This window comes from Rhamphochromis sp. 'chilingali' (genome assembly GCF_963969265.1).
Source record: "Rhamphochromis sp. 'chilingali' genome assembly, chromosome: 3".
NCBI classification, from domain to species: domain Eukaryota; kingdom Metazoa; phylum Chordata; class Actinopteri; order Cichliformes; family Cichlidae; genus Rhamphochromis; species Rhamphochromis sp. 'chilingali'.
In genome coordinates this window covers 20,952,984-21,096,453 of record NC_137931.1, presented here as the reverse complement: position 1 = coordinate 21,096,453, position 143,470 = coordinate 20,952,984, and the positions used below count along the sequence as shown (strand labels likewise).

The 143,470-nt window shown below is 40.8% G+C and overlaps 6 protein-coding genes and 1 long non-coding RNA gene across 13 annotated transcripts; 4 read left to right on the top strand and 3 right to left on the bottom strand.

Annotated features, from left to right (window-relative positions):
- Window positions 1-5,889: 5,889 nt before the first annotated feature.
- LOC308393245 (ADP-ribosylation factor-like protein 4C) lies at window positions 5,890-10,421 on the top strand. Its single transcript, XM_080876874.1, has one exon. It carries the CDS (start codon window positions 6,323-6,325, stop codon window positions 6,905-6,907), a length of 585 nt encoding a protein of 194 aa, XP_080733000.1. The 5' UTR covers window positions 5,890-6,322; the 3' UTR covers window positions 6,908-10,421.
- A 17,468-nt stretch (window positions 10,422-27,889) lies between these two features.
- Window positions 27,890-59,494, top strand: aox6 (aldehyde oxidase 6). 2 transcript variants are annotated; one of them, XM_080877552.1, is made up of 35 exons: window positions 27,903-28,019; window positions 29,054-29,250; window positions 33,194-33,251; window positions 33,658-33,754; window positions 38,183-38,291; window positions 38,514-38,640; window positions 43,880-43,941; window positions 44,038-44,115; window positions 44,933-45,013; window positions 45,139-45,283; window positions 45,465-45,557; window positions 45,692-45,843; window positions 47,591-47,684; window positions 47,762-47,871; window positions 48,022-48,206; window positions 48,293-48,455; window positions 48,532-48,609; window positions 48,694-48,863; window positions 50,626-50,752; window positions 50,834-50,956; window positions 51,132-51,228; window positions 51,292-51,416; window positions 51,542-51,675; window positions 52,001-52,088; window positions 52,682-52,768; window positions 52,853-53,044; window positions 53,127-53,354; window positions 53,817-53,912; window positions 54,918-55,121; window positions 55,192-55,244; window positions 55,322-55,436; window positions 55,550-55,615; window positions 57,791-57,979; window positions 58,073-58,240; window positions 58,512-59,494. In XM_080877552.1, exons 2-35 carry the CDS (start codon window positions 29,179-29,181, stop codon window positions 58,560-58,562), a joined length of 4,017 nt encoding a protein of 1,338 aa, XP_080733678.1. In that variant the 5' UTR covers window positions 27,903-28,019; window positions 29,054-29,178; the 3' UTR covers window positions 58,563-59,494. The 2 variants fall into 2 exon arrangements, with proteins under 2 accessions (XP_080733679.1, XP_080733678.1); XM_080877553.1 differs by lacking the exon at window positions 29,054-29,250 and having other exon boundaries at window positions 27,890-28,019.
- A 2,759-nt stretch (window positions 59,495-62,253) lies between these two features.
- On the top strand, window positions 62,254-71,614 carry bzw1a (basic leucine zipper and W2 domains 1a). Its single transcript, XM_080877279.1, has 12 exons — window positions 62,254-62,388; window positions 64,759-64,832; window positions 64,932-65,108; window positions 65,195-65,289; window positions 65,385-65,450; window positions 66,869-67,004; window positions 67,252-67,361; window positions 67,451-67,621; window positions 67,814-67,960; window positions 68,907-69,045; window positions 69,411-69,533; window positions 70,973-71,614. Exons 2-12 carry the CDS (start codon window positions 64,769-64,771, stop codon window positions 71,002-71,004), a joined length of 1,260 nt encoding a protein of 419 aa, XP_080733405.1. The 5' UTR covers window positions 62,254-62,388; window positions 64,759-64,768; the 3' UTR covers window positions 71,005-71,614.
- LOC308393485 lies at window positions 71,260-76,363 on the bottom strand. Its single transcript, XR_013970990.1, has 3 exons — window positions 75,970-76,363; window positions 75,747-75,880; window positions 71,260-75,038 (listed from the first exon to the last, which is right to left on the bottom strand). It is a non-coding gene; the product is annotated as an uncharacterized lncRNA (long non-coding RNA).
- Window positions 76,364-78,959: 2,596 nt separating this feature from the next.
- Window positions 78,960-82,506, top strand: LOC308393483 (uncharacterized protein). The gene is made up of 4 exons (XM_080877278.1): window positions 78,960-79,130; window positions 79,506-79,898; window positions 80,450-80,566; window positions 81,076-82,506. The coding sequence occupies exons 2-4, from the start codon at window positions 79,521-79,523 to the stop codon at window positions 82,150-82,152; spliced, it is 1,572 nt and encodes a 523-aa protein (XP_080733404.1). The 5' UTR covers window positions 78,960-79,130; window positions 79,506-79,520; the 3' UTR covers window positions 82,153-82,506.
- A 945-nt stretch (window positions 82,507-83,451) lies between these two features.
- LOC308394057 (transcription factor 15) lies at window positions 83,452-97,251 on the bottom strand. Of its 4 annotated transcripts, none has more exons than XM_080878201.1 (2): window positions 95,293-97,251; window positions 83,452-84,740 (listed from the first exon to the last, which is right to left on the bottom strand). In XM_080878201.1, exons 1-2 carry the CDS (start codon window positions 95,800-95,802, stop codon window positions 84,513-84,515), a joined length of 738 nt encoding a protein of 245 aa, XP_080734327.1. In that variant the 5' UTR covers window positions 95,803-97,251; the 3' UTR covers window positions 83,452-84,512. The 4 variants fall into 4 exon arrangements, 3 of the variants coding, with proteins under 3 accessions (XP_080734327.1, XP_080734328.1, XP_080734329.1); XR_013971088.1 differs by lacking the exon at window positions 95,293-97,251 and adding an exon at window positions 86,861-91,290 and having other exon boundaries at window positions 84,603-84,740; XM_080878202.1 differs by lacking the exon at window positions 83,452-84,740 and adding an exon at window positions 91,592-93,557 and having other exon boundaries at window positions 95,293-97,241.
- A 2,773-nt stretch (window positions 97,252-100,024) lies between these two features.
- LOC308393200 (von Willebrand factor D and EGF domain-containing protein) lies at window positions 100,025-139,801 on the bottom strand. 3 transcript variants are annotated; one of them, XM_080876766.1, is made up of 34 exons: window positions 139,290-139,800; window positions 134,900-135,084; window positions 134,454-134,682; window positions 134,124-134,189; window positions 133,764-133,996; window positions 130,516-130,605; window positions 130,287-130,428; window positions 129,634-129,851; window positions 128,552-128,625; window positions 128,171-128,447; window positions 127,801-128,003; window positions 126,775-127,679; window positions 126,488-126,624; window positions 126,245-126,406; window positions 126,033-126,137; window positions 123,974-124,088; window positions 122,091-122,362; window positions 121,747-121,966; window positions 121,421-121,558; window positions 115,983-116,453; window positions 114,625-114,795; window positions 111,305-111,630; window positions 110,722-111,214; window positions 108,381-108,476; window positions 108,210-108,305; window positions 107,243-107,338; window positions 106,818-106,913; window positions 106,639-106,734; window positions 106,130-106,225; window positions 105,828-105,923; window positions 104,854-104,949; window positions 103,686-103,783; window positions 102,079-102,568; window positions 100,025-100,664 (listed from the first exon to the last, which is right to left on the bottom strand). In XM_080876766.1, exons 1-33 carry the CDS (start codon window positions 139,390-139,392, stop codon window positions 102,548-102,550), a joined length of 6,222 nt encoding a protein of 2,073 aa, XP_080732892.1. In that variant the 5' UTR covers window positions 139,393-139,800; the 3' UTR covers window positions 100,025-100,664; window positions 102,079-102,547. The 3 variants fall into 3 exon arrangements, with proteins under 3 accessions (XP_080732892.1, XP_080732891.1, XP_080732893.1); XM_080876765.1 differs by having other exon boundaries at window positions 110,722-111,217; window positions 139,290-139,799; XM_080876767.1 differs by lacking the exons at window positions 100,025-100,664; window positions 102,079-102,568; window positions 103,686-103,783; ... (2 more) ...; window positions 106,130-106,225; window positions 106,639-106,734 and having other exon boundaries at window positions 106,845-106,983; window positions 110,722-111,217; window positions 139,290-139,801.
- Between the last annotated feature and the right edge of the window lie 3,669 nt (window positions 139,802-143,470).

The window sequence follows — 143,470 nt, the reverse complement described above, 5'->3', positions numbered from 1 at the left end:
GTAAAGCTTGGCCTGGGCATGAAACAGAACAATGACCCAGTCAAAGTCCAGACCTGAACCTGACTATTACTGTGGTAGGACCTTAAGAGAGCTGTGAATAAATGAATGCCCGCTAACCTCGATGAACTCAAGTAACCCATTCTTTCACATATGTTCCTAGAAGTGATCTGCATGCCTTAAGTGCTTCATTTCATACACCTGTGGCCATGGAAGTGATTGCAACACCTGAATTCAATCCTTCAGGTGTGTGACTGAATACTTTGGGCAGTATAGTGTAGAGATGGCACGATACCACTTTTTTATGTCCGATACCGATACCGATATCATAAATTTGGATATCTGCCGATACCGATATGAATCCGATATAGTGTTTTTTAATCAACAAAACTGTTTTTTTTTAAATATCTTGCTGCATTTTGTATAAGTTCATACTCAAGTTTAAAACAACAACTACACTAAAGCTATTCTGTTATACCTGTATGCAAAAAAAAATATTTCATAGTTCAGCAATACTGATCAATCTAATAAACTTAAACCTACACCATCCTCACTATTCTGGTATTTTAAAGAGTACTTAGCATAAATATTAAGCAACCTAACTAATAGGGTTCCAACTCCCAGCAACAACAAAAATAAATAAATAAAAAATAGGGAACCACCCCTCACGCTCCACCTCATGATGCTTAATCGACGTAACCAACCTTAATTTGATGCAGTGTGAAAAAAAAAATGCACAGAAATCAATTATTTTTCAAGAAATATTAAATAGATTCAACATCTTTCTTCAACAAAATTGCAGACTGCACAGATGGTACCTTCCCAAAGGAAAAAGTACTATAGCTTACTAGGGTATATATATTAGACTTAATAGTTACTATATACAGTAATGGACTTCTATTTATTTTGCATCAAATTAAAACTTTGGGTGTCAGATAATTATTTATTAAAAGCTCGACATTTTAAACGAGAATAAGAAAGAAAAGTATGTCTTTGTGCCCCCTTTTCCCTGTTAATGCCCTATCGGCCCTCCTGGCTAAACTTTGCTAGATCCGCCCCTGCACAGTTACCAGCGTCAGCTGTAGAAAAAGATCCTCGAGTAGAAAGTAATAATAAATAAATTCTAACAACAGCTGATCAAGCTTAAACGTGCTGCTGTTGTTCAGCCACTGGTTTCCTCTTTCTGGTGCAAAGTGGGCCAAAAGCAAACTAGAGACACGGACTCATGACAGAAAAGCTGATCAGCTGATCGTTAAGCAGTTTCATGATTGAAGTAGCAGCAAGAAGAGGCAGTCGCTCCATATATCGTTTGTTAAGCTTAATGCAGGAATGCTTTACAAACATTCAGAGATGGACTTACACACTTGCTTTACTTCTCTCGGGATAACTTTGTCGGAGATGAAATGCCGGGTTGCTAGCGAAGCTCCAAATGCTATCCAGACCACCGACAGGTCCCGCATGCCACAGCCGCTCTATCACGTGATGCATACTGCTCCGACGTTCTGAGGTGAGTTACAGCGTGTTGCAAGTTTTGTGAGGTGCTTTCGTGATATTTAATGGATCGGATTACATTTTTTATTTTTCTCCGATATCCGATCCAGTAATTTAGGTCAGTATCGGACCGATACCGATACGTAATATCGGATCGGTCCATCTCTAGTATAGTGTAAGTGGTTTACATCATTTGAGTTGGCAGTCCTACAGTGTGGTCAGGGCCACGTTCACACTGCTGGGTCATGGGTAACCTAAAAGCCTCCCAGTGCAGCCTAAAGAGATCAGGTTTGATGTGCCCACAATGCATCCTAGTTTTATCATGTTTACATATTTTACCTTGGTAGTACTTTAATTTGGTGGTACTTTTTTAAGGAAATCTTTTTTGCAAGGACTCAAAATCCTCTGAGATGTAGATCACTTCAGCCTATGTATCTAATTAATTTTACATCATCTGAGTTATAGATGTGTTTTTTCTCTTTTTCTTCTGAAAGTTGGCAGTTGATAGTTAAACAGCTTGTTTGAGGCTCTCTCAGCATCTGTCTGCAGCTCGTCATCTGTTACCTGTGGAACATGGAGGAGACGGTGGAATAAATGAGAAGTAAATCAGAGAGGGAGACTTTTGTTTTATGGATGAGAAGGCGGCGTGGGCGGTGGGCGAGAGACATCCAGCCTAGTTAGAGAGAGGAAGAGAGAGAGGAGCGCAATTAGAGTGAGTTGTGGTCTTATAAAGTTAAGCTGTGTGCATGTGTGTGTGTGCGCACGCGGGCGTGTCCACACCCTGTTTATAATTCGTTTTATTGATCTTGAATGCAGTAATAAAAGGGAAATCAATAAAGGAGGAGGACAGCGAGGACAATTAGTCGGGTCTTGATGACTCAGGTTGTGTTGTCGTTTAGGGACTGGCTTTCTTTCCCCTCTGCTAACACTGCTGCTGCACACACACACTTGCTTTCACTTCTTCTGGCTAATTAGATGAATTATTTGTGCCCGGGGTGGAATTTAATGAAGGCTCACAATGAGAGCTGTTATCAGATCATATCCGATCAGCAGCAGGTATGACAGGTGCTGTAAAGATGCAATGTGAGCGATTGTTGTTGCAGTCAAACTGAAGAATGAGTGTCAGTCATGACAAAGCAAACGTATAGTCATTTATATCTGGAGGGATGCTGTGCTATGCTGTGCTCTCGTATAGATAGATAGATAGATAGATAGATGTAGTTCTCCCTCATCCTGGATGTAGGTTTGGACTCATCATAATCCATGTTTGTACTGTTCTGACGGCCACTCCTTGTGCTTCTTGGACTCCCTCTGTAGTTGTTCCTTGGCTGCAGTTGGCTACCATGAAGGCCTGATTCACACCGTCTCCTCCTAACAGCAGCAGAAAATGGGCACATGGACCGATGGATGGATCTTGAGAGCTATCTGCTGCTTGAACTCTGGGCTTCGATGTGGACTCTAATCTTAGATGCTGTTAGTCGGGGATTGATGATGGTGATTTTCTGAAGCTGGTAACTCTGATGAACTCCAGTTCTTGATGCTCTTTTCCGGAGGCGGCCCTCTGAGGGAGCCACTTTCATCAGAGCGTTCGATGGCTTTTCCAGCTGCACTCGAGGAAGCTTTTAATTTACCCAAACAAATTAACCTTTACATCTTAAAGTAACAATGGACTGTTAATGCTTCTTATTTAGTCGAGTTGAGTCCATCACATATAGGGCTGTCACAATACTGACCATGATACGTAAAAACTTTAGACTATGAAAATTAAGATCAACAAGTTTGGGGACTCTTTTTGAGCTTTGAAAAGATGCGTCACTAGCACGATGTCAGTCTGAGTGAGTGTTTGTTAGAAGCTTTGAATGGAGGATAAGATTTTTTTATGTGAATTAACTTTGCTAAGTTTACATCTTTTTCCTGAAAAAAAGCAGCTTAGATTTGGACTGATCGTGAAGAAAAAGAACAGCAGTTTGATTTTTTTGTGTGTGTGTGTGTGTGTTTGCAAACTTTTCCTCTGACTACAGAAAACTGCTGGTACTCCAAGGAGAAACTCTGCCGCCATCTAGTGGTACACATGTTAAATGATCACATGCCTTATACTTTTAACACCAGCAACACATGTATGTAACAAAGTTTATGGGAACAATGGGTTTATTCTATAGCATAAAAAAGCCAAAATGTAATGATCTCCATATGAAATGAAGACAGGAGAATATTAAAGGAGCATTAATTCTGGATTATTGTTGCTTAAAAGGCACATTATTATTTTCTGTTATCCTGAGATGACTTTTAATGTTCATTTAGTTTTACAGATGAATTAAAGACAGCATAGATCAGTTAGATCATTAGTGTAAACCAATCAGGTGTCAGTTCTGTTACAGATCCCAGACCTGCTCCAAACCAGAATCTGAGTCAGAGTCTGCATTCCCTCCAACATGAACAATGTAAAAATAATTTTACCTGCAAACCACAAAAATTTCAGAATCGTGTTAAGCAATCTGACAAGGCATGTTTATGTTGTTTGATGAGGTGCGTCTTGTATTTTCTTATGGAATACCAAAGCTGCCAAAATTGAAAAATGTAAACAATTAAATAAACAAGGAACTAAACAAATAAATCACTCAGAATTAATAAATGAAACAATCAATACAGACGCAGATAAAAGAAAGAAAGAAAACAGAGACATATAGAATAACTCTTGTTTACAGTTATTTTATTTTTATTTTTTTATTTTAATGCATTTAATAGCATTGATTCTTTGTTTTTTATTATTATTAATATTATTTTGGCAGTTTTCAACCTCTATATTTTTAAGACGCCAGAACATGCAGTGCAGTGTTCACGTTTGGATTTCCAATATTTAAATCTGAGAAAAAACCTTATCAACGTCCCAATATTCTTTGCAATGATTGATGATTTTATTTTGCGTAGTAACGTGTATAAAGAAAATTACATCTAAATGATGAAATTACATTAATTTTGCTTTTAGTTGTTTTTTTTTTTTTTATTAAACCATAGTTTATGATTTAGTTAACAGCTGATATACATAAACAAAAAGAGAGAGGAAACTGTTTTGGAACATTTTTGGTGAATTTTTCCTTCCATAACTATAACTCTATATTGAACACTACACATCTGTATGTCACTCAGCATTTCAACAAAAAATAATCAATGAAACTTTGGATTTATTTATTGGAAAATTTGTGCATAGAGTAAAAAAAATTATAATAATAATTCTGCAGAACAATCTTCATCATCACTGTTAAATTATTTATTTATTTAAATGTTTTACTGTAACTGCTGCATAAGTTAAAGGTGGATCTCGTTTTAAGTACTCTATATTCCGTTACTTACATTTGTAGTGGCTGTCCTGTGAGGACCACGTATCTCTGAATTTTTAAAGAAAACAGGCCTGCTTTTTGATTTTTTTTAAAAAAAGCAAAACAGCTGGCTGAACATATTACATTCAGTCATTGTCACAGATGCTAATCTGAAATTGCTGCTGAGCCGGCATCTGGTCAGCGTCACTGTTTTATTAGATGGTTAGCACTGACATCACCTCTCCATCATCGACGCAGCTTTCCTTGCTAATGTACTAAAGAAGTTGGTCATCTACATCTGGCAGGAGACTAAAGGTGATCATACCAAATATTGACTTTCAAACATGTTAGAATTGCCTAGTATGCTGTGTTTCCATGTATATTTGCACATTTTTCAATAAGTTGCTCCACCTATTTTCCGTTTTCCTAGAAACATATAAAGAAATGAGTTGAACACCTGTTTGGAACCACTGCTGAAATGCACAGTGAAGATGAATCCTGCTCCATGTGAGTGTTGCTTTTGGTTGAAACTAATTACTGACTGCTTGGAATAACTTTTAGCTGCTTCTCTGTGAGTCCGTCTGTTGGGGCCAGCTGGTGCTTCATTCTACATGTTTCCAAATTTAAGGGCCATGTTTCATGACTTCAAGCTGTGCTGGGTAATATTTGGTCGATATTGACTCACTCTCCATCCTTTCCATCTAATCCCAGGCTTTATTTGCCTTCTTCTTTCTTTTGTTTTATGGCGCCAGAGGCAGTCACTTAAATTACTGACTGCAGGCTGGGGGAAACCATTTTTGATATGTATTTATATTTATATATACTATCTTACAATTAGTGTATCTTTATATCTGCACTCATAAAGTCACAGCTGCTTGTAGTTGCGCATTTTTACCAGCAGGTGTCAGAGTCTCACAGCTGAGGACGCCTCCCTGCGCAGAGGAAAGGCGACTGAACACCTTTCATATTAAGATCCTTTATCCACCCCGCTGGCAGGTTTGCTCTCACGAATGTGAAAGGCTTTTATTTTTTAAAGCCCTTTCGCGTAACCGGAAGCCAGATTTTATTGTGTTTTTCCCGTCTGACTTGACGCGTCTCTCCATGGCAGCGTTCAGTGGCTGATCCACGCGTCACGCTTCATCGCTTCGTGCTTGTGTTGTGTGCCACTACATGAAGGCAGCTGCTCGGAGACAAGCGGCCAGATGCGGAGACGAGTGTGGTGCGCGAGAGTGCATGCAGCCGCTGTACGTGCTGTGATTTGACAATTTGTGGAGGGCAGATGCAGTTGGAGTGAGTCCAGGGATGCTGCGGCGTTTCTTGCTGCCGGAGTGCCGCCGCGCAACGAGGGGCTGTGCCCCCAACTTCTGCTGAGAGAGGAGAAGCCGTTTTAATTTTTACGCGTTTTAATAACCCACGATGGATCACTCCCGGGACCTTTAAGCGTCCCCTGCGGTGATCTCGCTCGCTGCTGTGGGGCTGTGGGAGTGCACGCTGTCTCTCCTCCCCAGCCTGCAGACATGGGGAATAGTTTCTCCAATCTGGCTGCCTTCCAGTCCCTGCACATAGTCATGCTCGGCTTGGACTCTGCGGGCAAAACCACCGTTCTCTACCGGCTCAAATTCAACGAGTTCGTCAACACGGTGCCCACCATCGGCTTCAACACGGAGAGGATTCGGCTGGGAGGCGCGGGGGCCTCAAGGGGCATCAGCTGTCACTTTTGGGACGTCGGGGGCCAGGAGAAGCTGCGGCCCCTGTGGAAGCCTTACAGCCGCTGCACGGACGGCATCGTGTACGTGGTAGACTCTGTGGACACCGAGAGGCTGGAGGAGGCTCGCACCGAGCTGCACAAGATCACCCGGTTCGCCGAGAACCAGGGGACCCCGCTGCTGGTCATCGCCAACAAGCAGGACCTGCCCCGGGCTCTGGACGTCGGGGAGATCGAGAGGCAGCTCGCTCTGGCGGAGCTGAGCCCCTCAACACCGTACCACGTCCAGCCGGCCTGCGCCATCATCGGAGAGGGACTGGACGAGGGCATGGACAAGCTGTACGAGATGATCGTGAAGAGGAGGAAGTCACTGAAGCAGAAGAAAAAGAAGCAGTGATGCCAGGCTTTGGCTGGATGATGGCTAATAAACTATGACGTATCCCATCTATAGAAACAGAATGGATTAAACAAAAAAAAGAAAGAAGAAAAAACACCACAGAAATACTGCAAGTCTCCATATAGGAGGAAAATATACTCATAGAGATGCAAAATGAGCTGAAAATGCATATCATATAAACTCATTAGCATCCATACTTTCCTGTAGGAATGCGTATTTGCAGATGAAATCTATATAGTATATTCATGAATAGCATAAATTCTAAAAAAAAAAAAAAAAAGTCATATTAAAGTCAGATTCATGGGAAGAATATTGATTGTTTACCTTGGTAGATGACTGTTTTAATGTTCTTCACAGGCAGTTGTGTCTGTGCACACTGTGGCTCTCGCTGCACTCTCCCTGATGGAGGAGTATTAATAGGACTGTTTCATTGGGGATGTGTGTATTGTAGCGGAGATGTTTTATAAAGTGTATTGATCCACTGGCAGAGCTCCCTGTTGCTGTGCTGTGCACAGATGTGAGAAGGCAGCTGTAAATGTGATTAGGGATGCACTCATGCACAGATCAGTGTTTAGAGCTGCGAGGTGGTGTTACACCAAAGATGATTCCCAAGAGATGACACAGAAACTCTGCTTTGGTGGGGTTTTTTGTTGTTGTTGTTTTTTACAGCCTTCCCTGCCAAACTGAGATATATATATACCTGGTATGACTGGCTTAGGAGTAAAAAAATTAAATAAACTATGTTATATAGAATGCATTTGAGCTAGGGCTGCTCAATTATGGCAAAAATGATAATCACGATTATTTTCACTGAAATTGAGATCTCGATTATTTGACGATATTTATTTAACAATAACAATGTATTGAATAATGACTTTAAAGATTGTCAAAAAATAATATAAAATAGTGTGCAAATACTGATAACAGTGCAAATGTTTGCAATATAAAAAATAAATGAAAAATGTAAACATCTATGTTCAGTGAACTTTGCAGTGTTGCTCTGTGGTGCAGCTATGACACTGTAGCAAAGTTTACACAATATGTCTAATTGATCCACGTAATGTTTCCACACCACTGAAGTTTTTTTTACCTCTCTTTTCAACCAACGGCAGTCACTCTCCTCTCCAAATAACTTCTGCTTAGCTTTCCGAGCTTCCCTCGGGTCCTCTTAATCAACGGTCCCCAACCCCCGGGCCTCGGACCGGTACCGGTCCGTGAGTCGTTTGGTACCGGGCCGCGAGAGTTGAGGCTCAGGTGTGAAATGTATAGTTTTCAGGGTTTTTATCGGTTTTCAGCGTTATTTTGTTATCGTTTTGAATAAATTTCTTTTTTTTCGGTACCGGTACTAGTTTTATTTTGTTGTATTTATCCACGACACCTTAAAGGCCGGTCCATGAAAATATTGTCGGGCATAAACTGGTCCGTGGCGCAAAAAAGGTTGGGGACCGCTGCTCTTAATTGTTGTGACACGTGTTCGAAATGCAGAGAGGTGCGCTCGATTTGCCACACGGAGCAGCGTGAGAGTAAAGCACGAGGGAGGGGCTAATAATCAGCTCAGTCATTTTTAATGATCGTTGAAAGCCCAGATCGTGATTCGATTAATTGAGCAGCCCTAATTTGAGCTATCTGAAATCAGTTCTTCCTCATCCCTCATCTTGCTCATTTTCTGTGTCTTCCTCAGTGGAACCACCTTTGATTATCCCTCCTCTGGAAGTCAAATTGAAGGCCTTCTGCTCTGTGACAAGCTGATTTGATCTGTTTTGGAGAATTTTACAAATGCTGCATCTTTTTTTTCCCCCTATTTTTAACAGTTCAACTTTTTTCAGCTATATATGCAACTGTTTTATGTATTTAATGCAATATTGCCGCAAGAATAATACGGCTTGATGGTACAAGAGTTGCACATGGACACTGTGGGTCCATTTAAGCCATTACATGTAATGTTGGCTATAGTTCAAGATTAATTTTACCTAATAAAAACTGGACATTGCAGATTAATATAACTCTTGTTAGTGTTGGCTGATAAATACAGCAAACACTGATTATATTATTTGTGCATCCATCTACTCTTACTTTTCACACAAAATTCTCTCTTAAATTCTCAAACTTAAATTTAGTTATAGCTAATAATGCTGAATGGAAGGGAAATCACACAACCAATTAATCAAACTACCATCAGAAATCTTACACCAAAACATGACATAGTCATCAGCATATAGAGTCATTTTTAGCTCCTTTAGTTGCTCTAAAGCAAACCAGCTGCCCCTCAGAGTGCTTGAGAAGTGTTATGAGTGCATCCCAGACTGATTCAACCTCCTGGCAGTGAAAGGACACGTGTTCAGAACCTGTTTTCATCTCCAAGGTGCCAAAAATCTACATCTTGTCAAAGCTGCTGGTATTTTGGAGATGCCACAATTTGGCATTGATATCACAGGAATGGATATTTTTAGTCAGCTGTTTGGAAAAAACAGCAAATACAATTTTTGTTCCTCAAGCGCAGAATGTTTTAAAAGTCCCAATGTTGTTGTTTTAAATAACAGCGATACTAATAACAGCCATACAAAGTCAAAATTTTAACTCAAATATAATAACTCAAAACTAAAACTTAAATAACTCAAAACTGTGGAAATAACTTGACATTTTGAGGTAACTCAGCTCTGCTGATCTGGAATTGTTTTCCCCCGTAGTCAAACAGTCCTAATTGAGATGTGATATTTCATCCCAAATCAATATTATTTTTAGTCACCAAATGCCATGTAAAATAAAAAAAACAAAAAAAAAACAGGAAATGATAAAAAGCCAAACTAACCAAAAAACCACAAAGTTTGATAAACCTCTGTTGAACAGCACTGTTGGCTTTTGCAGAGGACAACCTGTGTGATGCTAGCAGCTTTGTCAAAATTCCCTGGGGTGACAATGGGTGGACAGTCGAGAAGCCGAGTGTCTTCCTGTCACAGTGAAGAAGTGAAACAAACCAACAGGCTGGAACCTGTTCAGCTGCTCATAAAATATTTTACAGAGTGAGAAATAACCATAAAGCTTAACATCAACATAATGTTTCACATACCTGAAAGCCAACTTGCTGAGGAGCCCATAAAAAGTCACTGACATTAGCATTTGGTCTTAAATGACAAGACTGTTGAATGTCTTGTACAGACTGTTCTCTGATGCCACATTCACGATGAAAGACAAGAAGAGATGAAGCAGCATTATTGTGCTGCAGCTTGATGTCTACAAAGTAAACAAACTGTCGAACCTTAGTCACACTGTAGAGGTGACTGTGTTGTCATACCTGTAGCTCAAGTGGGAAGACATGAATGTTAACTTTTTTTCTTTCTTTCTTTCTTTCTTTTTCTTTACAGTCAGGATTTCTGATGTGAACGTGGCATCTTTCTGCTAAGTCGAGCTGTGTCCAACATTGCATGACAGCCACTACTTCAGACAATGTAAATGATACAGTACTATAGCGTTACAGCCACGATACAGCAAGACCAAACTATGTATTACAAGCCAAAACAGGAAAAAAGGAAAAAGTATTTTTGGGATTAAACTCTTTGTAATTCAACTTGTGTGTTGTTTGACTTGTGTTTGGTTTCCAAAGTTTTAATCAGGGTGGGAAAATCCCAGCAGCTCCCAGCTAAAAAATATAATTTAAAGGCTGTATATCTGCAGTAAAACTTCATGGCCTTTGCACGTTTCACTGCTGTTGTGCTTCCTGATTTAAACTCAGATTTAGGTAGTTGCTCTCTTTTTGAGCAGCCTGATATTGTTTCGAGGTTTTTACCTTTTTACTACTAACAATGCTAATGGTGTGTAAATTTAAAAATATAAATAAACTATAAAGTCAACAAAAACAACACTCATTGGCCACTTCAGTAGGTAAACTTGCATGTATTTAGCAACTGCTGATCTACTGTGATTTCCCCACACAATCGCCTAAAGAATTTACACAGAATGGTCCAAAACAGAGAGAAAAAGTCCAGTGAACAGTAGTTCTCTGGGTGTAAATGTGCTGTTGATTTCAGAGGTCAGAGGAGAATGGCCAGGGTGCTTTGAGCTGTTAGGAGGGCAACAGTAACTAAAATAAACACTTGTTACAATCAAGGTTTGCAGGAGAGCATCTCAACAGCAGTAAAAGTGCACACTGCCACTGCTGTCAGCTAAGAACAGAAAACTGATGCTACAATTCACCAAAACTGGACAAGATTGTAAAAACATTGTTTGGTCTGATGAGTCTCGATTTCTGCTGCAGCATTCAGATGGCAGGCTCAGAATTTGGTGTAAACAACATGAAAACATGATGGTGTAATGGACTGAGAGATATTTTCTTTGACATAATTTGGCCTCCTCAGTATCAGTATATTTAAAAATTCTTTCCTGTCATTAGACAGTCATAAGAATGCAGTGACGTGGACAGTTCCAGGTGTCCCAGGAGCTTCAGTGCTAGTTTATCCAGGATCAAAGGCAGAACTGAAGTCAACACCAACAATTCAACAGCTTTAAACACCACAGCCTGAGTATTGTTGCTGACCACAACCATCCCTTTATGACCACAGTGTGCCATCTTCTGTGGCTGCGTCCAGCAGGATAACACACCGTGTCACAAAGCTCAGATCATCTCACTCTGGTTTCTTGAGCTTGACAGTGAGTTCTTTGCACTCAAATGGCATCCACAGTCACCAGATCAGCAAGTGTGATGCTGTCATGCCAATATGGACCAAACTCTTAAAGGAATCTATGCCATGAAGAATTAAACAGTTCTGGGGACAAAAGCAGGTCCAACTCAGTATTGGCAAGGTGTACCTAATGAAATAGTTGGTGAATATATGCTGTTCTGCTACACAGTAGCAACAGTATATATAATCTGTTTTATTGTAGTACATGCTGCTATGGCATGCAACTCAACAAAAATGAATTGGTCTATCGATTAAAGTGCCATATTGTTAATTGAAAAGACTGAGGCCATGTGCTTAGAGGTTGTTGCACCAATTAATTTACACTATATGAATATTGTTAATAGCTGAAGGTTTGCCAAGTCAGCTGGATTACCCCACTCTATAATTAAGGCCAATAAACTCTCTCATACACTGAGAAATAAATTGTTACCTTAAGCTGCCATGTTTAAAAAACAAAATATTGTGTACTGTATGGGTTTTGCTTCCTCCATTTAACTTGTGGCATTTTATGTTTAGGGATTATGAATAGGAAGCTCTGAAAGCAGGCTGAAATGCCATGTCCAAGGATAGAGCACAATCAAAGTGCTTGTTTTCCTTCTTTTTGTTGATTCGCTTTCTGTCTAGTGCCAAATATACCTTCCTCCAGTCATCGTGTTTACAGCCAAATGGCTTCCCGTCTTATTATTATGGTTTGTGTCACTCATGTAACTCAGTGTAATTGCAACACACACACTGTGCTCCTGAAATGAGACGGTTGTTATCTCTCGACTTTGGTTAAACTGTCTGGAGGAAGAAGAATGTATTCAGTGGTTTATCTGAGTATCAGACATGCTGTATCTGAGCTAAGAGGAGAACTGGGAGGCAAAAGGTCACTGTTTCAAGTCGCAGACAGGCATGGGAATCCAGTGCCCGTATACGCAAACAGATATTTTAAGCTTTGATTGGATCTCTGAGGATTTAAAAACAAGCCTATAACAACACATGTGAGTAATGGATGATGATGCATTTTATTCTCATGGAGCTCGTGGAGCTTCTCTTAATGAAGAAGTTAACAGAAGTTCTCTTACTGCTAAAAGAACTACACAAATAGGACAACTAGTTTGCACATTTAGTCCTCCTTGCTAAAAACAGTTAAAAAAAAAACTGTAGTTCTTAATATTTCTGTTTAAATGATTGTCCTCAAGTGTCCATAGTAATTATAACAGGAGAAAAGGTGAAAAGGACAGTTAAGAGCTCCAAAATCAGCACAGGGAGGAGGTTGGGGTTGATGTGTGGGTCAGCATCGGACATTGCTTTTTACTGTGCAGTGTCCCTCTGTTTCTCAGTCGGATCAACTAACAACTAACTTTCAAACTTTATGATAAAATACAGCGCTGCGCGAAAGGCTTAATCCAGTCCTCATTTATTCATGTTTTACTAGTGCAAACACAGCATGCAGTATATAAGGAAAAAAAGAGTTTGTAAAATTCTAATGAGCCTTAAAGTCAGTGTTTGGAATGGCCATATTTATTCCCCTCTACTCATTCATTGCTTTTTCTACTTCACAAATCTCCCTCTTCTATGCTCAGTCAAATAGGATTCTGTCATGTCTCCGTTCAAACTGTTGACAGAGCAAAGAGGTTCCAGCCCGGTTTGTATTTATCTGTCTTGTTTTCCTGCTTCCTTTTCTGCATGTTTCTGTTGGTGGGCCATCAAGGGGATTTCATGTTTTAACTGTGCATGCTGATAATCCTCCACACTTCCACCCTCGCCGTCCAAAATTGATGGCCGTGACATTTTTGCTTTGCATGCGAAAGCTTTGAACGCCAACGTTAACATGCTTAAAAATGGTGCTGAATGTGCACGGGTGGGATTATTTTATGTATTTAAAGTATTGCCAATGTTGTGTTGTCAGATTTTTGTTGACAGTTCAAACCGTTTGTCTAAACATGCGCTTGAATTACAGCATGTAGTTGAGTTACTGCAAATCACCAAGGATTAGAGTTCTTAAAACAACAACAACAACAACAAACAATTATATGGGAAAAAGCTATACAAATACAGGGCTGTAAAGGCCATATCAAGCACTCCCAATTAAATTATAAATTTTTTAAATTTTCAGTTTAAAATTGAAGCAGCTTTGCAGAAACAATTTATATAGCTGCCTGTTTATATCAATATTAAATGTTTACATAGAAAGCATTGGTTTGTAAACTCTATTAAATCCTTGACTTGAGCATTATAGCCATGGTTGGCCACTGGTTGTTGGGGAAAAATGTGTATTCACCAATCGGTTGGCGAGTGGTTGCTGGAGTTTTCTGACTGTTCCCAAAAAAGTGCATTACAAAAACCTACTTGCAATTGCTTTGATATCTAAGGGATTACCTCAGTTGAACACATTTTGCATGAAAGACACTTACGTGTCTGTAAAGACTTGCCAACTAACTGCTGAGCGGCAATGAAACTCAAGAGAGTGCAACACAAACCAGAAACGGAAAACTTTGACTTTTAAAGTTAAACTTACGCCTTACTAACAAACATATTTATACAAGTACAACCTTTACTTTGAAGGTGAACGGTGTTCCTTTTAAGCTTGTATCGAATATTTTAGTTTCACTGCAGCTTGGTGACCAGTCGGTGAGCATTTGCAAATAGACTGATACAAACAATGGGCCACTGCAGAAACATGCTAGCAACCAAACAATCACAAGAAAGTTATCACTTTTTGCAACCAATTGCACCCAGCAAATTTCACCAACCTCCAACTACCACTTACAAGTGGTCGGAGAATATGTAACAGCTGGACTCTGTGGATATGAATATGGATGCAGTAATGAATGAGACTGCAAGGTGGTGCAAGTGTGTACTTCTCTGGCTCTATTTTGTAAAAAGTTGGTGCAGGCTGTTATCTACACCTTACTGTCATGTGTGAAAAGTTAATATAGTGCAATGAAGAACTGGTACCATAAAGTCTTTGTTAAGTTCTGCCAAATAAATGTGCTATGTGTCTCTCTAAGCTAATCTGGTAATCACTAGTGCTAATAGCTAACATTGCTAGCTTCTCCACCCTCACCAGCTCATGTTACAAATGCATATTTCTACCTCATGTATGGTGTTTACCAGGGGTTCACTGATTGGTCTGTATGTTTGTGTGACTAAGGCCACAGCAAGTTAATAAGTAAATAATATACAAATAAAATACTAGGATTTTTTTCAGCAAATATGCAGCACAAACCTCTTGGACGGTATCACACAGCAAACCAGTTACAGTCAACCGTTCAGTGATTCAGATTCTGAAGCCTAGCAGAGACAGCTCTGTCAATCAAAGCACCTTAATAATGCATAACTTTATAAGAAGTTCACCTCCTCTTCGTGTATTATGAGAAATATGAAGTAGTTAACTGTAGAGACTTGAAGCAGGCTGTAAACATGTTTATTTCTGTTGTACAGCTGGACATGTTAACATGGAAGTCTATGGGGACTGATTCGATTTAGGAGCCAGACTCTAGTGGGCACATGAGTGACTGCAGCTTTTTGGCTTCATTTTTCAACTGTGTTGGTTTCACACTGAATCAGCCACAGCTGGTATTTTCAATTACAACCTTTGACTGCTACTGAAATGTCTCCTGCTGTAAAATGAAACACCCATAGTTTGTCTCCAAGGGCTTAGAGCCAATTTGTGTTTTCTGCATAAACACTGCAGGTCATCAAACAATTTCAAAACTTCAAAAATAGGATTAAAAGAATTCTTTAATTAATCAGTGTGGGGAAGTTTTCTCAATATGTCTTTAAATCTTCCTTCACTGGTGTCCAATCTGCCACAGACAGAATCAGTTGTTGTGTGATTTATTGTTGAATGTTGTTAGGGTTAGCTGCTGTTGAGACAACACAGGCTTAGAGGTTTTACTTGTTCTGATGATCAAGTAGAAAGCTGTTGAAACACTAAAGCTGACTTTAGTCTGGCCTTTTAGTCCTCTTTCTCCTCTGAGCTGCAGGTCTGCGACTTCAGGCCTTGATCTTTTTCGGTCTTTTGAGTCCATTGGTTGTAAAATCTTCTTGCTCAGCCAAAGATGTCAAATCTGTCTTCATCAGTTTTTCTGATCAAATCTCAGGCATAAACCAGATCTATCCTTTTAACATAAATATCCATAGATGGTATAGAATACATGAACTGCACATATATGTATCAGCGGACAGAAGGAAACATTATCTGCTTTGTGGCAAAGTATCAGAGGACATATGGAGCATTCTTTGATAAAGTTTCCACTTTACCTTAGGTGACTGAAATTGTAGCACTATATTCATTTGTTACTCAGCATTAATGGTGCGTGCCATTTGAAGTGGAAAATACGAAGTCCTGATTTCCAAAACTATGACCAGATTCTATCGATGAACATACTGCAGCTGTCTTTTTTTTAACCAAAAAAATAAATAAATTTACATTCAGCAATATTTACAGCAACTACCACTGGAATGCACTTAACTAACTCCCAGTTCAGTAGTAACTGCCAAGGCAAAAGGAAAGCTAGTAATGATATCCGATATCTAGTATCTGTGTTAGTGCATTGCAGTGTTACGATTCAGGGATGCAGCTTGCATTGGGTCATCAATTAGTGCTCTTCCCACCGTTTTAAATATAGTCATTTCTGGCTCCAAAAATCTACTTAACGGCATCCAAATTGCTAAAGCTGAGGCTTCTAAATGTGGCTTTGCCCAATTTTATATACAATACATTTGTGCTGTTCCTAATTTGGTCTCTTAGCCTTTAGTTTTATCTCCCATCTGAATACACCTGCAGCCATAGGACTGAAGACACCTAAATTCAAGGATTAGAAAGTGTGGGCCAATACTTTTGTCCATTAAGTGTGCGCTGTATCTCAGTCTGATATGAAAATCATACAGCACACACTGTGCATAAGGCTTCTTGAAGGACATTTAAAGCTCTTCTTGGATGTTTCTGCCTTTTGTTCTGTTCTCTGTCCACATGATCCCACACTGCTTCAATAATGTTGAGGTCCGGGCTCTGGGGAGGCCGATCCATGACTGATAGTGCTCCACTGTGTGTTTTTCTATCCGGGTATGATTTTATTACATATTGTTCAAGACCACTTTAAAAACATACGAAAATCTGTTGCTCCTTGGAAACAAAATATAAAGAGATGAGAGGTACCTTAGGACTTTTGTGCAAAAATCTTAAGCTTAGTTTATTAAAGCCCATGTTCTGCTTGCTTCACTTTGCTCGCTTAAATGTGGTCTTAAAAATATTTTCGGGCATGTTTTCTTTCTTTCAATGTAGTTTGCCATCACCAGTGTGTGAATGTGTGTGTGAATGGGTGGATGACTGGATGTGTAAAGTGCTTTGGGGTCCTTAGGGACTAGAAAAGCACTATATAAATACAGGCCATTTACCATTTACCATTCTTTTAACTTTTGCACAGATGCTAGCTGAGCTAAGCTATGAAGAACAACTACTTTTTTTCTGTAATTTACAATCTCATCATCCTGAAACATCCTTTTGAATGGTCTTTTTTTTTCATGTTGAATCAAAAACCATTTCACAGTTTCTACATCTGAAGTGGAGAAAAATGCATCATTTATTAGCAAACATTAGTTGAAAAAAAATATGTGAATTGTATATAAATACAAATAAAATCTTGACCCTGACTACAAAAAAAAAAACATTATTATTATTATTATGATGATGATGATGATGATGATGATGATGATGATCATCATCATCATCATCATCATCATCATCATCATCATCAAAGTGCCACAAATCTAGGCTCTAACTTAGGGCTCTATAAAAACCTTAAAGAAACCCAGTCATCATGTTCTGCACCTCAACATTGTCCCAAATTACGGAAGAATGCAGGAGGAATTTCCACCATTCATCACATCTGGTTCTCTCTCGGCACATCATAATTTCTATCCTTCTGTTCAAAATGGATCAATAGCACACTGGAGATGAGCTCTTGCTATTAAAATGCAAATTCCGCCTATGCGCTGCTGTTGCAGCCGGTTCTCAATCATCCCTCATTCACCGTGTTTGGGTTTTTGTGAAGCCATGAGCCGGTTCAAGAGGAGGCTAATCCGGCAGCGTTTCCACCTGCACAGCACCAAGCCGGGTGAAACAAGAGTCACTGCTTACGTCACGACTGAGCCTTTATTTGCAACAACGCTCATTATCATTTTAATTACAGGCTTGGAGTCTGAGAAAGAGAGAGAGTAAGAGAGCCATCAGCAAGTCATTTAATATCAAATTAAGCAGTGAAATGCAGACGACATATGAAATCTGCTTTCGGATTGGGCAAGAGCAAATCAGAAATTAAATATTTTAATATACCATAGAGTAAGACAGTTAAAATATGGAAGTAGTCTCATTGTGTTTGTATCTGTTTTACTCTAAATGGGATCATAACTTATAAAATAAACCTAAGTGAGAAGTAGGGTAATTCGATATTAATACCATCAAAAACAGTCGCCCCTTGCTGGCCAATAGAAAGAATGCAGATTTGATGCAATTCTGAGGCTGCGTCCATTTTTTTATACGCACAGAGTCTACAATCATTTTATTAGCTATATGTGTTCAGCAGCTCATTAATGCAAATATCTAATCAGCAAATCACGTGACAGCAGCCCAGTGCCTCTAAACTGAGCATCAGAATGGGATACTAATCTATTGAGCTTTTCCCCTCATAACCCTCTCTAGTGTTGACAGAGAATGTACCAAATAAAGAAAATATCCAGTGAGACGTAGCTCAGAAGAGAATGGCCAACCTGAGGAGAGAAACAGTAACTCAAATAACCACTCGTTACAACTGCAGAAGAGCATCTCAGCAGCAGCAGAAGACCACACCAGGTGCCACTCTTGTCAGTTTAGAATAAGAAATTGAGGCTACAGTTAAGCAAAACTAGACAATAGAAGACTGGAAAAATAAAGTTGCCTGGTCTGAGTCTTGATTTTCAGTATCTGAGGACTTGATTTCAGAATTTGGTGTAAACAACATGAAAGTTTTGTAATGAGTATTGTCTTGGCTCACTTTGGGCTCTTTAGTACCAACTGAACAATGTCATTCTGTTCGTTGTTTATTTAATATGTTCTCTGAGATTGTACAGATATGGAAAGCGCACAAAGAACTATAAAAAAAAATAGATTTTGCAAAATAGCTTTTCTACTGGTAAATGTTCCCTTTAGAATAGTCACAGACCACTTTGATTACCTTGGGATATGTGTCACAAAGCAATTTAATTGTTTGTTTAAGAAGAATCTCCTCTCCCTGCTGGAACAGTGCAAGCATATGCTGTCCAGATGGTCCCCATTATCCTTATCTTTAATAGGTAGGATTAACTCAGTGAAAATGATGCTACTTCCAAAATTCCTATATGTTTTTCAATCCCTCCCTATCCTGATTCCAAAATCCTTTTTTAAATCTCTAGATTCTCTAATCACTTCATTTATTTGGAATGGTAAACATCCAAAATTGAAGAAATCTATTCTTCAAAGGCCCAAGCCGGTTGGAGGTTTAGTCCTCCCTAATTTCCAGTACTATTATTGGGCCGCCAATATCAGGTGTTTGCTGTACTGGAGACACTACCATCCAAAAACGTCAACACCAGTTTGGGTTGCCATGGAGTCATATTCAAGTGGGAAAATTTCTCCACCTGCGACTTTAGGTTCATCACTCCCTTTGGCATTGCCTCTACCCAGTAACAATAGAGTTGTCCAGCAGTCTCTTAGAATCTGGTCTCAGTTTAGGACGACTCTGGGTCTCCGGGCTTTCTCACTTCAAAGCCCAGTTGCAGCAAACCACATATTTGTTCCCTCAATGACAGATAATGCTTTTCATATCTGGCATAGAAAGGGCCTAAAAACTTTTGCAGACTTATATGTAGATGGACAATTTGCAAGTTTCTCTCAAATATCCACCAAATTTGGCATTGCTGCAGCTCAGTTTTTTCGTTTCTTACAGGCCAGACACTACGTGCAGACTATGACAGCACAATTCTCCCAAATACCTCCACACAATCCAGTAGACGATTTCTTAATGGTCAACCCAACCTCAAGGGCATAATATCAGCCTTGTATAATTTAATTTACAATTTACAATGCTCTTCAGTAGCTGCTATCAAATCTAAATGGGAACAGGACCTTACCCTTCATATTACAGATGAACTGTGGGACTCTATCCTTGGCCAGGTTCACAATATATCAATGTGTGCTCGAAATACACTTATCCAATTTAAGCTAGTTCATCAGGGGCATTGGTCTGGGGATAGGCTGGCACACATATACCCAGGGGTGGGCGCAGCCTGTAGAAGGTGTGGGTGTGCTCCTGGTACATTGTTTCATATGTACTGGTCCTGTCCTTTGTTGATCACCTTTTGGAAATCTGTTTTCCATACATTGTCTGATGTCCTGCAGCATCAAACTGAACCAGAGCCACTCTATGCTATGTTTCGTGTGGTCCAGAATCTGAATCTGTCCAACTCCAGACTTAGAGCATTAAACTTTTCATTACTGCTGGCCAGGCGAGCTATTTTGCTGAAGTGTGAAGTGGAAAGACTCTTCTCCCCCCTCACATGCACAATGGCTAAAAGCTACAATGTCCTTTCTGTGTGGAGTTTGCATGTTCTCCCTGAGTTTGCATGGGTTCTCCCCAGGTATTCCAGCTTCCTCACACCGTCCAAAGACATGCACTTTATGGGGATAGGTTAATTGAAAAATCTAAATTGCCCATAGTTGTGAATGTGAGTGCAAATGGTTGTCTGTCCCTGTGTTAGCCTGTCCAGAGAGTACCCCGCCTCTCGCCCTATGACAGCTGGGACAGGCTCCAGCACCCCCTGCGACCCTGAAAAGGATAAGTGGATGGATGGATGGTTTAGTTGGGCAGCAGGCTGCCAATTATTTGTTGTTTAATGGTCAGGATGGGAACAAGAATTTGAAAATTTTGAAAAAATTTGAAGCACTTTGTATTATTGTATACATTGCATTGAAACCTTTGTCTAATAAAAAGACTTTTGAAAGAAAACATAGCTTTTTTACCATAATACACACTGCTTGTGTGCAACTCCTTGTCTACAAGGAGAGTGAAGGGAACAAAGTGAGACCCACAGAGGCAGAGGAGCATAATATACGTCTTGAGTAATTGCTTACAGCAGAAAGGGAAAGTTGCATATTAAAAATAATTTAAGATTGATGATCCCGCCAACAATAATTTCTTGTACATGGACTTCTAACTGTCATCATGCAAACACGTGCAAAGCGATCGTGTGAAGCCTGATTTCTGGTGCGAAAAAAAAGCAGCAGCTCCTTCAGAAACCTCAGAAATCTGCTCAGATATGTGTAGGTGGCATCCAAGCTCTGATTCTCTCTTTGCTGCTGTCAAAGCAAATTATTTCACATGTAGCACACCAACACACACATGCTGGAGGATTCACAATAAGGCTATTTAAATGCAAATCTGACAGCTTGCATTGTCCTTTCAGGTCATGTTTCAAGAAGAAATCATAAGTTTTCATTCAGTGAATAAAAATTTGCAGGTCAGTGTAAAAGCAGCAGGTTGTTTTCTGTGTCAGACCCTACACCCGATCTCAATCTTTTATTCATGCTCATGCTGCTATTAATATAACTATATATCAAAAAATTAGGGCATACGAGGCTACGACAGAAAGACAAAAAGCAACCCTGAAACAGAATTTAAATGCTGACTGTATCTAAGGTTAAGACCGAAAATGGAGGGGTGAAGGTCTGGGGGAAAAATGTGAAATGGCGTCAGATTTATAACTTTACTGGCAGCTGTTTGGTGGAGCGTGTCATTGACGTGTTAAATTACACATCTTACCTCACCTCTGTAATCCAAAGGGTGGGACACTCTAAAATGGGAATCTCCCAGAGGTTACTGGGAGAATATGTGAAGGTAAGACACTGAAAGCATGCACGGGATGCCAGGCAGCATTGGTCTTGGAATTGGTTTTGTAGTTATTTTGAGTAAAAGCAGTCTGTATGTATGTATTCCAAGAGGGGAAAGATTTTCAGTTCGTAGACCCTGTGAGCAGTGGCGGTCCTAGCCTGTTTGGCGCCCTGGGCGAACACTCCCTGCTGAGGCTGAGGCCCATCATGTCCTCTAATGACGAACCATCTGGACGGCCTTAACATTTAAATGTGCGGCTAACTGGTGTAACTGAAATGCTAACATTAGCTTTGGCTGAATACCATCAGTTAACTTGACAACTGAGTATTTTGTGTTCATTATAAATTGTAGTTTTTACAATTCTTCTAGTATACGTATAAACCCAAAGAAAACCCATTGCAAGATGGCGCCGATGTGTATGGCTTGCCGTCTGTTCCTCCTGTTTCCTCTCTGTTTTATATTTGTAGCATTTTGGTCAACATTGTTGGATGTAAAGTGAGTTATAAATAAAGATGCTATGCTATGCTATTATGCAGCTAGCTTAATGCTAACTTACCATTTATGGTGCATGCAGTTAATTAGCTGAGCAGTGCTATAAGCTAAAACATAGCTGAAGATTATGCTTTAGTAATCACTTGTTTCACATTATAAACTAGTTCTTAAAAGCTTAATAAGGACTTTCTGTACAAAGAATACTCAAATTTTAGATTTGAGTATGTTTTTGCATGTTTGGCAGCATACTTTTAGGTCATGAAGCTAAACGGTGCATCATCTTTTGTTATCATGATATTTTGACTCCAGATGGAGCTGAAAGGATTTTGGAAACTTTGAATGTTCTTATGTAACTTTCATTTTAATCCAAGTCAGTGAGTCTGAACTTCAGTTGTAGTAAATGGGTCATACATTGAAGTGATTTTGGTCGTAAATAATGACAAAATGGACCCTGTAACCAAAAGTTATTTGTGTTTTTTCTAATGTTTCATGGTACAAAAAGGAGCATATGTACCTCAGGCATAAAAGTAGACTCCTAAAGTGCGCTAACAGAGCAGAGCTGCAGAGTCCCCTTCTCTCTGTTTATTCAACCTCACAGACTGACAGAAATATGACTTTACAACACTGCTAACATGCCATTAGAATACCTGGAACATTACATAAATATCACAGAATACTTTATTTCAGTATTCCAGGTTTTATATCATTTCCTGTGAGTGTTAGCACTAGGTCAGATCATCAACTTTTTCCAATTACTCCAAGCATTTTTCTTCCTCACATGCCCTCAAGCTCTGACTTCTTAATTGCCAAGTAAGTAAATAAAAGTGGTAGTTTCCTCAGTTGGAACATGTAAGCTGTACTTATGTAGGGCAATGATCTCACAGCAGGCATCAAGTGTGGCTAAAACACTGGCAGCACTCTTTAACTGTACTCCCCACTTTCCTGTTTGATAGCGTTTCCACTGAAATATCATAGAGTCTATAATGACACCTCAGAGCCGATGAGCACAGCCAAATTTGAGTTTACCAGCTAAACTGTAACTGCAAGTTTATACTTTAGGTTTTGACCCAGCAGCAGTAGCTTCCTGAGACATGTGATATGAGGTCAGCGAGGCTAAAAGCCAGATTTCCTCAGCTGGAGATGAACCGAGTGATAGAGAGCTGAGGAAGTGGAATCAGATCTGCAATAGGAAGTAAAGGAGGATGGGAGAAAACGTTTCTACTGGGGATTTGTTTATTTTCAGCTGATGAGAGAAGATAGTCAACTGACAGTAACCCTAAATAGCTTTATGTGATGGGAATGGGAAACAAAATCCCCAAAAGTTCTGAATGGCAGGTCTAGGTTTGTTTTTTACATCAGAGAGTACTCACAGATAAACACTTTATTTAAAATGATGTAGGGTTTGTTTGAGAATTGAAGGTACACATTAGGCAGGAGGTCCTCACCCACATAAGTTTGAACTTCACACAATTCATTTTCTAAATTATGGTGATCTTTATGTACCGGTGTGGACCTTTGATGGATCAGTTTATGACAGAAAAGTCTTTATTTTAAAGGAACCACAAAAGATTCAGTTGTGGTGTGAACCTAATAATTGCATTTTGGGTGTAAAATGGAGATTTCATTAGAGAGAAAAGTCAGCGCAGGTTGTCTCAGTAATGTTTTAATGTTTTTTGCTATTTTCCTAGTGCCACTAACAGAGACAAATGCCTTCTAAACTCTGAAAATAAATCACTAACCAGCTTCACGGTGGTTTGGTTGTGCTGCTCCTGGAGCCAAATGTTAATTTCCTTCCCTTTAATTATTTGGATCATAAACGCCTGACCAATTAGCCTGTCTCTTTTTGTTTCAGCACAACTTCTTGCACCAGAAGCACTTTCTTGCAATGCTGCCTTTGTACGAGCAGTATACAATTGGAAGAACAAAAAAAAAAACCCTGCCCACTTGTATGAGCTGTTTCCATTAACTTTCAAAACTTATCTTCTTAAAAACTTTTCATACCTGAATGAAAGAGCCTTTTTAATAAAAGTGGCATGAGCCTTAAAATGTGAGAACTGTAGGGGTTATCTTTGAGCCATTTAATGTTTTTTGGCTCAAATTCCCGTAAAAGCTAAAAAAAAAAAAAAAAAGAGCTTTGGTCTAGACGAGTACATTCACTGGACAGCCAACAAAACAAAATGAAGAAGATAATGCTGCTCCAAATCCTGACTTTCACATGCAGGCCTGTCCAGTTAGTTTGAGAAATCAATTATTTAGAGTTTGTATCTATGTTATATGTCGTCTACTTCATTAGTTGCACCTTGCTTAGTACTGGGTTGGACTCCCTTTTGCCTTCAGAGCCGTCTTAATTCCTAATGGCACAGATTCAACAAGGTCCTGGAAACATTCTTCAGAGATTTTGGTCCATGTTGACATGACAGTTTTACAGTCGCTGCAAATTTGTCAGCAGCACATCCATGATGTGAATCTCTGGTTCCTCCACGTCCCAAAAGTGCTTTGTTGGATTGAGATCTGGTGACTGTGGAGGCCGTTTGAGTACAGTGAACTCATTGTCATGTTCAAGAAACTAGTTTGAGATGATTTTGAGTTTTGTGACACGGTGTGTTATACTGCTGGAAGCAAGATGCTACACTTTGGTCATAAAGGGATTAACATGGTCAACAACAATACTCAGGCAGGCTGTGGTGCTTAAACAATGCTCAGTTTGGCTCAAAGTGCGCCATGCATTCATGTTGTCTACACCAAATTGTTACCCTTCCATCTGAATGATGTAGTAAAAATGAGACCAGACAATACTTTTCCAACATTCTGGTTACTCTGTGTTAATCGCAGCCTCAGTTTGTTGTTTAAATGGAGTGGTACTTATGCTTTTCTACTCTAGTTGAGCACTGAAAGTATTTTCTTACTACAAGTCTCATTCACACATTAATACAAGCATCTTTGTCTGTGTTTAAGCACTTTTAACTTTAATTTAACCGATTAACGCAGCTCTGGATTCAGTATCTGAGAACTAGAGTCTGTGTTAGCAGATGAACTGCTCCATCTCCTGAGCCACCCGGTGTGGTCTTCTGCTGCTATAGCCCACCTATAGCCCTTCAGAGATGCCCTTCTGCATTCCTTGGTTGGTGTATCAAGTGAAAACTAAAGGATTTTATTGAACAGAGATTCATTTTTTGTCATTCTTTAATGACAACAGGACTGTAACCATTTCTCCTTAATAAAAATATTATTTATCTACCAACTGGCTTTAATCTACTACGCCTATTACAATGACTTATTCATCACTTTAAGTTCTTAATTACCATTGTTTTAACTCTGTATTTAGGTTTTTAAAAAATGTATTTTATTGGCTAATTATTTTGTATTAACTATTTAATTCATTTAACACAATTTTTTTTAACTCAACATTTTTAAGCCATTTGTCTTCTTTCTGTTGGATTTATTTGTCTTTGATCGGTTGAATATCTGTAGAAAACACTTTCCACAGTGAGTACACCACTGCAGTTAAGAGCATGGAAACTGAAGTTCAGCTCTGTGAGGGCGTGCCTGTTTGTGTTGTGGTGCCCCAACGCCTTTGGCTCGGCTGCTCCGTCTGAAGCTGTAAATCTTACAACTACACATGCTGTGATTTGTGTAAATAAACCAAATCCCACCGACAGACTCAGGAGGAATGTGTTCAAGTCCAACTGTGGAAACAGTTTGCAAGACTGAGGAAAATATGCACATTAACCCACCAGGTCTGGAGGTCACAAAGCAGAAATTGGCCTCGGCTCACACCGATCAGGGGCTCAGTGGAAAAGCCGGGCTGTAAAGTAACACATGTTTGGTTTGTCTTCTGAAGGCCTACCTGTTGTCATGAGTCAGGAAACTTGAGTCAGTGAGAAAAAGGTAGAGCTGTGTATGCTAAACCTGGAGTGAAAGCTGAGTAAATAAGCTAAGAGCGATCAAACAGGGGCAGGGATAGCTTTCTCACGCTCAGACTGAGGTGAGGCGCTCCTTTATGAGCACAGAAATTTATTTTTGCACTGTACCTTAGAGTTAGCTTAACACCATTAATGGAGACGTTTGGAGTGGAAATGTGGGACAATATCACATCTACAAAAAAATATTCTTAGGAAATAAAAGGAAATAATTAAATTTTCAGATAGTGAAATTTTCAAATATGTGATTACAGGCATGATAGTTGTATCACTGGCTTTGTTTCTGTCTCACTATGGGTACTTATACAGGAACTGTTTTATAGCTTTCTAGTAAGGGTCGTCCTTTGTAGCTTTCTTAGAGTGTACTTTGCCTGACAGCAAGCAAGCAGGGTGGTAAAAACACAATATAAAGACTTGTGACATCCTACAGCAGACTGATGCTGGTAGTGTTAGTATAACATCTCATCACGTTGTTAGGCCTCTTGCCCCTCCTGGAGCGGAGGCTATCGGCAGCTGCCCCTCAGCACTCTCAGTCCTGAGTTGCCTTTATCGCCCATCCTATCCCTGTTATGCTGATGTGTGTCCCAAGGGCTCGAGGTCAGGGACTGTTTTGTGTTGCTGGATGTCGGCTTTCTCAGGGTGTCCTGAGCCATCCCCACCTCCTACTTGAGATCTTTTCTTCCTGGACTGTTGCTCTGTCTGCTGCCAAAGTTGATTTTAATTCAACTTTTCTAGCCAGTTATCTGGGAAGTGTTAGAGCTGAAACTGTTGTACGAAAGTCTGGACTTTACCCAAGGAAGCATTTGTATACAGACTGACGTTTGGGTTGAACAAATACAGCTTGGTGCACCAGACTTGGGGTCTTGCTGTTTCTGGTTCATGAAAAGAAATGAGAGGGGAATAAAACAAAAACTAAGTTTTGAAAGAAGCCCATAAGCCCACCTGAAACCCAAATCATCATTTCAGAGGCACTTTTAAGACATAAATGAAGCAGTGTGGCACAGAAAAGAAACATGTCTGTACAATCATTACTCACCTTCTTCTTTCCGCTTGTCCACGTTTGATTTTCCTCTGCAGCTTTTCTTTAAATGTTTTCCTTACCTCTAGCGCCCTCTTGTGGCTCTTTACCTAACACTAGGTTTTTCCCTCTCTTATCTGCTCCTCCTGAGAAACGATGACAATGTATTAACAGCAATGAATGACTGTGCAAAAAGACCAATCTATAAATGATTAACAAAAACAGAAATAAATGTAAGGGCCAAGGATAGGTCACGAATCACCTGATGTTTATTTGCCACTGTCAGTCATTGCTGTATGGCTATAAAGATTTTTTTTGTAAATCTGCTATATGTGTATCAGATTGTTTTATTAGTTTGGTGTTGGACTCATGCTCAATTCTGATACAGTTTTTTGCTTTCTCATTTTATGACCAGAGTCCAAGGCAACCCTAAGAAAATATTTGATTTACAGCCTTGTTTACTTTCCATCAGATTTCATTCATGTGTTTCATCTCTGGATGTGCAAGAGAAAGTGTTTAAAAGGTGCTCATAGTAAAAAATAAATAAATAAATAAATAAGAAACTTAACAATTAAGGAATACTTCGGGAGTTACAAGTCAGTCCTGCAAGTTGAAACTCGATGGGTCAGAAAAACACCACTTTTTGGGAATAGAAGTCAAGTCTTATTTCATTTTAAAGCTTTGAGTTATTCTTTTTAAATGTTTTTTTGTTTTCCAGAAAGGAAAAAAAACTAAATAAAATTTCACAACTGCTTATGCAATTCACCAAAACACCCAGAAAGCTCAAAACGATGAAATTTTATTTCTAAAAAATTATTATGTCCTATTGTAAACATAAGTAATTACATGCAAATTAATTTGAGTTTAGTTCATTTGTATTAAGTTTAATTAATTGGGTTTCACGTCACTTTGAAGTGTACCAAGAGAGAGTTGCTACACAAAGAAACCAGAATAAAGCATCTTATTTTGAAAGTGTCGGCAGACGGAAGCGCTAAGGGGTACTGAGCTACCTCCTGGAGATAAAGTCGTCGTCACGGTCTTTAGTCACGCACTTGAAAGATGTCTGCAGGAAAACAAGGAGACGCTCTGTGCTTCTTTATCAACGGGAAAAAGGTAGGTTTAGAGTTTTTTTAATGTTATCATAGCGACCGTTTTGTTTTCTGACAGATAAAATCTGCACAGTTAGCAATTTCCGAGGTGACTTTTTACCTCGCGCTGCTGTTAGCAAAACTCTTAATATCATTTTTAGACAAGCACAGGTGAGTTAAAGTAAAACGTTTGCAAGTTGGAGGTGTAATGACCTTCACACATGTTGCGAAGTGAACAAAAATGCAGGAAGAAGAAGACCTTAGAAAGCTGTCATCTATATTGGTTCTGAAAAGGTAAGGTGCAGAATAAGTGCAAGCACACACAGGACTGCGCATATTCTTACGAGTTTGTAAAAGAGAAACAAAATGGGCATTAAAAAAACTGAAAGCAGGCCAAGTTCTGCAAATCAAAGAGAAAACACCTGGCTGACTCACGCTGAGCGACAGTTTCTTTGTGTACCACACCGTTCAAACTTCTCCATCTTGGCCTCAAAACAAGATCCTGAGATTTCGGTGCAGGACTTTATGGCTCAGGGTGCTTTCACACGTGCGGTGTCAAGTCGTTTTTCCACCTCTTGCAGTGTATTTATGCAGGTGTGAACACAGTAATCGTTAGGTGTACATTACACATGTGAGCTAAAAACGTCCCATATGCGTTGTATTCTCAATGCATGGAGGTGCTTTAGATGTGCAAAGGTCTATACGGGCTAGCAACCAGCTGTGAAAGGAACGTAAATCCTCAGTTTTCTCACACAGCGCCTTCATCCTGTTCTCACTTTCGTTGCTCCTGCCCCAAAACCATCCGGCCAATGAGCGGACTCGGTGTTCTCACGTGGTTTGTAGTGACGCAATTTGGTTGGCTTGGAGGTCACTTTTGTTTTCACACAGAGAAAATATTAACCAAAAGCTACAAGTTTACAAACTCATCAGCTGATTAGGACCAGAGTAAACAAGCTACAGGTTTGAAAACGCCCTAACATACCTCAAGCTGGAAGGATGTGCAACCAAAGCACAGGTGCTCTTCAACGTTGTCAAGTCCAGTTCACACTTCTTATTTAGACAGGTGTGCCCAACATCCACCCATCCAACATCAGTTGTAGGTCGACTGGCAAGTAACGAGGTGGCCTGCAGAGAGGAGATCCAACATTAGAAGGCATGGTGCTCTACCAACAACCTTTACTCTGATGGTGGATTACAGGACGTCCAAGAAAAGTGGACAGGACGCCGTCTTCATCAGTGGTGCTGAGGTCGAGCAGGTAACAAGCTTGGAAATCCTTGAGGATCTGACGAGGTCTCTGTAAACCGCCTGTAAGATAAAGAAGTCCCTGAATCTATTCACCTCCTGAACAGGTCGTAACAGGTCAATACCTCTCCGACTTCTATTGTAACTAGGGCTGCCACGATTAGTCGACTAGTCACGATTACGTTGACTATCAAAATCGTCGACGACTAATTTAATAGTCGAGGCGTCGTTTGAAGCTTTGTAAGATCACAAAAGAGGCAGGAATAAGTAGTAGGATTTAAGAGTGTAATAACGGACTGAAACAGAAGATGGCAGCACTGCATATAAAAGGATGCCAGCTGCCGTTAAACCCCGAAGAAGCAGCTGTGTCCCAGAATTCATAGCGTGGCCCAGCTCAGTTTCCAACAATGGCGGCAGCTAGTTAGTTTTAATATTACTCTTATTACTCTTTCTGTGTCACAAAATAAACGTTTAACATATTTTCAGGCGAGAATGTAGCTGTGTAAACCTCAAATATCTGCTCAGTTTATCAAGACACCACATATTTTCAAAAGCGCTCCGACGTTTTCAGAGACGTCTGTTACCCACTAGCTCGATAGCTAGCCGGGGGCAAGGCTCACTACAGCCTGTGAGAACACCGGACTCCCGGCAGATCGTTTTCAAACACACCGCTGTCTTTCGCTGCTCAGGTTAAAAAAAAAAAAAAAAAAAAAATATGTGTGTGTGTGTGTGTGTGTGTGTATGTATGTATGTGTATATATATGTGTATATATATATATATATATATATATATATATATATGTATGTATGTATGTATGTATGTATGTATGTATGTATATATATATATGTATGTATATATATATATGTATATGTGTATATATATATATATGTATATATATATATGTATATATACACATATGTGTGTGTGTCACTTAGATAACTTAAAAATGTTATTGTTTGGCTTTTTTTTAGTATTTTATTTGTTCCTGAGTAAATCTGTTTGGCTGAGGTCAAAGTTATAGTTTTTACACAGCTGAATAAACGTCAAGCAGACAGCTGATTATCAGAAGTGTGAGATGCTCGAGAATATACTCCGGTGTCCTGTTATATTTTAGATAGCAAGGAGTTTATTAAACTTCACCGAAACAATCTGCAAATTTCAGTAAAATTTAATAAACTATCATGTCTTTATTTTTAGTTAGCACATACCTTAAACACTTAAAGCTGTAAGCTAATGATAGTTATATAAGAGCAGATGCTGCTGGTGCGTCCAATTCGCAAAAATAATCTGTGACTAGTCGACTATCAAAATAATCGTTTGTGGCAGCCCTAATTGTAACCACCAGTGTGGTATTGCACCTGAACAAAGGGCTCTGCAGCAGGTAGTAAAAGCAGATGACTGCACTGTTGGCACCCAGCTGCCTGCCATCACCTGAAACGTTTCATTCAGTGTTCACGTAGCATGACCTCTGACCCCACTCATCCTCACAGTAGACTTTGGACAAATGAAATGAAATTCTTTTTTTAAACACTCAAAAAGAAACAAAAAAGTAAAGAAAACTAATTAGAAATTGCAAAACTATAACTTCTCTGAGCTGCTGTTGGGTTGCCCATAAATTAGTGGTGCGGATTTCCTTGTGCTTGTATACTAACAATAAAGTGAATAATCTGAATAGTTTTTCACTAATGATGGCAACATTATAATGCTTTTAATGCAAGAAGTCATGTGACAGTAAAATACATCATGCTGACCCCTTATAGCTCAAAAACGAAAGCAAACTGAGTGATAATTGTAGAAATATCTAAGTTAGCTTAAATGTTTAGCCTATAACTAGATTTTAATTCTACTTTTAACAAGTGGAGCTTGGTGATTAATTTTATTTAATCATAAAAATGCACATTAATTTAAATGTCAAATGTAAACTTTCACAGTAAAGTGTCATCGGTGCAGTTGACAGTTACTGTTGCCCCTGATTACATCCATCCATCCATGTTACACCTGTCTTATATATTATTGTTCTTCTTAGAGATAAAACTCTAACATAGAGCTGGGCGACAGAACGATATGTATTGCGAAATAACTTTTTCTCGATAGAAAAATGAAACTATTGCGATAGACCTCATCTCTCTCTCTCTTCCTCTCTTATAAAAAAAAATGAATAGCCAATACAAATTAAGTAGCGCAGAGCCGAACCAATCACAGCCGCAGTGTCACGTCACGTAACTTGTTACGTACAGCTCAAGTGCCAAGCCGCACATGTGTATTTGTTTGGGAAGCAGCCAGCCGCCATGCCGGCCGGGTAATGGAGGAAATGAGTGTGCCGACTAGAGGAAAAATCAACCGAGAGCTTGGGTGACCAGGTTACCAAAGAGAACACCGATGACGGTTCCAATGCCGGAGAGATTGTCGAAAGGAAAGGCCAGAGAAGTTCTGTAGTGTGGAGGTATTTCGGCTATTTGAAGTCTGACAAAAAGAGTAACGCGCACTGTAAATTGTCCCAAAAGCATGTTCCCACAAAGTCTGGAAATACAACAAACCTTTTTTATCACCTGAAGCAGTGCCACCCACTAAAGCACGCTCAATCTCTGACTGAAAGCGCTAATTCGTCATCGAAAACAACCAGGGGAATCCCTGCGAAGCAGCAACAGTCAATTGAGTCGGCTTTCTCCAGCGTCTTACCATATGACATAAAAGCTAAGAGACATAGCAACATAACGAATGCCATAGCTTACTGTCTTGCTAAAGACATGATACCAATAAACACGGTCGAAAAGGAAGGATTCAAGCAGCTAATTAAGGTACTGGATCCTCGTTACCAACTCCCTGGACATAAACATTTCTCTCAGACAGCGCTTCCAAAGCAATATTATATAAGTTAGTCAATTTTGTCTCTTCTGTAAAATAAACGAAGATTTATTTTTAGAATTAATATTTTATTTCTAAGTGGAACTGACACTTTAGTCTGTTTTGTTCTATTTTGAAACTTAAATGCTTTAGCGGCTACCTTTTGTGTAGTTTGTAATATTTGCCTTTATTTTGCCTAAACTGAAGCCTCATTTTAAGTACATCTGCCCTGTTTAACTTATTATGGGAAATAAATATTTAAATCAAAACAAGCTGCTGATTATTTCACATTGTACTTGTGAGCAACAGCACATTTAAATCTTACATGTATAGTTATTTGGCTTATATCGTGATATATATCGTTATCGAAAAAAAAACATATCGCGATATGAAAAAAATCTTATATCGCCCAGCTCTACTCTAACATTAAACTGACCGTCATCTAAGCTGTAGGCAGCAGAAGAAACGTGCTGTACATTCAACACACAATCTGTTTAGTGCTTGACGTACCTCGTCACGTCTTCCACAGGCAGATGTGCCGATTACGTGCCCTCACTTGTTGCTTGTTTCTGATCAGATACACTGTAACAACTGCCCTTTGTCTCCTCTCGTCCGACACAAATGGAGTTTTCTATCTCTTAACTATCACTTAGATAGCAGGCAGTGATCCACATGTGACTTTGAACATGGTTAATAAAATATTCAAATCACACAGATTATGAAGTCTTACCAGTGGAGATTTTAGAAACGATTCGGTGTGTTCTCCTGGTGCCATATTGTCTTGGTTCTGGTGGGGTTTTATTTTATTTATTTATTTTTTTAAATGCTTGAATGACTTGTAGGCTGGTGTTAAGTGGCTTAACAACCAAAAGAACATACTGGGAGTAGGTCGAGTGAAAAAGCGGTCAGTGTCCAAAGAAAAGCTTTGAAAGACCTTTAGAGAGCCAGGAGAAATATTGATCAAGAGTGCTTTAAAGTATTACAGGATAGTCTGGCTGCTTGGTGACAAAGTATAAAGAAATGAGGGCTGGCTCAAGACTTTTGCCCAGCACTGTATAAGCAAAATAAATGCAGATGTTAGAACTAATTTTCTTTGGTCCTGTTAAAACAGGTGACTGAGAACCATGCCGACCCGGAGACGATGCTGTTGCCCTTCCTCAGGCAGAAGAGTATCCTTCAGACCAGTTTTCAGTTCACCTTCGCTGTTTAAATGTTAATACTGGTGCTGTCAGCTGCGTTAAAACAGGCTAATCCGCGTTAATGCAGATTGGGCCCGTGTAAGGGTTACTCGGCATTAACGCGTTAATGCGGTTTAAACGCGTTAATGCTGTCATCACAACTAACGCGATTAACAATTAACCCATCTGGAGCGCAGACTGACTCAAAATCCCTGAAATGTCTGTCAACGCATTTCAGGCAGTTTGTCCGTTCTGTGCTCCAGATGGGTCGAGTGTGTTTTTTTTAAAAAAAAAAAAAAATTAATCGTGATGACCGTGTTAATGCTGACAGCCCTAGTTAATACCTTAGTTGTAAGCATTCGGTGGACTTGTCTTTATCCTTGACTGTTGACTTCAGTGAAATTAACTGGAACCAAGTACGGCTGCGGCGGAGGAGGCTGTGGAGCGTGCACAGTTATGGTGTCGCGCTACCAACCTGCAACGAAATCCATCATGTATCCTTTATGACGTCACACCACCTGATACTGCTGGGGGTTTTTTGTTTTTGTTTTTTTTTCCCCATTTTTGGTCATTTTGTGGCTGTCTGTGCATATTTAATGCAAATATCAAAGTTTAAGATGAACTTTAAGATTCAGACTGCTCTAAATACTCAAGTTTTTTCCTACTTTTTAATCTGCACATTGGCTTTCAGTGTTTTTAGACCTTTTAGGGTCTCATAGAGACAGGGGTTTAAATGGCTTGTTTCAGGGGAAGAACTGAAGGACTCCTTAATGCGCCAGTATCAAATACATGAACTATGAATCATGCCACTGTAGAAGAGTCCATAAATATATAATCGAGGGGGAAAAAGTGTGAGTTCTGTGCTGTCAACCAACTTCACACTGTTTATGATTAATATGTGAGCAGCTAAAAGATGCCAGTGCAGTTGAACATCTGCTGCTGTCAGTGTATGTTTCACTTGGGCACAACGTCAGCCTTAGGACTGGAAAAATCAATTTGTTTGGTCTCTCAGCCTCTTTAAGTGAAATTAGATTTGCAGAAAACAGGAGAGAGTGTAAGTGTTGGCTTGTAATGAGCAAGCCTGGTATGGATGACCACACTGAACTTGTTGGCTAATGGTCACTTCCCTCCCTGACAATGAAACAATACAGTCTGTTTGACTCATTCACCTTCCTGTAGCTGAGGAGGAGATAATGGGACACACACTGAGAGGAATCTGAAACGATGTTGAACAGAGATTTTAAAAATGAAGGACAAAACCACCAAACAGTTTAAAGCTGTCAGGTTTAGGGGATTTTTTTTTTTTTTTTTTTTTTTGCCACAATCAGCCTTATTACACGGTCTAAAGCAGTGGTGGGGAGCTCCAGGCCTCAAGGGTCGGTGTCCTATAGGTTTTAGGTATCGCCCTGAGTCAACACACCTGAATCAAATGATTAGTTCATTACCAGCTTCTGGAAAACTTCGAGACATGTTGAGGAGGTAATTTAGCCATTTGAATCAGCTCTGTTGGATCAAGGACGCGTCTAAAACCTGCAGGACAGCGGCCTTTGAGGCCTGGAGTTGCACCACACCAGGGCCCGTATCCCTAAAGAATCTTTGTGCAAAAAGTGGCTCCTAGCGGCCAAATTCTAAGAAAATTCTCAGAGTCATGACGTTTTCTTAGAATTTCCCCTAAAAGTGACACGACAATCCCAGTTAATATAAAAGCTATTCCTCAAGATTCCTAGCGCTTAAAAGGGCTCCTAAGGCGAGATCTGCTAAGAGCAGGGAAGAGGACTTTTAGTGGCTTAGGAGTTCCCCTAAGCAGCTGCACAAAATGGCCAACAGAAGAGGCAGGAGAGATGTCCTACAAACACTGGATGACAGGGAATTATTGAGATGCTACAGATTGGATCGTGCAGGAATCATGTTTGTGGTGGATCTCCTTAGAGATGCAATTACTTCACCAACTCGACGCCACAACGCTATTACACCGGAGACGAAAGTAATCACAACCCCGAGGTATTTGGCAACCGGGAAAATGCAACAATGCAGCAGTGATGACTTGGGTCTGCAATCACAGACATTGCTAAAAGCTGAGCCGTGTTACCCTCGTTAAGACCACACTGGACTTGTAACGTTGTGATTTCTACTTCATTAAGGACAGCCTCTTGAGATAGGCAATCTTGTTTTCAACGGGGTCCATATGGGAGTGAAAGTACAAAATATGCCAGCTAGGATATTTATATGAGCAAATAAGACACGAATCATTATTTGAACAGGGTGTAATGACTTTAAGTTTTCACATATTTTAGATTCTAATGGCTATAACCCCTACAGCTTACTATTCATTTTCCAGATATTTTCTTGAATGTGAAATATTATTTACAATTACAGTCAGCATAAGATTAGAGTATATAATATGTTTATTGATTTGAGGGTACATCCTTTGCTCATTATCACCAAAAGCTTATTTCCATCAAACTTGTAGGATCAACCAATCACGGCTTTTGAAATGATGACTCATACCTAGCAACGGGGTCAACCACACCTCCTCACTAAGATAGGATTTTCCATCCATTCCTTGCTCAGAGTTCACTGAAAATGTTCTGGAATCACTTCTAAGCTAAAACTCCTGGCAAGGAATTTTTAGGTTAAGTTAGGAGCTCTCTGAGAGGATTCTCAGAATCTTTAGGGATACGGGCCCAGATCTTTAAAAAAAAACAGACATGGTGAGTATCATTTTGGTATTTTACTTGCGCACATTATCTTCACTGTGGCTGAAAAATTCCCTTCGTGGCACGCACGAGGGCTGTTCCTGCATCCAGTAGAATCTCTGGATTAGTTTGGGGTTATATTCTTGAACGTTTCACCCTGCTTGTTTTGTTTCACAACATGTCCTAGCTGTCAAAGAATCCTTCCACCAGCTCTGGCTCCGGTTTTGGATCCAAAAGTTAGTTTAGCTGGAACTTGGCTCAGCTATGTTTATACTTAGTATCACAAACTATAATATATTTTCCTGTGACTAGTGCAGGTGGTGCTGAGACGATAGCAGGCAGTGGAAACACTGGTAATACTGGTCCACATTGCATCACTTTAAAATAAAAGGTGCTGTACTTACTGCTAGTAGGTCTAACAGTAGCTGTGTGCACTGTAACAGATGAAGCCCCTCCCTGTGGATGCACAGTTGGGATGTTGACAGTAACATTTGGCTTGTCCTGAAGATGTGGGTTCGGGTTAGGGCTGCTCAATTAATCGAATTTTAATCACGATTACGATCTGGGCTTTCAACGATCATTAAAAATGACTGAGCCGATTATTAGCACCTCCCTCGTGCTTTACTCTCGCGCTGCTCCGTGTGGCAAATCGAGCGCACCTCTCTGCATTTCGAACACACGTCACAACAATTAAGAGGACCGAGGAAGCAGAATTTATTTGGAGAGGAGTGACTGCCGTTGGTTGAAAAGAGGTTAAAAAAAACAAAAAAAAAAAAAAAACAACTTCAGTGGTGTGGAAACATTATGGGTTGGCGGAGTCAGACGTGGATCAAGTAGACACAGTGTGTAAACTTTGCTACGGTGTCGTAGCTGCACCACAGAGCAACACTGCAAAGTTCACTAAACATAGATGTTTACATTTTTCATTTATTTTTTTATATTGCAAACATTTGCACTGTTATCAGTATTTGCACACTATTTTATATTATTTTTAATGTCATTATTCAATACATTGTTATTGTTAACCCTTTAAAGCCGGTCAGAGCGGCACGCTCCGTTTTGCGTAACTATTTTTAAATCCCTGTAGAACCTGAACTTTGTAAGCTAGCGCAATAATTTGTTTTGCATATGAAACCAGAGGAGTTGTACTTACATCTGATGCCATCAGCTTGTCCTCTGTCACGGTTTCCTTCCACATATAGCTTTGCAAAAATCGCATAAAAAGCGCTTGCAGGAACAAAAACATAATATTCCAGAAACACGCTTTGCCGATCCGATCAGCTGTTCGTAACACTTCCCACATTGAACAAGACGTCAACGCGAACTATCGCATGTACGTCATTTCCTGCCCGAAACGGGAAGTGATGTCATTTTCGCGGAAAATGAAGTTTTTGGTGGTTTTTTTTTTTTTTTTTTTTTTTTTTTTTTTTTTACTTGCAGGCCTTAAAAGCCTATACTGGTGCTTTTATAAGTCATGTTTGACTTTTCTGAATTTGTTTCTGGGATGCTTAGAACTCGAATTGCACTGCTTTAAATAGTTTATTTTGATGCACATGCTGTTTTATTTGCATCATAGGATTGTTTTTTTTGTTTTTCCTGCAGTATATAAAAATTGGTGTATCTCCAAAATAAAACTATGAAGACACTCAAAATAAATTTACTGTTGTAAACTATTTTTTGCAACTTTTTTTTTATTTAAAGTTTTGAGGGATAAGCCTCTTAAATTTCTCCAAGTAGAAATGTATGTAAAAAAACAAAAAACAAATGATTTTCTTTTTTTTTTTTTTCTTTTTTTTTGTAGTTTATTGCACTTTTTTGCAATTAATGTAGTTACTATGGACTTAATGCATATATATATTATTAAAATATGGGCTATAACAGTTGTATTGATGTATAGCAACTTGAAATGCTCCCACAAATGGCACTACAGCATGTAAAAATATAATATAAGCTCTGGCGGACTTGGTTCTATGGTAGGTCTTAAAGGGTTAAATAAATATCGTCAAATAATCGAGATCTCAATTTCAGTGAAAATAATCGTGATTATCATTTTTGCCATAATCGAGCAGCCCTAGTTCGGGTGTTCTGTGCAGGTCTTTTCTTTGTGGAGATAGTTGTAGAGAAGAAGCTTTAGAAAACAGTACAGGTGCATGTAGTGTTGTTTTAGTGGTATTACTGCTTAATCTGCTAATACTTGCCTTAAGTCACCTTTACTTGTACCATCAGCCATTACTCAGCCAACGCCTGCCTGCTGCCGCTCTGTCAGCTCCACGGAGCCGCAGTCACCACAGTGGAGGGCATTGGCAGCACCAAGACCAGGATCCACCCGGTGCAGGTCAGTTCCAGGGACACCCCTGTTATTTATGTCATCTACGTTTATTTGGAAAGTTCGCTTTTATTCCAAAACATTCCTCCTGATGAGTTGTTTGGCTAATTCTGTGATTACATTTTAATGGCCAACTTTATTTACATGCAAACAAACTGTAAACCAAGTGGGGGGGGGGAAACAACTGCAAACACAAGATAAACTGTTAGGTTTGTGGTTATGTCCTTCCAGGAGCGAATAGCCAAGGCTCACGGCTCCCAGTGTGGCTTCTGCACTCCGGGGATGGTGATGTCCACGTACGCTCTGCTGAGGAACAAACCGCAGCCCACCATGGACGACATCACCCAGGCTCTGGCTGGTGTGTTCACTCTCATTTGAGTTGTTTGTTTTTCTGCTGTCATAGTTTGTCACATGTAACGGTGAATAGTTGTGTTGCCCAACTTTTGTCCTTCCTGTCAGTAAATGGTACAGTCACTCTCTCCAGTCAGCTGAACACACAGTACTTTTTTAGGAGAGTAACCACTCTGACTTAAAAGCATTCAGATATTCTACTTTTTTCTTGGGGGCTCTTTTGAATTTTGAAGATTATGGCTTGTAGTTAATGAAAATCAGAAATCCAGTATTAATTATGGGAATATTTATTGAGATGAATAAAAAAAGATTTGTAGTACAGAAATGTCCAGACTGTAGGAGTCAGGTAAGGCGTGTTGGCTGGCAGGTCAAGTTTATTTATAACTAACTCGGTCACACTAGCTGCAGGGCTCGCAAAATTTCAAAATCCCTGGTAGCCCTTCAGGCAGGGACTCTTCAGTTTTTGGTAGCCCAAAATAAATTTAAGTAGCCTGAATTAAAAAAAAAAAAAAGAGCAATTTTTTGATTGATTTGTTTCCTGTTTTGTTTCCTTTACAATATTGTACTTTAATGTATAATATTGTAAAGGAAACAAAACATTAATCAAAAAATTGTTGAAATGCAAATTACAACATTGTATAAAAATTACAATCATCAACTCAAATACTTGGTTCTGATTGAACAGAAATTTCTATGAACTTGTAAGAACTAGGGCTGGGCGATATATCAAAAATTTATCGTTACCGAAATTTATGACTCTCATCGACGTCATTTTGCCCATGTCGGTAAATTCGGTATTTAAAAAAAAAAAAAGAAAAAAAAAAGAAAAGGCATGTGCAGGTTGGCGATGTTCATGTCCCTTTAAGACGCTGTGCTACGTTACAGACTTGACGGGGTGGAGTCACATGACTCTACTACCTGTAACAAGACGAGACACGGGTGAACAAATGGAGGACGATTTAAATGTTGAAGCAGCAGCGACGGAGGTAGAGCTGGTGGAGGAGGAAGAGGAGATGCTTGTTAACAAAAAAAATGCATCATCAATCGTTTGGCAACATTTTGGATTCAACAAGGATGATATTGATCAAAAAAATTGTTAAATGTAAACTCTGCAAAAAGACTGTTGCGTCAAGTCAAGGTAACACAACCAACCTCTTCCGCCATGCAGCACAACCATGTGATTCAATTCGAAGACATAAAAAAAGCTCAAAGCGAGAAGAGAGTAGGAGGACCAGCAAAAACGTCTTCCTCCACCAGGCAGCGGTCAATAACCGAAGCATTTGCTAGTACTCAACTATATGAGCGAACTTCAAAAAGATGGCAAGAAATCACAAATGCTATAGGCTACCACATAGCAAAAGACATGGCTCCTATTGCTACAGTGGAACGCAACGGGTTCAGACACTTCATATCTCTTGTCAATTATTTTCATGAACTCCCATCACGAAAATATTTTTCAAAAACTATCATTCCCAGCATGTACAGCACAGAGAGGGAAAAGGTTGCTGCTGAATTGAGATACGTTAAGCACGTTGCAGCCACATCCGATCTCTGGTCCAGCCGTGCAATGGAGCCGTATATTAGTCTCACAGTTCATTACATCGACAACAAATGAGAGCTGCGTACCAGAGTGCTCGAGACGGCCTATTTTCCATCTGATCACACGGGGGAGATGGTTGGACAGGGGTTGAGAGCGATGCTGTCTGCATGGAACATCAGTGAAGAGGACCTTGTTGCTATAACAACTGACAACGGCCCAAATATTGTGAAAGCTGTCAAGCGGGTTTTCAGTTCTGGAGGAAACATTGTGACATGCCTCAGATCCTGCCTGAAACCTGACATGGTCAATATGCTTGTGTTTCTTAGCAAGAACCTGGAGTAAACACTACTCAGGTAAACATCTACAACAGTAGTTTGACTGAACCGCTCAGGATACCAAGTCTGCTGCTGCCCCTTGTTGAAGTGCCCTGTTCAAGCCCTGCCTAATTTTAACTATCAGTGTTCTATTGAAGTTTTTTGCAAACAGCACTATTTAATGTTTTTGTTTAAGAGTTTATAGTTTTCACTAGTCACATGGCAGTGTTTAGTATTTATTATAGTTTTTTCTGTGTTCAATTGACATTTGTGTTTGACATTATTTGTTTACAAGTTATAGTACCTCAAGGCCTTAGCAGAGAGGCCTTTGTCCATGATGGCATTACATTTGCACAATCATTGTTTACTTTGTGAATAGCCAATGTGAAACATATTTATTATTAAACTATTTTGTTTACAAGGGATACACATTTTTTTTTTTTTTTAGAGAGCATGGTTACATTTTGTATCCTACACTTTTTTTGTTCAGTTAATAAATCTTAACCACTAAAAGTACTTGCTACTATTGTCTTCATTTATTTTCAGTGACATTTTACAGTCCTTTAAAGTGGTAATAATATAATTGCAATGAATAGGTCTAGGGGGAATAATATTATCAAAATAACTGGAGGAACTATGATGCCTGCCACAGCCCCATCAAATGGAAAAAAAATGTTTGTTTTTGGCACTTGGGGTGGTTATCAACCTCGATAACGATAAATGGACAACTGCTCAATTTATCGTGATATTGATTTTAGGCCATATCGCCCAGCCCTAGTAAGAACTGTAGGACATGAATCACTCTGTGTCAGATCCTGAATTCGAAATTTCCACTGAAGTCACAGGTAAGAGGCAAGTGGAACCAAGATCGAGGCCATTTGCTTTTTGAAGTTTGCAAAGACTGCTAAATTGTGCCAGTGGTAGTTCACTCTTTGCAACATAGTACGCTGTTTTAAACTGATTTTCAGGTTTATTTTAAGTATGTAATTTGCAATTACTGCTCAGTATTGCAGACTGAGCAATATGTGCTTCTTTTGTGGTTCGGACTCCTTCTGACATTTCTTTGGAGGTGGAGGAACATCACAGTAATCGCTTAAAGGAGCTTCTTCGACATCTTTAAGAGTTCTAAACAAATGTCTGTCCTCCTCCAGAAAATCTTATGTACGCAAACACGCGTTGCAACTTCTTATCTTGTGCGCGTTTTTTATTTTGACAGCGAATGCGCACCTGCGGACCACTTATGTGCAGCCCTGGTTATTTAGCTCGTCATATTGCAGCCACAGAAATTCTTTTGTCCATGAAACCATAAAGCTGCACTTTCTTTTTGCCTTATAGTCTGATTTGTCATAACTTCTCCGTTTTGTGGTAAGCTTTTCTTTGGCTGTCACTTCTTCACCCTGACCTGTCTTATTTGGCTCAGCAGAACTAAAATATATATCCTGCTGCTTTTACACACGCACTCACATAAGCTCAGCGATTCTCTGCGCGATCAACCTCTCACATGTTTAAGCTGCGGGAGATTTCACTTGTCATGTTTGCGTAGTAAGCTAACGATTGATAAGACGATGTCAGAGGAATTGGTGCACAAATTATCATCACTCACAGATCAGTACTGTCACTCTCTATACACAGTTCGCATGATTGCAAAGTGAAAGCAAAAAAACAAGCGCAAATTCAAACGCGATTTCAATATGTCACATATTGACAGTGGCTCACCGATGCCAATGACATAATTACCCAGCTACATTTCTGAAAGAATGCAAAAGCATTGCCATATATTTTTCCTTCCTACGATAGGCCAAAAGGGCAGGGCAGAGATAGATTTTGGTAGCCCAACTGGAAAAATCGCTAGCCCCGGGACGTCGGGCTAGCGATTTTGCGAGCCCTGAGCTGACAAATGCTGGTTGGAGAATGGGACGCCATTCCACATTAGTGTGTGACCAGCATGAGGAGGAGGTGCCAGGCTGCTATCCCTGCGCAAATACTTTTTGTGTAAAGCTTATTTATTTTTAAAAACATTTGAAGATGATTAATTAAAGGCCGGTCGAAGCGGGCACGCTCCGTTTTGCATAACTATTTTCAATCCCGGTAGAATTGCAACCACATAAGCTAGCGGAATAATTTTTTTTTCTTTTTCTTTTTTTTGCATAAAACCGGAGGACTTGCATCTCATTCATTCAGCTTGCGCTAGGTCATTTCCTTCCACATATAGCTTTGCAAAAAATTGCATAAAAAGCACTTGCAGCAACAAAAACATAATATTCCAGAAACACGCTTTGCCGATCCGATCAGCTGTTCAGAACACTTCCTATGCTGGAGTAAATGTTAGCGCGAACTATCACATGTCCGCCATCGACTGCCAAAACCAGAAGTGACGTCATTTTCATGGGAAACATAGTTTTTCCCTACAGGGAATTTAATAAGATTTATTGTTGTTTATAAAAGTCATGTTTGACTTTATGCCTTTCTGTATGGTTCCTGGGATGCTTAGAACTCAAATTGCACTGCTGGAAATGGTTTATTTTGATGCACATGCGGTTTTGTTTTGTTTTTGGTTTTTTTGCAAATTTGCATTATAATAATTATTTTCCTGGAGTATATAAAAATTGGTGTATCTCAAAAATGAAACTATGAAAACACTCAAAATAAATTCCTGTGGTTGGAAACTATTTTGTGCAACTTTTTGCATTTACAGTTTTGAGGGATAGACCTCTGAAATTTCTCTAACTAGAAATATGTAGAAAAACAAACAAAATAAAACAAAGATGATTCTCAATTTATTTTTTGTAGTTTATTGCACTTTTTTGCAATTTATGTAGTTACTATGGACTTAATACATACATATTTTTGAAATTTGGGATATAACGGTTGTATTGATGTATAGCAACTTGAAATGCTCCCAAAAACACTACAGTGTGTTTATTTAAAAAAAAAAAAAAAAAAAAAAAAAAAAAAAGTGAGCTCTGGCGGACTTGGTTCTATGGTGGGCCTTAAAGGGTTAAGTCTTGAGTTGCATCTGCAGGTGTTCTTGAGGCCCTCTCCTCTCCGTGAACGTGGCATTTCGGCTTCATGCCTGGACAGCAAACTAGTTACTCTTAAAAACTTGTGGTGAAAATCTGTGTCAGACCTCACTTGGACATCACAGTTAGGGAAAATGTTTTATACAGTAATATGAGAGAGGGTGGGAAAATTGCATGAGAGCCTGCCTTGTAGTTGATGTATGTTCCTACCCTCATGTGTGATCTGCAGGTAGTGAACAAAGCCAGGTTGCAAAGAGTAGCTGGAGTCGCACGTGTTTTTATAATTCACGGCTTCTTGTTGGGGAAAACTTTGATATGTTTTGATGACATTTATCATCGAAGTAAAATGAACTCACTGTGGCGTTTCTTCAGGTAATCTGTGTCGGTGTACCGGATATCGACCCATTGTGGAAGGCTGCAGGACCTTCTGTCAGGTACACTCTAATTTAGGCAATTTTTTTCACATTTATATAAAAAGAGAGAAATGTGAGAACACGAGTATAAACAAATTGATACGTTGATGCCAACAGGAAGCCAACTGCTGCCAAGCCAATGGTGCTGCAAACTGCTGCCTCAATGGAGAGAAAAATGGTGATGAACCTGAGCAGGTGAACCTGAGTTTTTTGTTTTGTTTGGTTTGTTTGTTTGTTTGTTTGTTTTTTTTGGGGGGGGGGGGGGGGTTCTCTTGTTTTCCTCTCATTTTACTGCTGCTGCTTTTAATGAAGCACATTCTTCTGACCTTTAACTGCTCAATCAAGCCATTAGCTTTGGTGTTGCTGTTCTTTTTATGCACTGCTCTTGAACACCTGATCAACAGTGTAACAGTCAGTTAAACTTCAAGGACATCAGTGTCCATCTTTATGCTGAGGGGACCCTGATTCATCAGAGTACAGGACAAAGCCCGGCTTTGTGTGGCCAGAGTGTGTAGGCAGCTCCTGGACGAAGCATTGATTGGCCTTCACGTTCCTCAGACCAAAAGCCACGTGAGAACCTCAGAGACTTAATGAGTCAGTGCCTCAAACACTGCCACGTGGAGCCACAGACAATTCAGGAGTTCAGTGATGGCCTTGCCTAGGTTTCAGAGGAGATTCAAGATTCTTTGGCACATGCATAGTTATACATGTGACAAAGCATGCAGTGAAATGTATCACGACACGCTGTGCAAAAAGGGAGAGAACATTATATACATGAAGTAAAAATGCTGTACGTTCTGGTTTAGGACCCGCATGACTTGGGGATAGAAGCTCCTCTTGAGTCTTTGTCCTTGCCTGGATGGTGCGGAACCTTCTGCCTGATTGCAGAAGTTGGAACAGATTGTTCCTGAGCCACCACAGTCTCTTTGGGAGCATGCTGAGGTTGTCAGGGGTGCATGAGGGCACACGGGGGTTAATCCGGGTTTATTTCTTTCTGTTTTCTTGTCTGCAGGAAAAGCCTCAGCTCTTTGACAAACTGGATCTTCTGCCATTGGATCCAACACAGGAGCTGATCTTCCCTCCAGAGCTGATTGTAAGTCATCAAAGGCAACACGAGGAAGGTCTTTAAAATTCACACTTACATCCTGGTTTGGTGCAGGAGTATCTAAAGCTCCAGTTAAACTATTGATGCTACAGTAATGTCCCTTTTCACTACAGCTGATGGCAGATACAACGAGCCCTCAAACACTCACCTTTCATGGGGAGAGGGTCACCTGGGTGTCTCCGGTTTCTCTGGAGGAGCTGATCCAGCTCAAGGCCAAACATCCCAAAGCTCCCCTGGTCATGGGCAACACCAACATAGGTCAGCAGAAAACACCCTCTGAGGTGTTTCTAACATGATTTAAAGAGTGGAAATGGAGAAAAGATTTTTCTTTGTCATTATTTGATCAAATTCAGGTTTCTAAACAAGATCAATTACTGGTTAGACTCCTGCTTTTATAAAGTGTATCATTTTAACCCGCTGTATTTGCTTTGTGCTGAAGGTCCAGACATGAAGTTCAAAGGCATCCTACATCCGCTGATCATCTCTCCAACCAGAGTGAAGGGGCTGTTCGAGGTCTCTCAGACGCCACAGGGTGGGTAACCTACACCTTCAGCTGAGGCTCCAGCCTTCTGTTGGTGTTCATGCACAGGCAATGAGTTTATTTTAGGGTGTGCAAGAGGTATTTAAAGGAAAGATAAAGTTGGTTAATGTGCTTCCTCTCTGCAGGCGTTTGGGTGGGAGCGGGCTGCAGTTTGTCTGAGCTTCACTCTGTCTTGGAGAAGCTGGTTCCTCAGTTCCCGGAGGAGAAGACTGAGGTGTTCAGAGCACTGAACCGGCAGCTGGGGAACCTGGGAAGTGTGCAGATCCGAAACGTCGCTGTAAGGAGAAATCGCACATGTGCAATTGATTGTTATTATTTGTGTTTTACTTCATTTCTAGATTTATTTTCCCCCCTCCTCCACATCCTGTTTCCATCGCTTAAATTAACCCTTGCTGTAGCACTAACCAGCCGCTGTGAAAGAGTCCCATTTAATTTTAATTTTAATTACAAAGAGCAAGAATTAAAAGATTCATAGGATTTTGTTTTAACATCATCCTGATGCAGGATCCTCAGTTGATATTTGCTCATATTTATTTGAACATTTAATACATCTTGTTTGAGATGTATTCATATTATTTGTAACTGGCACTGTGGTTTCTTGCTTATGGAACATAGACTTAAGTTTGAATAACGTGGACTGCTGCTTTGTGGACACTGCATCAGTGCTGGTGCGTTCCTCTCACCACATGTTGCATTTTAGCCGAGGGCGAGCAGAAAAGGCTCATTGTTTTTGTGAAATATGAAACTCCCTGATGAAGGCTTGTGTGCAGAAGCCTGTTGGAGTTCATCCAGTTGAGCTTGACTAAAGCATGAGAATGAAGCCATTTTTAAATGATTTTTAAGCCTGTAATAATAATAATAATAATGGATTGGATTTATATAGCGCTTTTCAAGGCACCCAAAGCGCTTTACAATACCACTATTCATTCACTCTCACATTCACACACTGGTGGAGGCAGCTACAGTTGTAGCCACAGCTGCCCTGGGGCAGACTGACAGAAGCGAGGCTGCCATATCGCGCCATCGGCCCCTCTGGCCAACACCAGTAGGCAAGTAGGGTAAAGTGTCTTGCCCAAGGACACAACGACCAGGACAGAGAGCCCAGGGATCGAACCGGCAACCTTCCGGTTACAGATGCGATTCCCAACCCCCTGAGCCACGGTCGCCCATGTATGTACCCATCTATCTGTTTTCAATGTCACAGGGCCAACATGTAGACGACCGTTCATGCTCACATTGACATCTTTAGAATCACCAGTTAACCGAACACCGTGCATGTTTTTGGGGCTCTGGGAGGGAGTCGGAGTGAAACCACACAGACTTGGTAAGGACAAGCAAACTCCATGCAGAAAGACCCCCACTGTAGATTCTAATGCAGGACCTTCTTGCTGTGAGGCGATGGTGCAAGTATTGCTTTTGTTGCATATAAGCATTTTTTTTTTTTTTTTTTTTTTTTTTTTTTTTTTGGCTGAGCTGTAGTGCTCTGCACTTATTCCAGAAGGTACTCTGAGCCCGTTGCTCATTTTACAGGGCCGATCTGTAATGGCTGCAGCTGCCGCGCACGGCTGTGACTGGGGTGTCAGGAACCGGTTAACAATAACCAGTCAAACAGTTGCTGCACAACATCAAAAAACCAACACCACATTTAAATTTCCCATAGAACTGAAAGTAAAAAGCTCCTAAGATGTTACGTTTCATGCATCGGTCTAACATTGTTTAAATGGTGCCTGAGTGGCCAAAGCTGAGGGCACAGCTGCTCTCATGCTAGCTCAGCCAGTGAAGGTCTACTGCAGATGATGAGAAATACTACTGCAATATAGTGAACGTTTCCTCATGGGTCAGACGTCATGCAAAAAATCAGCTAGACAAAGAAGAAATATCTTCGCTGTGGACATGAGGGGGCACTGTAAGACAAAAAGAGGGCTGGCTTCAAAGAAACTAGAACTCAAAGCCTTGAATTAAAACTTAAACTGATTATAATCTCCTCTCGTTTCTGAGTACAAGTTTAATGTGTCTGCATTTAGTCTCTGGGAGGAAACATCGTGAGTGCGTACCCCAACTCGGACCTGAATCCCATTTTGGCTGCCGGCAACTGCAAAGTCAGCGTGATTTCCAGCGGTGAGTCCAAAAAAAAAAAAAAATCAAGATGAGTGATGAATAAACAAACTGCAACTTGAACTCTATGAATTCACCAGGAGGAAGACGAGAGGTTCCCCTGAATCAGGACTTCTTCGTGGGATTTGGGAAAGTCATCCTGCAGCCGGAGGAGATTGTCGTCTCCGTTTTCATCCCCTTTTCCAGAAAGGTACACCAACTTTATTCTTTATTTGTAAGAACATGCTGCGTCTCCTCCACACTGGTGACACATATTTTACTGTGTGGCTGTGAGCGTCTGTCATAGATTATGTGCTAAAGAGAAAACGATTACTAGTGCTGCACCTCGTCTCACCTGCAGGGGGAGTTTGTTCAGGCTTTACGCCACGCACCGAGGAAGGAGGCCTCCTTCGCCACCGTGACAGCCGGGATGAGGGTGATGTTCTCAGAGAGCTCCAGAGTGGTTCAGGATGTCAGTATTTACTACGGAGGGATGGGCCCGACCACAGTCAGTGCAGCCAAAACCTGCCAGGCCATCATCAGGAGGTCTCTTTGTTTTCCCCTCAATTTCTGCTCTCTACTTTACTTCATTACTTTCTCACCTTGTGCTGATTTGCTTTTCTTCCCTTCAGGCCGTGGGACGACGAGACCCTCGGCCAAGCCTACGACATCCTTCTGGAAGAGCTGGCCCTCCCTCCTTCAGCTCCAGGAGGGAAGGTGGAGTTTCGTAGGTCTCTGACTCTTAGTCTGCTCTTCAAATTCTACCTGGAGGTCCTGCACAAGCTGAAAGCAATGGTAAAAAGAGATCTACTTTAAAGAAATAGTGCAGGGTAATGTGGTAAATCCAACTGACTTAAATGTGTTTTTACAGAATGTGATCACAGACGAGGTCCCTGAGAAGATACAACCTTTACCCAGAGAGATCCAACCTGGCCTGCAGGAGTTCCAGGTTACAAAATGGCTTTCAGAATGGTTTAACTCAAAAACAGATGTGCTTTCTTCATAAACACGACTACTTCCTCTTCCTCATCAGCCTGTCTCAAAGGACCAGAGTAACCACGATGCAGTAGGGCGTCCCATGATGCATCGGTCCGCCATCAGCCAGGCCACAGGCGAGGCTGTGTACTGCGATGACCTCCCAAAGATAGAGGGCGAGCTCTTCCTCATGGTGGTCACCAGCTCCCGACCACACGCTAAGATCACGTAAGCACCAAATGGCAACGCCAACAAGGAAAAGCCAAAAACTACAGTTCCTCTAATGGCCACAGGAGGTGTCTTGTTCATGATCACAAGTAATTATGGTCCCTTCACACAGGCAGCACTAAAAAGCAGATTCTTCTGTTGCTTGCACTGCATAATAGGTTTCCTGCTGTGTCAGCAGGACTTCCACAGGGCTGTGGACTGACATACATTTGCGCGAACAATAGAAATGCAAAATAATGGATGCATACAGGAAACATGAAGACCATGATCAGCTGCAGGAAGTGACAGGAAAGGCAGAGCAATGCAGCCAGATGGACACAGATTTGCTTAACCTTTAAAACGTTAGCCTTAAAACATGGCTTCCACATCAGCAATGCAAAGCTATCTAAAAACCTGTATTCTATCCAAAGACCACCAGATGGCGATAGCTGAGCGATGACCTCTAGGTTTTGTTGTGTGTGTGCTCCTGGTCATGCTTTGTTTCCAAAGACAGATGGTGTCACTAACAAAAAGACAGACAGCAGATCTGGCGATGTTAATACTTTCATTGGGAGTCACTGAGATTACAAGGCAGTGCATCAGGGGGCCAGATGATGGTTTGCACATATGCAGAGGAGGGATGGTGGATATTCTGGACATGGGATGTTAAAGAAAATCATGCCTGCGCAGTTATGAAGGAGTAAAGTTACATTTTGTCTCTGGCTGTAAAGATGTTTAATTCTGCTGTAAAGTCAGGCATTTTAACATGGGACTCTATGGCGACTGACTCATGCTTGGAGTCCGCCTCAAGTGGTCACTAGAGGAACTGCAGTGTTTGGCGCATTATTGTTGGTTTCACTTTTGCAATCAACATTAGGGTTGGGCGATATGTAAAAAAAAAAAAAAAAAAAATTCCAACCGGCAATTGTGAGTCCAGCAATCGTGGGCGATATATTCGCGTATGCGCAGACTTTTTGATGGGCGGAGCAATGTAATCATGCATGGTCATCACGATTAAATTTTTTTTAAACACACTCGACCCATCTGGAGCACAGAACGGACGAACTCCCAAAATGCATTGACGGAGACATTTCAGGGATTTTGAGTCAGTCTGCGCTCCAGCTGGCTTAATTGTTAATCGCGTCAAGTCGTGTTAATTCGTAAAAAAAAACACTAAAGAAAAAAGTTGCCAATGTTTTTTTTTTTTTTTGTTTTGTTTTTTTTGGGGGGGGGGGGTGTTTGGGCCAGATGAAAAAGGATGTAATCAAAGCAGTGTGCTGCTTGTGCAGACGTATAGTGCGAGCAAAGCACTCAAACACGACTAACTTACATGAGTATGTACGTGTCCACCATCCGGCTGAGTATGCTTGGCTATCACCAGCTTCTGCAGCTCCATCAACAAGCATTTGGGCGCACTCTGAAGAGGGTGCAGTGGCTCGCAGTTGAAAGAGGGTGCTTTTAAAAAAAAATACACAAATTTTTATTTTTTTGGGGGGGGGAGGGTTCTGTTGACTGCTTCTATTAGCTCCATCATTCTTAGCAAACTCACTCATGGGCAAATAAATAAATCACCCTGGTAAACTTCTCAAACACGACTAACTTGCATGAGCGATTGGACTAATGTTCATCCAATCGCCCCACCCTAGTCAACATAGACAAACTTCACTTTGGAGCTTTTGAGTTTAATTATCTTTAAATAACGAGCTTTAGTGCATTTACATTAGGAAAAAGAGGCTCTTTCTGGTGTTTTCATGCTGATATTTTGATGTTTGCTGTCTGACAGAGGGCTGGATGTGAGCGAAGCCCTACAGCTTCCCGGCGTTGTCGACGTCATCACAACCAAAGACATTCCCGGGAAGAAAGTCCGCACATCGTGCGGCTATAATGAGGAGCTGCTTGCAGAGAGCGAGGTAGAGCCTTCTGCGCACCCGCTGCTCTTTACTCACATTTAAACACTAATGGGGAAATTACGACACTCACCATATCTGCAGGTGTCGTGCATCGGTCAGATGATATGTGCGGTGGTCGCCGACACAAAGGCGCACGCCAAACGAGGAGCAGCAGCTGTAAAGATCAGCTATGAAGACCTGCCCGATCCCATTTTCACCATCGAGGTTTGACTTTTTACCCTTTGAGCATCTGCATCATGGGGAATACTATAGTTTGAGTAGTAAAACTGTTTCTGTTCCTTTACATCGGGGTGTTTTGCTCTGTTTTTTGATAATTCACTGGAGAAAATGCTAAAAGTGCAGATGGGTAAACTTTTCAACGTCACACTTTTTGTGACAGGAAGCCGTCGAGAAGTCATCTTACTTTGAACCACGACGTTTGCTTCAGAGGGGAGATGTGACTGAAGCCTTTAAAACTGTCGACAAGGTTTATGAAGGTAAAAGTTGTTTGAGAACAACGTCTGCTTTTTCTTTTTAAACTCTGCATGTTTTCTCCTCAGGGGAGATTCGAATTGGAGGCCAGGAGCATTTCTACATGGAGACGCAGAGCATGCTGGTGGTTCCCGTCGGCGAGGAGATGGAGTTCAACGTTTACATCTCCACTCAGTGGCCAACTTTGATTCAGGTAAACGGAGCAGGTGTGTGTCAGTGAACCTGAGAGTTACTCAGTGAGTAATGGCTCACCAGTGCTCACATGTTGAACATAAAAGACAAGTCAGAGCTGCAGGTGGGTTGGATCTCTCTGTGCAGGATGCTGTTGCCGAGACATTGAACATCGCATCCAACAGAGTCACTTGTCATGTCAAAAGAGTGGGCGGAGCCTTTGGAGGGAAGGTCACCAAAACCTCAGTTTTGGCTTCTATCACCTCGGTGGCTGCTTGGAAGTGAGTCCAAAGGATTAGCAAGTCTTTCACACAGGCTGGTCGGTAACCTCCAAGCCACAAATATCTGACAGAGGCCGTTCACTTTCAAAGTAAAAGGTCTACGTTACCAAAGCAATTGCAAGTAGGTTTTTGTTTCAGCACCATCTCTGTAGCCACTGGCCAACTAGTGGGGAATACAGCAATTTCCTTAACAGCTGGCAGTTGCTAAGGGTCGCTTACCTTCACTCTCTGGACCTGTGTTACTGAGGCCTGAAGAGACATTAATAAAGAAAAAGAAGCTGGAAAGTTCTTACATTTTGTTTTCTTTTATTATAACTGTTTAAAGGACCAATCGTGCCGTCCGCTGTGTCCTGGAGCGCGGCGAGGACATGCTCATTACAGGAGGCCGACATCCCACCCTGGGAAAATATAAGGTACAACCAAGCGCACAGGATATACCTTCTAATTTTTTAGGTGTTGCCCACTGTTTTGATTTTATTTTATTTATTTAGTTTTTAAGAAAATTACTTTTGAATTTCAAATATACTTGGTATCGTTATTTATTGGTTAGGATTCTGAGTGTTTTGTGTGAGGGGAGCCTTCCAGCGCTTTAATTATTCAAACAGTGTGATGTAAGACAGAACCAAGGTGCAGCAGAGTCTGCAGAGAGGTTTGTGTTTGTCTCTCAGCTGTAAAGGCTGATGTGGTATTGTCTGCACTCTACCGAGCAGGCGTGAAACGTGGATGCCTAAGTTTGTGACTCCAGTAACTCAAAGAAGCGATGTAGGAGTTTTAAATCAATACCATAGGTGTATCTACTAGGAGGTTGAGCGGTAGCTCCAGTATTTTTTGTAAAGAGTTGTCTTACATTTCTTACTTTCTTGGTGGTTTACAAATGTGGGCTTTAAAGGATTTCATCTTCAGTTTTGAAAGGTTGTGACCAAAAGATCTTTAAACTTTTTAGTTTTAAAGGCGTTGTTGACTTGTGTTCGTCATCATCCTGGGAGTTGACTGCTGTTTGTTTCAGGTGGGTTTCATGAATGATGGGAAGATTGTTGCTGCAGATTTCCAGTTCTTTGCCAACAGTGGCAACACTGTAGATGAGTCTCCCTTGGTAAGTGGAAAAAGGAAATGCTACTGGAGATAAATGTAAGTGAAACGCCAAAGAACGTAAGAGTGGATTTTGTGGTGTTTGCAGGTTGCTGAGAAGATGGTCCTCCACATGGACACCGCGTACAACATCCCCAATCTGCGAGGTCGCGGCACCGCATGCAAGACCAACCTGCCATCAAACACTGCCTTCAGGGGCTTTGGGGTGCCCCAGGGCCTGCTGATCGTGGAGAACATGATCAACGACGTTGCCATGGTGTTGGGATGCCCCGCCGACAAGGTTCCGCCCCAACCTCTCCTGCCACGAGCTCGACCGGGTTTACAAAACAGCATCTAATTAAATGTTTAAAATCCTTCATCAGATTCGGGAGATGAACATGTACAGGGGCCCTTCGACCACCCACTACAAGTTTGAGTTCAATCCCGAGAACTTGCTGCGCTGCTGGGAAGAGTGCAAGCGCCGGTCTGACTACAGTGCCCGCCGTGGCGCCATCGAGCAGTTTAACGAGCAGAACCGCTGGAAGAAGAGGGGGATTTCCATCATCCCCATCAAATATGGCATCGCCTTTTCAGATGGCTTCCTTAATCAGGTCTGATCTTATTCTGTCACCGCAGGCTTGGAGTTTCCAGAGTTTTGTGCTCATGTTCACAAGTTTTTGCTGATGTGAAAGTCAGCAAAAACTTTGCCTTCATTGTTGGCGCCATACAAAAAGAAGCCATATCTAGTAATAGATCATGCAAAAGGGCATGGAGAGAGCTGCACAACACTGCATGACACCCTGTGATGTCACAATGACTCCGTGAAGTCTTGCAGAATGACACACTGCAAGAATATATCTTAGATTTTTACAGCTTACAGAAGCCAAAGAGCCAATTCTGCTCAAGTTCTGTGTGTAAAGACAAGAGCCTGTTTCAGGGTCTTTATGTTTGTGTTTTTTGGGTATTTTTTTTTTTCTTTGTAGTTGTTACTGCTGTGGCTGCGCGACTGCAGGTTGCATGCAGTCAGCTCAGTAGCCGCTTGCTTCTGTTTAGTTCAGTTTTGTTTGTGGCAGGCTGCAGCTTTGGTCCACATCTACAAAGACGGTTCGGTTCTGGTGAGTCACGGTGGGACGGAGATGGGTCAGGGAGTCCACACGAAAATGCAGCAGGTACTGTGTGAAGCACCTCACTGGAAACGACAAAAAAATGTGTATATAACAAAATATCATGTATTTGTGTATTTAAAAAAAAAAAAAAAAAAAAAATGCACTCCAAAAGGTTAACTTAAATTAATTAGTGTTAATGTATGCATGTAAAAATCTTATAAATATAATAAGAAACACATGTTGAGCTATATAAATGTACAATGTAAATATATAAATGGAGTACATGGGGGAAAAAAATAGCACGTCGAGATGTATAAATTAGGAATATGTTAAAAATAGTTAAATAATAAAATCATTTTGTGCATCAAAATCAAGAAATAAGCATAAAAAGACTTAAAGAATCACACGATAAATGCATTTATTTTAATGCTATTTAAAAGATAAGAAGACAATTGTTGGGTGGATTAAAACAACAACAGCTTAACGGTATTGCTGCATATTGCATTAGAGCCTTCCAGTTTAATGTTTAACACCATTATATTTGGATAATCTGCGTGAGATAACTGTAGCACTGAAAACATGTGAAGGCAGCACACTGGTGAAGCGGTAGACACGATTTTTATTTTTACCTGCTTACAAAGGTTTACCTCCCGTTATGCTCGCTTCCACCATCGTTTTGCCACAAATGCAAAAAGGGCACCAATTCTAATTTATCCGCCACTGAAAATAGTTCCCGAGAGTTGCACTGTTTGAGGTGCAAATTTCACCGGCCAGGTCGCACCACGGGACATCTGTGGCTGCAATGAGCAGGTGTTAATTATTAGCTTATGTATCAGAAATGTTCAGTAAACTATTTTTGGCTTTTGGGGGGGTTTGGTTGTAGTTTTGAGACATTTGCAGATATTGACGTTAAGAGGATGAACATTAAAAATACTGTAAAGTTTGTGTCACTGCTGTTTTCGTTTTGTTGGTCTGTCTTTGGCCAGATTTGTGCTTCAGTATTATTACAAAAAAGCAGAAAAACACCAGATTTATGCCTTTTGGGGTCTGGCTTTTTCTGTTTGTTAGATTGCGAGCCGGGAGCTTCACATCCCGCCCTCAAAGATCTACATCAGTGAAACCAGCACCAACACCGTTCCCAACACTTGCCCATCTGCTGCGTCCTTTGGTACCGATGCTAACGGCATGGCGGTCAAAGATGCCTGCCAGATTCTGTACCAGCGACTGGAGCCAATCAGAAAGAAGAACCCCAAAGGAACCTGGGAGAGCTGGGTACGAAAATCCTTGAATGATGTTGTTAGATTTGGAGCATTTAAATAACATAACTTTTCTTTGAACGCAGGCCAATAAAGCATTTATGGAGAAGATCAGTTTGTCAGCGACTGGATTTTACAAGTATGATAGAAATCTCCCCCCACACCCATAATGGATGAAGTAGCAGTAAGTGACTGTATCTTCCTGTTTGTCCTCAGAGGTCCTGACCTTTACGTCGACTGGGACAAGATGGAGGGCCAGCCTTATGCTTACTACACCTACGGAGTGAGCTGCTCCGAGGTGGAGCTGGATTGCCTCACCGGAGAATACAGGGTCTGTCTGAACGGTCTCGACTCTGAATGCCACTTGCTGCAAACAGAAGGAATATTGCCAGAAAATAAAGGAATCCTTTTTTAGTTTTCTTTTCATGTTTGTGCTTCTTGCAGACGTTGAGGACTGACATCGTAGTGGATATCGGCAAAAGTGTGAACCCATCTGTGGACATGGGCCAGGTCAGACCTACGGCCATTTTACATCTTTGCATGACTGCCTGGCAGTTGTTTCAGTGTCATTAACCAACACAATGTAAACAGCATGAAAAAGACTGGAGCCAGAATTTGTGTTCTTGAGAAATAGTTCTCTGGGCTTTCTGAAGGTCTGCCAGAGCAGTAAAATCATACCTGGACAGAAAAACACACAGTGGAGCACTATCAGTCATGGAAGCAGTGTGGGATCATGTTGACAGAGAACATAACAAAAGGCAGAAACATCCAAAGAAGAGCTTTGAATGTCCTTCAAGAAGCCTGGAGAACTATTCCTGAAGACTACTTAAAGACTAGGGCTGAGTATCGTCACTGATTTCTAGAATCGATTCGATTCCGATTCAAAAGGTCCTGAATCGATTCGATTCAGTTTGATTTGAATCTGGGAAATTTTGCCTCAGACAGTCAGAAATATTATAATTCAGATCAGTACATTTACATATTTTTGTATCTATAAAAAGGAAGCTGACACTCGCAAGACTTTATCAAAGGTGTGAGCGTCACAGCAGAGGCCTTTGTGTCAAAGTAGCTGAAGATAAAACACAGAAAAACATGAGGGCGATTTTCCTGGCCTGGGATTTTATAAAAATATTCTGCAGTACATCAAAAACGAAAGAAAACCATTAATCAGCTTATGAACATTACCTCTGAAGTTACAGTGGTTTTATTAGAGACACGGCTGAGCGTTTTGCATTTTGTATAATTTTACAAAGTTTAAATCTGTTCAGTATAGAACAGCAGAAATTAGGTTTTCTTTTTGGAAGTGAGTAAAAGGAAAAGAAAAAAAACATCGGCCGACAGCGCTGTAAACAACAGTCTTGTGCGTAACAAGCAAGCGAATAATGCAGAAAACAGATTTCAGGGATAGACGGGAAACTGTTCTTGAAGTACAGAGAGGGAGAGAGAGAGCTGTGCATGAAGTGTGGGTTGTTTTTTTTTTTTTTGTTTTTTTGTTTGTTTGTTTGTTTGTTGTTGTTTTTTTGTGGTGGATGCAAAACAGTAAAAGTCAGAGGGAATTCAAAACGATGTTTATGTGAAGCTTAGTTTGGATCTTCTTTTGCTGCTGGTTCAGTCAATATTGTTTGGAGAGAGATCAAACTAACAGCTTTAGAATCGGCGTAAACACAAAGCGCGGACCCGCCAAAACATCAGAATCAGCGAGCTGTCGGCTTTCAGCCCCGACCGTGTCCGTGCCATCGGTGAGAAAGCCACATCTCACTGATTTTGATCCGCGGGTCCGCGCTTTGTGTTTACGTCTTTGTGCAGAACCCGTGTAGCTGCTCTCATTTACCGTTTTAAATGTTTGGTGGTTGTCAAAATTTTGTGACGTTTCACCTGAGATTCTGGAATTTTGGGCAAAATACATTTGTATAAAACAATCGATTCAGGATTTTAATGAATTGATATCACGTTATCCAAGCCAGAATCCATCATTAAAACCCACCCTTATTAAAGACACGACAAAGCTAAGAGAGTTCAGAATGTGCTGAAGAATAAAGGTGGTCACACCAAATAAGTAATTCAGTTCAAATTATTATATAGTGCCAAATCAGAACAGCAATCCCCTCAAGGTGCTTTATATTGTAAGATAAAGACCCTACAATAATGCATTGAAACCCTCAGCAATCAAACAACCCACTGTGGGTAAGCACTTGGTGTAAATGGAAAAGAAAAGACTTGCTTTTTAACAGGGAGAAAACTCTGGCAGAACCAGGTTCGCGGAGGGCTGTCTGCAACCAAACCATGGCAATTTTAATCATTTAAAAAGGGGGAACCAGAGGTCCAGAGCCAAAAGTTACCTGAGCTGACCTTCAGGTTTGTTAGAACTGTTCAAACCCCCCCAGTCGATATGTATACTCAAGCCCGTTTGCACGGTTCAGTAAGTGGCTGCAGTGTGCTTGCTTCGGCAAGCGCGTACGCTAAATTGGATACGATACAGAGAAGATTAGCATGGCCCCTGCGCAAGGATGACACGCAAATTCGTGAAGCGTTCCAAATTTTTACAAAAAAAAAAAAAAAAGTGGCTGCACCCATTTCACCCAGTGTTTTAAAACCTGAACAGCTGAATTTAGTTAAGTAAAAAAACAACTTTTAGCAGAGCGTAGTAATTAACGTCTCTCTCCTTGATTTCTTCCCTTCTCTCAGATTGAGGGAGCGTTCATGCAGGGTTTGGGTCTCTACACTCTGGAGGAGCTGAAGTTTTCTCCCTTCGGGCTGCTGTACACTCGAGGACCGTCTCAGTACAAGATCCCGGCGGTCTGCGATGTGCCGCTGCAGTTTAACGTCTACCTGCTGCCCGACTCTGACAACCCCCACGCCATCTACTCTTCAAAGGTCAGACACAAGGAGGAAGATTACTTCCAAACACCTCAGTCTTTTAGTTTTCTATTGTACTTGGTGCGTTGCTGATTTTCGTCTCCTGTGCAGGGTATTGGAGAACCCACCCTCTTCTTGGGCAGTTCGGTGTTCTTCGCCATCAAAGACGCCGTGGCTGCTGCTCGCTCCGATTCTGGTTTGAAGGGACCCTTTTCTCTAAACTCCCCTGCAACACCAGAGAGGGCCTGCTTAGCCTCTGCCTCCCCATTCACTCAGAAGGTAACTACACATGTCAGCTACACAATCTGGAGTTCGCCTAAACGGGACAGTTTGTAAACTTCAGGTCCTGTAACTGTAAATTTATGCTTACAGACAGGAAAGGTCGAGGAGTTCAGCTGTCACATAAACTTTAAGCACATTCTGCTCATATTAATGAGAGGCCACTGTGAGTGATGGCAGGAAGCTCATACCTGTGGGAATGATGATGGTGTGCAGAACTGTTTTGAAGACCAAAACTTTACACATTAATTCCTATTCTTTTTGTTTCCAGGTTCCAGCCAGCAAACCAGGGTCTTTCAAGCCGTGGGCCTTGGACATCTGAGACTGAATCAAACTAAAGATTTTAAACTAATCATTTTTAGCTAATATCAGGTGAAATTCACTTAGAGTAGCAAAAAATACCAGCCGCGGGGCAAAGGTGCTTTTAATCCACTTCAGTGTTTAACACCTTTACAGATTTTATTGTATCATTGAATTTAAGATTTCAGAAGCTAAACACAAATCACTGCGATGCACACGTCACACCTACCCACTGAGTCAAATACACACGGTTAACGCTGTTGTGCAGTCAAATTTCCTTTGATTTAAGACTGCATGTTTCACTTGCACAGAATCTGTCACAGAGTCCGATGATCATTTCTCTTCTTTTTCTTTTTTTGTGGTGGTCCACCACATGCACAGTGCAGTTAGTTTTTAATCTTTTATAGATATCTTTTTTTTTAGTTATTCTGTTACCAAATGTAACCAGAATTGTGGCCACTCGAGTGGGTTTCAGCCTGCAGACGTGTTCCTCATTTTTATTAATTTTAAACACAAAGAATCAACATTGTGATTGAATTAGATTTATTCTGTGTTATGGGAAATGCTCTGCCAATCAAAAATATACGTGAATGAGGTCGCTTTCTTGTTACCCGGAAGCATATCGCGCAGAGGAACGCGCACTCAAAAACGGATCCCAACAAATTGGCGCTTTTGCGAATACGTTTGCTGATAGTAACACCATGTGATTCAGCTAATAACACAGGGATTTCATCATTTGTGAAGCCAGGCTGAAAACACTCAGCAATCTGTGCATTCACGACTGGATGTAATACCGGTAGCTTAGCTGTAGCATTTGTAGCTGAGGGCTTCAGCTTCCGGGTAACAAGGAAATGACGTCATTCACGTAGATTACTGATTGGCAGCGCTAACTCGAAATTTCGAGTTGCTTTTCTCAGAATATTGAGTTAATAAATCGGAATTTTGAGAAAATAACTCGGAATTTTGAGTTATGGATCTTTTTTTTTTTTTCTTTTTTTTTCTTTTTTTTTTTTTTTAAGTGGCGGAAACAGGCTTCCATAAATGTGAGACGATCGTCCACTTGATCTTTGGTTTTGTCTGAAGGCATTGATTTGTTTTGTGCTTGAATGCTTGATTTAGAAGGGAAAACATAAATTATGTTTAATAAAGCAAAGAAAATCCACCTTTTGTCTCTGTAAAACTAAGGATGAACTCAAAGTCACTTTAGAGACTAAGGCCATGCTGACTGGTACACGAGGATGATCACACCACAAGGATGATCTTCACTGGCTACAGCTGTTGTGCTGCTCATTAAAAGAAATGCCTAATCAGCCACTCACATGGCAGCAACTCTGCATGTTTAGGGACGTAGATGTGGTCAAGACGACCTGCTGGACTCCAAACAGAGCATCAGAATGGAGAAAAAATGTGATATAAGTGGCTTTGACTGTGGTGTGGTGGTTCTGCATATTTGAGCAGCTGCTGCTCTGCTCTTCCACACAACCATCGTAAACCTATCATAAATACAAATACTTTTTTTCTCTTTTCTTTCTTAAATTCTGCCATATTTGCCTATAACTAAAATATTTCTGTATATCAGGCAAATAACAAACTGAAGTCATGTTATATTACTAAAGTTTACCTGGCACAGTGTGAGAAATTAGTGAAGCACAACATTCAACCTCTAAGAAAATGATTTTCTTTAGGAATGTAGATAAATGACTGTAATTTGGCATCTTATTAGTTTTTATAAAAGTAAATTAAAAAATTTTTTTTAGGGTGAAGTATTTCAAGAGCTTACAGAATAACATTTGTAATGGATTACTCACTACAGACGCTCTAACTGGGTTACTGGATTATTTGAAGGCATAACTTTTATGTAACACAGACACTTGTGATTTATCGGAACAATACGTTTTTTTTTTTTTGTTTTTTGTTTTTGTCTTTGGCTGAAACTTAATTAGAACAGCAGAATTCGTGTGTGTGTGTGTGTGTGTGTGTGTGTGCATCAAAGCTGGAAGTAGCAACTGCACTATCCTCGGGTGATTTCTGAATTCTGCATTTTGACGCTTTTTGTTTGCTGCCATCCTGTGTTTTGTTTGTTTTTCTGCACTAGAAAACACTGCATTTGGGTGATACTTTATTCAGCAGTTAGCTAGCTAGTTGGTAAGTTGCATCCATAAGCTGTACAGTATTACTTGTACAGTAATTGAATTTCATTCACCAACACTGCGTGATGGTGTTTGCCTCACAGCAAGTTGGATTATTTCTTTGATAATTATGTTAAAAAGGCTCAAATATGGCTGAATTGGCAACACAAAGGCTCGTTTCACCCTGTACCCAAAACACATCCTCATGATTCCCAAGACCTTTGGGAAAACATCCCGTGGACTGACTAGGCAAAAGCTGAACTTTTCTGGAAGGTTTGAGTCCCATTACATCAGACATAAAACAACTTCACAGCAACAGTGTGATGGTCGGGGGCTGCTCTGCTGCTTCAGGATGAGTTGCTGTAATTGATGGAACCATGAATTCTGCTCTCTACTAGAAAATCCTGAATGAGAATGTCTGAGCATTAGTTCATGCCCTGAAGATCAAGAGCACTTGAGTTCTGCAGCAGGACAATGACCAGAAACACACCAGTGCAAAAGTAAAAAATAAAAATCGAGGTTTTGGTGTGATCGGACACTGATAAAGGGAAAAATGTTAGAATATGTAGGGAACATGAAAGGGAATGTAATTTCACCTGGAAATATCAATCATATGTTTATTGTGTGCATATATGTATATGATAAATTAATAAATGAACCTATATGTAGTGTGTTTGGGTCTGTGAGCTATTTTCACTGTTTACCAAAAGGAAATTAGTTTCTTTTTTTATTTTAGCCACAGAATACTTCCCTTTGGGTGATTTTCCATGAAGAACAAATCGACTAACACATTTTCAGAGACTTCAAGCCTTATGCATTTATATCACACAGGTGGTGTTCATGCCATAAAGGTATGGAGGTACTTTTTCCCTTCACTCTGTCCTCTCCCTGCGTGGCCTGCTGTTCGTTTGTGCTCCAGCATCCCGGCACATTTTACCCTATGTGTAGTAAGTGAAAAAATTGGAACTTTCTACCAGTTAGGTTTTTTAATCTATTATCTAATTATTTCGGCATAGCATGAATGGCCATGTGGGAGATCGTTATCAGTAAACATAAAGCTTATGAAACATAAAACTTTACACCTTCGTTCATGTTTTCCAGTGCTGTTAATTAGGTCCCAAATTGGAGTCTGATGGGCCGATTTTGGCCCTTAGGTCTTATGTTTGACATCTCTGCTATACAGGGATAAAGTGCAAGAAATGCATATCCAGACTGTTTATGTTGTATAGACTGACATAAATCTGCTCCTAATCAAGTTCATTTATATTTTTTCAAGATAAACATGTTTTTTTTTCACTCACATCTGTTATTCAGTTACATTTTATCACAAAAAATAAGCAGCATTTCATATTTGAAATATGAACCATGTATGTGGTAAACATCTGTTATGTATTTTTACATACATTGTTATTGATGCACTGATTTAATAACACAATAACTTAACACTGGCTGAGTAACAAAAACAGGAAGACCACGCAAGGGTTAGCTACATAAATATACTGTAATGTATTTCAAAACAAACAAACAAAGAAAAAGCTTTCTGTATCAGTAAATTAAACGTTTTTGTTCAAAGGAAATCCCCTTTAAAAAGCGCATGCGCAGCGGGCGGAGCCTGCGGAAGTCCTGACGGGAAGGTCTTTTTGTTTGGGCCGCTCAGATACTCGACACTTTGCTTCCATTCCTCGGCTTCACAACCGTTTTTTATCTGCATTAATTTCGGTGAGTACTCTCATTTTCCGGCTCCTCGCCTCGGTTCCCACGCCGCCCTCTCCTTGCGTGTACTGATGTGGCCTGTTTGAAGGCAGGAAATTTTGCTTTTTGGGTTTTGTTCGGCCTGGGAATGTTGCCATCATGGGCGCCGCCGGAGGGCGAATTTTAACTTAGCATTAGCTCCATTACAGAGCAGATTGCGGCTCTGCTTTGTTGTTGTTATGGATGGGTTTTTTTTTTCATGACAGCTCGACAGGTGGTTGTGTTTTATAGTCGATGAGGTGCTGATGCGGTGAATTTTCTTGCGTGCGTGAGCCGAGGCTGAACGGTAATCAAACGTGGTTAGCGTGCTAGCGGGCCCGGCTACCTTGCTCGGCGCATGGCGAGGCCTCGAGTTAGCCTGTGCTAATCCACAGTTAGCCAGCTGCTCAGAAAATCCCTCATTGCTCGCGAGCGGAAAGCTATCCGTAGGAAATATCCGTGGAACGTGCTCGCGTTGAGGTCACACCTGTGTACTGTGATTGAATTAAGCAGTGTCGTGCTGATACATCTGGTTATTTCCACCTCCCAGCATCCACCTTTATAGCCCCGCAGATTGTCTTTTGTCTGCCGAGTACTCCTTCACCTTTGTGTGAGTAGCTAGTCAAAGCCCGGGGGGAGGAAAAGCAGCCGTGCTGGATTTAATTTACTTTGAACTAAATCTGTATTATGTCAGGCTGTTTTTAATAGATTAAGGAGGCTTTCCTTGGAGTAAGATAAATGAAGTCAGAACAGCTAAAACTAAACAACTGCATGCTCGCGGATAGTGGTTAACTACACTGCCATTTAAAACTGATAAATGCGCATCTCTTAGAGTTAAATACTTTCTAACGTTCTGTGTTTGTGAAGGCAGTGGTTACAGATATACACGTTACTTGGTTTAATCTTAAGAGGCACGTGAACGTCTCAGTTACAGCAAAATAACTTACACAGTGAGTTTCCTTGACATTAATCCAGCTGTTGACGGACCCTGAGCCTGGATAGAAGAGAGTTTGGGATTTAGGAGGGAAATGAAGCCATCACTGCAAAGAAAAGGGGTGTCATGGGTTTAAATACTCAAACATGTATACACTCTTTGGTAGAAATGGAGGGGGGAAATTGGACATGAAAGGGAAAAGCGTCAAGAAATATCAGCCCCTTGGCTGTTATCTGTTAATAAGATGACATTTACTGCCCTGTTTTGTCAGCTGATGGGACTAAATGTTGAGCTGAAGTCTTGGAAGCTGGTCTTTTTTTCCCTTCCCTAATTTGCACTCTTTTTTCTACTTATCTCTATCAACTCAGTTTGACTGATTCCCACACAGTGAAGGAACATTTCAGCCAGTGTAGTACTGCAGTTTCTCTCAGGGATGTACAGATGCTGCTGGCTGAAATGTCCCAGAATTATTATTATTATTATTCTAAACCAGTGGGTTATTAGTGTGTAAAGGCTACTGTGTGTTTGTGGCTCAAAAAAAGATCAAAACTGGGTGTTATTCATCGTTACTGTTATCAGCGTGTTGCTTTTTCAACACGGATCCATGAATTAAAGGAACAATGTGGTTACTTTTATCATTGTCTGGAAGTAAGACATGGTTAACAAGCATGATTTGTGGCCTTTGTGGTTTGTTGCTGAAGAACTCAGACTTTAAAACATTTAAGTAAATTAAAATGAAGAAATTGTTGCTTCACTACTAGGTTTGTTTTTCTTTTTTTGCTGAGTGTGCACTTTTTTTGTTTTGACTGCTATAGCAAGGGAACATTTCGTCCTGTGATAACACTTTGGTTACTTTCACAATGAACCTCATCGCGGGCAAAGAGTCGGGCCTTTTCATTGTTTGTACCTTTTAAGGGTTTTTACACCCTGTTAAAATGAAAGGGGGAATGTGTTTTAGTTAAATAGGAACTAATGCATTTCCAAAAATACCATTTTGATAATAATTTAACTCCATGAGCCTTCCTGTATGACTCGCAGCGTCCTTCAAATATTCATGATTACTTTTGAAATTTATCCTCTCTTTAAAGTGAGAGAAATAAAAGCCTGACTGAAACTGAACAGGTTTTAAGTTAAAACTAAACTGAAAAGAATAAGCCAACTCTGGAAACTCCCAGAGAGTAAACTGATTGAAAACAAACTGAAACTAAGTTCTTACAATAAAAACTTTTCATCTCCGGTCGGTGCCACCAGCTTTTTGAATTACCAGCAGACTCTAAAGTCATTCTACACAGCCCATTGTTACAGGACGTGTGGATAACCCGGCTTACGCCCAGGTGCTGGGAGGAGAAAACATAATTACAGGGCCCGTTGATGAGTTGCCTGTGCAGCGAAACATTAACTCTGTGTGTTCTCGTCTCTTTCAGGGTGTCTTTTATGAATAATCAAAAGCAGCAAAAGCCAACGCTAACAGGCCAGCGTTTCAAAACGAGGAAAAGAGGTGAGTGCTGATTCCTGGATCCACTGATCCCCAGCCCTGCTGTTCCACACTCTGCTTTCATTTCTGAATCAACGTTTGTGTGTCGTTGTCTTCCCACAGATGAAAAGGAGAGATTTGACCCTACTCAGTTTCAAGAAAGTATCGTACAAGGCTTGAATCAAACTGGCACTGATTTGGAAGCGGTCGCAAAGTTCCTCGATGCCTCTGGCGCCAAGCTTGACTACCGCCGCTATGCAGAGACACTCTTTGACATCCTGGTGGCTGGCGGGATGCTGGGTGAGTTGCGACATGTTTTGTCGTCACTCGTGTGCAGAAATGTGTGTAATACATGTATATATTTACCTTTTTATGTGTGTCTGCAGCCCCAGGAGGGACTCTCTCTGATGACATGACCCGCACAGAGTACTGCCTCTTCACGGCACAAGAAGACCTGGAGACAATGCAAGCATATGCTCAGGTCGGTCCCTGTTAATGAATGCGTTTTAAAAATGAAGCACGCGTGACAAGCAGGTAATGCTCACAGGCCGTTTCTTCTCTTTGACTCATAAACAGGTTTTTAACAAGCTGATCAGGCGTTACAAGTACCTGGAGAAGGGTTTCGAAGAGGAGATCAAGAAGGTGAGCAATAACTGGATCCTGATAAGGGGATAAGTTCAAACTGGGCTTAGCTGGTTGGAACGGTTTGAGGCAGAGGCTGCCAGCTGTTGATTGCAGTTCCCTTCGTTTGTTTTCAAGATAACAAACTTTTTTCCCCCAAAGCAAGGCACTATGCAGCAGACGAAGTACATAATGTACTGTAGATGTTTTAAAAGTTTCTGAATTTCTTAATCTAAAAATAAAATTTCATTGGTGTTAAAAGTTTTAATTGCGGACTTTTGAGTTTCCCACAAGCTGACTAAACAAGACTAAAGTCAAAATTGATTAACTGATATTTTTCATGCTCTTATTTTGAAGGCTGAGCCTCTGCTATCCCTGTTCTTTTAATGTGCTCCAACTTTAGAGCAGTCTGTTCGCTGCTGTTGCGGCCCTTGTAGTTGGTCAGCTCTCATGAACCTCTGTTCCTGTGGTTGGACAAACTCCCAGCTGCACCATCTTGGATGCTAGCAGTTTCAGCAGCCATGATCTTTGAAAGTACAACTGCAGCACCAGATCATACCTTTAAGTGGTCGGGCTGTTTGAGGTGTTTTTGACTGCCAGTAATTGGGGGGTTGGGCCTTGATTATACTTTGTCTGCTCGTGTCTGAGTGACATCCACAAGCCTGAATTTGCGTTGCAGTGCACCACTTCAAAGAGCTGAAATGGGAACGACTGCTTGGCTGTCGGGTCTGTCAGTGTAGTCAAGGACTTTGTGCCGCTGGATCATTATGTGGTGCTTATTTTATGCTTGTAAGCACAGTACTAGGAAGCGTAGGATGGGTGTGTGACACCATACATGGAGTTTAAGTCCTGCTGTAGAAAACTGGTGCCATAAGCACAAAGACTGCAGTCAAAGATGGAGCTGATGTCCACTGATGGGATAAGAAATTAATTGCTGCATGGTGTGCGTTGTTTTCTTTCACACCACAGGAGGTGCTTTTTCTTCACGTGCCCTTACATTTCCGCAAATGCGAGCAGCTCTGTGGGAAACGACCCACCTGTTGCTGGGGATAAGTTGGGCCTTTTTATCGCAACTCTTGAACGGTTTGCACAATTGATAAAATCTAATGGGATTTGGAAACAACTGTGCTCTTTTCAATGATGTTAAGGGCATTGCAGTGATCCCAGGCGTGGTGTCACAGCAGCCCCATGAAGTTACACTAGTTTATTGCTGATACAAACATTTTAAAACTCTTGACCGTCCACAGAAGCTCAAAATACAAACTTTTAATGTGTGGTAACCCTGGATTTGATTTGCTTAAAAGGTTATTCTCAACATGTCTGGAAAGAAATTTCTTTAGTGGAAGGGAGTTTTAACATCTCTAGGGATGTAAGTATGCCCACAGTTTTTGTTTTTCAAGCTTAAACATGCATTAAACTTGTCTGCGTTCTCTTTGTAGTTACTGCTGTTTCTAAAGGGGTTTACGGAGTCTGAGCGCAACAAGCTCGCCATGCTGACCGGCATCCTGCTGGCCAACGGCAGCATATCAGCCTCCATCCTGAACAGTCTCTTCAACGAGAACCTCGTCAAAGAAGGTAAGGACAAACGTCTTAAGTCTGGGTTTGCAGAGATGCATGGCTCAGAAACGGTCAGAAAGCTGGTCGGGTATCAGTGACAGCAGCAGTTTGGTGGTTTCGTCCTGCAACACTGACACTTTCTGTGGTTCTTGTGTGCAACAGCTTCCCTGGGAAGCTTAACATTAATTAGGGCAGTCAAATTAATTTAAAAAAGGAGTTGGTTTTGTGTTCAGAAGAAGCTCTGACCTGTGTCATCTCTGTCCAGGTGTTTCTGCAGCCTTCGCTGTCAAGCTGTTCAAGTCATGGATCAACGAGAAGGACATCAACTCTGTTGCTGGCAGTCTTCGCAAAGTTGGCATGGACAACAGGCTGATGGTAAGCAAAAACACAAGTCAGGGGCCACGTGTCGACCCATTCCTGCTGCCAGTGTCTCACTGGTGTGTGAACATCCTTCTCCTCCTCAGGAACTCTTTCCGGCCAACAAACGGAGCTGCGAGCATTTTTCGAAGTACTTCACCGACGCCGGGCTGAAGGAGCTGTCTGACTTCGCCCGCAACCAGCAATCCATCGGCGCCCGCAAGGAGCTGCAGAAGGAGCTCCAGGAGCAGATGTCCCGAGGTGACCCTCTGAAGGAGGTGAGGCCACAGGCTGACTTATTTAAATGCCTAATTTATCATAAAAGATATACACTGAGCTCTGAACAACAGGTTTTTAACACTTCTGTTTTTGCGCCACTCAGTTTCTCTGAATGAAAAAGCACAGAAACAGATGTGTGCTTCATTAGTGACTGACGTGTGTGATTAACCTCGCTGCCTTCCCTCCTTCAGATTATCGCCTTCACTAGGGAGGAGATGAAGAAGGCCAACCTCTCTGAGCAGGCCATGATCAGCATCATCTGGACTAGTGTGATGAGCTCCGTGGAATGGAACAAGAAGGAAGAGCTCGTGACCGAACAAGCCATCAAACACTTGAAGGTACGCAGCAGGGCCGAGGAGCACAGCTGTGGTTAAAGCGCTTAAAGGGATTAATTCATCATTATTAATTAATGAACCTGTGCAGGAAACGCGACTCTACGGCTGAAGGCTTATCCCGCAACCACAGCTATGTCTTACTTCAAAGTAAAAGCCTTGGAATATTTGAATTGAACAGGATTTTCAAGTTGGTGGCAGATTTGCAAAATAAAAGCCTCCCGTTTAGTTCATTGTGCCTCTAGTCCAGCAGTAGCAACAATCTCACTGCAATAAATCCCCAAATTACAGCGTCTATTTATTATTGCCAGTAAATGTTCTCTTTTCAAGTGTCTAAACATCCTCAAACCCATGAACTTCAAGACTAATGAAGACTTTATTATGGGGCTAACACATGTGGGGGTGCAAAACACCTCAATAGCATCACCTACAAAACTAACCTGTGAAATTTGATTCATTTTGTCCATCTTGGGATGTTACACATGTATCTCAGTGGAAACATGCCCTAAACCCCATTTTGGAAGGCTGGCATTTTAAAGTCAAGAGGCAGGTTTTGTAGTATTTATTGGGTCTATGGCGCCACCTACAGTATTTCAATAAAGGAGCCCCAGCACTTGATTTTAATCTGCTTGCATGAAATTCAGTGGCCTCGTGTAATATCCCAAGTTGAAAAGGCATCTTTGTGCCTTCTAAACCCAACAGGAAGTCTACAAGTATCTTGGTTGCTATTGAAACTCAGAGTTAGATGGATAAATGTGATTGGTCTGTTTGACCGACCTGAAAACTTTTAAGGAAGAAAGTCACAAAGCTGCATGAGAAGCTGTTAAAGCTCGTGTACATCAATCAATCTGTCCCAGACTGTTGGTTGGTGAAAGGAAACGGCTCCACGTGTACCACAGTATTGCTCCCTGCAGCTTTACATGCTCTAATTTAGCGGCTTCTTTCTCCACAGCAATACAGCCCTCTGCTGAAAGCCTTCACCTCCCAGGGTCTGTCTGAGCTCAGCCTGCTGCTGAAGATCCAGGAGTACTGCTACGACAACATCCACTTCATGAAGGCCTTTCAGAAGATCGTGGTGCTCCTCTATAAAGGTTGGTGCTACAGCAGGAGGAAAAAGCTTGGCTGTGACAGCTTGTCTTGTCGTCTTTTAGGTTTATGAAAGGTCATTTTTCCCATTTCCTGACTTTAAAAAGCTGTTTCTTGAATGTGCTTGGTGTCTTTTTTTTTTTTTTTTTTTTTTTTTTTTTTTTGCTACCCAAACACTAGAAAGTCTGGCTTGGCACAGCTTCAGCTTTGATTGGTCTTGGATTTCCCCCAGAAGTCCAGATTGTTTTTAATAGAGAAACTCTCACCAAGCATCAGTAAATTGTTTCTTTGAATCTTTACAAAGGTTTCAGGCTCTCCTGGTGGAAGTTTAATGTGCCCGCCCTCCTCACAGTCCTGTTTTCTCTTTCAGCGGATGTATTGAGTGAAGAGGCCATACTGAAGTGGTACACTGAAGCCCACCTTGCCAAGGGGAAGAGCGTTTTCCTCGAGCAGATGAAAAAATTTGTGGAGTGGCTGAAGAATGCTGAGGAAGGTAAAGATGGAGAAATAACCTGCACTTCCTGGGTTTTGTGTGTTTTGAGGAGCTGTGTTCAGAGCTGATGGCATATGCTCAAAACCTGAAAGGCCACTAAAAGGTTAAAGGAGCTCTGCATTGAACAGGCCAGTTAGACATGCACCTGTCACGTTGTATGATTAAAGGCATGTATAGACATGTACCTGAGTGTATTTATGACAACGAAGGAGTTTATACTATATATGAATTTGCTAAAGCTTTGTTTTAGCTTGTTAGCTGACTCAATCACAGGTCAATATGAAATGCTTGAGATGTTTTACAGTCACATGACTACTACCCACATGGTAATTGATGCTGGCATGTCAGGTAACAGAGCTCGATCGGTCCACAACTGGTTGAAGCACCACAAATGCTCTGTGGTGTGGCCATGTAATGGGAAGTCGAGCACCAGCTGTGGCTACAACCGTAGCTTGCCTCCACCAGTGTGAGTGAGAGAATGAATGAATAGTGGCATTGAAAAGCGCGATATAATTATTATTATAATAATCTGGCTGGCCATCTGTGCTAGTGTATCAGGATGTTTGTTATAAAACTCGAAGCTGTAGCTTTAGCCAAAGTATAATGCAAAATGCCTCTATAAATGGCCCTAGAGTAAGTGGCAATCTTGCAAACGACAATCACCAGGGAAAATGTTCATTTCCAAACGAGCTGTTGTTTGGCGAAATTGATCACAAGAGGGGGCTGAACCAAAAACCTGGTTACAAGTACTTTGCTTGGAAGATGCAAACTATTCCTGAGTGGCAGGGAAACTTGAAATAAGTCCAAAAAAGTTCCTCTAAAGTCATCGGTTGCTTCTTTTTTGCAATATATTTGCAGAGTTGAGGTACAAGTTCAATTTCTCCAATTCTGGCTTATGTCAAAAGTTTCACACCCACTTGGCGAGTGGTTTGCAAGTATTTTGTCTCAGTTGCTCCTAGTTTGCAGGTTTTGTCTGTGCAATTGAGACAAATTGTCACCAATCAAGGGGTTTCCATGCAGCCTTTTTGTTACTGATTTTTACCCAGCACTAACAAACTGGCCAGAATAAAAGTTTCTCTAGTGACTGATGGTTGCCAGGCGTCACAAACAGTCTCTAATCCTGGGAGAGTGAGTATTTTTCTTGTTTGAAATCCTCTGAAACCAGATCAGCGTTTAGTCCTGATGTATTCACTGGAGCAAAGGATGACTGCATGTTGTTTGGTTTTTAGTGGCGAGTTCTTCACATGCACAGGGTGCTGGAGGCAACCAGGTAGTTGGGAAAGGTCTCAGTCTTTAAATGACTGTACAGTCATGAGAAAAAGGAGGTCTTAAATACTTTAAAGACAATCACAATCAAATCATCGTTTTACTCATTCACAAGATGTTGTAAAGTGATCAGCGTCTTGACTGATTCGTCCTCTTGTGTTTTCTCTCGGCAGAGTCGGAATCGGAGGAAGAGGAGGCGGACTAAAACCTCAATTGCCAGACGAGCTTTGTTTTTCTTTTGTTTTTCTTTTAAAAAGTAGGAGCAGGAGCAGTAGAATGTCTTTGCCCTTTTCCCTCCTTCTACATCCTGTTACGGTTTATTTATCCACAAATGCAAACAATCCTCCACCACTACCAAACGCTTAGTTTGTCCAAATAAAACGGGTCCTTAACTCGCAGTATGGAGGGCAGTGGGAGCAGAAAATGACAAATTCTCCCCTTCTCTTCCCTTCTTTGGTCATTTTGATGTAATTTGGATTATGAAAACGTGTTTGATTTTCAGTGGCTGCTGCTCATAAGTCTGAGGTTCATCTTCATGCGACTACAGCCAAAGTCTTTTCTTTCTCCCCCTCTTTATTTTTTCTTTTTAAAATTGACTCGGCTCATTGTTTTGGCTCCTGTTCGGTCTTAAACTTCGCCTTCTTGACTTTTTGGGTAAACTTGTACTGCCTGTCGAGGTCACTCCGGTCAGTTTGTCAGAAGACACGCCCCCCTGTAAAATGCCTCGCCAGCTAACGATTATTATTGGTTTCTACTTTCTTTAATCTGATAAGCCGATTTGACTTTTTTATGAAATAAAGATTATTGAAACTGTTCTTCCTGTGCTTTGTTTTCATTTTACTTCAGTAATTGTAACTTTGGTCTCTAGGACTATGAAGCTACAAATGGTGAACCATGACAGGTCGCTAGGGACAACTGTGACCACCTAGGGAACGCAAACTAGAATTTGGAATAAAGTTTAAAGCATTTCACGCTTTAAAGGGGTTGCTGACCAGTCTATAGACATGTCTGAGGCTTAACTGTGCAAAGAAAGCACATTCTGATCTTAAGTGGGCCAAAGGGGTGAGATTCCTGTTTCAATGTAAATAAGTTTACACATTTAATTTTAAAACTGGGAAATGTTAATAAAATTAGTTGAAAATGCACCAGAGTTGGCCATGAGCTAATTTTCAGCTGTAGTCCCAGTTTGGGTCTTGAAAGAACACTAGAATCAGAACGCATCAATTTTATATAAGGAGAAGGGACATACTGGCTAAAGTAAAACTTAGCTCAGTACTGACATTATCATTCAACAGTCTTCAGTTTTCATTGAAAATGTGTTCTGATCTTTGAAACTAATGGGTGTGATCTTCCACTGTTGCGCAGCCTTTACAGAAAATGCATTAAGACCAGACATCCTTTAAAGGAATAATACAGCCCTCTCTATTCAAATGTGTAATTTGGTCTCTTTTTATCCTGGTGGTAATGAACTAAATCAATGAGGAGCTATATTGTTTCATTGATTTAATTAAAGATGCAAATTCATGTATTTGATAAATGCACTAAACTCATGATATGGGTTTTTAATGCATCTATTATATGAAGAGTAAAGGAACTGAGCTGAACAAAATAATACTAAAATAATATGGAGGACAAAATGTATGTAACTTAAGCTGTATGAACGTATTTCATATATATTTAAGTTGTCAATATTAAACTATATTACAAATCTTTTTTTTTTTTTTTTTATTTGGGACTTAAAGTTTAAGAGTTGATATCTAAACATTTGACTCAGAACATCCTGATTTTGGTTTTTCCACTTGATTTGGTAAAAGATGCACGCTGTCTTAGATGCATTTAAATGAAAAGGAGAATGATTCAGACGTAACGCTTGTTTAGCAGCAGTTTCACTATTACATCATCTGCATACACATATTAGCTCCAGAGCAAGCAGATGGAAACTCATTAATATACAAAGAAAACAAGAGGACCTAGGATTGAACCTTGAGGAACACCTGTGGGTACGCACTTAAATATGGTTGAAGTTATTTTTTGAGCTCCTGAACCATATACAGTTTGCTGAAATACACAGAGGAAAAATTACCATTATCTGTTTTGGAGAACAATATACAGTGTCATAACAGTTTCAAATGCTTTTACCTTTTCTGTAAAAATGATCAAAGAATGGAATGATTGGCTTGAAGACTAAACTCCATTTTTGGTGTTAAAAAGTACAATCGCTGTTTAAATAAGTGAAACTGATCAGCTATCAGTTTTTCAGCTACTTAGATAATTAGCAGAATCCTACGGAGCCCCCCAGGGGACATGGGAGGAAAAAAAATTAAGACGGACTTTTGCGAGATCTCGCAATACTTTGGCGAGATCTCGCCAAAGTATTGCGAGCGCTCGCAATAAGTATTGCGAGATCTCGCAAAAGATCCCGCTCCTTTTTGATAGCGTTTCAGTTGAAGGGTGCGGTGCTACGGTACGGGGCTCCATACGGTGCGGACATGGAGGAGGATTTAGAACATTTCTTGCGGTCAAGAGAGGTCCCACACGACGACATCATGCACATGCAACAAGACAAAGTACGTATAAACAACAAAGCATTAAACACCGCGGTTCAAAAGGCGAGTAACTTGTTGAAAAACCGAGGTCGTATATGCAGGCCTTTAATGTTAATTCTTGTAAATATGTTCAGGTTCATTAAACATAACTCGTTAAGTGCACATATGTTTTGAAATTTCAAATCGTGTCCAAATTCATGGGCTGCATCCTCCCGAGGACTCGGGCTTCGTGGTCTACGTGGGCCGGGTTCTCAGAACGGCTGGGGAAATTGGACGGTCTAGCCTTCTGATTAGCGTCACCGCTGTCTCGGTGGAGTGTAATAAGCTCGTCCGTCTGCTCCTTTCTATCTAAAATATAAGACGACACTGGAGTAAATTCTCGACCATCTCGCACTTCTGTTTAATCAGTTTTCTGTGTGACGTTGATTAAGCGCTGTAAAACCAATGTGGAACCCACCCGGGGGATTAAAAAAGTTTTATTTTATCGAATTTAATCTAATAACTTTAATCTCAGCCAAACCGTTTTACTCACGAACAAATGAAACACTGAAAAAAGCCAAACATTAACATTTTTAGGTTGTCTAAGTGTTTTATATATTAAGTTTAGCCTGAGTAGCTAAAGTCCGCGGTGATCTGAAAATAATATGCCGCGAGTTGTGCCGTTCTTGGCGGCTTTAGTGACCCTTGAGCTCTCGGCTACCTATCGAGCTGGTGGGTAACAGACATCAAGGAAAACGTCGAAGCACTTTTGCAAATATGCGATATCTTGATAAACCGAGAAGATATTTCAAGTTTATACACCCACGTTCTCCCCTGAAATGTGTTTAAAAAAATTTTGTGACCCAGAAAGATTAATAACGGTCATTTTAAAACTTATTAACGGCCGCCATTACCGGAAACTGGAGTTTGGCTGGGCCGCACTTTGAATTCTGGGATATGGGCCACGAAGCACACACCGGACCCATCCTTCAAATTCGGTGAAAAGTGAATGTAATTCTTTGTATTACACCCCCTGGCATATGTTAATTTTGTTCTGGTTGTATACATGTTCTGTATACTGTTTCTTAATAAAGTTCAATAATTAAAAAAAAAAAATAGGTGAAAAGGAGGACGCATTTGTCTGCTGCATTCGGAGGAGTTTACGAATTTAAAATAGAATCTTTGTAGAGATTGCCAGAATTGTTGTACATTTCTGTGCAAATGTAGCCAAGTACAGGATAGGGTAGGGGAAATTAAAGTAAGATGGAGAGAATGGGCCAATAGCTAGATTCGCAGGAGGGATAAAGGGAGTTGCGTGGAGAAGAATGACTGGAGCCACAGGTAAAGTTGCTATGAATTGTATTAAACTATTTAGCAACAATTTAACAGCATTTTATGAACAGGAATGAAAACATAAAATAAAATACAGTGACAGCAATAATAATAACAGTCAGAATCCTATCTGAGCTCAGATATGTCAGTCTTGCCGGCTTAATAGTCAGTGTTCAGTCAAGTCAAATCCAACAGGTCAAAAGTTTGTGATTGGTGCGATTTCGTCCTACCGCACTGTTGCAATTGTTCGTGAGAGAAGAGCAACCTGCCCTTCTGGGCCAACTCAGAATGGCTGTGGTTCGGTTCGGTTCAAAGGGAAAGGCTCGCCATCTTCCTCGTCAGGAAGAGATCCAGGTCTCACGATCCCATAAAAAAACCTAGCCTGTAAACAACAGGACTATTACTAATTCAGTTCACACTCTAATGATATACATGGCCATATGTAAATAATGTAAGTGCTATAACAAAACAAGCACAAAACATTAATTCTAATTTCTAACTATAGTCTATACAGTGCATCTTAATCATGAATGCAATCTTTAAATCACAATCAGCTTATTCTATCGTCAAGGTGCACATTTCTATCAGAAATCAGAAATAAACCATAAACTATGGTAGATTATTTTTTTACAGTATTGCCCTTTAACTGAATTACAGGAGCATTGCTTTACACTGCATAGCAATGAAGCAATATATTATTTACACTCAATGTACAGAATAAAATTACCAAAAGAATATACAAAAACCCACAGGCTGTAGTTTTACAGTATGTGGTAACGTATCAGCACAGTAAGAATACACACTGACATCTATCCAGTGCCGCTCGAGCATCAAATGTAACAAAATAAAGTAGATTCATGACCTTTAAGATCAACATTAACTTATTCCATCATCTAATTTTAGTGCATTTAATATTCAACAAGTAATACTAGAACATCATCAGCACACAAGCTGAGTGCTCAAAATGGCTGAACTCAGTGAGAAACCCCGTGTGTTCTCCCACAGTGAAAACGTGGTCAGCTACAGCTATGAGCATTAGGCTAGTTAGCTTTTCAATTAGCCTGATTCGCCCAGTCCCAGTTTAACTCACCAGCACACTTCTAATGTTCAACTCTCAGAGAGGATCTTGTTCAACTCTCAGAGAGGATCTTGTTCAACTCTCAGAGAGGATCTTGTTCAACTCTCAGAGAGGATCTTGTCCACTTCATCCGCTCCCGCGCAGATCTACAACATTGAAATCGGGCCATTATATTCCCTGTTAACTTCTTGTTAGCTTTTTAGCTTCAAGGTTAGCTTAACAGCTTCTGACTCACCGCGATGGTTTCAAGGTCCGAAATGTTCACAATAAATCAGGTCCGTTTCTCCAAGGTCCATGCAGATCTCCGGTATGGATATTTGCTCAATTTATCAAGTTAATAGTTATTTTCCAGCGAAAAGCTTGGCGGTGAAAATCAGTGATGGTCTCGTGCACCTCCGTCTCTCTCTGTGTCTGAGCACGTGACGGTACAGAGCAGGGGAAGGCGGGGCTTGTTCCTTCCTAACCAGTAGGGGTGTTAAATATACTCTTTGGGTTTTATTCTTATATTTATAGTATTTATCTTTTATTATTGATTTATTTTTGATCAACTCAGTGATTAACAGAGTAATGATAAATCCCAATTAACAATAACATGTTGTAGTGCATTACTGAGTCGTGTAAACTCACTGGGTTACACAAATAAAAAAAAAAAAAGGAGTCTACGAAATTGGATAGCCTTCGGTGCATCGCTGTGACATAATCGGTCTACAAAAGCGTCCTCAGGAGGATGCAGCCCATGAATTTGGACAATGTGATAAATACAGTTTAAAAAAAAAAAAGAGAGAGGTTGCAGCCCATGAATTTGGATGTTGTTATCTGGCTGTGCCATTACCATGGTAACATGGACAGCATGGCACAAAATACTTGGTGGAACTTACCTTACTTATACCTTACTAGCAAAATATTTTTTAGTAACGTAGTATATTGCTACAGGAAAAATGATTCTATGTTTCTTTACCTTCTTTTAAATGTACAAAGATGCCCTTTGTCTGTGGTTAGATTAGTTTAGAAGTGTCTTTTTAGACTTTCCCAGCAAAGACATATTGTTTCGGGGACATATTGTTTCAGATTGTTTTATCTCTCCCAGCTCTCTGCTGACAAGACTAGCACCATATATGGAGTTGTTTATTTTATCTGTTTATTATTTTCTTATCCTGTTCTCACTGTCTCTGTGATTTGTGCCTATAAAAATGCCAAGGTTGTGGGTTGTTTCCAGCAGCTCACCCGTGTACACGTTAAGCATAAAAAAGTAACTTTGTCTCATTGTGTCTCTATTCCTCCTGGGTTTATTTTTGCAGGGTTTTCTCCCAACATATATAAATATCTACTACTATTACTATACTAATACTAACACAGCAACAGTAAAGTAATAAGACAGAAGTTGACAGAGTAACTTTTGATAATGATCATGAACAGTGATTAAGAACTCTATTCTAATACAGTTAGTATTCCATGTGTGCTAGTGTGGCTTCCTAGAGTAAAAGTATATTAATACCATTTCTCTAATGTTTTATGTCTGCAGGTGGATAAGGCAGTGCTGTCCGTCATGACTGATGGACAAATGGCAAAATACATAAGGACATATGGTGACAGACTAGCTGTCCAGTTCTTCTGTCAACAAACTAAGTACAGCACAGATAAAGAGACTGTTCTGCAGAACCTAAGAGATAAAATTGCGGCACGGAAAGTAGGGCTGCTCGATTATGGCAAAAATGATAATCACGATTATTTTCACTGAAATTGAGATCACGATTATTTGACGATATTTATTTAATCCTTTAAGACCTACTATAGAACCAAGTCCACCAGAGCTTATATTATTTTTTTTACATGCTGTAGTGCCATTTGTGGGAGCATTTCAAGTTGCTATACATCAATACAACTGTTATAGCCCATATTTTAATAATATGTATGCATTAAGTGCATAGTAATTACATAAATTGCAAAAAAGTGCAATAAACTACAAAAAAAATTGAAAATCGCTTTTGTTTTCTTTACATATATTTCTACTTGGAGAAATTTAAGAGGTTTATCCCTCAAAACTTTAAATACAATAAAGTTGCAAAAAATAGTTTCCCACCACAGGAAATTTATTTTGAGTGTCTTCATAGTTTTATTTTGGAGATACAGCAATTTTTATATACTGCAGGAAAAACAAAAAAACAATCCTATGATGCAAATTTGCAAAGAAAACAGCATGTGCATCATTTCACTGTGGGAAGTGTTACGAACAGCTGATAGGAACGGCAAAGCGTGTTTCTGGAATATTATGTTTTTGTTCCTGCAAGCGCTTTTTATGCAGTTTTATGTGGAAGGAAACCCTGACTGAGGACAAGCTGATGGCATCAGATGTAAGTACAACTCCTCCGGTTTCATATGCAAAACAAATTATTGCGCTAGCTTACACGGTTCAGGTTCTACAGGGATTTAAAAATAGTTACGCAAAACGGAGCGTGCTGCTCTGACCGGCTTTAAAGGGTTAACAATGACTTTAAAAAAATAATATAAAATAGTGTGCAACACCACTGAAGTTTTTTTTTTTTTTTTTTTTACTTCTCTTTTCAACCAACAGCAGTCACTCTCCTCTCCAAATAACTTCTGCTTAGCTTTCCGAGCTTCCCTCGGGTCCTCTTAATCAGCGGTCTCCAACCTTTTTTGCACCACGGACCGGTTTATGCCCGACAATATTTTCACGGACCGGCCTTTAAGGTGTCGCGGATAAATGAGGGAGGGGCTAATAATCGGCTCAGTCATTTTTAATGATCGTTGAAAGCCCAGATCGTAATCGTGATTAAAATTCGATTAATTGAGCAGCCCTAACGGAAAGTAAGATCAAAAACCAAAGGAGTGCTGTGTGGTTCATCAGGTGTGTTCCAAAAGCAAAGTGAAGGGATGGCAAGACAGAGAAATACTGCAGCAGAGAAGACCTGCAGAAAAATAGAAATCGGATGGCTTCATTTAAGCAGTAATGAATACCGTCAAGTGAGAACCAGAAATGGTGGAGGAACAAGACATGCAACTGTGGAAAAAACTACAACTGTAGCTAAGATTTTGGAAATGGGAAAGGACCTGTTTTTTCCAGATGGGTACTCGCCAAAAGGGAGAGTTGAAGACTTTGTCATTGATATCTGTGATTTTTAAAAAAATCCGATTGCTTTAGATGACACTGTTGGCAAACTTTATGAACAAACCAAATTGAAGCTCCTGAGATTTTACATTTGCACGAAAGATGAAACACTGTTAACAGTTCAGTCCTCATCTGAAGAGGATTTTTCTGTCAGCATAACTGAAGAAGATTCACCGGTGACATTACTTGGATTTGACAGTGAGACAGATGATTTTGTCCCAGATCTACTTGAACATGGGGATTCATCTGACAGTGACACTGGCAAACAGGTTTGTTAAAATAAGAAAGTTATTATTAAAAATAATGATCACTTTAAAGTTACTGTATTTTGTTGTGTTTAGTAGTGCTCGGTGGTAACATGCGACATTTTCTAATTTTGTTGTACTATTGTACTAGGTTTGACTGTGCAACTGCAATAAAGAGTTGTCTTATTCAAGTGCTTTATGTACATCTACGAATATTTGCACTTCTGAAGGATGAAATTATTCCAGGAATTTGTTGTTGACTTGTGTGGTAAGGTACATTTAATACATCTGTGAAAGACTTACAGCTTTGTATTCATTAACATGTACAAAATGACTGGCTGCTGAAAAAATAATTGAATTATTTTCGTTTGTGTCTTGTGTTTGTTTTCTGGTTCACAGATTCACAATTTCCAGATGGAACCCAATCCAAAAAAACTGAAATCACTCTGTGAGGCAGTGACAACACAAAGTCCAGGAAAATCCCATCATATGCATTCAACCCCAACAGACATTAAAAACACTGTCGTGGGACAGCGGCAGCAGACTGACTCAAGTGATCATGATTTCCCTGACCACTGCTCTGAAATTATTGATCTGACCAGTATAGTTCCTAACAAATCCTTCAAACTAGAGTCCTGGGCCAAACTTCCAGAAGATTTGGAATGTCGTTTTCCACACATAGACGAAGCGGATACGGTTGTATGGAATCCTGAAGAGGATCTTGTCAGAGCAGATGGTGATGACACAGTCGTGATAACCCTGAATTATGTCAACAGTGAGGATCTCAGACAGGTAAGACCATGGACAGTTGTGGTTGATATGGTTCAAGTGTGACAAAATATGGAAATTTATTAATAATCAAATTCAGTAACTTGCATAGTTCTGATTTTAAAAAAGCTGATCATGCATTCCTGCTTGGACAAAATTTAAGCATGTGTGTTATTTTCTGTAATATTCTTTTGGATCTTAAAAGAAATAACTTACAGTACTGTGAAAGAATTGCTCGATTTCTATTAATCAGAATTCATCTCTTGTTTGTTTAAAACTTGATTTTTTTGCAGCAGTAATACAACATTTTAAGTAGCAATAAGTACATCAAGATCTGATAAAAACCTGTGGGATTCCACTGTAATATGTCTTTTTACTCTTGTAAGTGAGACATGTAGGCTGAAAATAAAGTGGTGTATTTTTGTTCTATTTCTTAATACCTATTGACATATTTTGCAGACTTTTTAAGAACATTCATGACTTAGAATAGGCCAAGGTAGAAGATTGAAGAAGAGTCTTCTAATCTTGAAGGGTTAAGGTGTCTGTTGTCAATTAATGCAATACTTCCTTCTCAGAATGCCGACACAAATGGATTACCTATGGATGGTTTCCTGCTACCATTGTCTTCAGCTAATGGCTTGCCCACACCCCATATGCAGTCAATACAAGAGGAAGCACCCCAGATTGCACAGGTAAGATGGATCAATTCAGGCAACCATAAACACCTACCTTTACATACTGTAGAGATGCCAAAAATGTCATGCTATTTTCTGAGGATATGGCAGTTTGTGGGTCTATTTGAATTAAAAGGATATTGTCAGTTGAGAGACAATTCCAGTGTTTTACATTAACATAAGATTAAACAGGAAATTTAGTCTTGAAATCAAATTATTTACATAACACAGCAGTGAGACATTGTTTTGGTGTCACTATTGTGTTCTCTACCTATTTTGCACATAAGTGAGTCTTCTCATACATGTAAAGAACACTTGTATAATTTTCTGTGAGGCATACAAGGACATCCATCAGGCCACAATGTTAATGTTATATATAAATTGTCAGTGCAACCATGGTTTGGGAATGTACAGCCCACTAAAATTAGACAAATAAATTTCAAACTTTTTCAGAACATTGATATTGTGTAATCTGTACAATTCATTTGCATTTCTTATGGAATGTGCATGTTTTGTCTTTTACTCAGGACCATGGACTGAATTTCATCGCACAAGGTTTGCGTTTAGATTCAAGCAACCAACTTTCCCCATCAAATTCAGGAGACCCACAGAGCCCCCTACATGTATCAATTCGCAGGATAAAAGTTGTTGATGATCTTTTGGCTGTATTTATGGACAGTCGCATTCTGAATGTGACTTTAAAGATGAACTTTGTAAATGAAAATGCTGTTGATGATGCTGGGGTGTCAAGGGAGGTTTACACTGCATTTTGGGAGCAATTTTTGGAACAGTGTGAAGGTGAAAATGAACGAGTTCCAAGGCTGAGGCCAGACTTTAGTGAGGCTGAATGGCAAGCAGTTGGGCAGATATGGGTGAAAGGCTTACTAGACCATGGTGTCTTTCCAGTGAGGCTGTCAAGGGCTTTCATTTTAGCCTGCATCCACGGAATGGACTCAGTTGATGTAGACATTCTGATTGCATCGTTTCTCAACTATCTGCCTCCTGTTGAGAGATCAGCTGTTGAGAAGGCTCTCCAAGGCACAATGGATGAAAATGATGAAGAGGACCTGCTTGACCTTTTTACAAGGATGGGTTCCCACTTCCTACCACCTAAGAACAACATGCAGCCTGCCATTGAAACAATGGCTCATAAGGCCATTCTCCAAGAGCCAAAGTATATAATGGATTGCTTCTCCACACCCATGGCACATCTGCAGCTGAAACTGGCAGACAAGGAAAGTGTGTTATCTCTGTATGAGACAAAGAAGGCCACAGGCAAAAGACTAGTGCAGCTATTTGAAGCAACAAAAATCATGCTGTCTCACGGAGAACAAACAACGTTTAACCATCTTCAGCGTTATGTTAAAAACGCTGATGAAACCAAAGCTGAAAAAATCCTGCGCTTCTGCACAGGATCTTCTGTGATATGTGTTGACAAAATTTTGGTGTGTTTTAATGCTGAAACTGGGCTCAACAGAAGGCCTGTTGCTCACACCTGTGGAGCTACCCTTGAAGTGCCATGCACTTACAGTTCTTATCCTGAATTTCGCACAGAGTTCGACAATGTCCTTTCCAGCAATTACTTTGAAATGGACATCATTTGAACTTGATGAGTGTACTAATGGTTAGAGCTGTAATTTTTATTTGTATGATTATCCTTGAGTTCATAAATTCTGTCTTGTTTCATTTTGTCATTGAAGCATTTGATATATTCAGCCGTATAACAAGCAGTCACAAATTTAATTTTCTGATGGTTTAGTTGTATGTTAGGTCAGATTTCACAAGGACTCTTTATTGTTTAAAATTCTTTGAAAATGACCACATCTTTAACTTCTGTTGAAAACAAGGTTTGTGTTTAGCGTTAGAGGGACAGATCACATCAAAATTTGCTGTACACATTGTCATTATTTTCTTTTACTCCAGCCATCAGCCAGAATAAAGGCTCGCTTTTGTTTTAAGTTGATTGTCCTCTCTCTCTCCTTGTCTGCTTTTGGGTACGTTCTCTCAACACACCTGCATACCCCGCAGTGACACACATTGGCTTGCTGTTTATCCATCTAGAATGTTTTGTCGTGAGTTGCCTAGTTTTGGGAGATATTAGCTGTAGAGATCTCTTCCTTGTTGAAAAACAACATGAAGCTACATAAGGTCTACATAAGGACTTTGCTACTAAGCATTAAGTACCATGTGAAACAAGAGAGGGGTAGGCTTGTACAGTCAATATCTCGAAAATTGGGCAACTCACACTAAAACAATGTGGATTAAGGAATACTACAGCTAGCAAACAGAAAAATTTGTAAATTTGATTTTAGGGTGAAAAGTCCATTAATATTAGTAAAGAATGTCACTATGGTTGCGAAAGAAGTTATTGAAAGTTAATGATAAGACCCTGTTTACAAATTCTTAAAGCTGATGTGGCCTATAAACATCATCTTGTAACAATAAGTCCTATTTTCCCTTGATTAGCTTCCAAAATGTTTACTAGTTGTTTTGTTAAAAATCATATTGCCATCACAAGTTTTTTTTTTTTTGAAAGGACTTTGCCATAATGTGACATACAGATGATTCACAATTCTTTATACTGTCTTATATAATTACAAATTAACAAGCAATGATAATCAGATTTAACAGTTTCTAGGATAAACAAGATTGTAGGCCAGGATTTCTAATTAGATTAAATAGTATATATGGTTAATTATAAAGTATTGCTACATTTTTGACAGATTATGCACTTCTGTCTACCTTTCTCTGAAATTAAAGTGCCTGGGAACACAGGCAGTCAATACACAGATGTTGTCGATATGCTTTTGTCATTTGCAATTTTTTAGTTGTCTGTACTACATAGTCCAAAAATAATTAGAAATTGATTAGATTTCAGTTTATTTGTCCGGTAGTTCAACAACACATCATCCTTTCAGAAGTGGTGAGTTTTGCAAAAATAGCATTCGAATGAAATTGCTGTTCATCAACAGAACAGGTGGGTGCAAAGAATTTGTTATTCAGCTGATAAAATAAGCTTCAGATAAATTCAGTGACAAAAAAAGAATGTTTATATCTATTAGAAATTCTAAGAGTTCAAAAGGTCTCTATTTAGTTCTTTATTTTTTCAGTTTTGTTTAACCAACATTAAAAAACTAAAGCTCTTCTGGAATCAGAATAAATAGTTAAAAAAAAAAAAGAAGCAAAAATGACATGAAATAACTATATTTTTAGCCAGAGAAACTGGAGTTCAGAAAAATGCCAAGGTGCCCCCTCTCAGATCATGATGCCCCTTAGTACCATTTCATGTAGCCTGCCAATGTGACAGTTGGCGTTATAATATATATAAAGCAGCAAGGCATAATATCATATCTCTTCGATTTTAAACAGTATTCTAGCCAATATCAACAACTAAACATTCCCATCATTAACAAATACAGATGGTGTAAATAAAAACCAACTCACCATTTAAAAATTATTACAAAATACTCAACATAAACCACCATTATCTGATTAAACACTGTACATTAAAACTCCTAACACATTAAATTAAGATGTGTCTTATGTTTTGATCCATGTATCAAGCCAAATACACAGTTAAAGTAATTCGAAGTAATACACATAGACATGGAACTTGATAACATTTGACAGAACATTACAGTGTTTTTGTGCTAAAGAACACTCAGAATATCATTAACAGGCAGAGACTCCCCTTTATACTTTAGTTCACTGACCCTCCTGGAACACAACAATAAATATTTCTATATAAGATATTCTCATAAATGACTGTGTACTAGAAAGCTTACAGTTTACAGTCTGTTTAACATCCAGAAGTTAGCTTTCGCACATATCACAGGTCAATTTTGAGTAATGTTCTCTGCTGCAGTGTATGCAATTTACACTAATGCCATGATGTTCTCTCTTAAATGCATGTACAAGTTCACAGCCTGATATGAGTCTGTTGGTGGAGTCAGATGGGACTCAGTCATGATGATATTGCACAGTTCATATCACATGGTTTGGTCAGTCGAAAAACACACTCAGTTTTACACATTTCAACATGTTCTTCTTCAGTGGGGCAAAGGAAGTCTCTTGTCCCGTAGAGCTCAGGTAATGTATACATTACATTAGGTCGACCACTGGGGATATTGATGTTTGCTGATGGCCTGATGGAGTGTGTATTCCAAACCTGTGCAGTGTCATCCAGCTCATCCTGTTAAAAAGAATACAGAAATTTAAGAAATGCGATCGCATGTACGTATATACATATACGCAAATCACGATGAGACAACTCACTCACTGAGAGGAAGGTTTATTAGATTTATGCAATTTATTATTTTTAAACAATCATGTGCATTTTTGTAATCATGTACTTTACCTAATGTCATCTGTACAAGTGTTTCACACACTAACTACGGTTACTGTTATGCTGTGATATCTTACATTAGTACTATTAGTCTTATTACTACCTGCTTGGCTCATCTACTCACCTCATAATAATCAATTTGTTTTATGTCACTGATCATTGTATTTTGTATTTGTAAGTTATTTTGATATCCCAATCGAAATAATTCCAAATTGTAAATAGTTAATATTATAGATAAGAAAATTTCATATGCCATGTCAACATAAACAACATAGATGTTACTGTAGTCTTGGTTGTTGAGCTCTTCCTTAAGGCGGCCGATTGCTTAAACCTAAATTATAGTATTTACACAATTTTTGATTTCATTTACTCCCTGCTCCTCTCACCCGCTTCTCCCTGTCTTGTCTCTTTCTTCCTGCAAGTCTCTCCATTCCCTAAACCTGGTACAGGGCCCTATTTCAGGAAGTGAAAAACGATACTCAGGGTTGAGTAACCCCGAACTGTCCAACTCGGAATATTCGGTTTCAGAAAGGCTGATAACAATTAGTTCAATCAACGCGGAGTTGCTTTAACCCCAAGTTAAGCACGCGCACGAGGATACATAAAGCCCTTATTAGTGGAGCACAGATTAAGCGAGTCACCATGGAGACGGAGGGAAAGAAGGCGCGGTCAATGTATTTTACAGCGCTTGAGGCCGAAATTCTGATGGCAGCATATGCCGATAACATGCAAATTTTGCAGAAAAAAAGTAACACAGCCTCAGCTGCAAAAGAAAGGGAGCATGCATGGCAAAAAATAGCCGACAGAGTCAATGCGTGAGTGTTAATTTAAACATTGATCTAGGGATTTCCACCCATTTAACACGTTATTTATTATATTTTATTTTTTATTTTATACATTTTATTTTGTGACATGATGTGAGCGCAGGTGCAACCCAACAGGTCCCAAACGTTCCTGGCAGCAAGTAAAAATGAAATATAAAAATATAGTCCAAACAGGTAAGGTGTAATTGTATTATGAGCCATAGTGCTTGGTCTGTTTGTCCTATGTAAATCAATTGCAGTTAGAGGCTACATTAATTGTCTTTCTGTAAGCACTTATTAAAATTATCTGAGCACATTACAAGTACATATTTGCTTACTCTGTATGCTCAAATGTGACCCGTTATGGCCACTAGAAAAAAAGCGGAGGCCCGAAAAAAAAGATGGGGGTCCTCCACCACCACCACCACACAGAGGCTGAGCAGTTGGCTTCCACATTTGTGATAATGGGAACACCACAAACGAGTACAGGAGACGTTTCACTTCCTCAGTTTCCTTTATCTCTCACTCACACACGCATGCATCCAGGCACGCAACAAAACATATTTTCATCAAGGACTCCAGTCACCCCAGCCATAAACTGTTCAGACTGCTTCCATCAGGAAGGAGGTTCTGCAGCATCCGGTCCCGTACCAGCAGACTGAGAGACAGCTTTTTCCATCAGGCCATCAGACTGCTGAACACGTCATAGACACCTCAGCTTCACTACTGGAACTTCAACGTTATGCACTCCACACTGTATATAAATGCCACTTGTTTTGCACATATTCAACTCTGTATATTTTATATATTTTATTATTATTATTATTATTATTATTATTATTATTTTATTTTTTTTATTATTATTATTTTTTTTACTATTTAATTTGTAAAAATGTGTATACACACACACACACACACACGCGTAGGAAAATATTTAGTATACACATCCAGAAATGCATACACTATTATATATTGTACATATATTTATTAGTTTCAGGTTGGCCATTCTTGTATTTTGCTCGTTTGTGTTGTTGTGTTTGCACATCTCTGTTGCTTGTGGGGCTCGCACACAAGAATTTCACTCGCATGTGCTGTGCCAGTGTGCCTGCACATGTGATGTGACAATAAAAAGTGATTTGATTTGATTTGATTTTATTAACTCACCTGGATGAGTCCCATGCAACAAAACTGAAGGAGGTTTTTGTCCAGAAACCCACCATCAAAGTACCCGTTGTCTCTGATGTCTGCAAATAAGGATAACCAGAACTCCAGACACTGGCTGCGAAGAAAACGCCACCAGTATTCAATCCTTTGATTGGCGGTACTTGCTCCCTCCAAGTAACTCTCAGGGGTGTCGTTAGGAGCCACGGGCACAAGGAAACGCTGAAAGCCTCTAACATGGCCATTTTCAGTTCCAAGATCGCCCCTCACAACTCTAGGGCAGCCCTTTAAACGCTGCACCGCTTCTATGTAATACCCCCCGATCATTTTCGGATTACTATTTGTTGTGTATGCATTAAGCCAGATTATTTTTCTCGAGAAACCGTCAATACTACCATTGATACAGATGCCATATGGCTTCAGTTTGTCGTAGGAGTCCATGTGCCAGATGAAATTCGGCCCTTTTGAAAAATAGTTCCTCCGCCTGAAACGTCTTGCTTGCCTCAGTGCGACGCCTCGGGGATCCAGCTCCTTCAAAACCAAGCGCACATCCTCTTTCCTCACGCGTAGTCCATGTTCCCTGCATTTAGCGTACATCCATCGGTATCCGTGAAGCTGCCCAGAGTACTGCAATTGGTTGTCTATAAATTCAACCAAGACGGCCAGGTCAGAGTACGCTTTGTGGCGAGTGTGTCCCCTTGCGCTAAGAACTCTCTTCAGATGTCTTTCGCTTATATGAAAACTGTGTCTAATGCAAAGCACAGTTTTAATGTCTTTATAGTTTAGTCCAAGCTCAAAGTAAAAATCTATGAATCGCTCAAATGGGTGTGTGTCCTCCATCGCTGTGGTTGTTTCTAAGGTTTCAGTGCTGATTTGGAGGTCTATGGTACAGACTTTTGCGAGATCTCGCAATACTTTTGCGAGATCTCGCAAAAGTCCGTCTTAATTTTTTTTTTTCTCCCTAATTTTTTTTTTTTCCTCCGTAATTTTTTTTTCTCCCATGTCCCCTGGGGGGCTCCGTAGAATCCCAATTGGTATGTAAGTGTAACTTAAGGATTGCCTGTGTGCAAGGGTGTTTTCCAAATACTTGGGAACAATCCCTTGGAGATCAACAAATTGACCATTTCTTACAACTGGATTTACAAAAGTGTCTCTCAGATCTTTGATTGTTACTGTGTCCATAACAAAAACATCCCTGAGCAATGACGACTACTGAGTTTACAAATTAATAGTTAAAAGATTCATTCACTTTTACCGAACTATGTATTAATTTTCAATTTATCTTAATTTCATACGATTTTTATATTGACAATAATTCCCTGTCATCTTATTTTACTGATTTTAGTTACCCTCTGCTTTTGTTACAGAAATAAGGAAATCATCCTCGGGCTTTCATAATTCCCTAGTAACCTCCTAAGAAGTGCAATTTCAACTGCACGTGTCGGTGTTTTTACATCATAATTGTGTAAAATTACAGAAAGTTTAGTTAGACTGTCCTGTAATTAGGGATGGGTACCGGTATCGGTTCTGACATAAACGGTAGTAACCAGACCGAAAAGCACATTTCGGTGCTTTATTTTTCCTGAGCTGTGATACACTTTAGATTCTAGCCAATCATTTTACGTTTCCGAGGAGAGTACGTACGTTCTTTTAGAGCAGAGCTACAGATTAAAAACGCCCAGGGCGAAGCGGTCAAAAGTCTGGCTGTACTTCACAGCAAAAGATGCAAACTCAGCAGCCTGCAACAAGTGCTTTAAGCTGATACTGTGATACTGTCAAAGGAGGTAACACCTCAAATCTGATGAAACACCTGGCGACGCATAGCGTTTTTTTTAAAAGCCGAGAAATGCGCCGTATTTGATAGCTTGCTGCGAGACCTCACACCGAGCACATCTACTGCGGGTGTGGTGCCTGTTATCGGACCCGGAGTTAGCAACATCCCCCAAAAACCCGAAGAGGAGAGTCCTGGCCCCTAGCCCTGCCAGTGTAGCAGAAATGATGACGGATGATGATGGCAGCAGCAGCCGTTCTTCTCTGCGTGAGTAGCTTAATGTTGTTCGTGTGTAATTTACATTGAGTAGGCTCACCACTAGGGCTGGGCGATATATCGAGTTTTTAAAAAATATCGATATATTTTTATACGAGATATAAGGTGTGACAATATCCTTTATATCGATATAGTCTATGTTACGTTATAATTATCCGGTTGTTCAATGATGACGCGACGAATCCTACTTCCGGGTCTAAAGTAGTCTGCGTTTAATATGGCTTTTGTGTTGTTAACATGTTTAATGTTATGTATTTTCTTCGATTTGATCTCAAAAAGCTCCTAAAACAGTCAGTGATCCCTGTTGACCTCCCTCAGCTTTTATTACCGCTAATCATTTATTTAAGCTCAGTTTTTAAAACCTTAGGATGTATACCGCCCAGCCCATGCAGCAGTATATGAATGACTAACCTCGTATTCTCTCAGTTGTTCTCCTGGCTGAAGTTTGGTCCTGTTACAGCATCCTGCCATGCGATTACATTTGTTCCTGACCACCGAGAACACTCACGTTAACTTTTATCGAGTGGAAAAAAAGTTAGCTTGTTTATATTATGCTAACATAGCTGTGTTGCTAGCGGTCATTATCATTATATACCAGCTAGCCAAACTTCAGTAGCCCTACAAACGTCACTGCTGTTTAGTTTTCTGTCTTCATTTATGCTGGAAGTGATAGCAGAGCTGTACGTTTTAATTTGTTTCCAAAACCCCGCAGTCAGGACATGCTATATTGTATTTAGATAGAAGCTAGCGAGCTAACTTCCTGCTAACTTCTAACTCCGTTAAATGTCATAAATTCCGTTTTCATGGATGCCTGGATGTTAAACTCAATTGTTACACCTGGTAGAGCAGAACGCTGATCATTTTATTAAAGATGAAGACTTTAGACAGTTTTTCAACTCTCAGTAATGCCACAGTGATCGTTTGATATATGGACCTGCAGCGGAGTTTAGACCCAGACACGGCTAGTGACGTCAGACTGAACAATCGGATACTTGTGGAGCCGCAAGTTTGCCTCTCTTTCGTCCACTTTTGTCTTTACGCAACGTTACTCGGCCTCGCCCCTCCTCCCCCATCGCTTCACCTGCAGGAAGCGACAAGATGGACACGGCAAATCTCCGTTAACGAGTTACTGCACATCGCCGTGCGTGGGGCTGGACGCCGTAAACGTGTTAGCTAGCTAACCACGCTAACGAGCTAACCACGCTAACGCCATGCAGCCCAGAGGCGCTGCACAGCCTAAAATCCTTGCATTTTCTCAAAAGTTGACAGCGCGCCTTATGTATGAATTCTGTTTGTGCTTGATGGCCGCGAACCGATTTTATGTGGAACACAGCGCTCAGCAATCTGTCAAAAATGTTTTAGTACAACTTTGGTAAGCTATGGTGCTGCACCGCTTGATGGATTGTCAGAGCATTACGGCTACCGAGGAGCCTTTGCGGAGTGATACGTACTGTGCTTCAACGTAATATTACCCTACTGTGTATAAGGACTATAAATGGCACCTGTTAAGAGACGTGGTTACAAGAGGATTTCAAACTCAATGCTGTCAGTCACACAGTAGAAGTTGGGAACAGAGCAGCTGTGAAATCTGTCTTTGTTACTATGCTCAGCGTCTTTTAGTTTACATTTTGACTGCACAATTGTGAGCTTTTTGTTATGCACAAAAACAACATTGTTTTCTTTTATTTATGGAGCATTATTATTTAATAAATGCTCATAATTTATTTTTGAGTAAATCTTATGTACATCTATGCTCTATGTTAATAAAAGTGCCTGTGTGACATCTGGGACACAGCTTTGACTAAGAACTCTCTTTTTGTTCTTACTTTATGGCTTTTAAAAAAAATATCGAGATATATATCTTATATCGCCGTCCAGGTAAAAAATATCGAGATATGAATTTTGGGTCATATCGCCCAGCCCTACTCACCATGTTATTAAATTAATGCATGTAAGGTGAACTAGCAAACACCGTCGTAGTTACATGCGGCCTTCACCCTGGCCAAAAATGCTAAAATGACCAAAGAAAAAGTGGAAAACGGTTAAACATGAGAGGTTTTTGGACAAAGTTTGTGTTTTTTCCATTGTTTAAGCACTGCTTCCAGCCAAGAGTGATACCATATATGCCCTCTAGCTGCAGAAAAGGCTAACATTGTTATCTTTTTACAAAAAAACAGCTGAACATGAGAGGTTTTTGGACCAATTTTGTGTTCTCCATTCTTTAAGCACCGGTTTGAGCACCGGCACTGTTTCAAAAGTACCGGTTTGGCACCGGTATCGGATAAAACCTAAACGATACCCATCCCTACCTGTAATTATAAAATATATTTTTGTTGACTGATATTTTTTTTACTGAAATTTTTATTGTAGACAGGAACATTTGTTGTTTAATACTTTATCTAATTTGGTCTAGTATGAATGGCTGTGGAAGAGGTATTTATTAGCAGGAAAAGCTGTAAAATTTATTTTAAAAAATACAGTTAAAAGTCCAAAACTTTATACCTTCCTTCATATTCTCCAAAGCTGGAGTCCTTGTCAAGCCAATATTTCCCCTATTTCCTCCACATTTGCCTTTATTTTTTGGCGTCAATGTAAAGAAATTTGCTCTTGGTATCTCATCGGTTTAAATAAAGGTTGCATTGACTCACTACACAATCTTGTGGTCCAAAGTGGTATTACATCAAAGTGCAGCCTAGTCCTAATCTTACTTCTGTTGATGTCTCTAAACATAATAAAAGACACTTTAGACATAAATCAGTCTTTTCTTTTCTTTTGACTGATTAATGTCATTTTGGGAAGTTACACAAAGCGTGCTTTTACAGAGTTTGCAAATTACAAGCACAACATACAGTTTAAGGCCCACAAATGAGAGACAATTGAAGTTTTGATATCATTGTTTTTATTTTTATTGTACAAAAATACATTTTTCTCTTCGAGCAGCTTCTCAGTATGTGCGATGTGCAAAGAACACAAGTTGTCAGGTATTCAAGTACTTCTTACTCATTGGATTTGGAGGTAGGCCTTCATATTTCAAAACACAGTTATGAGGTAGTGTGCAACAGCTCCCAGTCATAGTTTAGTGCTGGAACAATAAAAATTGATGGATCCAGCTGATTGAGAAGGATTAAATACACTCCAATTTAGAGCAAAAGGAAGCCTATCGCACAGTGTTTTTACAGTGATGAGGAAACCGTGTAACAATGCAAAAGTAAACATTTACGCAAAGAACTTTATCTTGAAATCAGGCCAAAAACATAACTTCTGACGCACATACAGTTACCAGGAAGTTTCCAACTGGACCTTCAAATTAAGAACACACTGCTTATTTCAGGAAACCATTTTAATGCTAAATGTCCTTCAGTATCTAAGTGTATCCAGATTAACTGGAATTGACCTCCCAATTTTGTGAAATCATGCAAAGCACGCTGAAAATAACTCAACCGATCCTTCACTAAGTTCCCATAGAACTAAACGACACTCTTGTGTTTAATGGGATATTTTATCCCACAAAGGAAGTACTTTGTCCTGGAAAGATGGCAGCAAAACAAACTGCAGAGTCTGACTTTAGTCCACATTCATAATTCTTTTCAGTGCCAAAAAAAAAAAAAAGAAGCTTGGCATCACAAAGCTTCTAGGCCAAAGCTGGTATTACTGATGTCAAACACCATCAGTCAGTCACCGGTGCTGATGGCAGCTTGTTGACGAAACAAACACATTCTTGTACGCTCATCCAATTCAGTGTTGTGGGGCGGCTGGAATCTATACCAGCTACCAGAGGTGGGATACACATCCTCATACTCAGATCATTACTATTCAGATAATCTGGTCTATTATTGTAAAATATCAAATGAATAACAGACCACTTTTCCTTTAGGAGACATGGCTTTCTCCATGTGATCTGTTAAAATGGTGGCATTTGGGAATTTGGGAAGGAACAAAAGGATTTTCCAGAGTGCTTTGCATGCTGGGATCAACTCATTATAAGGTTTTCTTGCAACATTTTCACTTTACGAAAAATATGCTCAAAAATTAACCAGGTAGACATAAGAAGAGTGGAGTAAGGAAACAGCAGTGTAATCCAGTGTGTAAATTTCAACATCTTCACTGACTGTTGTACTTCTGGGGGATTAAAGTCCTGAGATATTGACATGCAGGGTTTTTTTTTCCACATGTATATGAGCATTTTTGCAGTTCCCACTGTTCACTACTATAGGCAACACATCAGTTAATGCCCCTTTAAAGCGCAAGGTAACACTGAACTGACAGCAGCCACTAGTTTAGTTGTTTTTTTTTTAAGAGGTCAGACATAGGGTGGTGGGGTGTCCAAGGGGTAGTTTGTACTATTGGTGGGACCAAAATAGCCCCACGTCAGGTGCTACTTTACACATCGGCTCAGGTTACAGTTCAACCAAAACACAGAGGCTCCAGAAGCACATGAGCGTGAACAGAAAGTGCTTTTCAGTGTTTAAATCTGTCCTTAGTTTTCTCGTCTCGTCCAAAAATAAAGATATTTATATTCATATATGTACAAAGTCCTACATGTAAACAACACCACGGGGTGGTGGACTCCTCGCCTGTCTGGTGCCAAGAAGTTTCACACAGCAGCTGAGTGTTTCGCTCCATCTCTGAGCTGTGGAGGCAAAAACAAACACACTAACAGACTTCAGTGAAACCACCGTCACAACAACTGCATGATCCTCACCTCTAAACAGGTCAGTTAAAATGTGTGTTGTTACAGATTTTTACCTTTAAATGTAACAGCGACATAATAATCCCGATCCTGTGGCAGATTCTGCTCTGCATTTATAACCGTAAAGGGTCCGAGCCAGACTCCAACACATGCTGTAAACACTTGTGACCCACACGGATTCACAAATGTTTCATGAACAAAGAAACATTTGTGATGCTCAAATCATTAATTTAAAGTCTGCAGCTGGGTTGAGGGCTCTTGAAGGCACCACAGCCTGATTTCATTTTGTGGTGTCAGTCAGTAAGGAGACAGGTGCCACTAGCTATGTAAAGACCGTGCATCATTGGGTCTGCATTGAGCAGATCTGTGTGGTTTGAGGACCTGAGCAGACCCAAACAACAAGTGATAGCGTCTCACGGAGCCAGAGGAATCATGGATGTGGCTAAAAGCATCTGTGGTACATTCTCCCTGTCCTTTAAAATGAGATTTCAATTGTACAGTAACATCAAACGACAATGCGAAGAAACAGTGTTGACCTCCTCAAAGCATGACTATAACTATATACACCAATAAATTTAAAAACATGCAATAAAAAACATCCTAATTATAAATGTCAAAAACTTTTTTTTCATGTCTTAACTGACTGTATATAAAAGATGGACATAGCCATGTGGGCTCAATGTGAGAGTTTTTGAGCCAGCCTAAAGTGGTGTATTATGAGCACTTTGGCTTGTAACCAGTGTTTATTTTGATTTATTTTAATCGACTAAATGAATATGATTATAATTGACTAAACCTAAAACTGACTATAAAGTGTAAATATTTGTCACATCAAATGCAAATTTTGTTTTCATGCGAAACAAAGAACATTGAAGTTGTATAACAACAACACCAGCAACCTTGGATGCTGAAAAGTTGTATTGTTTCTCTTTGGCAGATCAAATGTGCCATCTAACCTTACTGCACGAGGAAATTCATTGTGATTGGATCACTTCCAACCTCATCCCGCCTTTTTACACAATTGTTCTGATTGGGTCTCACCTTTCCAGAATGTTTTTATCTCATTTTTCTTTGTTGATAAATGTGTCAATACATTTCATTATAATTTTTGTCCTCGTGCATGACTTATTAGTTCTCCTCACCTCTTCTTCCTGTTAAAAGGGAGTTTTTCCTTCCCACTGTCACCAACTGCTTGCTCAATCTTCTGATTTCTGGGGTTTTCTCTGTACTATTGTAGGGTTGCTACCTTACATTGTAAAGCACCTTGAGGCAGCTGTTTTTATGATTTGGTGCTATATAAATAAAATTGAATTATTTAGTCATCTTGTCATAACAAAAGGTGAAAAGTATGACAAATTATTATTTGGCAAACTTAACAGTGGTTGTAACCAGACTGTGTCCATAAATTTTTCTTCTTCTTTACTTTATTCCCTCGTGGCTGACTCTCATGCTTCTGTGTTGCCACCATATTGTTACGTCCCCTAATTCATGTTCATGGAGGCAGGATGTGCCCACAATTAAAATGATCACAGTTCTGAGTATTTGCAGGCAGTTTGCTTTGGGTTTATTACAGAAGAATCTGACCACCCCCTAACTGTTTCTTGCCCCCCTCCTTATGTCCACATGCCACCCCACCCCCAGAAATCCGAGAAACGTCCCTGGCACTAATCGACTCTATGGGTGTGAGAAGCCACTCACCAGCTTCCTCTGGTTGCTGAGGCAGAAGGTGCAGATGGGCCGCAGGGAGGGTGCGTTGAGGGCGGCGGGGCCGTGCAGGATGCTCTGGTAGCGCAGGCAGGGCTGTCCGTCCAGGCAGTCCTCCCCCAGCAGCAGCACGTTGGCCAGGTGGGAGATGTAGTTGGAGGCCAGGCGCAGTGTCTCGATCTTGGAGAGTTTCCTGTCGGCGGGCTCGGTGGGGATGAGCGTGCGGAGCGCCGTGAAGGCCGTGTTCACGCTGTGCGTCCTGTCCCGCTCCCGCGCGTTGGCCGCCTGCCTCTGTTTGCTCACGCCGGGCAGACGCGAGTCTCCTCCGCTGCTCCTCCTCCGTCTCCTTCTTCGTTTCGGGGCTCCCTCCTCCTGGACCACCTGCCCCGGCTCCCTGCGCGGCGTGCAGCCGCCGTCGGAGCTGTTGCTGGCGCTGTCCAGGTCCTCCAGGTCTGAGGTGAAGCAGTCTGGCTGCACGGTGCACTCGCTGCCGGTGGACTTCATCCTGGCTCTGCTGCAGCGTGACTGGAGCTGCTCGGCCGTGCGGGCGGCTCGCTGAACACCACTTTATCCTGAGGGTGAAAATAGCTCTGGGGGTCGAGCAGCTGCCGCCGATCCGGTGACTTAGGGGGCCGGCACGCCATTTGTAATGACTGACGGCTGCTTTCTGGATCGCCAGCCCGCCACGGAGAAGAGAAGACAGGTGGAACGTAAAGGGAGTGGAGGAGGGGGGCACCTGTTGTGGTCTGGAGGATATGGGTTTAAATTAGGCTCCACCGAGGTGGGGCTCCCCTCAAGGCCAATAGGCCATATTCCATATTTGATTCAGACTGAAGCTTCTGTCCACCGATATCTGTTTACACTTTAATGGAAAATAAAAACAAAGCAACAATTCTGCAAATCATTTTCAGCAGCTTTCTCGTCATTTCTTCAAGTCGTCTTCAGGAATAGTTCTCCAGGCTTCTTGAAGGACATTCAAAGCTCTTCTTTGTTTCTGCCTTTTGTTCTGTTCTCTGTCAACATGATCCCACACTGCTTCAATAATGTTGAGGTCCGGGCTCTGGGAAGGCCGATCCATGACTGATAGTGCTCCGCTGTGTGTTTTTCTGTCCAGGGATGATTTTACTGCATTGGCAGTGTGTTTGGGATCATTGTCATGATGAAAAATGAAGCTGTTGCCAATCAGATGGTCTTCCATGGTGGTTTAAAATCTGATGGGACTTTTCTGTGTTCTGTAATTCATGAATTTTAACAAGATCTCCAACACCACTGACTGAAATGCAGCTCAAACCATGACTGTGTTTTACTGATGGCTGTAGACACTGTTGTAGCTCTCCTGACCTCTTCTGTACATGCTGATGATGATTTGGACCAAAAGTATTTGGTGCATTCATCACTCCATCAGACCTGTTGCCACTGATTTTAAGTCCAGTTCTTGCGTGATAGTTTTTCAAGCTTGCTGCTTCTTCTTTTGTCCAGTTTCCTCAATTTCTTTAAGGACACACTGCACACCATGATGAGATATGCCAGGTTTTCAGCTCATAGCTCTTTGGGAATCACTTTGTTGGTGCAAAAATACTATTTTATGTCAATCTGTCTTATCTTTGTCATTTTCATAGAATTGTCTAAAGAAATAAAAACAAGTTATGTGTTTTTATGAGGCTGTTAGTAACAAGGTGCCTAAAGAAACACATTAAATGTGGTTCTGCCTCTTTTACAGATTTGATCCACTATGGAGCGTTTTCTCTTCCTTCCTTCTTTTTCATGGATGAATTATCAATGTTAATATTTACTGAAAGGAAACCATTTCACAGTGATTCAGTCTGGACCTCTTTGACTTTGAACTTTACTGTGTGTGTGTGTGTGTATTCACTGGCAGCTCTCCTGGCTTGGCTGTCGGCTCCGAGCTTCACTGAGTGAACAGTCCAGGTGTTTTCCTCCCTGTCCGTCCCGTCCCTTCCCGCTGTCTGTGCCCACCACGATGGACACACACACACACACCTCCTCCTCCACCTTGCCGAGTGCCATCTTTGGCGGTGGATATAAATATCTGTGAACACACTTGTGTGTGTGTGTGTTGCTGAAAAACCTCTCAGCCTATCACTTTCATTCAGATTAGACTTGAAAGGGGAAGTGAGTTTGGGCTTATTGATGAAATTTAATCTTAACATAAACATTTAAATTTCTCAGATTTTTTTGTTTTTGTTTTAAATAATCTTGATATATTTGTATTGTTGTCACCAGAGGGCAGTTAACTCCCAATCATCATTTCCACTCTTTTTGGGGGGGGTTTTGGAGAGCGCAAATAACCTCCACAGATATGTGTGAGGCCCTGTTGCCACAGGAGGCCAAACAGGATTTAAATGAACATACTGGACTTAAAAGCCCCCCATAACCTTTTTTAAAAAAAAGTTAATATGGAACAATTGACTCAAAACAGCAGAAAAGTCAGCTGGCTCTTTTGCCTTTGGCTGAGAGAGGGAAGGAGAGGAATCCTAATTGGTGTTGAGCTAATGCAACCTCATTAATCTCTTAATCCTCCTTTCCTCGCAGCCTTTGTTGCCCCGACCTGCTGGCTGTGAACTTGTCTGGCCCCTGCAGCAAAGTCAAATGCCTCTCTGCTGCTGCTCTCAGCCAAAGTACTTATTGTAAAACCTTATCTTTAAGAATAGTTTAAAAGTTTACATAATTAACTAAACAATCAGCAAAATGTGAAGGAACAACTGGAGAGTTTATTTCCAAAGTGTTTATGTGCTGTGTTGTAGAGATAAAAACTAAAGGTGAACTAGGGCTGGGCTGTACATTCATGTAATACCATCTTGTACCAGAAGATGGTGCAGTGAGTCAGCAAACCCTTATTTTGCCAGACACCCTTTTCAGACGTTCTTATTTGCAATGACAGTCTGCCAGAAGTTAAGCAGCAGGTAAAATGCTGCCCCCGTGGTTAAAAAATAAAAGAAAGAAAACGAAATCTTGAATTCAACAAAGCTTAATTACAGAAGGTACCTGTAAGGAAATTAACAAATTAAAAGCATCATCAAGTTAAAAATACACCAGATCAGTGACGTAGCTAAGGGGAGGGCCTCAGGTGCCCCCTCTAAATTCCTTCTGGAAGTCATTTTTTCTGGGAAACAGCCTTTTTCTCTTCCATGCACCATAGTAAATACAACTGTAGACTTATTTACTCTTAAACTCATATAAATATGGAGCCATCCATTTTGTTACATGTCACACCTAATGAATTTTTATGGAAGCAGGAAGTCTGTCCACAGTCTGAAAATTCAGCAACTTGTAATGATTTAATCACATATAAGTGATTTAGTTTGGTATTAATACCCCCCCCCCCCCCCCCCCCCCCCCAAGTTCCTGTGCCACCCCATCTAAAAATTCCTGGAGACAGCCCTGCTTCCATATATATGCAGGTTTTTAGGAAGGACAACAAGCGGTACCTCTAAAGGAGCTTTATTTTCTTACAAAACAGCCAGTAGCCAATGCTTTGATAAGAAATAACAGATTATACACTGATTAAGAAATGTACAACAGCAAATATGTGACAATATAAAACAACAAAGTAAATAAATAAATACTCTTACTGAGGTTTGGATTCACGGTGAAAAGGACAAACCCTGAAGATTTACTGTAAACTGCTGTAAATGAGTGAAAGAACCCAATGAGTCAGCACAGTTAAACTCTGAGGACGTGTTAATGTGTTAGGGTGACAAAATATCTTTTAGTGTTGGGACTGCAAATAATGTTGAACCTCAGGTGAGGATTTTTCCTTCTGAAGTGTAGGTTTTGTAGGTTTTAGATGTTAATCAAGTCTGGAAAATAGTTTCCCTCTGCAGCTTAAGAGCAATTTCTCATCGGTGTGACCAATTCCCCAAAACAAACAAACATAAAACAGGGGTCCGTTCTTCGTACCTCGCTTACTACATCCAAGATCAAATCATCGTGCTAACTTTGAGCTCGCTATTCCGGTTCTCCGAACACACCTGTTGTTGACGATTAGTATAGCTGGATGAAGTAATGTGAGATCACTGGGTGGCTTAACAGGGGCTACGCATCGATAGTAGAAACATTGATCGGCAACCCTTTGATTGGTCGGCAAAAATGTCGAAGGAGCGCGCTCAGTATTTTTCGGCAGCAGAGCAAGAACTCGATTGAGGGATTTCAGGAGTTTCAGAGTTTAATTAAAACGCAAGGGAACACTGCAAAGGCTGCAAAAGCAAGGAGAGAGGGCTGGCAGAAAGTTGCTGACAAATTAAACTCATAAGTAATTTATTAATAATAATAATAATAATAATAATAATAATAATAATAATAATAATGGATTGGATTTATATAGCGCTTTTCAAGGCACCCAAAGCGCTTTACGATGCCACTATTCATTCACTCTCACATTCACACACTGGTGGAAGCAGCTACAGTTGTAGCCACAGCTGCCCTGGGGCAGACTGACAGAAGCCAGGCTGCCATATCGCGCCATCGGCCCCTCTGGCCAACACCAGTAGGCGGTAGGGTAAATTTATTATATTACACCATATTATATTATATTATATTATATTATATTATATTATATTATATTATATTATATTATATTATATCATATTATATTATATTACATTATATCCTCTTTCACATTAGAGCCACAACAGGACCCACTAGAACATGGGAACAAGTAAAAGTGAAATATAAGAATATTCTACAGAATGGTAATATTTATCACTTATATTGCTTTTCGTCTCTTGGAAAGAGACCCTGAAATAATCTGTTTGTTTGTTTATAACAGCAACCAAGAAAAGGGCAGCGCACAAAAAGACAGGTGGTGGTCCTGCACCCCCTCGTCAACAAGTTGGTTAAGTGAATAATACCCTCACGGGAAAATCGACATCTCTCTATGAGCACACTGTCGCGCTGAGCTAAAGGATCCTGTCTGTCCCGCAATATACGCTGGATTCTGAAAACTCTCCTTATCAATCTTGCACCTTCCGCAATGGGTGGCTCGCGTATACGGACAGGACATGGCTGCGACAGGCTTCCCAAATCCACCTTCGCTTTTATAGCCGTGGTCTCTCATCTTGATTACATGAAGTAATTTACTATTACTACTCTAAAATACGAATTACATCTGAAATAATCAATTACATGAAATAGAATGATTAATAGTACATTTCCCTTTTTGTTAGGAAATGACCTGTATGTATCTGTATGGAATCAATAAAAGGATCAAATACTGCATTAACTTTAGTTACATTGATAATATTTATTTATGGTGAAACAGTGGTAAAATATCGCTGTTGCTTTCGTATACATGAAGCGGACATACCTGAGTGGCCGCGATCTAATCTTGTTTACATAAAGTAAGCCTGCTCCCGAGCAGGGGCCCGTTCTTCGTACGTCGCTTACTACATCCAAGATCAAATGACACATCCAAGATCAAATCATCGCGCTAACCGTGAGCTCGCTAATCCGGTTCCCCGAACACACCTGCTGTTGACGATTAGTACAGCTGGACGCAGTAATGTGACATCACTGGGTGTCGTAAAAGGGGCCACGCATCGATAGTAGAAACATTGATCGGCAACCCTCTGATTGGTCGGCGAAAATGTCGACGGAGCGCGCTCGGCTCGGTATTTTTCGGCAGCAGAGCAAGAACTCCTGAGTGAGGGATTTCAGGAGTTTCAGAGTTTAATCAGAACGCAAGGGAACACTGCAAAGGCTGCAAAAGCAAGGAGAGAGGGCTGGCAGGAAGTTGCTGACAAATTAAACTCGTAAGTAATTTAATAATAACAATAATAATGGAGTGGATTTATATAGCGCTTTTCAAGGCACCCAAAGCGCTTTACAATGCCACTATTCAGTCACTCTCACATTCACACACTGGTGGAGGCAGCTACAGTTGTAGCCACAGCTGCCCTGGGGCAGACTGACAGAAGCCAGGCTGCCATATCGCGCCATCGGCCCCTCTGGCCAACACCAGTAGGCGGTAGGGTAGATTTATTATATTACACTATATTATCCAATATTATATTACATTATATTATAATATGTTATATTTTATCCTCTTTCACATTAGAGCCACGACAGGACCCACTAGAACATGGGAACAGGTAAAAGTGAAATATAAGAATATCCTACAGAATGGTAATATTTATCACTTATATTGCTTTTAGTCTCTTGGAAAGAGACCCTGGAATAATCTGTTTGTTTATAACAGCAACCAAGAAAAGGGCAGAGGAAAAAAAGACAGGTGGTGGTCCTGCACCCCCTCGTCAACAAGTTGGTTAAGTGAATAATACCCTCACGGGAAAATCGATATCTCTCTATGAGCACACTGTCGCGCTGAGCTAAAGGATCCTGTCTATCCCGCAATATACGCTGAATTCTGAGGACTCTCCTTATCAATCTTGCACCTTCCGCAATGGGTGGCTCGCGTATACGGACAGGACATGGCTGCGACAGACTTCCCAAATCCACCTTCGCTTTTATAGCCGTGGTCTCTCATCTTGATTACACGAAGTAATTTACAATTGCTACTCTGAAATATGAATTACATCTGTAATAATCACATACATGTAATAGAATGTTAATAGTACATTTCCCTTTTTTAGGAAATGACCTGTGTGAAATCAATAAATGGATCAGGTGCTGCATTGTCTTTAGTTACATTGATGTTATTTATTTATGGTGAAACAGTGGTGGAATATCGCTGTTGCTTTCGTATGATGACGCGGACATACCTGCGTGGCCGCGATCTAATCCTGTTTACATAAAGTAAACCTGCTCCCGAGCAGGTTTACGCTTACGGCTCTGTTGCTATGACAGCAAGTCCCGGATGAGCTTCGGGGAACCGACTGATCCAGGATCACGCGAAATCGTCAACAATCTAATCCGGCTAACCTACTTAGCGAGGTACGAAGAACGGGCCCCAGGTTTACGCTTACGGATCTGTTGCTATGACAGCAAGTCCCGGATGAGCTTCGGAGAACCGAACGATCCAAGATCACGCGAAATCGTCAACAATCAAATCCAGCTAACCTACTTAGCGAAGTACGAAGAACGGACCCCAGGTTGTCCACGTGTTAGCTTAGCTTAGCACAAAAACGAGGGATAAGCTGCCTTTTTCTCCGTCTTGTATGTCGGCATCACTAGTTTCCATGCTAAGCTCAGCTGATGGTGACCTTTGGAGTCTGATTACGTCTTGGTGCTTTCCAGATCACCTGAGGGTTTTACCGCCGGCTGTTTGGTGTCAGCCTCGTGTGATAGGCAGCTGGAAAAAACAAAACAAATAAAAACATGAGGCTGGATAACTACACAGATCATCACTGAGAAGCAAAAAGACACAAACAGCAGAAATTTAACCTTATTTTGTATCTTTTAGTTGGTGTTTTATCTCCCTACACTTGATTATTTTCACTTTTTGTACTTTTTTTGTCTTTGTTTTGTTTTAACTTCTATTTTCTGCCATTTTATCTGCATCGTCTCTGTTAAGACTTTTAGCATTCCTCTGTTTTTTTATATCTTGTATATCTTTTCTATACTGTAAATAATATTGTTTTAACTTTTGAATATTTCATTTTAATTCACCGTGGCACTTTGAATGCCTTAGTTTTACTTTTTCACTAATAGTCCAATAATCACACCGTGACGCCTCTGCCTTTGTAAATGGAGGGACAGTAACTGCGTGTGCATATGTAAGCGTGTAAAACCTGAAGATAGTCAGATTAACAGTATTTTGTCTCTGTCATTCTGCAATTCATCTGATGTAAATGTGAAAAAAGGCACATAACTTTGACGTTGGATGACGAACTCTGTATTCCTCGTCCACACGTAATTTTTATTTTTTCTTGTAAAACAAAGGGGGGCCCAGCAAAAAAACTTTGGGAACCACTGGCCTAACCTAACACTCCTGCTCATCCTCCAAACCTCCGTAACTCCTGACTTCCTCTTTAAAGATTCGCATGCAGAACTTTTGTGTCTTTCTCTGCTGAAATTCCTGCACTTTGTCTGTCCTCCAGCTGGTGCAAAACAAACAAAACAGCTTCAGTTACTGGGAAGTTTGAAAAATAATAACAATGATACATGACATGTGATTGTAACGTGAGGCTGGACTGTGGCAATGAACTGCAGCTTGTAAAATCCAAACATATAGAGCAGCATTTGGCTTCAATACATCATCGTCTGTAAGTGGCCAGTTCATGAGGACGGACTCATGTGTTTCTGTTTTTCTTCATGTGAGTCTTCTGTCTCTCATCTGCGAATCTGACAGTCTGGAAAAAGTGACGTTCCTCCAAACAAGGAGTAACAAATAAGAGGCCAAGACACAGAAAACACTTAACAAGTAGATGCTCTCCTCTTTAAACTGAGGCTCCATGTTCAGTTCTTACCCTCCTGGCGCAGAACGACCCAGAGAATCCATTCTGGCAGGCGCAGACATTCGGCCGGATGCAGCGACTGCCGTACAGACACTTCTGCTCACAGAGAGCTGAGACACAACAGCAACAGATACACAGTTAGAAGATCAAATAAATCAGTCCTGCTACAACGTTCTCTGTAAGATCCCAGCTGAAGTTTATCATTCAAGGCACAAAGAAAACATTTCTGAAACAAAATGAGATTTAAAAAAAGCTCTTACTTTATATTTAGTGGGCCTGTGAGAGAAACATATCTGTACTAACATGGACTGCCACGTCATTTGACAGAAATGAAAATGATCAACCTACTGAATTCAAAGACACCCTGAAAATCAGAGTGAAGAAATGATGCAGTGGGCTGATCCCGTTTCTTGGAATTTCATTGCAACAACTCAAAACTGTTCTCTGTAGTTTTTATGCAAGACTGACAACCTCGGGAACCTTGGATGGTGTCCCAGTCTGAGGTGCAACCTTGTGGTGTCAGATGGACCAAAACATAATGTCCAAGAGGAGTTCTGTTGAGTGTGACAACGAATCAATGGTATCGATGCCTACGTCCTCCATGCATCCTGCCTGTTCTCACCACATGATGCTGGGCTTTGTCGCGCACCAGGAGCAACCCGGGACTCACTGCGCCATTATATGGTCTGACAGTCAGTCCAAGGATTTCATGGCAGTCAGGGTACGGTTGTGTAGCCTGCAGTGGTCTGTGGGATATTCCTCCCCAGACCATGACTGACCCACCACCAAGCTGTTCATGCTGAACGATGTTACAGGCAGCCTAACGTCCTGCACTATAACACATCAGACCCTAAACTAAAGTAACTGTTTGTGTCCTGGGATCTCCTACATGATCCTGGACACAGCAAACTTTCTGACAATGGCATGTATTGATGTGGCGTCCTGGAGGAGTTGGACTGCCTGTGCAACCTCTTTAGGGTCCAGGTCCAGCCTCAGTGTCACTACTGCTACCAGAAATGACACTGAGGCTAGCCAAAGGCAAAAGTAGTAAAAAAAAAAGCAGAGTAGGAAGGAAAAGCTGTGAGTGTCCTTCACCTGTAAGGCCTTTCCTGTTTTGGAGGTTGTCTTATTGTTGTCCCTCTAGTGTACCTATGAGTGTGTGTTTGGTTTTGATACTCACAGATCTGACACAGCGTGCCATGCCACCCTGGGGCGCAGTGGCAGGTGTTTGGACCGACGCACTCGCCTCCATTCAGACACTTCTGCAGACAGCTGGCTGAGAGGACACACGATGACAGAAAGCTCTGAACATCATCATCATCATCAAATATTTGTTCTGTTTTTCATTCACTTAATACATAATGTCAATTAACAAATTGACATCTACATTTTTAAATAGCTGAGGTGCAGGGCTGTGCTCACACCCGACATGTCAATCACAGCACACAGCCACGGCTCTCACAGCTGGAGTCCAACTGAAGGATGTGTCATGTGGTCTTTGTGGTCACAGAAGTCCACACAGAGCCCCGCCTTCACTCTGATGACACATTTAAATCACTTCGACCGGAGTAGGACTTGAGGGTAACAACAGTTCTCCTAAGAAAGCTTGAGCAAGTCAGCAGGTAACACTTATCTGTAATTAATCTCTTCTTCTTTTGAACTTCTGTCTCTTAGGTAACTGTTACCACTCTGCGAGGGTCAAAGGTCAGTCAAGTGAAACTCTGCAGGCACTACACCTGATGGTTTCCACATGTGAAGCACCTCTGCGGAGGTGTTGCCAGGTCAGTCTGAGAAACTCGCTGCGTGCTCAGGAGGTCGGCACGAAAGCAAGGCGAGAACAGAGGAACGTTTGCAGCGTTGTTTGTCACCTCACAAAAACTACAGAGCAGAATTTCATGAAACCTATTGGAGATGTGGATCATGGGTGAAGCAAGGACCTTAAACTGAGCAAAAATATGTTCTTATTTAATGTTTTTCATCTGAGGTTGTATTTACCTCATTTCCAGTTCTGCTAAGGATGTTTTTTATCCCCAAACATGTAAAACCTTAGAAGTGAAAGAGGCTGTACTCTGACTGTAGGTCAACATAAGAAGAGAGCAGAAGAAGTGTTCAGGTGTTCGTGTCTGCCTGAGCGTTACGGATCATTACACGTACGTTTGTCACATCTCTTCCCTCGCCAACCGGACAGACAATCACAAACATCTGGACCAATGCACCGCCCACCGTTCATGCACATGGGCTCACACACACCTGGAGAGGAGGAATGAGGGAGACAGTTTTAATCAATTAATTCTTTAGTTTGTCCAAAACATGACAGTAAAAGCACACAATCTGGAAATTAAAGTGACACAAGTTCGTCCACTTCGTCATCTTTAAAAGCAACTGAGTGATAATTAAAGTAACTGGAGCATCTGCAGACAAGGAAGATGACCAGGAGATGAAGAAGAAGTGCTTACTTCTCTCACACCGTCTCCCTGTGTACCCCTGCAGACATGAGCAGACGTTGTTTCTCATACACAGACCACCATTTTTACAGGGAGGGTTGCAGACAGCTGGAGGCGAAAAAATATATTAGAAAAAGTCCTGTTTTTCCTATATTATTGCACTCCAGTAGCTTTGCATGATTAACAGCTCAAAAGAATCCTTATTTATCTTCTACTGGGCCCCTCAGCTCATCTTTTTTCTGAAACAAGGCCTCTTAGCCCCTCCCCATTTAACCTAGCTTTCTTCTGATTGGCTAGTCCTCACCAACAGACATCTGTAATGTCAGTATTAGGATAAACAGTCTCTATTAATACACTACACATACATAACCTGATTATTTGAAAAACTGGTCATGTTTAATATGAGAATCAACCACTAAAACAGTATTTTTGTGATTTTGAAAAAGGTAAAAGCAGAATAGCTCCCAATTTAGATGCTTTTAGACACTTTAAGCTTTGAATCTAGCCTGCTGTAGATTTACCGTTCTGACAGTGTGCACCATAGAAACCGTGAGGACACTTGCAGGTATTCGGTCGAACACACGAACCTCCGTTCAGACAGACAGGGGAGCAGAGAGCTGGAAAACAAAATTTGCAGTTAAACTTTACCCTAAACTTAAATCAGATCTTTGCCCCCTACAGCATGAGTAACACAACTCACCGGTCTCACAGGACGGTCCAGTCCAGCCTGGTGTACACATGCACTCATCTGGAGATGCACACTGGCCTCCGTTTTGACAGTGACGGCTACACACCACTGCAACATTTATTTAATTCAATTCAGTGGATTTTTATGTTGATTTTTGTGGCCTTGACGAGTTTTGTCTCTACAACATTAAAGACAAAACTCCAACAATCAGACAATCCCCTTTGAACAGCACTTAGCGAAAGTGGGGAGGAAGACCTCCCTTTTAATAGGAAGAGACCACAATAACAGTTATGAAAGAAAAAGTTTTTAAAAAAAAATATTGTAAATTAAGACCGTAAAATTAGAAAGAAATACCCGAAACAAAAGAACAATGTATACAAATGTACTGCTGTTTTAAAAGATCTTCACTGATATTGATATAAAAGAAGTAAACTCACTTGTTTCACATCGAGGACCAACAAACCCGTAAGGACAGGAGCAGGTCTGCAGTCCCACACAGGTGCCTCCATTTTCGCATGGTGACCTGCACAAGGCTGCACACATGGAGTTTAGAAATGAGATGTAATACTGACATGTTTTTAGTGCATGCTCTTATAGACTGTAAATAAAAGTGGACATAACCACTGCGACATCAGTCATTGGTTTGTGAAGACTTATTTTGAGAGCTCAATATTAGCTTCACACCCACACTTACTTTGTATTGGTGGAGCTGGAATTAATCTGATCTACGTAGCTAGCTTGCATGGTGTTCAATTACATCTATCAAAATACATACCCGCTAATTAGCATTAAGTAACAAAAAGATAAAATAATGACGATTCACAGAACATGTGGGACTGCACAGCAAACCATATTACCTGTCTACTAAAAATGCCCCAACAGGCACCAACACTATAAACATAGTCCAGAGGTCCAGTTAAATGACTCTGATTAACTAAAGTGACGGCTAGTGCCTGTATTCACTGAACCCTGTGTAATTTTAAGCCTTAATACAGTTTAACTGGGTTACTTATAAAGAAATAGTTTTCGTTTTAGGCTGTAAATATTTTTATTTCTGCTGTAAATTTGGATTTTTTAAACATGGGGCTCAATGGGATTGACATACTTTTTGGAGGCAGCCTCAAGTGGACATTAGAGGAAGTGTAGTGTTTGTCACTTCACTTTTCATCACCTCAGGTTGTTACTTGTATACATGAGGTGGTGTTATTTACAGTATTACTTAATGGTTAAGTGAGCTTCATAGCAGCTACCAGAGGTAGTTGAAGAATTTATAAGCTATTATAAAAGTTAATCATTCTTAAGTTTTAAGCCTTTAATTAATTTGTTGTCTCAGTATGTTATACTAAAAATGTGCATTAAATAGATCCTGAACTGGATTAACTTGGAAACAGAAGCAAATGTTACCTTCCTGACAAGTCTCTCCATGGTATCCTCTGAGACACTGGCAAACATTTGGTGCAATGCAAACCCCACCATTCTTGCACCCCGGATCACAGATGGCTAATAAAATATGGGAAAACAATTATTTTACACTTAAATTATTAAAAAATAAATTCTAATGCTATTGCTTTTTACCTTTTTGGCAGCTAGATCCAGTGTAGCCTGGTTTGCAGCGGCATGTGTTGGGCGCAGCACACTCCATGTTCCTACCGCATGCATGCCTGCAAACAGCTTGAAACACAGATGGGGAGGAGCGTTAAGATGTTAAACCTACATATATTTTTCTATTAGACTGGTTTATCTCTCTTTTGTGGCACATGGACTACATACTAGAGATGGCACATACCACTTTGTTATGTCTGATACTGATACTGATATCATAAATTTGGATATCGGCCGATACCGATATGAATCCGATATAGTGTGTTTTTTAATCAATAAAACTGTTTTTTAATATCTTGCTGCATTTTGTATAAGTTCAAACTCAAGTTAAAAAACAAACAAACACTAAGGCTATTCTGTTATACCTGTATGCAAAAAATACACTACAACCAAAATATTTCATAGTTCAGCAATACTGATCAATCTAATAAAGTTAAACCTACTCCATCCTCCCTATTCTGGTATTTCAAAGAGTAAGCAACCTAACTAATAGGGTTGCAAACTTCCAGCAAAAAAAAAAAAAAAAAAAAAGGGAACCACCCCCACCCTCCACCTCATGATGCTTAATCGACGTAATCAACTTTAATTTGATGCAGTGTCAAAAAAAATGCACAAAAATAAAAAAATTTTCAAGAATAATTAAATAGATTCAACGTCTTTCTTCAACAGAACTGCAGACTGCACAGATGGTACCTTCCCAAAGGAAAAAGTACTATAGCTTACTAGGGTATATTAGACTTAATAGTTACTATATACAGTAATGGACTTCTATACATTTTACATCATATTAAAACTTTGGGTGTAAGATTCGGATAATTATTTACTAAAAGCTAGACATTTTAAGTGAGAATAAGAAAGAAAAGTATGTCTTTGTGCCCCCTTTTCCCTGTTCATGCCCTATCGGCCCCCCTGGCTAAACTTTGCTAGATCCGCCCCTGCACAGTTACCAGCCGACAGCTACATAGAAAAAGATCCTGGTGTAGAAAGTAATATTAAATAAATTCTAACAACAGCTTATCAAGCTTAAACGTGCTGCTGTTGTTCAGCCGCTGGTTTCCTGTTTGTGGCGCGAAGTGGGCGATAAACAAACAAGAGAGTCTCTGCTTCCACTTGTCTTTGCAATAGGATGATGTCGGCGTAAATGTGCTGTCATATTCGTTGTGTTCCCACTAGTGCTGTCAGCGTTAATCTCGTTAAAATGGCATTAACGCCATAACGCGGCAAATCTCCGTTACCACGGATCGCCCCGTGCTTGGGGCTGGACGGCGTCAACACGTTAACAAGCTAACTGCGCTAACACTAGTTCCCACAAATTGAGCATTGTGTGGCACATCCGACATACTGTTTTACTTTTGTCCATGATGTGCTTACCATCAGGGTCATACTTCACATGAAAACCAAGATAGTTCCAAATGCCAGATCTGAATGAGGGTGGGGCAGGTTCAATTTTGGGCAGCATTGAGGCAGTTGCCATGTTGCAACGAGCTTAGCTTCTGTCTTGCTAGCTTGTGTTGTGCTCAGTGGATCTGCACTCGACAGTGCAACCTAGGCGGAGTAGTCAAACACAGATCCACTGAGCACTCAACACAGACAGCATCATCAGAAGAAAAGTTGATAAAATAAATAAAAAATGTTGTATTGTTCAATACATATGCGTACCGAACCGAAAGTACTGTATCGAACGGTTCAATATCGATACGAGTATTGTTGCACCCCTAGTAAAGACCCTACAATAATACAACTGAACATGCTGCAAATTTTAGGTTTGCAAATTTGCATCAGAACTGTCAAGAGGGGTGATGATTTGGGCTTGTTCCCAGCCCCCGGACCTGGGTACCTTGCAATCAGTGAGTTCACCATGAACTCCTCTGTATACAGAAGAATTCTGGAGTCAAACCTAATGCTTGGCTAAAACTGGGTCATTTAACAGGACAATGATCCCAAGCACAGCAGCAACAGAATGGCTGAAAAAGAAATAGAATCAAAATAGTCAAAGTCCAGACCCCAACCTGAACCTGCCAATTTTTTTGGCAGACCCTATAATAGTCGTGCATTAACAAACCTTCAAACCTCAATGAACAGAAACACAGTGATCCCCAGTGACGTGACAGTGACAAATTAAGTCATATATGTTTACTTCATGTTATTGCTGCTAAGCTATTTCATGGGGTGTACTTAGTTAACACAAGATTGCTGCAGAAGAGTCCTGTTGAAAACTGTTTTTCATAGCTGTATCTTATATGAATAATAACACCATTAGAAATTGGTTCTGCCGATTTGAGATATTTGGATATCAAAGAGAGAACAAGTTTACCTTTACAGGTATGCCCATTTCCAGTATATCCTACTGGACACCTTCCACAGCGGAAGCCCCCATCCTTAGCTGGTTCACACTGGACACCAGGAAAACATGGCCGTTCAGCACAAGCCATCAAATGTTCGTCAGCTAGTGTACCACTTCCAGTTGATGACTGGCTGGATGTAGATCTTTGTGCCTGGGAGCTATAGACCTTGTCGGGTGTTGTGAGGGTCAGCACTGGCACAATCTTCGGCATCTCTGATCCTGGCTCAGTTTCATCCCCGTCTGCAGAGAACTCAGACTCAGAAAGGGAGTAGGACAGAGAAGTGAGGGCTGCTGTAAGGGCAGGTCTTGGTGGAGTCCAGGGTTTGGTCTGGGTGGATGTCAGGTGGTTGAGCTGATGCTGGGTTGTTTGTTTAGCTGCCGTTACTCTTCCAGGCTGAATGGAGAGCCGAGGTGCAGCGGCAGTTACTTTAACAGGCGTGGCACCAGTAAGAGCTCCTTCAGACTTCTGGAAGATGATCATAAAGTGAGTAAATGGACTTTAATGTCCATCTGTACGATTTTCTTTTAATGCTTTGAACAGTTACCAACTCACCTTGGAGACTGTTACATGGGGCATGACAATCTCCCTGGAGGCACTGGCGTATGTCCCAGTGTCTGATCTAGGGTTGGCACGTGTGATGTGAGTATTTGCAGCGACATCCCTCGAAGCAGAAATGATGGCCTCTCTTCTTCCTGTGCCACCCTCTCTACCTGATCCTGTAACTTGGTGCGACCTAATGAAGGATGAGGACAGGTGCTTGACACCATACCTGTTGGGCAAGTTGGGTAGGTGGACATGGACGACTTTGCTGCTGCTACTTCCATATGAGGATCGGCTGGACTTGCCTAGTGTCTGCTGCTGAGGCAGGTGATTGGATGCTGAGGAAAGGGATAACGGTCATATTAGCTTGTATATCACATTGATGACACAATCATGACTATAATTTATACAACTGCCCCTGGGATATTGTTCCTACACAGTTTTTGGACACTCCAGAACCTTCAATTTCCCAGATTACAAATTTTGCTAACAAAGCAGTCCATGTCCTTATTAAATAACCTTGCCTGAAAAGAGTTAAGTAATTTTTATTTCTGAACTTATATTTCTATGATGGAATTCATGGAGAAAATGCTGTATGCTCAGCCTTTTTCTTTTTTAGACTAAGCCACTGAAAATTTCCGATCACACCTCAGGACAAAATATGCTCTACACAAACTTTTTAATGATGACGTGCTGCCTTTAAACTCCAGTAATTGTGCCATTTTGTTTCCAGTAAGATTTAGATCTACTTTCTTGCGAACCCTCTTGAGGATTAGGCTAGCATCTAAGGCACTGTCCTGAAAAATGGGTTCTTCTCTTCATGTACAGCCCCAATTACTTATGGTGTGCCTCAAGGTTCCAGTTTAGGGCCTATTTTATTTACCTTGCATATGCTCTTGCAGAAATCTAATAGTTCATCCACTTCTTTGCTGATAGAATCCGGATCAAGCCAAAAAGGCATTACTTTTAAGATCAACTGCTTGTAGTTTTTCTACAAAATAAGGGAGATTTGCCAGTGCCTACTCGATAACTCTGGAACAATCAAATGTTAAGTCTCTAATGAAACGAAACCCCCAAAGACATGCATGTTTTTGATGGCCTTCACATATTCTTACTGTTTATTATATTTTAGTGTTACATTTCTTTCCTGTTCTGTCTTGTTTTTAGAATACCTTTGTTAATTTTATTTATATTTTGATTTTATACAACTGGATCCTGTATTCTGTCTTTCTTTCTATTTTTTCGATCTATTTATGTTCTCCACAGTGGTATGGACAGCACTTTGGTCATCTCCAGTGGTTTAAAAATATGTTACAGAAAGAAATATGATTTGGCCTTAACTAGAGTTAAGTAGAACAGCAGAGTGGCCTCAGTTACACAGGCCTCAGACTGGTGTGAGGGGTTATTGGCAGTTGCTGTGAAATAGATTGCCAGTCACGCACACTAGAGGCCTGTCACAAAGCTGCTTGCAACTACCAGTTACTAGGGAAAAATGTGTATTTTCCCAACTGATTGGTGAATGGTTGCTAGCTGTCTGTAGGTGAAAGTGGTCACAAAGAGAGTGCAGTATGAAAACCCTTGCCACTAGCAGATTGCTGCAGTCACATGTATTCTTATAACACTAACCTGCCTGCAAACAGTATGCAATTGCTCACAAAATTAGTGAAATTTGAAAAAAAAATTGTCTCAAGATGTAAACAGAAAATGTTTAACTTCAAAGTAAAAACTGCAACCAAGACATTTTAGAAGGTGCAACTTTTCAAATGACTGCCACTTCCTATTCATGTTGGATTTTTCACAGTCTCACCACTCTGAGTAGTTGGTAAGTATTTGTAGACAGCATCTTCCATACAAACAACTGGTGACAGCGTCCCAGTGACCAAAATAATTGTAAGGAGGTTTTCAGGGCAACATTATAAAGTTCTGTGTGACCAATTTCACCTAGCAACAGCTCGCAACCTTCAGCAACGACATGCCAAGCGGTTTATTCATTGGTGGTTAGCAGGGGTTTATTGATTGGTCTCTAGGCATGCATAACTGAGGTTTTAGCAATCAGTTTCATTGCAACCAGTCAGGGAATATAAATTTTTCCCTAGCGGCCAATGGTTACCAGGTCAACCAGCAACTAGATCTGAGGTACTGAGCCCTAAGATATTCATATTTCTACCCCAAAACGTAAATTTCCAGTCATAGCTTTGAAATCTTTACTGAGAAGCATTAGATTACTAAAATATGCTAAAGCAGCAGCTTTGGGTGCTACAGATCATGTCATTATAAAGCTGCCATTGATGTCATTCTGCTGTGTATCGCGTATGTGTCGCTGCGTACTAAACACAGCTTGACAGGCTTAACAGAAGTTTGACAGGAATCTGCAAAACGCTGCGTTAAATGATAAAATACAGCAAAATAAAACTAAAATTGAAAAGCAGAACATCTGGTCAAACGATGACATGCTGAAGGAAAAAAGCATGTCTGCTTTCAGTCCTTGGACAAATAAAAGTAAAGAGAAGAACAGCAAAGCAATTTAAGCGATTAATGTCTTGTTTGTGGTGATGTGACTCTCCAGACAAACACAGTCCACAATAAAGGGATTTAAGTTGGAATCAGACTGTCTCTTTAGAGTTGGGAGCCCCCCCACCATCTCCCCTTGTGTGAAGTCACATTAAGGAATCTGCTGTAGAAACTTTGTGGAACCGACTCAAAAAGCAATGCACCAGAGGTGGTTATTTCATTCAGGCAGTCTCCAACCACTTATGCTGATTTATCTCCTGCAATAAATGACATTCTTTCCAATCAAGAAAAACACATAAAGCAACATCAGGGAAACCAGAATATAACGAGTGCAAAATAAGCTCTTAAAAGCAGACCACAGTGTATGGAAGGATGCACATTACTGACAGATGTTTTCATCAGATTAATGCTTATTTTTGTCCTTTGAAAAACAACACAATGTGTTTTTGTACAAAGAATCGGAAGAATATGCTATATAGAGCAGACACCCCAATTTGGGCTGCTTTTGTGACTCAATTACAGCATTGACCAATCATGTGTGGGGCTAGATGTGACCCAAAGGTTATGAAACACCTGATGTCCAGCCAGTGTAAGTAGATCTATGGCTGAATTAAGTCAACAGCATTAGTTAGTTTAGGGTTAAAGGAAACTTCAACTGCATTCAACTGCTTTTTTTTTCTTTTCTTTTTTTTAAAATGTCCTAAAGGCCTGTGAAAAACTCTATAATCACTCTGGTTCCTGCAAAGTCCCTGACAAGACTTAAAAATCATGGAAGCTTATCCCCAAACGCATTAAAATATTAAATGTAAAAGCTCCCTCACCTTCCTTGGAGTTCTTCATGCAGATGCGACCGTTGCCATAAAGTCCAGGTGGGCAGCGGCCACAGACGTAGCCCACATGTGGCGGTCTGCGGTTGATGCATTGAACCCCAGGAAAGCAGGGCCTGCTGGCGCATGTAGCTGATAAACTGACAGCCAAAGACCTCACTGATCCTGGGAGATAAAGTTGTATGAGATCAATCATTGTCCTATAAGAAGGCTCGGATTGTAGCAAACACAATCTGCATCTCTGACATCTCTGAAAACATACAAATAAAACTGTTGCAAAGTTCATTTTTGCTTTCTTTCATTAGTTCTAGTCTTACAAGTATCAAATATTAATATACTTACAAATATCCTTGTGTGCTCTGTAATGGTTCAGACTAGAGTAGTAATAGGCAATGAGGAAAAAATCAACGATTACACTGACGGTGTTCCACCTTCAACCTGTGGGCGTTCACTTTTGATCACAAGGCACACAGGCCTCCTTGTGGGAGGCAACGTGTCTCCATACAGTCGCAGTCTGACCTCTCTCAAACAGATTGGTGAAGGTTTACAAATAGTTGCAAACTCATTTATAAATGCAGACAGACTGCCAATGAGTTTATCACAGTTAATCCCGTATTATCATAAACAGTAAGTAACTGACGCATGTAATTGCCAACTTGACTCCATTCAATTGCAACCAAGCCTGATTTGATCTTATTGCTTGTTTTATAACTATCTTGATGCACTGATGACTCATTGAAGACAGCAGCTGACTGCGAGTGATCACAGATCTGGTCCTCGTCTTTGAAACAACCATTTCAAGAAGCAGCAAAATTGAAAGTTGCTCACAAACGATCGCAATGATCTTGGGTGTGCCATGGTCTCCACTGATTTTCCTATTGTGACTGCAGCATTAGCTCTGTAAGGTAACATATCATTGAACTACAGTTTTCCTGAATACAGAGTAAAAAAACAATATTTTTTTTGTCTAAATTGTTTTTGTTTTATGTGAATTTCCCTGTTTCTGAATGGTTGTTCAAGCACACACAGTGGTAAGATCTCCAAAAAAAGATCACATTGGTCGGTTGTTCCTAACATCTGAAAACGACCTGTTTAAGTGTTCTCAAATTGAAATCCTGAATCCCCTTAGGGCAGCTTTTATAGCTAAACTAAAAAAAATATGTATACTACAGTATGTGAATTATTTTCCTGGTACTTATTTTAATGACTGTGATAAAACATTATGGCCAGAATGACTGAATGTTCCCTTTTAAAGTCTCCTTGTCTTCATACTTGCTTGAGGCTCAGCACAGTGTGATACCTCGCACATTAAGGAAAACTTAAATGGAATTTATTGGAAATTTGGGGCTTACCTGCAGCTGGTCTATCATGATCTGATGGTGAAGCTACAGTCGGAGGATTGCTTGTAGTGTTTCTGAATTTAGATTGCTCCTGTTTGACTCGGCGTGGAACAATCTCTGAGAGGTTCTTGAACATGTCTGTGTTAGTCCTGGATAGGTTTAGGTTAGCTGCTTGAGTTTCCCGTGAAGAATCAATATTTGTTTGGGGAACGGTTGGTGTTTTGCGCCTGCTGGTTTCTGCTATTGTGACTTCAGGGCTGGAGCTAATTCCTGCTGTCCTTGTCCAGGTGGTTGATTTCATTTGTGGGTCAATTCTTGGAACTGTTTTCCTGGCCTCAGCTGTCATCTGCGGGGAGCTACCGCTTGAGGTCTTCAGGAAAGCGCCTGTCTTTATTTTGGGTGGTTGGAGCAGAACATCTGGTGTCTCGTAGCCAGTCATATGAGGAGCAGATGTTGAAGGGAAGGCAGCTGGACTGAGAAATACTGTAATAAGAAAGCCACTAATTATGTTCTGGATTGCTATCCTCAATTTTTACATCCAATTGAGCATCAAGATCACCCACTTCAGAACACATTGCATTAAATCAATAATAAAGGACCAAAAAAGAGAAATGGTACAGTGAAGGATGTGGAGGTTGCTGTAAATCAGAAAACCTGGAAGGGCTCAAAAGGTTACGTTTAATGAACTGTGACTCCCAGCAAGAGACGAGACCTTGGGTCAAGTTTGTGTAAAGATATCTCTTGCCACAGTAGTAGCAGAAAACCTCAACAGGCTTCAGACATGGCAGCAGGTCAAATAATCTGACTCATCCTGCTTTACTACAGCAAAGACTTCTTACTTACTAGAATTAAGGCAGATTCAATAAGACTTTGGAGTCTAGTTTTGAATGCCTCTCCAAAACCTTTACCTTTGACACTTGACTTTTCTCAACTTTTTCATTAGAACTGAACTTCCTTCTGCCCGGTTGACTCGTCAAAACTACCAATGACGGTTGATTTGTCAAACCACAACTGATTAGTTGGAGAGGTTAAAGGGTTTAAAGGGTTCGTTTCATTAATCTCAAGGTAACTGCTTTGTAGCTTTGGGTGTGTATTGCTAAGTTTCTTTTCTTTCTGAATAACCTGTACTTAATGTGCAATTGTTGTGCAACTGATGATCTGGAACCTTCAGCATCAAATACTAAAAGACTGAAGTGAGTTTATGAATGTATTTGAGCCTGTATGTATACTTTTGAGCCTTTTTGGATTATAAAAAATCCAAAATAAATTCAAACTTCTGCACACAATTCTTGTTTTAAAGACATATGCTGTCCAATTATTCCACCGTGGAAATAGAACATTTCAAAGAAATCCTCAAAAGAACCACATTTACTATGACATTCATGCCGTTGGTGAGTGGATCTAAACTTGTGACCTGCTTGTCATTTAAAATTTAAGGACCTTGTCCAACTCCACTGACACACAAAGTTATGCGTCTTAAAATGAACTGAGCGTAGAGGTCAAACAAGTCAAGCTGAAGGCCCTCAGTGGACATGTGGAGGATTAAAGAACAAAGGGGATTAGGAAATCCAACTATCTGTCCCTGTGAATCTTCTGCCACAAGGTCCCATAAAAATGGCAAATAATATGCTGCTGAGTTTAATTAATGTTCTGTGCTTTACTGTAGACCCAGATTTTTTTTCCTTTTAGGGGCAGAAACTCCTGTAAACACACACCACAGAGTTCTTCTGTTACTGGAAGGATAATGTGACTGCAGGAATGCAACATCAGCCCCAGTGCTTACGCAAATAATATAAAGCACCTTGAGGCAATATGGTTAATTTGGCACTATGTAAATAAAACTGAATTGAATAGAATATGGATCAACATGATGTCTTTTAGGTGAGAATTCTGGGGCTTTTTTTCTCTTTAGATCGTGAAAGCAACTAATTTAACCCTGTATTAATATTCACCTTGACAAGTATGGGTACGTGCACCAGTGTTGTGCTTGCAGCATGCTGTTAACTTCTCATCTTCAGTTAACAATATCTTTGTAGTTAAAATCCAGGAACCAAAAGTGAAACAATTCCCGTAGACACCCATAAATCCTGGAGTTAGGAACGTGACTGCTCTGCCTAACTCGGGGGTGTCGAACCCCAGACCTCGAGGGCCGGTGTCCTGCAGGTTTTAGATATCACCCTGGGTCAACACACCTGAACCAAATGATAAGTTAATTACCAGAGAACGTCTGGAGAACGTCAAGACATGTTGAGGAGGTCGTTTAGCCATATAAATCAGCTGTGTTGGATCAAGGACACATCTAAAACCTGCAGGAATCGCCCACTACTGATCATTAAATAGAATGCAGGTTTATGGCAGGATTTGTATTGTGACAAGTATCTTAATTGAGATAGCATTTCTTCGTCACGTCACCATAGCTGCCTAAAGACACGGTTATGTTCCTTGAATGTTGGAGAAAAAAGACAGATCTCTGCATGCCTGAAAAATAATAACTGATTAGCCATTAGCCTTGAAAATTTTGGAAACACCCTCTTTGACCTAAAACAAAGTGTGCTTCAACATCGAGGCATTTCCCACCGACTGGCACAGATTGCAACAATATAAAGGAAACAAATAAAGCTGCAGGTTTGCAACAGCAGAAGTTACCATATTATGCATGTATTTTTATATAATTACTGAGTTTTGGTGGAAGCCAAAAGTCTTTCCAAAACAACGTGAGCAGTCACAGTACAAGGCAGCACTATCAGCCATCTGGTTTCCATTCACTGCTGAGTGCTCCTCCGGGACACACGGCTCCAATGAACGAATTCACTCTTTTTTTGGATAGCTGCTTTAATTTAAATGTAGTTGGAACAACAACAAAATTAGCTACAAGTTTGCTGGAATGCTCGAACCAATATCACAGCAACAAACAGATGAACATATGATAAATGCTGCTGGGAAATGAATAGAGAAATTGACTATTTTTTTATTATGTGAGGCTGTAAACTGTACAGAGGGGCTACACCCTCTCAGACAACAGCAGTGTCTGTTAAACTCAGGGCTGTTTTGGAAAGCAGGATTAACTATAGGAAAATAAGTGGTCTCGTTTGGGTGCCGTGACGCCACCTGACGTTACTTAATCACGCCTAGCTTCCTTTCAGTTTCTGCTCAAGACATATACTATTGTGTAGGGCTGGGCCATATTATACCGTTCACGGTAATACCGGTATAATGTTAGGCAACGATAGGAAAATGAAATATCGCGATAGAATGGGAGTAAAACGCGCATGCGCAGTGCCTTTGTTTTCATACGCACATGGCCGATTGTTGAGTGAAACAGATGAACCAGAATTGGTTTGTAAAAATGGTGCAACTTCCGTGATGTGGAACTGGTTTGGTGTTTGTCCGTCAGATACACAACAAAGCACATTTTTTTGCAGAACATGCAAGCGGCCGTTCTAAGATGCTCTTAAATCTGGGAGTAATCTGGGTCCTAAACTCCGTCGCTTCAGGTCAAACAACACTGCAGCATCACTTAGAGTTAAAAACTGTCTAAATTCTTTCATCTTTAATAAAACGATCAGCATTGCTGCTTTACCAGGTGTAACTATAAAGTTTAACTTCCAGGCATCCATGAAAACAAAAGTTATTACATTTAACGGAGTTAGAAGTTAGCAGGAAGCTAGCGGAAGTTAGCTCGCTAGTTTCGCTAGTTACCTAAGCATGATATTGCATGTTCTGACTGAGAGATTTCTGAAAAAATTCAAACGTACAGCTCTGCTATCACTTCCAACATAAATGAAGACAGGAAACTAAACAGCAGTGACGTTTGTAGGGTTACTGAAGTTTGGCTAGCTGGTATATAATGATGTGCTACGTGATCGCTAGCGACACAGCTATGTTAGCATAACATAAACAGTGAAGCTGGAGGACGAACACTAACACTTTTCCACTTATAAAAGTTAACGTGAAGGTTCTTCATGGTTAGAGACAAATGCAATCGCATGGCAGGATGCTGTAAACGGACCAAACTTCAGTCAGGAGAACAACTGAGATAATCCATCCACAATACGAGGTTAGTCATTAATATACTGCAACAACATGGGAATAGAGCAGCTACCAGAGAATTCAACATTAATGAATCAATGGTACAGAAGTGGAGGAAGCAAGAAGAATGAGTTTAATAAAGTTTGATTTATCTGACTGCTTTGTTTCGCTTAATGTGCCTTATAATCCCGTGCACCTTATGGTCCGAAAAATGCGTACTGCACACTGCAGTTTAATGTTGCAAAGCACCTCTTTTTAACTTCAGTGGATATTATACATGGTTATGCTCAGGATATGTCAGCCCATTTCTACTGGAAATGCCTTTTGGTTAAACTTTCAGCAAGGAATTTGCATTTGCACTGTTACATTTTTATAAAGCTTTAATGTACATAAAAACCAGCTTCTTGTTTAAGTGAAAATAAATGGAAGGTTGTCTTTTTGCGCTAGTAATGTTGTGGAGTTGTATTTTGTCTTGCATCAATTATATCGTCGGTTATATCGTTATCGCAAATTTTCAAATATATATTGTGATAAATATTTTTGGCCATATCGCCCTGCTCTACTATTGTGGTCAGAAGTTTACATCTACTCATCATGGGCACGAATGTCATGGCAATTTTGGGCTTTTAATGATTTCTTTGAACTGTTCTTTTTCCAGGGTGGAATGATTGCACAGCATGCAATGGGACAATGCTGTACAGCACTGTACAGTTAATGACTTCAAAAAAACAAGAACTGGGCGCACACGTTTGAAGTTGTGTTGGATTTTCTCTAATCCACACTGGGCCAAAAGTGTACATACAGGCTAAAATACAGACACACACTCCCACTAATATTTTGTCGGGTCCCTTATGTCATTTAGCAAGTTGCACCTCGACCAGATGCGTTTGGTAGCCTTAACCAAGCTTCTGGTTCAGTCTGGTTATCTGACCACTCATCATGGAAGAGTTGGTTTGCATTAGGGTCAGTTAGCCATAGACTTCTATACAATCTGGCTTCTTCCTGAAACCAGAGGGGTCACCCCCTGCTGGGTATTATAAATAATGCACAATTAAAGAACTTCCACACAGCCTTAATATTTCCAGACCTAGAAGCTACATTTTCTGTCACTTATTCTGGTGACAGGGGCAGCAGTTTAAGCAGGCATGCCCAGACCTTCCTCTCAACAGCCACCTCCTCTCTCTTATGGGGGGCAGAAGCAGATATATTCCCAAGCCGGCTGAAACACATAATCTCACCAGGTCTGCCTAGGGGTCCACTCCCATGCTGGGAAAACCTCAATTAGCAGGCATGCAGGAGGCATCCACCTCAATGGCTCCTTTAAATGTGGAGGAGCAGAGGCTCACGAATGAGTGTCTCTTAGTGGAGCTCCATTTTTTATAAACTGCCTATGGGTAGTAATGCAGTAAGCCCATACTTACCAGTGCACGAAGTCCCATTTCCCACCATTCCTTTGGGGCAGGGGCCGCAGCCATAGGAGCCAAAGCTGTTGAAGCACTGCACTCCCGGAAAACAGGGCTTCCTTTCACATTCATTGATATCCTCCAGACACGTTAAACCTGCCAAAAACACACACAGAGGATGTTGATTCTGTAATCAAAAACCATCACTGGGATTAATCCTCCGCGACTGCAAACATGTGATGTCAGAACAGCCCAGTGTGTCTAAACAAAACAGCCTTAAACATCAAGGGCTTTTATTTTGTTCATTTTTGATTAAAAATCTTTAGGTTTTTAATCATTCTTACCTCGCAGCCCTGCAGGACACTCGCACCTGTACCCACCGGCCACGTCGATGCACTTGCTGCCCAAGCATGGAGCCGACAGACATTCGTCTATGTCGTCGGCGCAGAGTTTGCCCTGAGTACCCTCGGGACACACACACAGGTACTTCCCACTGCCGGCGGGAAAGTTAATATCCGTCACGCATGAGCGTCCATTCTGGCAGCCACACGGCACCACGACAATCTGTGTTGCAGATGGGAAACACAGACACTGCTGAGGAATGTCTGGATTTTATTAATATCTAACAACATCAGTGTATCACATTTACATCAGCAGACTACTGCTTAGCAGCTTATCCCCACTCTACCTCCACAGTGAAGGTGCTCTGGGCGTTACACTCGTCAGACAGCGTAAAGCGGACAGAGCTGCTCGTCCGGAGCCCCTCCTTCTCTGGAACTGATGGGACCCTCCAGATAAGGAGGCCAGCAGGGGAGAGGACAGCACCGTCTGGTCCCTCTTCCAGCTGGAAGAGAAGGGCCGAGCCCTCGGGGTCCGATGCAGTAAACTGGAAGACGAAGTTCTCGCTGGAGAATGTCTGCAAGTCGCTTTGAGGCCGGTGGAAGGTCGGAGGCTTGTTGACTGATAATGCAGACAAAAACAGACTGAGATGCACTTCATCCCACCTCTTATTCCCACCGTACTATTTACTGTCTTCCTACTACAAGCGTTTGATGACAGGAGCTTCCTGTGCTGAAATAAGCTCTTTACAGGGAACCCTGGTTTGGCAAAAACACACCTCCAGGTTTGTTCTGGAACAATCATTGTAAGCACGCATGACCGCCTCTGGACTTGAGCTTTTCTTTTCTTTTCAGCTTTATTTCCCAGTAATGTTTTGGCTGAGGCTGAGGTATGCCACATTAAACAAGAGCTAGACTGAAAATCAGTGGCAACAGGTCTGATGGAGTGACAGATCCAGATTTGACTTTCTTGGTTGAAATCATTGTCAGTATGTACAGAGGAGGTCAGCAGAGAGCTACAACAGGGAGTGACTACAGCCATCTATAAAACACGGTGGAGGCTCTGCCATGGTTTGGGCTCCATTTCAGTCAGTGGTGTTGGAAAACTTCTCAAAATTGATCAATTATGAACACAGAAAATATTTTGAGCTACTATGCAATGCTATCTGGAAAGCATCTGATAGACAGTAGCTTCATTTTTCATCACAACAATGATCCCAAACACACTGCCAATGCAATAAATACCTGGATAGAAAAACACACAGTGGAGCACTATCAGTCATGGATCGGCCTCCCCAGAGCCCGGACCTCAACACTACTGAAGCAGTGTGGGATCATGTGGACAGAGAACAGAACAAAAGGCAGAAACATCCAAAGAAGAGCTTTGAATGTCCTTCAAGAAGCCTGGAGAACTATTCCTGAAGACAACTTAAAGAAATGACAAGAAAGCTGCCTAAGAGAGACAGACTGTGCTGAAGAATAAAGGTGGTCACACCAAATATTGACTTTCAAGCTTGTTAGAATTGTACAAACTCATATACCTCATATACTGTATGTACATACATGTTTATGCGTTTCCTGCCTTCCTAAAAGAGGATTTTCACTTTATTTTGTACTAAAGTGTAAACCGATATTGGTGGACAGCAGCGTCAGTATGGATCATAACTGTATATTTATTATATAAGATGAATATACAGCTTAATTTTTATAGATGCATTCAAGTTCATCTGTATATTGTGTTTTGTTCTTGTGCATTTATTCCTCTGTTTTCTACTTTGTAGTTGAGTTTTGAGACGTGAAAACTGAGAAAATAAAATCCATTTCTACATTTTAATCCTTAAAGTAAGACTAACTGTTACGCTGGTCATTTATTCCAGCGTCCCTTTGCTTTTTGCATGAATCTTGCCTGTCTGTGCTGCTGTGGAAACCAACCATGTGATTTACTCCCGCTCCGAGAGTGGTTAAGTGGCAGGTCAGGGCATGCTGGGAAACCTAAACCTCTGCTCCTTTGATCTGCTAATGGAGACAAACAGGACCACAGTTGGATGGCTACCACTGCACTGACACGGTGAGATAAATGCCTTTTTTCCCTGATGTTGTTCATCTCGAGTTGACTGGAAGGCAGATAGAAAACCAAGTACACGGGCAGAATTTAATGATGGTTCTGAGTTTGTTTAGGTAGAAAATGTTGTTCTCCTTTCAGACGGTGAGATCCACTTCGAGTTGTGTGTACCTTGGTTCACAGACCAGGTGAATTTGGAGGCGTCTGGGTCACAGAGGAGGCAAGGACTGCTGGGATTGGAGTCTCCTGCTGCAAAACACATCCCATCGATGTTGCATGTCCGCTCCTGACAAACAAAGAGAAGCAAACAGATCTGCTTGTGGACTCACTTTTTTTTCAATATTAGCATGTTTTCACATTTTAAAACACATTTTTTTCAGGTGTTTTGTTTAGTGATGAACAGGAAATCAGCTCTAAACACACATCTCTACTGAAGTTAATTCAGTTTAGCTCAGTCTTGGCAGCCACATGTCTACATACTGTTTGTCTACAGCTGTTTGTGTGTTTTTGCTCTGGGCTGTTTGTCTGTCTCCCATAAAACACAGTTCCAGGAACAACAGGACCCCTCACGTACCTCTTTTACACAGAATGTAGAGATTTAAAATAGCCAACTGCTGCTGCTGCTGTAGTCGTCCAAGCAGCAGACCGTCTCGCCCCCCCCAACAGCATGTAAAATGCCTCATCACACTTTTCCACTAAACACCCACTGAATCACATCTGCATCCTCAATCAGCATCCCCGACTAGCACGAACAAACGTTGGAGTGTCCAGGTTTTCATAACATGTCACCTGTTGAGACCATGTGAATAAGAACAGACCAGCAAAAACAGAGCAGGCTGTCTCACAGCCTAATTTATGGGCCTTTTGTCTCCTCCAGTGCCTAACAACTGTCCCTGTGCCCTTCTAGTACAAGAGTGTTTTGCCGTTCTTCAGCTGATGGCTCGGAACAAAGTTTATTTTAGCAATTATGATTTTGTGGATACTTACACACTATGGTTAGTCTTATTTATAAACTGTAAATGAAACAAGGGTATGCATTTTGGTTTTCAAAAAGAAGTTAAACCATTGTGAAAGCTTTGTAAACAAAAGAGAAAAATGATCATACGTCTCACTTGACCCATCCATCCACCCATGACCACAGTAAACATTTTATGAGTTTATGATCTTAACTGCTGGTTTCAAGTCTAAAGCTTCCATCACACGGGCCTAAGGACTAGTTAGCAATGATTTGCCAACCACTGGTTGCTAAGAAAAAGTGCAAATTCCTCAGCCGGTTAACGAGTGATTACTGGCAGTTGCTAGCATAAAACTGGTTGCCAAGATGTATATGGTGCTTTCAAAGGGTGATCTACTGACCTGCAAGCACTGTCCACCCAGAATTGTCATAGGACCACTTGGTCAATGGGTAACATATAAGCCTATTGGCCCTTTGCAATAACAAGATAACAATAACAAGATAATAACAAGAAGTTTTTAAATTATAAATGTAACTCAATTACAATAAAAGTACGGTGGCCCCTAGAGACAAAGTACGTACAAACTCCAAAACACAAAGGAAGTGCTCCAGGACGCTAGGGGCAGTGTTGAGCTCGATTTGCAAAAAAAAAAACCCGGCAAGTTTGTTGCAAACACATGGAGTTGCTGGAAAACACCTGCAAGGAAAGAACAACCACACTCATGTATATTCAAATAATTTAAAAAAAAAAGTTCATTTACCTGTTACTACCACACACCAAATCCGGTCGTTGGTACTTCCTGGCTTGTGTAGCTACTAGGTAACAAAAGCTTGCACGTGCTTCGGAGCTTGTATGTGCTTTGGAATTTGTATGTGCTTTGTCTCTAGGGGCCACCGTAGAAAAGCATATAAACCAAGATTAAAACTTCTGAAATGTATATAGTGACTGAAACTTTACAATAAAGCAACTGTTTCCTATGATCGACATCAGGGCAAATAAAGAATTTTAAAATTGTGAAAAGTAGCAAATGGGATTTCTCAAATTAAGGGCTCCAGATGGACAAACATCCATATTTTGGCATTTTTTCGACTTCCCTACCCTTTTCTGAGTGCTTTACAAACAAAAAATAAAGATGGCAAACAAATGATGCCAATTTTAATAATGAATAATAATAAAAATAATACTTTTCATTAAGATGTTATCCATCTTAATGAAAAGTATTTTTATTAGCTTCCCAAGAACAAAAACATTGCTCCGTCTTGCATGCGAGTTACCTTTAACTTACAGAGTCCAGAGCGTGAGGCCTCACAGACCTGACAAATACCATCGTAGATTGTCAGCGTCTTTGCCTGGCTGTACTGAGAGCCGTCATTGCTGACCTAGTACAGAAAAAGAGGAAGGTGATAACGCAAAGACCTTTAGACAAAGCAGTCAACACCTAACAAAAGAGATTTTAATTCCAAGTGAAAATGAGAATGAGCCTTGCCTTAATCTCCCAGCGTGCGTATGGTTTGTCATCCATCATAAAGTCTTCTGTATTGATGGCAGCAGTGCTCAGAGATGGTACAGCACAGTCTAAAACCTTGGAGCTGAGGAAGGTGGCTTTTGTTCGCTGTTTTTCCCCTGGAACCCACGCTTTGTTTATGTACTGCAGAAGGAATTCAAAGGAAAGGTGAACAAAACAGCACTTGAACTCTCTTAATTGATTTTAGCCTTAGCCTCATCTCACCTTCAGTCTAGTGGCATAGCAGCTTAGGTCAGGAGAGTCAATGAAACCGAGGCCAAAGACCCGAATGCTGCGACAGTCGAAAACTCGAATATCACAGAGGCCACTGTTCTCCAAATCGGTTATCTCAACCGGTTGGCCTATTAGAAGAGAGACTGCTCAAAGGCAAGTTTTTTTTGACTTGATATAACTAATTTCAAGTTTTAAGAGATTAGTATCAGTGTGACTTTTAATCTACTTTACTCTGTAGTTGTATGTTTGGTATATGTATAACTGTTCCTGATACTCACTGACAGCCAGGCTGCAGTCATGGAAGCTGTAGTTGGGAAAACACTGGCAGCCCCACTCTGTACACTCTCCATTTCCATTGCAGAAATTGGGGCATCGCAGCGCAGTAATCACTTCCCCATGCGTTCCCGGTGTACTGGCCACCTCCAAGGCTCTGTGGGTCAGATTTTCCAGCAGCTTTCTCTCACATTCATTCTCCAGGTATGGCAACAGCGCCTCTTCCCATCCCAGGTCATCTTTAAGCTGTAGGTCTAGCATGCAGAGATCCACTGCCTCACCAAGGCGGCGTCCCAGCAGCTCCCGGCACACTGCTCCAACAGTGGAGTTGACCAAAGCCAGTTGGCATACTTCAAGGGCTTTGGCTGAGGTGAGACCACTTGGCGTGGGCCACTGGGGTTGCACCTCTGGTTGAGCTTCCACCTGGTGATCCTCTGGGAAAAAGTAGGCGTAGCTTTCCAGATCAGCCTGGCTTAGGCTCTGTGCCATTAACACAGGCTGGAATGACGCCTGTCTCTTTGGCCTGTCAACAGAAAGCAGAAGATCCTTTCTGAACTCATCGTCCAGTTCAGGATCCCTGTCACTGTTCTGATTATTCTTGCCGTGAAACCAGAGGTGCCGCCTCTCGACAGGGTGACTGCTGAAGGCAGATATATCCAGAATGCTTTCCTCTTTTTCCAGGCTCTTGATGTATTCGACTGTTGTGTCCATTGAGGGGAACACAGATGTGTAATCCACATTATCATATGCTATGCAGTCTGAGTGAGCAGAGGGATTGTACAAGTTTCTCGTCCCCCTTCCAGCTTCTTGAGAAGTGCTGGATCCTGTTTGGCACCGACAGAAAGGCCTCCTGAGGTCCTGTGTCATACCAGGAGGTGTTTTGTCAAATAAACTCTCACCAGGAGCTATCCTAACACACACAAAGTAAAGGAAAACAAATAACGTTGTGGAGACTTCAGCTGAATTATGGTGGCAATAAGGAAAGATTAGAATTCTGAAAATTAGAAATCTACACTGTGTCCCAGACTGACCTCCAGGTTTCTATGAAGCTGTGCAAGTCATCAGGGCCATAGAACCCACCATCAGAGGCCTGGAAGTCATTGTTGCCGTTCCGGTCGAAGGTGCCACAGAGGCCTTGAGTGTTTCCATAGTCTACGCTGGGTGCCCGGACAGACAGGCTCATCCCCCAATCACCAACATCAGCCCTAACAAAGGCCCCGGAAGGAAAGATCAACTACAAGAGGAGAGTCACATCCAACAGCTAGTTAACATAGTCTCCTCATGCATTAAAAATTCAACTTATATGACAGATCTGAATGAAGGACAGATCATTCTTGCATGATTTTACCATGAATTTAGCCAAATAACTAGACACCAGTTTCCAAATGTCCAGATACCTACGGTGACCTTCTTCCCTTGGTGGGACTCCAGCACCCTGACCCGACTCCCCTCACTGTCACCGAGGTTCTTAAGATCAAGCTGTGGCCTCGTTTCCTGCGGTTGCCCATTGCACATGTCAAAGATGGCAAGCTCGTTCCCCTCTCGCACTACAACGCCGCAGTTACATGCAACGGAGTAGTGTCGACTGCTGCAGTCCCACTGGCGAGAATGGACTTCGAATTCCCTGGAGAGGCTCTGGTAAAGGACAAATGTGCCAGTCTGGTGGTTCTCGTAACGCCTGAAAAGGAAATGCAGATTTTTTAATAAGAATTTGAAGACTTTAACTGTTGCACTAACTGCCCTATAAATGGATTCATTTAACAAAAGCTGGAGGTAAGTTACCTGCCATCTAGTGTAATGATATGCGGGTCAGTCAAAGAGTAGCACGTGGAAGTGGGAATATCCTGGACCGTGACCTGGGGGTGGGAGGTAGAGGTCACCAGAAGAAAGATTAAGGGGGCTATACCCTCTGACCCTGTGGTCTTAGGCTTTGATGTTTTCACTGAACACAGATGAAAAAGCTCCTCAGAGACAGAGTGTCTGGAGGGCTGACATCACATCTTACATAATGTCACCGCTTGTATGGACACAACTAATGACCGCTTAGAGAGGCGCTCTTTAAGTATTATGTTAAACCATCAAACAAGTGCATGTTTGGTCCTGAACCACAACCTCTCCTTCAGTGTTAAAAAGAACTGTATAATTGTGTGTATGTGTAAACAATATGATGGAAAAACCTGCTATTTGGAGCCATTGTAGTACTTCTCTTTAATTAAAGTAATACTTTCATTCGACATTTAGCTTTAGAAGCTGGTCCTCTCTTCCTGTTAGGCATAATGGAATCCATTGAAATGCCACTTGAAGACCCTCTATTTATCCTGAATAAGTCCAGGAACCCATTTAAGGACTGTGTTTATTGTAGGACCCTAGCACAAAGCATCCATGGTGCCACAAACCCAGCTTTTACCCACTAGTGACCCTATAGATCTTATTAAAAGCTCCTCAAGGGCCAGAGGAGAGCCTTTGTGTGACAGTTTTTCCAAAAAAGAAAGTCCTCTTAAGGTTGCTCCACATGCCACATTTAACTTGCATGCCTCAGATTCCAGCTGTCGCCCAAACCTCCTCAGGGTTTCCTTCCAAGATCCTCACGAATGGTTTGAAATTTATTTCAAAAGTGGAAAAATCGTCAAGCATCTCTCAATCTGCCTCAAGGATATTGTGTAGGACAACTGTAGCTGCAATTTCTAGCTCTTCAGATCCCAGCAGACTCTGTATTCACCACACAAACAAACCCATTTCCAAAACTTTGTACACATAAAATGTAAATAAAAACAGAATGCAATGACTTGAAAACTTCATATAATCATATTTTATTCTGTTTTTATCCACACGAACAATCTGTCGTTCTAAATGACCTCACTCACTTTGAGGGATGTCGGGACGTAGCTTCTCCAAAGGCGTGGTGCAGAGGGTCCAGGCGAAGCACCGATCAGGCTCATGCGGTTCCCATCACGTGTGAAATCAGTCACAGCAGTGACAAAAAACTTTGCCCAACCGCAGCTGCCTTCACTGCAGGTGTTTGGCTGGAGCTGCACCTGGCAGGCGGACAGCACCACGTTGGAGACCTCATGGCCCAGGCTGTCTGTGGATGTCAACACAGCAGTAAATTAATGTTAACAGACAGCACACAGCTGCCTGCACAACTGTAATGATGTCTTTCTTAGCCGGCTTCAATGCGATGATGTACAAGGTGAGTTTGGGAATAACAATAATAAGATCCCAGAGGAAATGAGAAATGCTTGAAATTGTTTTGATTGTTTTATTAATGCGCGACTGTGGCCTCAGTAGTTAATTCAGCTGCTCTAATTTGTGTTTGGTGATTTTTGTTAATTACCCAATAACGGGTACATTAATGCTTAAATGGGGGCAATATTTGTCCAACTGTAGTGGTTGCTGCAGGCAGTACTTAACTAAATTGCAGGTTAACCTTAAATATACTCAAGCTGTAGATTTATTATGTCCTTGCAGATAAAGGTGATGACACAGACTCTATCTCCTGTTTTCCCACAGGTCTGACCTGGATTGTTGACAGTCAGAGCCAGAGGGACTCCACACTGGTGGCCGATGTTGGAGGTGAAGCAGGGGATGGGGACGGTACTGTGGACAGTCACCTCGTGCTCCTTACTGTTCTCTGCTATGTGGAGCACATCTGGAGAGAACTGAGGAGAAAGGAATAAGAGTCTATGAGGTTCTCACTGAGAAATGAAACCAAACTGGGGTTTTAAAACAGTCAGAGGAGGCTTTACCTTCAGCCCAGCGTAGAAACTCTCACTGTCTTTTGAAGTCGATCTTGTGTGGCTGGAGTTGGCTCTGAAAGTCGACACACTGCAGGAGAACTACAGGGGAAATATCAGCTGAAGCATGAAGTCTGAATCAGCTGCTTTTAAATCATTTTTTCATCCGACTTAACAACAAAGCCAGACCCCAAAACCCCTTTATGGTTAGAAAACCATCTCATCTCTTTATCCATAACTATTGGTTTCTTATCTAAACCATTTATCCACTACCTTTAGTGGCTACTGAAGAACAAGCATGATGATGGGACATGAACAGCAGAAACTGTAGCTACAAATAAACGCATGCATCAAATAGATAAATAACCAAACAATGAGCAAAAGTGGTTGGACTATGTCTCTAAACCTAAACATGCTAGATACTGATAATGGACAACAAAAAAACAAAGAGACTTTAAAGCGATGGCTACAGTGAGTCTACGTAGAGGTCGGCATTCACTCAAACTTTAACCTCAGTCTGGCTTCTTGGCTAGCTTTGTGTTAGCATCAGCAAACATCGCTTGTTAAACTATGAATCTGAAAACTGAGAAACACTAAATCTGGATGTTTAAATAAATCATTTATCCAATTCTTTACTGTTAGCTACAGCAGTCGGTTTACCTAATAATGTCTAACATTTTATACATTTTAACTAGTTTTTCAGTTGTTTATCGTGCATGTTTGGCTCAAAATCTAAATGCGCCGCTGATTTCCACTGCTTTTAGTTTTTTTACACACTTACTAGTTTCATATTTTTAGCCAGCAATATCAGCTGTTAGCATTCTTTTAGTGACCAAGTCCAACGTATTTTCATTTTATAATTGTTTTCATTTAACTCATGTATGCATTTATTTTCTTTCAGTTGCAGTTTCTGCTGTTCAAGTCCCATCATCACATTTGTCCTTCATATACTTTTTTCTTGTTGTCTTTTTTCAGATCAGTTGAGCTAATCTACTTCTGCTACAGAAGTACACACTGGGGTACTTGTAGCCCTTTCTGTGAATCACTGATCTAAGAGAAGTAAAAGATGAAGGTATACTGGAGTTTGAAACCACCTTTCACATTTTGATTGCTCAAACAAACTTGAGCTATGTAACTGTCAACTGATGTGGATAAACGAGAGTGGAAGAGTGCATTACCTTTTCACACTGTGTTATGAAAAAGACCAGCAGTGTGCAACTGTCACTGTATTGGTGATTCATCAAAATGTTTCCAGATATAGCTCATAACACAACAAACCAATGCTCCAAAAGCACTAATATTTAACTCTCTTTCATGGTTTAAAAGAAATGAAGATGACCTCTGACCCTGCCCAGCTGCTATATCAACACACGCTAAAGACGAGCCCCATGAGCAAACCCAGCCCTGCATAACATCTGCTAGACCAAACTAACATAACCCCGGTGTACAGACATGGGAGCAACGTGGTCCACAGCTGCAAGATGACAAAAACTGGGAGTGACATCACCTCGGTGTCAAATGGTATCACGCTGAAAAATCAAATAACTTTGTGTTTCCTAGCAACATATCACTTCTCAAGGAAATGAAAGCTATCAGCAGCCTGCACAGTCTGGCTGTATGGAAATGAGGCTGTGCAGCAGCGTGTTGACATCCTGGAAAGACAAAGGTCAATCATAACAGTTTTTACTCCAGTGCAGGGCAGGAGTGCAGCGACTCAGCGTCAGCTTCAGCTGCAAGAAGGCAATCTTGTCGACAGCTACTCATATTTAGTTGTCATTTTAACCAATCTTCGGATTTCTTTATTCTTTTGCTGCTGTCTGGTTTTAGTGCTATTAGCAATTATTCTTCCTAGTAAATCTTCAGTTCTTCTGATTATTGTCTTGCATACTGAGCTTTCAAAACAAAGCTAAATTCGATCCTCCTAGGACACAAAGATGACGTCAAAGAACATCCACGTGCTAAGGTTTATTGAATAAACTCTTTCCATCGCCCTAAAGGCAACCTGGTAAAGAAATAAAGCTGCTGGCATTCTGATTTGATTATTAATAATAATTTGGAGCATTCTGAAAATAACCCAGAACTACAACAAACCATAAAATGTATCTGGTATTTTCGTGCTACTGTGAATCTGCTCTCTCCTAAGCCCTGAATGCAGATGGTTCTTGGTGCTGGACACTTTTTGTTTTTTGTAGAGTTTTGCTGAGGAGTCACAGTTGAGAAGGTGTTGGTAGCAAAATAGCAAACACTACCTGCGAAGGACAAAACAGGGTTTGCATTTGCTTAATTCAATCTTGAAATCATAAACTTTCATTTGGCTTTTTGTTGCCTGTTAAAAAAAATCTACATTTTTAAACAATGACCAGGAGGACATCTTGACCCACCTATCTGGTGGCTATGTCGCAAACCCCAAGAAATGACCAGATTACAAGATGCAGACAAGCCAGTGGGTACCCTGCGTTGGTGTGCAATGATACTGTAAGGTCTGCCTCTGTGTGATATTTTTCAAAGCCATTTTTCCCTTCTCAAGATAATTAAGTGTTGGGCTATTTTTCCCTTTGCTTTTTGGAACATCTGCATAAACACATTTTGTGGGCCTCCTAATAATGCAATCTTTCTGCTGAAACTGGATAAAAAAACAAACAAAGGAAAACTTTGGCAGCCCCAAAACCCAAGTACTCGAGAATTTTGAAAAAGGAAAGCCACATGGACAACTCTGGAACCAGAAAAAATACACATTTTGGGATTTAGGCAAATGATAACGTGCAAAACTTCTCTTCGTCTGCAAGAAGGCATCATCCAAACAGCTGACAAGATGGTATCTCACAAGAAATATCCATATTTAATGTCTATATTTAATATAACCCAAACACTTCCTTTATCGTTGTGCAAGAACAGCTACACTACTGCATGAATGAAGAGTTGCCAAGATTTCAACGTAAGAAACAGCTTTATTTTATATACGTGCGTCGGTTCATGTAAAAATAACTTCCTAGAATTCACTGTGAAGATGTGAATGGAGATCGGCTTAAATGGGACACATATGGAGCAAGGCTTTTCCAAACTGCAACTGATTTAACTTCCCCACCCTTTTCTTGCATTCTCTCGACTGCATATGACACATGTTGCTTCTCTGCGTTTTCTCTGTGAGCCTGAACTCATGAAAAAAAAAAATCAGTTCAGCATGATCATGGGCCACTCGAGGAGGTCAAACCCACCACATGTGCTCCCCAAAACTTTCAACACAGTCTGGCAGGAATTACCGTTTCTCCAAGCCTGAAGCGAACGCCATCCATCTCCACCACAGAGAAGGGCTTCAGCGTGGCTTCCTGTCTGATCTCGGCCTTCATGCTATTGCTGATGTGTCTGGCCCAAACCACCTGGAAGCCCAGCGTCTGGCTCCATGGTGGTGAGACGAAGGAGCACCTCAGGTGGACGCTGTGGCCGATGAGCTCCGCAGTGACCACCGGTCGGGAGGGCAGGGACGGGACGGCCTCTGAAAGCAGATTTGGGCAGTTGCTGAAGTCACAATAATTGGTTTTCTTTTTAATTTTTTACAGTAAATTGAGGATGCAGGGACCTTCTTTATACAGAGATGAACACATATTTTAAGAGTCTTGTACCTTTGCATTGACCGTTGTTTTCCACCTCCCCTGCTGGGCATAGCCTGGGCCCCAAATCTGAAGCAACTGAAAGATGAGATTCATCAAATATCTTTCTACTATTAGGCTAAAAACATATACCATAATTCATCTCTGTAATCTAAGAATAAAGTTAATTCAGTGAGGTTTTCGTTTTCTCATCCAAATGAATCCCTTAGAGTGGCTTGGCCAAACCATCCAACCTCAGGTTTCCTTTATTAGGGTCTTGCTGATATTTCCATCTACATCAGCTCCAACACTTTCATTAAACTTTGAACTTCTACAGCAAAAATAAAGCAGATGAATGCTCACCTTTTGCACAGTATCCCATGCACCCCTGCGTTGGCTGCAGGTAGTAAACCATGAACTCTCCACAGTTTCGCACCTTGACAGGGATACGGAAAAGGCAGCAGTCTTTGGAACTTCCGTGGAAGAACTGCCAGGTGGCACAGGCGGAGAGCTGGCGGATCTCGCCAGGACGTGGCAGTGAGGTGTCTTTCAGTGACAGCCACACCGGAGCCTGGGTACCACAGCGGTTCATCTGCAAGAGGCCGCAAACAGAAACAGTCATTACCTTTATAGAGGTGGTTATTATACCCTGCACCTGTACTGGAGGTGTCTATTATATCACTTGTTTGAATGATAGATATTTAATGGTGCTTTTTGGCAGTGAAGGAAGCAGTCAGTGTAGAGACTTGAAGGAATGTGAGCACAGACACCTCTGTGACAGAACTTGCTTGTCATTTTGACCATTTTACCTCAACACAGGCGGTCGGCATCTCTGCTGGCTTGTTGTTGATCCAGAACCTGTACCAGCCTGGTGACAGCGAGTGGTCACAGATCAGATCCTGGATGGCGGTGTTCTGGATTTCAGTGGAGTCAAAGTCAACACTTCGATAAGGATTGCTCAAACTCCGATGACCTCCCGGGTAACACTCTGGAGCTGAGAACAAGAACGACAAAGATGTCAAACTGAGAACTCGTGAAAGGGGTAAAGACGGCAAAATAATGTGGAAAAGAATTTGTTCATATGCCTTAAACAAAAAGCTACAGAGAGCGTATGTTATGAGAACCTTAAGTTGATGATGTTCTCTTGGAAGCTTGCCTCTGCAGGAAAAAGCAGTGTTTTCAAACCTTAAACCCCTTCCTCTCAATCCATCTGCTTTGAGCTAAATTAAATGAAAACTGGACATGATTAGATCAGGTCTTTATCTGTGTCAGAGTCCTGCTGTTTAGTTGTGTAAAAGACAGACATTGCAGAGGTAGACAAAACAAAATCACAAGACTTTGGGTGAAAACTTTTAACTTTTACTCTTTTTTTGTTTCCTACGCCACTTCACACTGACCTATGAATCACTCAAGGATAAAAAAGGCCCCACCTCAAGTGATGCACCAGCGTTGTATCTACACATAATAGACAATTTTAAAAAAAGAAACTGATTTAAAATGTATCTTTAGGCACTATGTTACTAGCAGCCTTTCAGAAAAACACATCGTTTGTTCCCATTTTTTTAGTTGGATCTATAAAAAAATGCAAATGTTCAACAGTGAGTGTTTACAGGCAACTGTTAAACACGGTGGAGTCTATGTCATTGTTGATGCTGCATTTCAGTCTGTGGTGTTGGAGATCTTGTCAAAATTGATGGAATATGAACACAGAAACAGTGCCATCAGATTTTGATCCACCATCTAATACCATCTGGAAATCATCTGATTGGTAACAGCTTCTTTTTTCATCATGACAATGTTCCCAAACACACTGCCAATGCAGTAAAATCATACCTGTATAGAAAAACACACAGTGGAGCACTATCAGTCATGGATCGGCCTTCTCAGATCCTGAACCTCAACATTATTGAAGCAATGTGGGATCATGTTGACAGAGAACAGAACAAAAGGCAGAAACATCCAAAGAAGAGCTTTGAATGTCCTTCAAGAAGCCTGGAGAACTAGCGAACTCAAGACTTTTGCACACTAAAGTACACTCAATATCAAAGTTAATTAATTCTCAGTCTTGCAAAGCCAGAAAAAGGTGAAAAAACAATCAGTTATACACTAAACGGACATAAGCCTCGGTTTAAAGTTGAGGATGAAGGATTTAACTGAGCAGGCTTTAGTTTTAACTTCAGTATGACCTTCTGATTTGATCTCTAAACCCAGGAGTGAGAAAACAGTGTGTTTATTATAACAGAAGAATTATGTGACGAACCAGTAAGTGACCAAAACTCAAAGCTGTCTAAAGGAAAAGGTGACAAACAGAAACAATTTGCTGTTTTGTGTTAGGGTGTTGAACATCTCACCGCCACAGGTTATCTAAATTGCCTAGAATAACAGAAATTCCAGTGAGCCTCTCGCTTCTCTTAACTCGCCCCAGGAAAGGACGCTAAAACCAACGGCACATGACAGGCCTCTGAACACCGCCTGCAGCTGGAAGCTGAGAAGACCGGAGGAATTATTTCCACCAAACACGTACTTTTCCACACCGCCACACTCCCAAAAGCTCTACATCTGTGGAGTGAAATAGGTCAAACTTGTCAGCAGAGGTCTTTGTTAACAAACCTTAGAGGCAGATGAGTAAAGTCACATCAGGGAAAACAAATGTTCAGGGTATTTAGGATGTTTTAGGAGCCACAAAGTCATGATTGGGCAGGGTAAAGTTGCCGCCAGTGATCCCAAGCCTAAACAAGGGCTTACCGGCTGGTCTGCGTGCTGACAGCCTCTTGAAACCAAATGCTTTTGTTTACACTGTCGCCTGTCTGAGCGTCCACCTCGTCTGGAAGCTCCGCTGACAAGATTCGAGGTCACAGGTTGTCCAAACAACTAGGGCTTCAGGAAGGAGGTGCTGCTGGCTAAACTGTTCCAATTGGCGTCTTAATGAGTTTACAAAGAAGTGGGGGAGGTAAATGAGTAGCCCCCCTGGGGGGTTTAGAGTTATCCCACTGGGAGAGAAGACCCTCAGGAGCCCAGATGTGCAGGGACTTAACTGGGAATACTCCAGTTACTCCAGTTTCTCAGCAAAAGTGTTGTGTTATCACCAAGGGAGTTGTTGGCCTTTTCCCCAGAGGGCCCACAGTCAGAAACTACACAGTCAGACCACCAGGGAAAGGGCAAAGAGCCTGAATGAATTGTGAAAATACTAAAATGATAGGATGATGATGAGTTACTCTCACTGATGAAAGCATTTTTTGTGAAGGGTAACACTTATAATGCTTCATTGTCTTTATTTAAAAACACGGTTTGAAGCAGTAATGATAGATAACCAGAAAATACATATTTTGCCACAAGTTCCTTAAAGAGGTTGGAAAGTGGCATTTATACTACTGACAGACCCCGAAACTCTTTAATAAAACCTCAGACTTCAGGGAAAGTGAAGAAGTCTCGCATTGTGTTGGATTGTTAATCTCTAGTTAGTCTTGGGGAGGAAGAACTTTAAAAGACAGGAATTTCAACAGGATGTTTCAGGAAGAGGATGAGGACAAGTGGTTGTGTAAAGAACAGGTAGTTATTAGGACATTATTACATGACAACATGAGTCCTCTGTACTCACAGGTCGGCCTTCACCTGTCTTTGAACCCAACCTTCATTTGTTCTGAGCAGCACACCTGTAAAACCTTTTTATCACTGGACAGTGATGCTGTTGTGTTCATAAAGGGGACCAATCTCTCTCTCTGTCACACACACACACACACACACACACACACACACACACACACACACACACACACACACACACACACACACACACACACACACACGCTAAAAACCTTGAGACTTATAATTCACATATATACCTAATGATAACTTTATTAGGTACATCGTTTTAACTAATTACATAGCAGCAACTTAATGCACTTCGGTATGTAGCCAAGTCAAGATGAACGGTTAAAGTTCAGTATGAGCATGAGATTTAAGTGACTTTAAATGTGGCATGGTTGTTGGAGGTTCAGCTGGTTTTAACACTTTTTGTTCATGGTACATCTGCAAGGTCAGCAGGTTAAATGTACTTTTTTACTTGATAAGCTTTTTCTTTTCTTTACTACTGAATGTCACGTACAAATCAATAGAAGGCTGCTGTCAACAGGACAAAATGTGCTCAAATTGTGGTAAACTTTGCTTTGGCACAGTAATGTCTGGAAACCTCTGGGAAGACCCCACAGTGTTTCATTTTATGACTTAAAGTTTACAATGGTGTGCTTTGATCTGCTGCTGGACGCCCTGCAGACAAAGATGTGAGCGAGATCAAGACAGGGTGACAGGTTGGAGTAAAATGAGCGCATTTTTGTTACAGTCAGGACTCGTAATCGGCACAATTGCAGCTCCAAGATTTTCTTTGTTTTGGTCATTGCATTCACTCCCATCCTAAATTCTGACAGCTGGGAAAACAGCAGCTCACCAAATCTGACCTTTATGCGCACCTTTTTACAGTCCTCTTTGAAATCCCAGCAAGGGAAGAAGACCAGGGAGAGCAACAATCCCTTGAAATTACTGTATAATATTAAGTAACAGTGAATTATACTCTTTAATGAGTCATAACTCTGTGTTCTGATCTTGTTTCAATTATGACCACTTAACTTCCTGCTCTCTTCACCAGTTTGACATTTTTATTTCCATTTGGGTTCAACTTGCCACATTTTTTCCAAATGATAATCAGCTCCATGTTGGTGAATTAAAGCCCACACATGCATGACTTTATCTCTAAATGATGGGAAAAGAACCCCATTGCATGAAAGGGAAAATAAACTTGTGATCAGATAATAATTTCTGCACCAATTAAGAATCTTTTAAAAACATCTTTAGATCAGAAGGAGAGAAAAAAAATCTTTTCTCCAGATTCAAACATCTAATTATTGTTTCTCTCTGTTTCTTTGTGATTGGCTTAGCTGTGTTCTGGTGCCTTTGAAGGGTCCATTTAACCCTTTGGAGCTGAGTGATGGGAATGCAGTCCAGGTCACGCAGATTTCTTTTCTTTTCTTTCTTTCTTTTTACACGTAACACTTTCTTATCTCTGCATTCCATTTAAGAACACATTTCGAAGTCCGCTCTCAGTCTCGCTTTTTGCATCTGCTTCTATTTCAGCTCAGATCACGGCAAAGTCTTCAAACTAGTCTTTAAAAAGACCCGGTGCGTTTAAACAAGGCATGCACTTACCATGTTGCGCTATTGCCGCTAATTGCACGACCCCCAGCAGCAGAGCGATGCGTAAAAATCCAAAGAAAGACAGGCGCACTGAACCAAATGCGCAACAGACCATGACTGCGGCTCCAGGTTAAACAGATGCAGCAGGCTCGGACCAGTCCACGGGTCCCATTGAAAGTTTGGAGAAATGTGGCGAATTTGGGGCAAAGTGCACTTTGTCTCTCCTCCGCGCATTCGCGTTTTGGTGATTAGAGGAAAGCTTGCGCTCCGCTCGCGGGAGACTGGCTTTCAGATCACTGAGAGAGAATAAGAAGAGGAGGGGAGGGGGGTGAGAGTAAATCACGGAGATGGTAGGTGGGTCCTCTTCTCTGTAATCCCCCGAAACATCACGTGGCCACAAATAAATTAATCATCCATCCCATTCGTCTTCGTCAGAGCTGCACAAACACGCCGTGCTCCTTGCAGGCTGTTTAGACCTACGGCTGGAGAGCCTGGGGACGCAAAGCTGTGAGTCAGTGTGAGCAAAGTGAAACTAAAACAACAGTTTAAAAAGGGTCACAGAAGCCCACCAGGGAGAACATGTGCATGTTTCGTAACGTTCCCCTCCTCAACCACAGCGCAATTACTTTTAAGTCTTTAAATCCCATTTTATGTGTTTTGCCGCTTTCTGCACATGGATGAAATAAACACGCATTTTTGAGCAAAAACATCACAAATTTTCGCAGAGACAATATCTCTGCAGCAGACCGCGCACACTGTGTAACTGCAGTGCATATGTGCGCTCCTGTGCAGCTGTATGTACTCAGCGCATGCAGTGAGAGCACGAGTGAAGCTGCGGAGGAAGTGAACGTCCAGTCAGGCTTTACTTGAGAGGAACAGGATTATAAAATGATGCACGAGAAATGAACAGAGTTACTCATAACTCATAGGTTGTTAGCATCGGTTGGGACACTGCAGATAAACAAAGAATGCACTGATTTAGAAGCATATATCCAAGCAAATGCTTCAAAACTGTTGGAACAGGGGGCACATGAGAGCCCCAAAATGTTTTCTCATTCTTAATTGATATCAGATTTTAGGACCTGTTTTGTCATGTTTCTTGTTTTGCAATGTTTACATTGTTCCCTGAGTCTGGACTGCAAGAGGTTTGGCAGGAAATATGCTGGACTAAGAAAGACCTTCTGTTAAAAAACAAAACCTCAGGATGACGGCGCATATTGCTTCAAACCTGGATAAGTGTCGTTCAGCTTTAATGGTGCCTTCGCAGATGTGCATGTTACGTCTGGCATGCGCGCTAATGACACACCCACATACCAACATGGACGGTAGCTTTGAAGTGTGACCTGATGACAAGTCAGATCATCCCTCTCGTCTTATTAGTTTCCCACTTCACAGCAATCAGCTCAGTCCACCTAAATAAGGGGTTTCCTGGCTCAGAGTGGGTCTTTGGGGTTGACTTACGGACGATCCTCCTGTTGGCGTTGTTCCCACATCATGATAATAAATGTTGTTCCAGGTTCAACATTGCAAGTGACCAATCACCTTCTTGTGACGTCATACTTCTGCGACTTCTCGACCTTAAAACAAATTTTCTTCACTTGTGCCCGCCTCTGTCTGTCAATCCAGCGCTCCACTTCACTTGCGAGAAACCGCCGCCTGTCCGCCGAATTTGAAGTCCTTTTAGGATAGTTTTTAAAGGGTAAGCATTATACATATGTTCCTCACTTGGCTTGCTGTTTGTTTGCTAGTGATAGGCTACTTGACGACAGCATTAGCTAACCAGTGTTCTCTAGACCAGCGTTCCCCAACTTTTTTGGTGTTTCGTGGCGCAGGGGTTGGGTCAGGCAAAATTGCAGTAGCTTCCCTGATCATTTTACAAACATAAGTGAATAGAATTTGAACTAAAAGGGCTAGACTAATGGTTGCGTGCTGAATCTATGAATCAAAATATCACCTGGAAACATAATTAACTGGTCCACAGCTGTGAAACTGGACATGAGTTCTTGATTCCATGGAGATTAACAGTAATCCAGAAATTAACAAATTTGTCCTGGGCCATCGTGTAATTGTTGTCCCAGGGACGACATTTACACGGTGTCCCAGGGACGACATTTACACGGTGTCCCAGGGACGACATTTACGCGGTGTCCCAGGGACGACATTTACGCGGTGTCCCAGTTAATTACGTTTCCAGGTGATATTTTGATTCATAGATTCAGCACACAACCATTAGTCTAGGCCTTTTAGTTCAAATTCTATTCACTTATGTTTGTAAAATGATCAGGGAAGCTACTGCATTTTTGCCTGACAACATTTTTATGACAGCTATATTCACCTGTACATTTATTATATATCATAATACATTGACATGCAATTCTGTCTGGAGAACACTGGTTCGCAAGTAGCCTATCACTAGCAAACAAACAGCTATCCATTTCAGCCATTTCAAGGAAAATATATGTATAATGCTTACCGTTTATTAAAGAAAAGTGTCTTGAGTGGAATTCAAACTGCTGGATCGGCGGACAAAAGGCGGTTTCTCGAAGAACATTTGTTTCTGAAGGCGGGTATTTTTCGAAGTCGCAAAAGTATGACGTCACAAGAAGGTGATTGGTCACTTGTAATGTGGACCCTGGAAAAACATTAATTATGATGATGTGGGAACAACGCCAACACGAGGATATCAGATCGTCCGTTGACGTTCATACCAAAGCAATCCTAGTCTGCATTGAGTTTACAGCTAACAACTCAATGTTAGCTTAGACCAGTCATGCAGGTCTAGAGACAGTTTGGCAACCTCTTAGCAACGTTTGGTCGCTAGGGAAAAATTTGTATTTCCAAAGTTTTGGAGTTCGCTGGTAGATGCCACAGATTATGGATAACACTGATTCCTTCAACAAGAAAACGAATCAGAGATCATTTCTTATCAGGACGTTTAGAGGCTCTGGAGTTACCCACAACGTTTTGGAAAGAGTTTAACTCGGCTTGACTGAAAGCATTTAAAATCCCAGTCTCCTATGGTAACCTGACTGTGGCGATTAGGAACAAACAGGCAGTTCTCAACAGGATTGTCAGAAGTACCAGAAAGATTTTTGGTCACCAACGAACTTCATTGGATAAGCTGTATCACCATGCTGTCTGTAAGCAAAGCCTGGTCTATTGTTGCATACCGAGGAAACACTCTTTATTCGGATTTTGAACTAATGCATCTTGAAAAAGTGTGAAATCAACAACTTTCAAAAGGTGGAACTTTTACTTCATAGGCGTCAGACACGTCACAGTTCCTCTACATCTTAGAAAGTAGTTTCATGAAATTTACGGCGGACAGTCTTATGGCAAGCAAAGTAGTCACAATGTAACTAACTAAACCATTTAAAAAATCAAAATACATAAATTTGTATTTTATGCCTGAGTAAATTGTGTAAATAATTGTTTTAAATAAAATATAAGAAAAAAAAAAAATCCTAATCATTGCTGGTGATTTTCCTTTGTTGGAAGGCTCTTTATTTGAATGTAGGAAACACTCAGAGAAGTTGGTGACTTTCCTGGATTCTTTTTCTTTTCTTTCTTTGTTTTGAGTTTTACCTTTGCATCTGTGGATGTGGAGCTCATGCACTGAATTACGTTATTCTGAAACCCCTAGACTCTCTCGGATTCTCTTTTTACTTAGTATTTTCTTCATTCTCTTTCCCATAAACACATATCAGACGAAAGGGATTGAATTATGTGGGAAAAGCCTTCAACTTCTTCTGGTGTGCCACATGATAGGAAAGCCCTTCTGAATAGCAGCCATTGGAAAGCCTCTGTTCATTATCTCTTCATGTGACTAAAAACAGTTTGTGACTGAGATGATTTCGCCGCGGGGGGGAAGCATGAACCCGGAGAGCAGAAACATAGAAGGTTGCCCTCCTGAGTTTAGAGTAAATATCAGGTGCTGGAGCCCGTGGAGACAGAACGACATACCTTTCCACTAAATCAAAGAGCTGAGAGGAGCAGCAGGTGTTCTGCAGTCCCCCTTTCATTGAGACTTCAGCTCTGTGAGAGAATCTCAGATCTTTAGCTTTCAGACTCACAGGGGTGGATGTTTGTAGCAGAAACATTGTGAAAACTGTATAATTTGTGTCTCTGTGTAGATGGCGAAAGAACGTATTATTTGATATATGGTGCTGCAGCAGTGAAGTATTACATTTAAC

Coding starts and splice junctions, on each gene's coding strand:
- LOC308393245 (XM_080876874.1), top strand. CDS start 6,323: ATGGGGAATAGTTTCTCCAATCTGGCTGCCTTCCAGTCCCTGCACATA.
- aox6 (XM_080877552.1), top strand. CDS start 29,179: ATGGTGGATTACAGGACGTCCAAGAAAAGTGGACAGGACGCCGTCTTC. Junction 53,045..53,126: donor TGGGATGCCCCGCCGACAAG/GTTCCGCCCCAA, acceptor ATCCTTCATCAG/ATTCGGGAGATGAACATGTA. Junction 58,241..58,511: donor CCTCCCCATTCACTCAGAAG/GTAACTACACAT, acceptor TTTTGTTTCCAG/GTTCCAGCCAGCAAACCAGG.
- bzw1a (XM_080877279.1), top strand. CDS start 64,769: ATGAATAATCAAAAGCAGCAAAAGCCAACGCTAACAGGCCAGCGTTTC. Junction 64,833..64,931: donor TTTCAAAACGAGGAAAAGAG/GTGAGTGCTGAT, acceptor GTCTTCCCACAG/ATGAAAAGGAGAGATTTGAC. Junction 67,622..67,813: donor GAGGTGACCCTCTGAAGGAG/GTGAGGCCACAG, acceptor TCCCTCCTTCAG/ATTATCGCCTTCACTAGGGA.
- LOC308393483 (XM_080877278.1), top strand. CDS start 79,521: ATGGAACCCAATCCAAAAAAACTGAAATCACTCTGTGAGGCAGTGACA. Junction 79,899..80,449: donor ACAGTGAGGATCTCAGACAG/GTAAGACCATGG, acceptor CTTCCTTCTCAG/AATGCCGACACAAATGGATT. Junction 80,567..81,075: donor AAGCACCCCAGATTGCACAG/GTAAGATGGATC, acceptor TCTTTTACTCAG/GACCATGGACTGAATTTCAT.
- LOC308394057 (XM_080878201.1), bottom strand. CDS start 95,802: ATGAAGTCCACCGGCAGCGAGTGCACCGTGCAGCCAGACTGCTTCACC. Junction 84,741..95,292: donor TCAGCAACCAGAGGAAGCTG/GTGAGTGGCTTC, acceptor TCTTTTTAACAG/GATGAGCTGGATGACACTGC.
- LOC308393200 (XM_080876765.1), bottom strand. CDS start 139,392: ATGGTCTGTTGCGCATTTGGTTCAGTGCGCCTGTCTTTCTTTGGATTT. Junction 134,683..134,899: donor TGCCGACCGCCTGTGTTGAG/GTAAAATGGTCA, acceptor GGCCTCTTGCAG/ATGAACCGCTGTGGTACCCA. Junction 122,363..123,973: donor CACCTGGTCTGTGAACCAAG/GTACACACAACT, acceptor CTGCATTATCAG/TCAACAAGCCTCCGACCTTC.